This window comes from Harpegnathos saltator, unplaced genomic scaffold (genome assembly GCF_003227715.2).
Source record: "Harpegnathos saltator strain DR-91 unplaced genomic scaffold, Hsal_v8.6 scaffold772, whole genome shotgun sequence".
Lineage (NCBI taxonomy): Eukaryota > Metazoa > Arthropoda > Insecta > Hymenoptera > Formicidae > Harpegnathos > Harpegnathos saltator.
Window position 1 is genome coordinate 1 of NW_020230618.1, and position 125,161 is coordinate 125,161.

At 38.3% G+C, this 125,161-nt stretch overlaps 11 protein-coding genes, 3 long non-coding RNA genes and 1 pseudogene across 35 annotated transcripts; 8 read left to right on the forward strand and 7 right to left on the reverse strand.

The window, feature by feature from the left end:
- Positions 1 to 5,870: 5,870 nt before the first annotated feature.
- On the forward strand, positions 5,871 to 11,458 carry Bsg25D (blastoderm-specific gene 25D). Of its 2 annotated transcripts, XM_019841934.2 has the most exons (6): positions 5,871 to 6,073; positions 6,137 to 6,314; positions 6,548 to 9,071; positions 9,389 to 10,079; positions 10,246 to 10,346; positions 10,430 to 11,458. In XM_019841934.2, the coding sequence occupies exons 3-6, from the start codon at positions 6,603 to 6,605 to the stop codon at positions 10,565 to 10,567; spliced, it is 3,399 nt and encodes a 1,132-aa protein (XP_019697493.1). In that variant the 5' UTR covers positions 5,871 to 6,073; positions 6,137 to 6,314; positions 6,548 to 6,602; the 3' UTR covers positions 10,568 to 11,458. The 2 variants fall into 2 exon arrangements, with proteins under 2 accessions (XP_019697493.1, XP_025162025.1); XM_025306240.1 differs by lacking the exons at positions 5,871 to 6,073; positions 6,137 to 6,314 and having other exon boundaries at positions 6,603 to 9,071; positions 10,430 to 10,587; positions 10,669 to 11,458.
- Positions 11,459 to 13,575: 2,117 nt separating this feature from the next.
- Positions 13,576 to 24,436, forward strand: ca (RCC1 and BTB domain containing protein claret). 2 transcript variants are annotated; one of them, XM_011142980.3, is made up of 20 exons: positions 13,576 to 14,126; positions 14,240 to 14,654; positions 14,812 to 15,266; positions 15,406 to 15,587; positions 15,706 to 16,106; positions 16,191 to 16,368; positions 16,477 to 16,688; positions 16,850 to 17,031; positions 17,146 to 17,273; positions 17,441 to 17,575; positions 17,844 to 17,984; positions 18,162 to 18,288; positions 18,366 to 18,928; positions 19,101 to 19,478; positions 19,680 to 20,073; positions 20,170 to 20,504; positions 20,695 to 21,587; positions 22,084 to 22,220; positions 22,293 to 22,471; positions 22,804 to 24,436. In XM_011142980.3, the coding sequence occupies exons 2-20, from the start codon at positions 14,260 to 14,262 to the stop codon at positions 23,065 to 23,067; spliced, it is 5,679 nt and encodes a 1,892-aa protein (XP_011141282.1). In that variant the 5' UTR covers positions 13,576 to 14,126; positions 14,240 to 14,259; the 3' UTR covers positions 23,068 to 24,436. The 2 variants fall into 2 exon arrangements, with proteins under 2 accessions (XP_011141282.1, XP_019697485.1); XM_019841926.2 differs by having other exon boundaries at positions 13,576 to 13,999; positions 22,804 to 23,067.
- A 619-nt stretch (positions 24,437 to 25,055) lies between these two features.
- Bruce (BIR repeat containing ubiquitin-conjugating enzyme) lies at positions 25,056 to 53,225 on the reverse strand. 10 transcript variants are annotated; one of them, XM_019841915.2, is made up of 52 exons: positions 52,950 to 53,224; positions 51,588 to 51,907; positions 50,897 to 51,141; positions 50,378 to 50,717; positions 48,748 to 50,272; positions 48,446 to 48,617; positions 48,018 to 48,236; positions 47,490 to 47,913; positions 47,242 to 47,392; positions 46,815 to 46,965; positions 46,511 to 46,735; positions 46,169 to 46,423; positions 45,642 to 45,933; positions 45,267 to 45,413; positions 44,526 to 44,831; positions 42,862 to 43,158; positions 42,498 to 42,712; positions 42,212 to 42,368; positions 41,918 to 42,109; positions 41,278 to 41,492; positions 40,847 to 41,100; positions 40,576 to 40,757; positions 40,227 to 40,423; positions 39,984 to 40,122; positions 39,290 to 39,449; positions 38,824 to 39,199; positions 38,568 to 38,694; positions 38,238 to 38,408; positions 37,857 to 38,017; positions 37,530 to 37,752; positions 36,989 to 37,289; positions 36,572 to 36,756; positions 36,389 to 36,436; positions 36,075 to 36,276; positions 35,767 to 35,994; positions 34,983 to 35,531; positions 34,366 to 34,636; positions 33,826 to 34,085; positions 33,332 to 33,614; positions 32,856 to 33,241; positions 32,658 to 32,762; positions 32,223 to 32,400; positions 31,725 to 31,870; positions 31,298 to 31,540; positions 30,872 to 31,096; positions 30,354 to 30,584; positions 28,720 to 30,090; positions 28,290 to 28,510; positions 27,518 to 27,757; positions 26,981 to 27,169; positions 26,538 to 26,672; positions 25,056 to 26,448 (listed from the first exon to the last, which is right to left on the reverse strand). In XM_019841915.2, exons 1-52 carry the CDS (start codon positions 53,125 to 53,127, stop codon positions 26,044 to 26,046), a joined length of 14,418 nt encoding a protein of 4,805 aa, XP_019697474.1. In that variant the 5' UTR covers positions 53,128 to 53,224; the 3' UTR covers positions 25,056 to 26,043. The 10 variants fall into 10 exon arrangements, with proteins under 10 accessions (XP_019697474.1, XP_011141132.1, XP_011141131.1 ...); XM_011142830.3 differs by having other exon boundaries at positions 40,227 to 40,399; positions 45,252 to 45,413; XM_011142829.3 differs by having other exon boundaries at positions 38,568 to 38,691; positions 45,252 to 45,413.
- Positions 53,226 to 54,805: 1,580 nt separating this feature from the next.
- Positions 54,806 to 56,806, forward strand: LOC112590279 (putative nuclease HARBI1; annotated as a pseudogene).
- A 418-nt stretch (positions 56,807 to 57,224) lies between these two features.
- On the reverse strand, positions 57,225 to 58,358 carry LOC112590280 (uncharacterized). Its single transcript, XR_003114090.1, has 3 exons — positions 58,333 to 58,358; positions 58,128 to 58,160; positions 57,225 to 58,022 (listed from the first exon to the last, which is right to left on the reverse strand). It is a non-coding gene; the product is annotated as an uncharacterized LOC112590280 (long non-coding RNA).
- Positions 58,359 to 58,650: 292 nt separating this feature from the next.
- Positions 58,651 to 61,288, forward strand: mRpS5 (mitochondrial ribosomal protein S5). The gene is made up of 6 exons (XM_011142837.3): positions 58,651 to 59,191; positions 59,317 to 59,412; positions 59,498 to 59,845; positions 60,017 to 60,247; positions 60,340 to 60,539; positions 60,873 to 61,288. Exons 1-6 carry the CDS (start codon positions 59,119 to 59,121, stop codon positions 61,257 to 61,259), a joined length of 1,335 nt encoding a protein of 444 aa, XP_011141139.1. The 5' UTR covers positions 58,651 to 59,118; the 3' UTR covers positions 61,260 to 61,288.
- Positions 61,289 to 61,649: 361 nt separating this feature from the next.
- Positions 61,650 to 64,792, forward strand: LOC105184213 (S-adenosylmethionine mitochondrial carrier protein homolog). Its single transcript, XM_011142841.2, has 9 exons — positions 61,650 to 61,756; positions 61,835 to 62,003; positions 62,099 to 62,267; positions 62,500 to 62,656; positions 62,736 to 62,845; positions 63,105 to 63,345; positions 63,454 to 63,592; positions 63,670 to 63,799; positions 64,689 to 64,792. The coding sequence occupies exons 3-8, from the start codon at positions 62,202 to 62,204 to the stop codon at positions 63,785 to 63,787; spliced, it is 831 nt and encodes a 276-aa protein (XP_011141143.1). The 5' UTR covers positions 61,650 to 61,756; positions 61,835 to 62,003; positions 62,099 to 62,201; the 3' UTR covers positions 63,788 to 63,799; positions 64,689 to 64,792.
- On the reverse strand, positions 64,579 to 67,792 carry Hsdl2 (Hydroxysteroid dehydrogenase like 2). 2 transcript variants are annotated; one of them, XM_011142838.3, is made up of 8 exons: positions 67,520 to 67,533; positions 67,114 to 67,277; positions 66,168 to 66,381; positions 65,795 to 66,000; positions 65,463 to 65,660; positions 65,175 to 65,381; positions 64,908 to 65,036; positions 64,579 to 64,790 (listed from the first exon to the last, which is right to left on the reverse strand). In XM_011142838.3, exons 1-8 carry the CDS (start codon positions 67,531 to 67,533, stop codon positions 64,678 to 64,680), a joined length of 1,245 nt encoding a protein of 414 aa, XP_011141140.2. In that variant the 3' UTR covers positions 64,579 to 64,677. The 2 variants fall into 2 exon arrangements, with proteins under 2 accessions (XP_011141140.2, XP_025162023.1); XM_025306238.1 differs by having other exon boundaries at positions 64,678 to 64,790; positions 66,168 to 66,342; positions 67,520 to 67,792.
- LOC112590278 (uncharacterized) lies at positions 65,474 to 66,531 on the forward strand. Its single transcript, XR_003114089.1, has 2 exons — positions 65,474 to 65,650; positions 65,730 to 66,531. It is a non-coding gene; the product is annotated as an uncharacterized LOC112590278 (long non-coding RNA).
- A 1,085-nt stretch (positions 67,793 to 68,877) lies between the features above and the next one.
- Positions 68,878 to 74,400, forward strand: LOC105184214 (uncharacterized). 5 transcript variants are annotated; one of them, XM_025306234.1, is made up of 4 exons: positions 68,878 to 69,371; positions 70,004 to 70,207; positions 70,343 to 70,577; positions 73,905 to 74,203. In XM_025306234.1, exons 1-4 carry the CDS (start codon positions 69,254 to 69,256, stop codon positions 73,957 to 73,959), a joined length of 612 nt encoding a protein of 203 aa, XP_025162019.1. In that variant the 5' UTR covers positions 68,878 to 69,253; the 3' UTR covers positions 73,960 to 74,203. The 5 variants fall into 5 exon arrangements, with proteins under 5 accessions (XP_025162019.1, XP_025162018.1, XP_025162021.1 ...); XM_025306233.1 differs by lacking the exon at positions 73,905 to 74,203 and adding an exon at positions 71,798 to 71,976; XM_025306236.1 differs by lacking the exon at positions 73,905 to 74,203 and adding an exon at positions 70,808 to 70,890 and having other exon boundaries at positions 68,879 to 69,371.
- On the reverse strand, positions 74,220 to 74,641 carry LOC112590277 (uncharacterized). Its single transcript, XR_003114088.1, has 2 exons — positions 74,424 to 74,641; positions 74,220 to 74,339 (listed from the first exon to the last, which is right to left on the reverse strand). It is a non-coding gene; the product is annotated as an uncharacterized LOC112590277 (long non-coding RNA).
- A 2,497-nt stretch (positions 74,642 to 77,138) lies between these two features.
- On the reverse strand, positions 77,139 to 81,443 carry LOC105184215 (tetratricopeptide repeat protein 25). Of its 5 annotated transcripts, XM_011142849.3 has the most exons (4): positions 80,745 to 81,443; positions 80,399 to 80,652; positions 79,929 to 80,094; positions 77,139 to 77,783 (listed from the first exon to the last, which is right to left on the reverse strand). In XM_011142849.3, exons 3-4 carry the CDS (start codon positions 80,055 to 80,057, stop codon positions 77,481 to 77,483), a joined length of 432 nt encoding a protein of 143 aa, XP_011141151.1. In that variant the 5' UTR covers positions 80,058 to 80,094; positions 80,399 to 80,652; positions 80,745 to 81,443; the 3' UTR covers positions 77,139 to 77,480. The 5 variants fall into 5 exon arrangements, with proteins under 5 accessions (XP_011141151.1, XP_025162028.1, XP_025162026.1 ...); XM_025306243.1 differs by having other exon boundaries at positions 79,929 to 80,089; positions 80,399 to 81,443; XM_025306241.1 differs by having other exon boundaries at positions 80,399 to 81,443.
- Positions 78,472 to 79,920, reverse strand: LOC109503958 (hypothetical protein). Its single transcript, XM_019841914.1, has one exon. It carries the CDS (start codon positions 78,898 to 78,900, stop codon positions 78,532 to 78,534), a length of 369 nt encoding a protein of 122 aa, XP_019697473.1. The 5' UTR covers positions 78,901 to 79,920; the 3' UTR covers positions 78,472 to 78,531.
- A 76-nt stretch (positions 81,444 to 81,519) lies between the features above and the next one.
- LOC105184217 (cyclin-dependent kinases regulatory subunit) lies at positions 81,520 to 83,245 on the reverse strand. Of its 2 annotated transcripts, none has more exons than XM_025306245.1 (4): positions 83,227 to 83,245; positions 82,605 to 82,692; positions 82,003 to 82,130; positions 81,520 to 81,926 (listed from the first exon to the last, which is right to left on the reverse strand). In XM_025306245.1, the coding sequence occupies exons 2-4, from the start codon at positions 82,661 to 82,663 to the stop codon at positions 81,835 to 81,837; spliced, it is 279 nt and encodes a 92-aa protein (XP_025162030.1). In that variant the 5' UTR covers positions 82,664 to 82,692; positions 83,227 to 83,245; the 3' UTR covers positions 81,520 to 81,834. The 2 variants fall into 2 exon arrangements, with proteins under 2 accessions (XP_025162030.1, XP_025162031.1); XM_025306246.1 differs by lacking the exon at positions 83,227 to 83,245 and adding an exon at positions 83,051 to 83,133.
- Positions 83,246 to 88,746: 5,501 nt separating this feature from the next.
- Positions 88,747 to 116,960, forward strand: Rat1 (5'-3' exoribonuclease 2 Rat1). The gene is made up of 17 exons (XM_011142853.3): positions 88,747 to 88,928; positions 89,131 to 89,258; positions 89,355 to 89,466; positions 89,654 to 89,827; positions 90,382 to 90,544; positions 90,627 to 91,087; positions 91,162 to 91,368; positions 91,468 to 91,608; positions 91,877 to 92,034; positions 92,240 to 92,408; positions 92,514 to 92,603; positions 92,788 to 92,944; positions 93,543 to 93,771; positions 93,862 to 94,068; positions 94,380 to 94,462; positions 115,640 to 115,860; positions 116,077 to 116,960. The coding sequence occupies exons 1-17, from the start codon at positions 88,854 to 88,856 to the stop codon at positions 116,131 to 116,133; spliced, it is 2,832 nt and encodes a 943-aa protein (XP_011141155.1). The 5' UTR covers positions 88,747 to 88,853; the 3' UTR covers positions 116,134 to 116,960.
- Positions 116,961 to 125,161: the final 8,201 nt, after the last annotated feature.

Genomic DNA, 125,161 nt, shown 5'->3' on the forward strand with positions numbered 1-125,161 from the left:
TATAAATTATTTTAACTATCCATTGTAAATGACGTGTTTTCTTTAGCGAAAAAACCGGAAAGGAATTACCGACACACCTGGTATATAAAGAAATATTCTTTATTCTTATTTATACAATATTTATACATAATGTAGGTAAAAAAAGAATTATCTTTGATTAAAATTATGTGAACAAGAAGATCAGTGTTTGATAGTCGATAGTGGTCAATGGTATTCAAACGACAAATGGTTACACTTAGTGCTACAGTAGTATTACTCAGTAAACTTTTGCATCTGATTGGAGTATTCCTTTAGATCTATAAGTTTACGCCAATCAATGGCAAGAACTTATTGAAGGGCAAATAAACCGCTGATCTGCGATAACCTATAGTCGCCAGTTAAAGTCGACAAACAATTATCCAAGAAATAGTCTGTTAAATGTCGACTTTAAGAAACCAACTTTAAGTCGACTAAAAAAAGTCGGCTATAAGTAGACAAACAGTCATTTGTGTTGTTTGGATAACTGCCACAAGAAGTTTCCGCGCTCAGTGTTGAGTGTTCCCAGCGCTCAGAGGACGAGAACTTTGCGAACTCGTTATTCGCTATGGAGATGGTGACGGCACAACAAATTAACACTGCTCTGCTTGATCTGATGAACAATTGATTTATTGACAGTCGATCCGGGCCAACACAGTTTCGTGGCGGAACCATAGTAAACATAGTTTATGTTCCAATATTCACTGCCAGCATTGAAAATCTATAATATACGTGACACAAACTATGTATTTTCAGTACTGGCAATGATACTTAAGTGTATGTCTACAACCTTGCTTTAAGAGAATGTAAGCTCTAAGCCGTAAGTGTTAAATGACGTCATTTCCGTCTCTAAGACATTCCCGCGCAGTATTTAAGCTTTAGCCATTAGATCTAAGCGAATTGCGCAAAACTCAATTCCTACGGCTTACAGCAGAACTGGCCACAATCTGCACATTTCGGGCGAAATTCAGTAGGTGACGCCTACCGTCCCCCTCGCACGAAGACGGCGTAAAGAGATTTGCCGTTGAGATGTGATATGAGAGTGTCTTCGTCGATCGTCAATGGTTTTAGGCAAACTCGTGGAATGCGGCTGCGGACACGGCCTCAGTGGACGATACAGCCTGAAGAAATAACTATTGGAAGAAACGTGTAAAGATGTTCACCGCGAGTGAATACGCCGATATGATTATAACGTACGGTTTGGCGGGTGAGAACGCACTTGCCGCGGAACATTTATAAAAAGATTTCCCGCGCGCGACAAACCCTCTCGACACACAATTGTCTCGTGTATTGCGAGATTAAAGGCGACGGGATCGGTCCTGCGACATACACGAGAAGATGAAGGAGTGCAGAATGTAAATGCTGAAGAGCGCATTTTGCACGAATTTGAGAGAGACCCCGGCAACAGCACGCGAAAGGTAGTGACTGCATTGGATGTCTCGCGCAATTTGGTGCGGCGCACATTATGGGAGAACAATCTGCGCCCGTATCATTTCTAACGCGTGCAGCAACTTCTCCCAGCAGATGAGCAGAAGCGCGTCTTTTTCTGTGAAGGTATTGGCTTTACAAGTTATTTCTTTTGCTGCCAGTTTATTGATTTTATTAATCACCGTTGAAATGCATAGGTTTACTCATGCAGTGTCGGCGGGATATTTCATTCCCCGACCGCATCCTGTGGACAGACGAGTCGACCTTTACACCGAATGGCGTGTTTAATTCGCGGAATTTCCTATTGTGGCAGGAGAAAATCCACACGCCGTTCGAGAAGGCGCGTTCCAGTACCGCTGAAGTATTAATGTTTGGGCCGGAGTAATTGCGGACCGAGTAGTGAGTATCATTCGATTGAAGAAACTTCTTTCTCGCAATGATTTTCTAATATTTCATAATTTTCAGATCGGTCCGTACTTTTTGCCACCTCGGCTTAATGGCGAGATTTACGCCGATTTTATCAAAAATCAACTCCCAGGGCTACTCGAGGACGTCTCTCTACAGGCACGAGCGGAGTTGATCTTTCAACATGATGGAGCTCCTGCGCATTTTAGCCGGCAAGTGCGAGATATATTAGATACGCGTTTCCCGGAAAGGTGGATAGGTCGAGGTGGTCCGATCACCTGACCGCCGCGATCTCCTGACCTTAATGTGCTCGATTATTTCTTATGGGATCACGTTAAGAATTTAATCGAACAGCGGCGTGATGGTACAGAACAAGAAGTACGTGAGGCAATTGTCGCGGCCTTCAATACTATCACGCCGGAAATGACGTACCGAGCAACGCGCGATATTAAACGAAGAGCCAAATTTTGTATGCGAGAAGAAGGACAGCACTTCGAGCAGTTTTTATATTAATACATTAATGTACAGTGGATTAGGCCTCCTGGGGATACCACTATAAAAAAAACGCGCTATGCTATCTACCGCTAGGTGGTGTGAAAAGGATAGCACCGATAATCGTCTCCGCGAGGAGAACGCGTGACGAAAACGCGCATTTATAGGGTGGCCGGTTATAAGCTGCCAACCCGAAGTGTGAAGGTAAATTGGGTTAAGATAAACATAAAAGTCCCATATCGTGTTGCAAGATTCGCAATAATTATCGAGTTATTAATGACAGAAATTTGAGGAGTAGAAGCGCACCGACATAGCGGGAAGACGAGGGGAAGGACAACGCGCCGCTATTCGTTGTTTTATCTCGTCGGAATTACGTCTCGCCGCACGCCGCCCACAGTTGCTGGGCCGAGTGGGCCGCGCCGTAGCCTGAGCAGCTTCAACGTTTCTCCAATCATTTATGCCGGCGCGCTCCCACTCTTCAAGATTTCTGTCATTAATAACTCGATAATTATTGCGAATCTCGGTAAACGGTATGAGACTTTTACGTTTGTCTTAATGTAATTTACCTGTACACTTCAGATTGTAAACTTATAACCACCCACCCTGTATATATATATATGCGTATGCGCACACACACACACATATATACAGGGTGTTTGATAGCTGATCATGCAGACGAAAGTTGAAGATAGATTGGGTGTAGCCGAGAAGAAAAGTCATGTACCATAATGTCAAATTGCCAATAGTTATCGAGTTATTAATTAAAACATGTGAGCCAACGAGCGCGTAGAAAGCGGAGGGCGACCGCAGTAAGCACGTAGACATTTGATACAGGCGGAGTCAGTGAGTGACGGTAGGCAAACGCGCGCGACGAGGAGCGAGCGAGCGCGAACGACGAGGAGCGAGCGAGCGCAAGTGACAAGAGGCGAGCGAGCGCGACGAAGAGCGAGCGAGCGCGAACGACGAGGAGCGAGCGAGCTATAAGGAAAAACCTATAAAGAAAAAGCTCGCTCGCTCCTCGTCGCTCGCGATCGTCTGTTGTCGCTTACGTTGCCCCTCGTCGCGCGCGCTTGCCTACACTGCAACTCGCTGACTCCGCCTGTATCAAATGTCTACGTGCTTACTGCGGCCGCCCTCCGTTCTCTACACGCTCGTTGGCTCACATGTTTTAATTAATAACTCGATAACTATTGGCAATTTGACATTATAGTACATGACTTTTCTTCTCGGCTACATCCAATCTATCTCCAACTTTCGTCTGCATGATCAGCTATCAAACACCCTGTATACATATATATGTAATATATATATATATATAATATAATATGTATATATATATATGTATATATATATATATATATATTTATAAATCACGTAAACATATTTATTTTAAAGTGATTATTAAACGAAGCAACAATTTTAATGATAATATGTCGCAAGGGTACGTCTCAGCCGATTTCTTATACAGCGACGGGCCTGAGCGCATCACGATCGTCGCCCTAGCCACTGAGCGCGGAGCGGTGCGAGGGGGGACGGTAGGCGTCACCTACTGAATTTCGCCCGAAATATGCAGATTGTGGCCAGCTCTGGCCTAGAGCATAGAGCTTAAAGCCGACATATAGTTTTCAGTCAATCAGCGAAATGGACGTTTTTTGTCGTGTCAAAAATACACCGTCGATCGTGGATATAACCTCGCTCGCCGATATAACCTCCGATTTTGTACTCCATATATTTGTAAAAGATGCACATTCCACGAACACAATACCATTGTTAGCAGGAGAGCTTGACGTAAATCCATCTTGGTTATGTAGAAAGTAAAGAAACTGCGTGTTTACAAACGCATTATCACCAACCACCAAGTCCGAATAACCCTTCTCTCATTGGCTAATATACGTCACGTTTTACGCCTTACGTTTTATATTGTGGATTACCGTCTTTAAGGTTTATTTAACAGTTTTCAGCTTACAGCTTAAGGCTCGTCTATAATAGCTGTAAGAGTAAGGCTGTAAGGCTGTAACGTAAGCTGTCAGCGAATGAAAATATTTCATTTCGTGTCTTGCAACCTTACAGCCTTACTCTTAGAGATAAAATATTTTCTTAAGCTAAGATTCCATGCATGCGGTGAACTGCGGCAAACGGTTGCGGTGACCAATCAGGAGGGAGGCGCAAGTCCGGTTGCGGCAAGCTCCGGCATGCGTCTGTCTCCTGATTGGTCACCGCAACCGTTTGCCGCAGCTCACCGCATGCATGGAGTCTTAGCTTTAAAGCGAGGTTGTAGACATATGGCTCCTGCACACAGAACGCGGCAACGCTTGTCGCGCGGTGGAAGTTGGAGCGATCGCCAATCAATGTCCTGCTTTCCTCAAGAGCTGGAAGTTTATTACAGAATAGCGGCACGTTGATTGGCGATCGCTCCAACTTCCACCGCGCGGCAAGCGTTTCCGCGTCCTGTGTGCAGGAGCCATTAGGGAAACTTGGTAACTTTTTTCATCATTTAACTTACGATATCTCGCTAACTATTCGTCGAAAGAAAAAATAGTAATAGTTGAACTTTTTTACTTTACTTACTATCAAGAATATATTACTATAATAGTACCTTAATTTTTGTTAATTTAATATTTTTATAATTAATTTAATAATTAATTTAATAATTTTGAGATTTCCAAAAATCTATAAGTTAACAAAAATTAGGGCACTATTATAGTAATATATTCTTGATAGTAAAGTAAAAAAGTCTAAAGCCAGCGGCACACGGTGCCTGTTTTCGTGCTGGATTGCTTGCTGGATGAAAATACTGCGATCTGATTGGTACATTTCCGAAGATGGATGGAAATGCACCAATCAGAACACAGTATTTTTATCCAGCAAGCAATCCAGCACGAAAACAAGCACCATGTGCCGCTGGCTTAATACTATTTTTTCTTTCGACGAATAGTTAGCGAGATATCGTAAGTTAAATGTTGAAAAAGTTACCAAGTTTTCCTTAAGTATCTCAAAAAATATTAAACAAATAAAAAAATGTTTCAGACAAAATTTGTTAAAATTAATTGGTAGAAAAAGATGGTATAATAAAAAATTTGGATTTCTATTTAAGAAAATTGATGATCAGTGAATATCTCGAAAATGGCGCCATCTATAAGCAAAATGCTATTTGCTGTCTTATGTCTCTCTTCAAGCCAAACAACTTTTGTCTGAAACATTTTTCGATTGAACGCAGTGTTTCTGAGATATTTGAGTGAGTCCTTTAAAATGGGACATTCTGTAATGTATATTTTTTCTACGAGAAAGTGAGATAGAAAAAAATATCTGTAACGCTATTGGTTAGGTAACACGGCCGCGCATGTGCAGTCCACCCTTGGAGACGTGAAATTTGGAGTGTTGTTACTGTGGTTGCGTTCCGATATTCATTGCCAACATTGAAATTCTATAATATACGTAACACAAACTATGTATTTTCAGTACTGGCGGTGAATTTTGGAACGAGGCCCATGCATAGTGTGCTAGTGCAGCTAGTGTACTGCTGCAGTGCATTGCACGCTAATAACGGAACAACTTTTCAGTACTGCCAGTACTGGTAGTGTATATCGGAACTTACGGCTTAAATTAAGGTATAAATCGTCTTGTCCATTTAATAAGAATAAAAACTTTTTTATCTGACGATGAATTATATTATTGAAAAATAAAGATATTTAAGAAGATAATCAAGAAAGTCTTCAAAGGCAATTCAAATAAGGTATGTAAAAATAAAATATTGATTTATCTCTCTAACATTACCTAACCTTGCTTTAATTTGTAGTGACATCCTCATACTATCAAATATATAAAGCACGATACCTATGCAAATAGATTTTAGGATATAAGTTGATTCAAAATTGTCTACTGATCCATGATATTTGCCACGATGACTTTTACTTATGTCAAATACTGAAAAATTTCAAGACATGTGTGTATGTGCTATAACTTCATTGGAATTTGTAAGTAGGTTATGGTGATCTATGACAACAATGGACTGACCTTTACATTATATTATACTTTTGCATAGATTTATCACGTGCACGTATTTCGTCGATATCAACGATCATAAAGTAATTAGACTAAATCTCGACTGTTTCATATATATATATATATATATATATACACATATATTATTTATCATCCAATTCCTGTTTTACTAGTATAATATAATATGCTATTATTGGGCTTACAGGTGCATTATAAATATTATTAAGCTGAGCTTGTTATAATAATTATGAAAAGAAGGCATGGATGAACATAACAGCGATCTTTATGAACAACAGCTTTATGCTGTGTTTGAGAGTTGTTTGACAAAAGGAAAGGATGAACTTGAAGAAAATAATTTACCTTCTATATGTAGCAAATTACATCTTGATGGATTAACCGAAGAATTAAAATCATGCATTTGTAAACACGCAGATAAGCAAAGTATATCCTTTCAAGAATTTCGGGATGGTTTATTACTTCTGTTGAAAAGATTTCAAGGATTAGTTACAGATAGACAGTGTATTGTACAACCTTATTATAATTTGAATACATGTAATGTCGATATCAAAAAGAATGAGCTTTCAACACCAATTAATAACGTATCTAAAGTTCATCTTCAGGAAATAGAGGCTAGAATCACAATGGATGAGAGTAAATTGATACACTTCTGGGAGAAGATCAAAATTTACTTGAGGGATTACACAGATTCTACAGCTATGCAATTCATATTGAGTTGTGCAGGAATTCCAGAGCTTCCAAAACAAATCATAGAATTTATCTTCGAGAGACTCGACCAGAACTGTGATGGTTTGATTAGCTTTGATGAATTTATCATTATATTCCAGAAGAGAAGGAGCACAGAAGCCTTGCAGGAACATAATGAATCTCATAGTATTGTAAACTGTAATGTAAATACATTAGATTTCAGTATATATGAGCCTCATGGAACTGATTCTATACAGGCTGACAAGAGTATAGATAAAGAGGAAGTTGCTGGTATTTCTCGCGTGTCGACGATATTGCCCAATAGAGATCTCAATATCTTGGATTCCAGTCTAGTAGAAGTAACGAGTATTATATGTGACGAACTTAAAAGTTTGAATGAAACGTTAGATGACGATACCATCCAGTCTCATATCAGCTTACTACGTGAGATGCTTACGCTTTATCAGAATGAGCAACGCAATCTGAGCATCCTGATAGAAAACATGAAAGCAGAGAAGGAAAAGATGCGTATCGACATGTTAGAAGCTAATGAACGGGCGAATTTATTAGCGCAGGAGATCGATGAACATCAGGCACAATTGGAGAAGACTAAAGAAAGTCTTCAGAAACAGAGTCAACAGCGTTATGCCGAAATCACAAAAGAACTGTCAAATCAGCTAAATATTGAGCGAGAAATAGATGCTGCAGCCTTAAAATCAAAAGACGATCAACTACAATTATTGCAAAGGGAGAATCATGATATGAAAAATAAATTGATTAACACATTGCAAGACAATCAAATGCTTGAGGCAGAGAACGGGACTCTCTTAGGCCAAATTGAAAAGCTCAGGCAATCCAACAATGATTTGTTAACAAGGATGAAAATGTTAGATGCGGAGCATGATGAGATACAAAGTCTAGAAGCGAAGCAACAGGAGCAAGTGGATTTTTTTGTCAATCGCATCAAGCAGCTACAGTTGGAAGTGACCCTCTTGCGAGACCAAAACGACGAGCTCAATGCGGAACTGGAAACTTTGAAGTGTTATAGCAACGATATAAGGCAAAACGAGACACTGTCCTCTTTGGCGTATGATTTACAATTGGACGAAACTCCAGATGAAAATCGCATAACGACGTCACAATCGTTCCAAGAGGCCCGACAAATCGATGCGAAAGTTCCATTTGAGTTTAATTTTTCATCAAACGAAGGGCAGCTCGACACATCAGATTCTGGTGTCGTAAATGTTGAAAAGCTAAGAAATATGTTTGTTAAAAATCTAGAGAATGTGCTATTGACAAGTACGAAGTGCATTTCAGAAAAATGTGCATTGAGCAATAGTGTAGCGAGATTGATCAATAATCTGCAATCGAATCTTTCGCTGCATTGCTCCACGCGGGATTTTGGGAAGAGCATAGCGTCTGAGCTCGAAATGGAATGCGAGAAACGGACACACGAATCACTACGAGATTTAGTCGTTTCCAAAGCACCGAAATCGCTTCTGACGAAACGTACAATGATGTCGAACAGCGCAGAAGATCTTGACGACTTCGCCGATCAAGACGTAAAGAGTGCAACGCAAAATAAGACAACAAGTCTCAGAGATTACCCACCACGGAAAGAAGAGCACTCCGCGGAACAATGCAGAACTAATAAGGAGAAAGATAGTTCCCTGGACATCACTGAGGTTGAAAATACTTCGAAGAATATCTTGTTGAACGCAAGATTGCAAGAGCTCGAGGCGAAACATGTGACAGAGAAGAAGCAGTTGACAGAGCGCTGCTCGGAACTTGAACGCAGTCTAGATCTATTGAGAGCCGAATATGAAGAATGCGAAGATTATTGGGCCGCTAAACTTGAGGAAGAGAGACAACTCTTTGAGCAAGAGCAAAAGATCAGTGACGACAAGCTTGCTGAGCTTATTAATAAAATAGCGGAATACGAAGAATTAATTAGTCCTTTAGATAAGTCGAAAAATAACGGACGATTGTCCCCGATAGATGAAAAGTTTAATTTGGAGCAACAGGTAAGAAACAAAGAGAGAGAGAGAGAGAGAGAGAGAGAGAGAGAGAGGGAGGGAGGGAGGGAGGGAGGGAGGGAGGGAGGGAGGGAGGGAGGGAGGGAGGGAGAGAGAGAGGAGAGAGAGAGAGAGAGAGAGAGAGAGAGAGAGAGAGAGAGAGAGAGAGAGAGAGAGAGAGAGAGAGATGGAATATATTTATATCTTATATAGATATTTATAATATTTGTAAATTATAGGAAATAAGTATTTTGGATTATTTATACATTTAGCTGATATATTGTTTTATAACATATTTTTAATATAGTGTATCTGTAATGTTGCAGTATATAGATCTTGAAGAGGAATTTGAGAAATGGAAGATAAAAACTGAGAATGAAATCTCCCAGAAGAATTTGGAGATAGGGGATCTGCGTGAGAAATTAAGATTAACGGAGCAACTAGTCACAAGTGATTCGTGGGTGCAAGTACCGGATGAAATCTCTTTGCGAACATTGTCGAATCTGTCGCAATGTAAATCTTCCAGTGCGTCTAGCATCCCGTCGATGAATGAGCCAGTCGAGAATTTAGATCTACAAACATCTGATACAAACAATCAAACGTATTATAGCTCAGAACACCCATCATCTAATGATTCTAACAGGCTAATAAAACAAGATCAAATCGACGGTGTTAATTTGAACATTACGCGTGACGAATGTTCCACGAAGGAAGTGAAAACCACGCATAAGGATAAGAAAAACAAAATATATCAAAAGAGATCGCACGTTGGTACTAAGGTGAAGGAGAATGATAAGTGTGATTCAGATTTCACATGGATGCATAATGTACTGATGCAAAGTTTGAACGGAGTTAACTGCCATTGTACACAGAATAATACGCAGCCACGCATGTGTTGCATTGACCCGAGCGTTTTGCAGAATCTGAACATGAAACTTTACGCACAAGAACGTAAGAAACGACAGTTACAGCATTACTTCAAACGACAACAGCAACAAGTTGAAAAAATCTTACAGCGTAAGTCTGTTCATATATTTTAAGATGTTATTATGAAATAATTTCATAAGATATTAATCATGTACTCTAGACAAATGTTATGTTTCTTTTTATTCGTTTCGTTATGTGTCATTTTTTATTTTATTAAAAATTTCAAGGAAAGACTATTATAATTTTGCTATTACAGGTATTATGACGCAACATCAAACGGAATTATTTGAATTACAGTGCCTCCTTCGTAATACACAAGAAAGGCTCCAAGTACAAGTTCAAACGACCGTTGATCAGGTACGGTAACATGAAATACACATATACATGCGCGTATATAATAATTATATATATACTTACAGTTAATATGGTTTGTTTAACAGGCCGACAGATTAGCTAATGCTGACATATTAGTAAAGGATTTATATATAGAAAATGCATGTCTCACAGAGCACATAAAGCGTCTGCAAGAACGATGTCTCATCTTGAGCGGCCTCAGTATGGAAACTACTTCAATGTGATGTTCAAGTAACTATTACGGGTATGATAAGTTCAATTTATGCGTCATTGTGTGTATATGTACCGAGCAATTATAAATTATTTATTTTTATGCGATTATTAGCAATTATACGGATTACGTCGTGAAGCCCCGATGACTCAGGGATGCATAAGGTTGGGAAATGTATATTGTGTAGCACAAGTGCCTTTAGTTTTTAATTTAAATTTAAGACTAAAGTGAGACAAACTTCGCTTTAATCGACATCATATTACTTAGCAATGAAAATTTGATTTATAGGGGCAATTATCTTATAAATAATATATAGTAAAATATTACGTGCGTATACATGCACGCACACGTAAGTACACACACACACACACACACACACACACACACATATGTTCATTCACTCACACCACATACATTCACTCATTCACTCACTACACATACCTAAGAAAAGAATGAAGAAAAGTAATCGTAACCGGAATTGCGAGAAAGTTCTCTTTTTTACAATAATTTTTTCTTAACTGTTCAATTGTACTAAATGTATTTGCCCTGATGCAAAGCAAATATTCGGATATAGTTATCTCACCTTATGCAGAGTCATTTAGTGTGCACATGTAAAACATTATTACACGGAAAATTAGAATTTATTAGAAAAAAATTATAAAGAATCTCGCTTCCGTTGTTTCTCTATAAATAATTGATAGATGCGGGCGTGCACACAAATGCATATGCATATGCAAATACGTATGTAAAGGAGACTGAAAAATATTCCCTAGAAATAAGTAATTCTACGTTTAATGATGTAGTTACAGTCTATTGCAAGACCGAATGTAAGTCACTATAAATTAGTTTCTTAAATATTTCTAAAATAATGCAAATTAAGAAAGCTGATCCAACAGAAAGAAAAAATACATAATACATATAAAAGAATATATGTTGATAATTTTTATTAAATGGAAAAGGATACAAATATATGAAAGTCATATATCTTTTCTCTTTTTTGTAACAAAAAGTGTACATTTTTTTCAAATTTATGATAACTTTTCTTTATGTAGATCTTTTCGATTCGTTCTATAAATGTGCATATTAAATATACAAATAAATATTTTATATTTTATATTTTGTATTTCATATTTTATATTTTGGAACATATTTTCTTATATAAAATATGAAATATTAAAAGACTCATGTATGTTTCACTGAATGTAGCATTTTTTTTTACACAGAATATCGAGAAAAAATTATATAAAAGAAGCACATTAAAATATCTTTAAAAAATATCTCTATTTGCAAAAAGCAATTACAGATATAAGTCAGTGTATCCATTTCTATCATATAATTTACATTAAATCTATTTTTTTGTGTATATGTCTAATTTGTATTATTTTAAAGATATTTTTAAGGCAACATTAAATAAACTATTAAAAAATTAAAAATAAAAGATATATAAAATATATTTTAGAGACAACTAAATTATAGTGATTTATTTATATATATATATGTTTCTTATTAATTATTTAATGATAAAAGTATAAAAAAGTATAAAAAAAGGTAGCACAAGAGGTTTATCATATTTAGTAGAGTTGAAAATAATGAATTACAATTCTGATGTAATTTTTATTAATCAATCTAGTCTTCTCTCCATATTTTCATTATATATCAGTATATTTATTTCATCTAGAAAAACTTAAATCCCTTTTTAAGAAGTAATTTTATTTAAGATAAATGAAATCTAAAGTAAAATATAACGATAAATCTCTTGTAGCAACCTTTGATAGTAGCTAGATTTAATTTTTATATAGTTATATATATCAAATTTATACATATGTCTTTTTGGATTTTGTTTCCACCTTTTTAATATACTCATAAACACTCTTAATGTATATATTGAACTGTTTTGAGCTCAACCAAAATGCCCAAGATACCAAAGTTTCCAAAATAATTGCTACAATAGCGAATTTTTCATGGCATTTGATCTGCAAACATCCCGCAATAATAATTACATTTGTCTTGAATTCAAATATCATGAAGAGTTCTTGATGTGCAAAAATTTTGGATTCTCGGTATCTTCAACATCGTTCTAAATATTGACTGATTTTGAATCTTTTTAAAGTAATAGTGCTAATTGTTAATGAGTCACGAAAGGTCGAAACAAAATTTAGCAAGGAATTCTTTGGTCACCTCTATTGTATATTCCATATTTTAATAACTTTTGTTTTCAAAATGTTCTATTTTAAATATTTAAAAGGCAAACGCAAATACATACATGCGCGCGCACGCGCACACACACACACACACACACACACACACACACACACACACACACACACACACACACACACACACACACACACACACACACACACATATACACACACACATACATGTACACAATGTATTACAATGAACGTTGAGATATAAAGTTAGTAATACATATTCCTATATCAGATAATGATCGTGCTAAAATTATCATCAGTATTGTTCTTGAGCATTGTTCTTTAATATGTATATGATATTATATCGTGTTCTAGATTTAAAAAAATTTAACATTTCTTGATGTAAAGATTTCAGTACTATGCAAAGAAGCAATGGCATTAAATGTTCTTAACTTTGTTTTTAATATGGTATATATATTGTGGCTTTGAATGTGATATAATATATCACTGTATCACTTGCAATAATTCCTAAATGTACGCAACAATATTTCATTTACTACGCAGATTAAATAGTATAAAATTACATCATACATAATATGTAAAGATCACTCTCAGTACAAAAATTGCAGATTATAATTATTTCAACATATGATATATCAGATCATAGTATGTATTCAGAATTAATTAAATTGTTAAATAAAAAATAATAAATATTTTACAATAAAATATTTCGAGAAGTAGTGAACATAAAAAACATAAAAATATCTTAAAATATATTTAAAATATACTTAAGGTGTTAGTTTTAAAAGTTATCAAACGTTATTTTTATATTATTTTGTCAATTGTACCTTAGTTTTGCAATAATTAATTGGAAATAAAGAGTCTTAAAGGGAATAAATTTCAGAATAAAATGTTAAATGAACGTATGATAGAAACTTTATTTTCTGAATTATTGAGAAATTATTAAAACTCAATCACTTAAATTTGAGTAAGGAAAAATAACATATACATATATATAAGCTGCGTCCCCCTCCTTCATATTCATTGTTAGTACTGAAACTATAGAATATATGACATGAACTGTAGATTTTCAATGGTGGCAATGAATATCAGAACACAACTATAGTATTTTACTAATAGTGATTGTAACACGCATGCGCGAGTGACAGGTATGGCTGGCTCCAGACTTAAAGACATGTAAGGACAGAGTGTATCTTGAGATTTAACCTTCAAAGTCTGACGTTTAGGAAAATAACAGCAGTAGCAATATAAAAATATATGACGCATAAGACGTGAGTCGCCTATGGCTTCTTTTAACTCTTGACGTTATAAATATAAAAATAAAGATAATTAATAACGTTATTTGAATTTGGTATATTTTGCAACAAGCTCCTTGGAATACCTTTGACAGTACAAAAGGTTGTGAATATTATTATTATATACTCCATATTTAAAAATAAAATGGATTAACGATTGTCACAAAAATTATATTTTTGTGAATAATTGTTGTCAAATAATGTTTGATATTTCAGAGAACTACAGACGAGATATCATGAATTCTAATACAATGACAAGTGAAAGTTTATTTAAACTGCAATGTTTAATTAAAACTGCTGAGATACAGCATAGTGTGCAATGCAAGCTCGAGGAAAAGTTATTTTTGGCTCTAGTGACTAACAATTCTGACATTATTCTCTATTTGAAAAGAGAATCTTCTTGTCTGCCTGTGATTAAAAGGATACCTTGGTTTCAAGCACCACATAAACAAATTGCTGCTTTTTGTTTTGATCCATGTGGTGCTTGGTTATTGTGTGTGACACTAGATAGTTCATTATATATAATTCCTGCTTTAGCTCTAGTAGGAGAAAGTCAAGTTTTCAACAAAAAATGGAAGATTAACGATGTGACTTATATCCCTTTCATGACTTCTCAGCTTTCTCATTTCAGGTACTTATCTCATATGACAAAATTGAATATAATAATTATGTTGTTATATATACATATATATAACATATACATATAGCATATATATATATATATATATATATATATATATATATGCTCAAAACAAGATTTATAGCTATTTATATTTTTATATTTTCAGGCCAACCACTATTACATGGTGGAAAGATATAAAAATGTCTGTTGACATAGGTATCATAGGAACTGAATGCGGAGCAATTATACTTATAAATCTCTCCAATGGTCAACAAATGGGCATAATGCACATCAATGGAAGTATTAACAGTTTACAAATTTGCCAAAATGAAAACAATGAGGGCACATTTCTCTTGATAACTAATAAACTTCAGCAACAGTGGCGTTTACTTTTGGAGCAACACACATATAATTTTTTACATAATCTTGAAAGCAAAGAGCCTCATGATAATGTAAATTTAAATGATACTATCTATGATAATATAGAAGTTTCTGTTCCTAGTAAATCCAAATTACAAGAGCTCAAACAGCTCTCTGTTGAAAAGCTGGCGATTCTTAAGCAGAAGTTAATTGAAACTAAAAATCAAACATTGAGAGATAGTAGTAATTCTCAATCTCATGGTTAGTATAATCTAGTAATAAATATCGATTGTATGGATATATTCACTTGGTTTTCTTTAATATTCTTCTTATAGATGTTGAATACTATATTAATTAAGATTATTATTATGGTTATACTGTAATTAAATTAATATTACAGATGCTGCAAGCAATAAGGTAAATGATAGTGGAATTTCCACTAATGCGGAAACATCATCAGAATCCAAATCGGGTTTTATTGGTCCAGAGCCAATACTGAAAGATACCTTTCTCTCTTCACAATATGACAGGGAAGGTCGGCAATTGTATACATATTACCATCCTATTACCAATCATATCACAGTAAGACAAAATGTTTCATAATATAATGAATTAACATAAAAAATATAGCTTTAAGTAAGTTTTTAATATTTAATAACTTTGGCTAATTGGTGATTAATATAGCGATTATCTATTTTAGGTACATGGTTCAGATTTAGCTATGGTACCTTTATCAATACATAAAATATTTGATTCTTGTGACACTGTTTTACTAGCGCACAAATTTTTTTTTGTTACCGATATTAATCAACATATAATATACATAATATCTGATCAATTGTCTGAAACTCATATAAATGGAGATTGTGAATTTAATTTTGAGTCTGTAGTTGGAGTTTTTTCATTTAAGAGCAGTAAAGAAATAATACGTGCGGTGTATAAAGTAACAAAGTTTAATAATGTGATATCAAAAAAAGTTTTTCAAGAAATTGAGAATAAATATACGTTAGCAAAGAATGCAAAAGACTTGAAGATAGAAATACCCACTCTAGATGCTTGCATAATTGTTACAAATCGTTGTGTATACGAAGTTATTTTAAGGTCGGTATGCTAAAGTTTCCTTTTCTTTTTGAGTAAGTTACATATAATTTTAATTATTAATTCTTTTTTATATATTTACCATAGGAAGTCATTTCTATCAGTTTTCATGGAATTGGTATTGAAGAAAAATGAACTAGAGAAAGCGGGAAAATTAGCAACGATCTTTGGATTAAACGGGCAGCATTTTCTAGAGTATGCTGGTGACATATTTCTGTCAAATAAAGAATTCGCACGTGCAATAACTGCCTATAAAATTTCTAAGGTAAAAGTGTTAAATTTTGTAAGATGCATAAACTACATTCAAGGTGACTCGCCAGGGATGCTTCAATTATAACCAATACTGATCTTTTCCCCATCATTTTTATTTCAGTGTAAATTATTGAAAAGTGTATTAAAGTTTGCATCAGTTGGCCATACTTCAGAACTATTGAGTTGCCTCACACACTGTTTACTAACCCCAGCTATTATCGATATGCATATCGCCACTAGAATACATCTATCCAATTTATGTGTACTTGCTTTCATCGAGATGACATTAAGGGTTTGGTCCGAGCAATCTAAAGCAATTTACAAAGAGTTCTTGTAAGTCATGTTTCACGATGTAATCATATCATTTGAAGCATTACTTTTATATCTTCAAAATCAATAAAGATATTAGATGTATTTTATTTATCTCTATTCTAATTCTTTTATTTATCTCTTATTCTAATAATATAAAGTACCTCATTTTTATCATGTTACAGATACTTTTTATCTACAAATACATTTTACGACGAATTGTTAGCTATTAATATAGCTGGTCAAACTTATCTCTGGGAAGTGTTGCATCATTTAGCTACGCAAAGGAGTCTGTATAGTCAGATGTTGGATATTCTTATGAAGGCAGTACAAACGTTTGGCACGAACGATTTTCACCCAAAATCATGTAATGTGTATATATACATAGCCATATATACGTATGAATGCACGTTTCCCAGGCAGTTATTAGCAATCACAAGTAGTATTAACGTACAGAATCTAATATATTATTTTATTCTAGATGGTGTGCTCATATGTTTAAGTGAGTCTGGTCTAATGCAAGCGATGTTACTAAACCATGAGTTAGCTAGATCTCACATGATGTTCGTACGTAGTAATTTACGAGACTCTCAAATTTTTGTGCTTCAGGTAAGAAATCTTAGCTCTTTCGAATATTTTCAAAAGTTCTGCACTATTCTGTTAATTTATAATTTAACATTAAAATTGAATTTAATAAAAATTGAGTTTAATGATTTTGCAAACGACACACGATCAAATTTAATTAGTTTTTTGTAACAGGATGATATATTTTGCAGAGATTAGTGACATTGTACGATCCAACGAATCCAGTATTACGAACTAGATTAATGAAATGTAAAGAACGCCATAGAACGACATCTCATAGTCGACGATCTAGTCAATGTGACTCTACAGACGTTACGGATAATATTGTGAGTAGTAAGTTACCGAAGAATGCAGCGTGTCTTTGAATTCAAATTATCAAAAAGGAAACTATGAATAATTGAAGAATCATAAATTCATGTAAACTTGAATCTAAGGACAACCAATATATATTACGTGTGTGTGTGTGTGTGTGCGTGTGCGTGTGCGTGTGCGTGTGCGTGTGTGTGCGTGCGTGCGTGCGTGCGTGCGTGCGTGCGTGCGTGCGTGCGTGCGTGTGTAATTATGTTCATGTTAATATAACAAAATATTTTATAGGATCAACCAGATACGCTTATAGAGGAGATAATAGAAACATTTATATTAGTCCTATTGACACTTATTCATAAGAAACGGATATTAAATCCGAACTATAAGCCCATCTTTTTGTATGATAAACAGTTACCGGAAATAAGCCAGGTAACACTTGTTTTTTTATTTAGTATATCAGAAAAGAATTTTACTTATCTACAAATTAAATTAATTAAAATTTAAAATATGTTATTCCTCATTTCGTTGCGAAACGTATCAATGCAAAGTGAAAATATGCGATTGCAATTACCGCGAGAATTAAAATGTTCTTTTTTTCATTTCCAGGAAGAGTTACAAATGGCACCGCATGTTAATTTTAAAAAGAAAATACTAAGCACTGGATTTTCTCACGTTGCTCTCATTAGAAACGCCAATGTTTATACTTGGGGTAGTTCAGTGCAAGGTTGTTTAGGTATGTGTAATCTTTTTTGACCTTTGACTTCTCATCAAGCCGTTCTTGATCATTTAATTTGTGATAATGATCATTAGGAATTGGCTCGTGTGTATTGCGGTACGGTGCCCCCCACGCTTTGTGTTTCTTCCGGAGGATGGAAATAGAAGTCTTCAGTGTATCGTGTGGACACTGTCACACTTTGACAGTTACCAATAACGGGATCTACGTTTGGGGAGCCAGTCAATTTGGCCAATTAGGTCTCGGCAAGGTGCTGCAGTGTTCGAGTCCAGAACTAGTCACTTCATTAGCGCAAGAAATAATCGTTGACGCAGTGGCTGGGCAATACCATTCGGTAGCACTGACTGCAGACGGCAGAGTATTCACTTGGGGCTGGGGTGTTCACGGTCAATTGGGCCACGGTAACACCGACGAGAAAAGTATACCGACATTAGTCACGTCTCTGCTCGGTGTAGTGGTGTGCCACATTAGCGCCGGTTATGCACACACCTTGGCATTGTCCGTGGACGGTTTTGTATATGCTTTCGGATGTAATGTACTAGGCCAATTAGGAGTAGGTAGCAACAATAAAAGTTCGATCCCGATGAAAGTGTCGTTACCGGAAGGCATAAAACTTATAAGTACGGGATACTTTCACAATGTAAGCGAGCATAAACGACATATCTTTTCTCATTCTTACATTGAAAATTTGTTACATTGAAACTCCTTGTTACGTTACGTTGAAAAAATAACGAGACTGAGCTCTTTAAACTCCTAATATTATGAATATATAATGATAATTTCATATTCATATGTACTTTTTGCGTTTACAGCTAGTTGTCAGTAATACAAACAAATTATACACATGGGGTGCTAGCCCTCAAGCTCTTAGACTGCAAGCACAAGCACAAAAGAAGAGTCGCATACTAGAGCAACAAGATGCTAGTGAGAAAAGAAACAGAACTTCGGAAGATTTAGAAAAAATGCCGAATAGCAGCCTAAATTTAGACGAAGAAATGAAAGAGTTCTTGGAGAATAACATACAAACTAAGTCGGCACAAACAGAAACGACTTCCAACATAGAGATACAAAAGAAACTGTCCGAGAACTCAAATTTAAAGAATCTGAACACCGGTTTCATCGAAGAAGATCAAACACATTTGAAGCCATCTGTAGTGGATACAAGTTTGGTCAAAGGACAGATTACTCAGGTTTGTTAGAAAATCGATAACATTTCAGTAGAATCTATGAAAAAGTGATATATATTGAATTAAAGCCAACATATAGTGATTAAAGCCAACTTTTTCCCATCAAACCGGGAAATTCGTCATTACTTTTTTCTATTTCCTCTTGCTCTTTTATTGTCTTTGGTTTCACGTAAGGTACATAATGTGCAACTTGTTATTTCTTAGATATCAGCCGGCTGTCATCATAATGCACTGATAACAAAAGATGGTTCTTTATATACATGGGGCCGTAATTTTGATGGCCAAATAGGTAACGGTACAAGACGAGACGTGCCAATTCCGACGCCTTTGTATTATAATTCAGCCTGTATTTTTGCACAAATACCTCCTAGGCATAATGATTTTAAAAGAATGCAAAATCGACAGGACTTGGACAATAATGCTAAGTCGAACGATTCGTTGAACAACGGGAACGTATCTGAGACTAATGGAAATATCTCTAATGCGTTTAAGTCAACGAACACAGAGCACGCTGCTCCGATTAGAGAGAGAATTAATCCTATCATTAACACCGTTGTGATTGCTTGTGGATACGATTATACGGTCGCGATACAACCAGGTTACAAAGAAACAAATATCTAAATAGTTCACGACATTTAGGAATATAGTAACTATCTTCAGATTATTAACTCTCAAATATTATATGTTCCTCTAGGAGGTACGGTGCTAGCTTGGGGTAACAATAGCAGAGCGCAATTGGGTCGTATTCCTGCAAGAGATACACGCGAGACCGATGAGAAACTCGTGTTGCTGAAATCGTCAAAGCGAGTGGTGCGACTTCCTCACACGATGCATGTAGTTTTAGATGTACCTAGTCAAGTGCCCGGTATTTCGACACCAGTGATATCTTATCAAACCAACGACACGTCTTCTCTCGCCGGGTTCCTTTGTCCTTTGAGCATGATCGAGAAGACACTGGGGGAACTGACGCTTCATTACGTTCTTGAATATTTTCATGGCTTATACTGCTCTGGCAGTATTATGGAGAAGGTTCGTTAATCGCTTCGTTAATGGATTAAATTACATGTATTTTGAAAGTTCTAATTATTTTATAATTGTACACGCATTGTATTGTTTAATCGCATAATTATAGAAGCGTAGTAACACAAGAGCTTTATAAATGGGTATATAATGCTTTTATTTTAAAACAACTTCGCAAAGTTAATCTTTTCTGTTGTAGTGTATGGAGTTGGAGAATTATCAGGCTTGTTCTAAAGTAGCTGCGTTAGACGGCAATATTCTGGCTGCTTTTAATTATCAATTAAAAATGTTGCACAAATTAAGTCTTCAGTCATCTGCAAATTATTTAATGCTAGAAACGTCACACGAAACAATAGAGTTTACGGCGAAGATGACTGCGCGAAACGCGGACATATTAAAGAACTCAGAGTCATCCTGCAACATTAAGAGGAATACTGAACTGTTCAACAAACAAGCGGAGAAGAATCTCATGGAATCCTTGGAAGACAGCATGGCGAGAAGCTGGGCAAAAATTCCCACGAGTAGATCATTGAATAATCTGCAGACACTCGCTCAGGAATTATATACTTTCGACTGTCAAGGAGGTTTGGAAGAATTGTGCAGGAATCAGAAAAATGAGAATCCATCCGCGAACGTCAGTATGGATTACTCTGACGTCGAGTCTAACATGAACGAGAACGAGCAACAAGAGTGGATTGAGAACTTTATGTTCAACAAGAATGACTCATTGCCGCAACATAAGAACGTCGCGCACAGTTCCGCACAAAATCTAACCCGATCAATCTGCACAGACACAATGTCGAACGTGAAGAACAATCAAATGGATCAGCGCGATTCGTACAAAGAGAAGAATCTGCTCTCTGATAAAGCGACGTCGCGCTCACAGAGAAATTATGTTATCAACGAAACTATAAAAGCACTCAAATTCTATTTAAGCAACATCGCCAATGAAGCGAATACTTTGAAATGCGAATTATTGCAAAGCGCCATTGATTTCTGGATCGAACACGATTTACCGATACAGAGTTTGGAGAATATTTTTCTCGAATATATATATATTATTTATTACCCACTTGGATTGTTATTGTTCTGGTAAGTTGATGCCACATCATTAACATCATCGTGTACCACTCTACAATGTATATGCAATGTTTTTGATGTCTCATAATTATGCAGTGAAATATCTCTGCAATATTTTCAAGAACTTTTTATGCGTTATAATCTGGGAAAAAATAATTATATAAAATCGTACATAATTATACGCCATATGACCCATTTATATATAAATTTTGTTTCTATTTGTTTTATTTATATTGACCACATATATAATCATGTAATTATATATGTTTACATGAAAACATATATAATTACAAACATATATGTTGGAAAAAATAGTTTTATTCAATTAAATATTAATATCATAGATTATCATAAATATAAATATTTATTTCAATCGTATATGTATATTTTTTGTCTCTGTAAACGTATATAATTATATATGATTATATATAGCCACATAGGAACAAAATTCATATATAATTATTTTATCACAGGAAAAAGATGAAATAATCTATGATATATTTTTCAGTCAAAATGCAATAGGAAGATATCTGGACGCGAATAAGTACAACAACACGGAAGACAAGAGTTTCTGCGTGATCGACTTATTTTCAATCAAGTTCTGCCTTCAAGTATTGTCCTTGTTGTTACAACATATAGATCAAGGTTACTATCTTAATTCGCGAAATGACGCAAATTTATGTTCATTTGGCGTAACGAATAATTGCAATGTTTCAGACGAGATTATGCCTGAATATATCAAAATCTTTTCCTGTCTAATGGCTGATTATTGTGGCGCACCTTTGAACGGATATCCAGGTGCAAGTGGAAATAATAGCCCGGAGCAGATGATGGAGGGTATTATCAGTACCATATTTTCCGAAATGGAAGATTCCAAATTGTTTGCACATATCAAGGTAATTTATCGCTTAAGAGCTGCTTTGTGGAATATCAAGAACTTGTTTTCGATCGATTAACGTCGATCGTTTAATATATATACCAATTAGTAGTCTTTTATTAAATCTGCTTGATGAGTAGCATCAACTTAGTATCATTATTGTTTACATGCATCATAAAAATATGAAGATCATTTAATAGAAAGTTATTTATAAATAATCTACGCAGATATTACTATACACTACATATATTATAATATAATTATATTATAATATATATTTTTTATAAAAACTTAATGTAAACCAGTTTATACTGGTTGCTTCTGCTTATTATACGAAATTTACTTCATCAGGATTCCGATGCTGTACATCGTTTGCTTATGACAGAAGAAGATAGTATGGTTTTCACTTGTGGACACCATTTTCCGATGTCTGTATACGACACAGAAATTATCCCAACGATGGAGACCGAATTGCTGATGTCCCCGTCATTAGTTCTTCCGTGTACGTCGCAATATTTAGGGAACATGTTTTCTCGCTCTTCCAAGCTAGAGATTCTGTGTCCGTTGTGTATAGTCAAAGCATTAAGAGCAACGGTGGAGAAAAATTACGAATGAAAGTATCCAAGATAAATTAGTCGTATCGGAAGGAAAAGTTTTCCTTAGATAATATATATACCAAAGATGACCAATACACCTCTCAGTAGTTTCATAATTATCGATATTTATTACACGTTGACTGCCACGCAACTTTCCATTGATTATTTCAAAGCCTAACACATTCGCGTCCATTGACGTAAAAGAGATAAGCATAATAAGACATCAGCGGCTGCGAATATCAATTACAGTTTGAATAATCAAAAATACGGTAAATGTGATTTATTTAATACATAAATTTTTAATTAAATAAATCTAATTTACGGTGCATATGTCTGTTAGCTCGTTTTACTGGCTCGTTGTTGGCTATATGTTCAATTTATTGTATGCAACGACGTTATGACTGACACACGTAAATTAATGAGACGCGGCAATTTAGTGTCGGTCGTCACTAACCCCCATGACAGTCAACATGTTAACGATGTTAAAAGAATTGTATTGTAAGAATATAGAAATTATTGGACAAATATCTCATCGTGTTAGAAAGCAGTAGTTACCTTATTTAACATTGTAACACACTGTGATTGACATTGTTTCCTCGAGAATAAACTTGCCCTTAAAGAAAGTGATAAAAATAGGGATGTGATAAAAATAGAGATTCAGAGTTTGTATGATTTCATTGCGTAGAATATATTAATTAAATTAGATTGAAATTTGCGCTGGTATAGAAATGATATCTGTTTCATTTTGAGAGACGGAAGAAAGAAAAAAGAAAGAGAGAATGAGATGCAGAGAGCAGAATTAGACGAACAAATATGCGTTATTTATTACGCGTCTGGACTGATTTTTTTCTTGAAAATTTGACAACGTAATGATGAGCCATCGATGAGAAGATAAATCTATATAAACTGTATGTGGTAGAAATAAGATCGTAGATTCTACCGTTTTGCAGTACAATTTGAAACCGTAATGAATGAATAGTTTCTTTTTGGCATTTCTTTGGCATGTATAATATTTCACGTGCCTTAGTATAGCAAAAACGAATAGATCATTTTTTGAACATACATGTGAAATATAATGTATACGAATTAAATCTGTGATTCTCACAATTATATTGATTTGTTCATCTAATTCTGCTAGATTTTTCCGACAGGAAGATGCGTTCGTTCTATGCTTTTGCAAAACAATAATTCTTTGTAAATGTGATTTTTTCGAGATCTCGTATCCAACTTATTATATATTGATAGTTATTTTAGTAACCAATTAGTGGTTAATATATATATATATATCGTTACTTATTTTATATGTATATTTTATTATTCAGGAATACATTAAAATGTATACCTGTCAAGTATATCTATATACACACACACATACGCACGCACGCACACGCACATACATATATATATATATATACATACATATATGTAGATATACATATATAGATATATAGATTTATATATATATATAAATCTACAAATTTAATAAACAAAAAAATAATGGAAATTATTGACAAAGTAACACATATAGTGTAGTAATGGCAATATATGTATGAGATAGATTCTTGTTAAGAATTGTATAAATAAAAATAAAAAGTAAAAACTTGAACTTAGTACAGAACGCATCATTATGGGATGCGCCAAGAATGAAAAATCACTTTAGCTCTTTTTTCAAATATTTCTTTAATACTTTCCTTTTTTTAATATACAATTTCGAAAATTTATCGTTTTTTTCATTTATATAACAACTAAACTTATAAATCGAAATGATATTCTCAAATTGGGTTTGATAATCAACTAAAACAAGTCTGACACTAAAGATTGAAGATTATCATTAAATTACTTATCTCTATATACACACTTGCAACAAAGAATATTTGCCCACTCAAACTTTAAAATCATTACAATAAAACCCAAAACTTAAACTTGAAATCGGCGTATATTAAAACATGTTGATGCAGGAAAAATAAAATGATTTAGAAAGGAAAAAGAAGAAAAAGATAAATTATGTCTTAAGAACCATATTTCTTAGATTTTAATAATTTTTCTCATAAAGAGATCAAATCAGCGTCATATATATAACTTGGATAATTGTTTTTTGATAAAAGACGGATGGAAGGCCATTTCAAAACAATGTGACTTTATTCGTTCATATGGTCGATTCATGTGAAATTTACGTGTACTAAGTAGCTGTTACAGTTACAAAGAGTAATTCTCGTTTACGTGAGAAACGTACCACTGCTTTCAAGGACATCGTTCCTGTCTTAATCGACGTATGAAGGACACGTACTATATTTATATTTAACGTTATCTAAACGGTGTAAACTAAATTGCCTCGTTCTTTATAATGACACTTTGTCAGTTTTTAGATTCGGTCGCGTTGCGCGCAGGAATACCCGCTACTATAAACGAGGAACATGTATAATAAATATTGAATAACAGTTGGTACTTATGATAGTACAAAGTAGTAGAATGCAGCGTACACGTACTATAGCAGCGGCTATGAAAGTACCTACTATGCACGAGTTTGTCACATTCGCGCTACTTATCCTTCGAGTTTATCTATTTTGCCCCCTTCCTGTCTCTCTCTATCTTTCTCTTTATTATCGACCTTTACCACATTGTTTCTCTTTTCTTCTTCTCTCTTTCATTCTTCTATATCCTTGTCCGCCTACTCATTCTCGCATACGCACTCTCTTTCGCTCTTCCTCACAATTCTCTCGTCTAATATCTCATCATTTGCATTTTTCTGTCATCATTAATTAACCATTATCATCATCATTGTTATTACTATCATTGTCATTGTCATCATCATTATCAGTGCATCGTCGTCTACATTCGATCGAAAATCGATACTTTCTTTTATAACTTATCGACAACTCGACCGCTGGACAGGATATATATCCGTGCACCTGTTATCGGTCCATCATTTGTTTAGTGTAACACAAACAATAGACTCTCTTCAAAATGACCAACAATGTCTATTAACATCCTTTAGCTATTCACACACTTTTGAAACCATTTTCTCCATCTCGACGTCCGTGTCGATGTCGTGATGTACGTGACTATTCGCACTGCTATTGCTGATCGGTACCATAGTATTAGTGATAGGAGTAGCCACTGTAGTGGTACTACTGCTGCTGCTGCTGCTGCTGCTGCTGCTACTGCTGCTGCTGCTGCTGCTGCTGTTGCTGCTGCTGTTGCTGCTGTTGGTGGTGGTGACGGTGGAGATAGTAGCGGCGATTGCAGATCCTGCGACCGTCAACGGTGTGTTCGGTGTTGTGCTTGGGGTTCCTGATAATTCAATGGGCGAACCTGGCGACGGAAGAGGCTCAGCCAGGTCCTCTAATCCTTCCGGTGTTGGCAGTTTATTCAATTCCTCTCTCAACAGCCTATAATGTCTCTGCGAATGGAAACATAAGGTAAAGCTGTACTCAATTATAAAAAAAAAGGAAAATATAAATAATCCTCTTCTTTCAAAACAATGTTTACCCTCAGCGATAATGCATTTAGAGAAATGCTTCGGCCTGATCTACGATCCGATCCATGCATCTCCATATCTCTTATCCAGGCTTCTAATTGTGCCACAATTTCATGCCTCTTCATCCAAAAGTGAGTATGTATCACCTGTCATGAAATAGTCATGTTTTACCTATGTTCACTGATCGAAACGCGAATCTACGTGATCGACATCGCATGTACATCATGTGTTAAAACATTCCTTTTGTTCTTTAGATGATCTCTATAGATTTACTTTTACAAACACATCTCATAAAGATAAATAAAAATGAAATATTAATATAATCTTATTCTTGCGAAAATATATTAGTACATGTAACGGATAAAAAAGATTTGAGTAATTGGAATATTCTGAATTATGAGAAAGTTTCTTTTTTAATTAATGAGAATATAATTTGTATACGTCGATAACGTACCTCTTTGAAACATGGGCAAGGATTGCGTATTTGATCGAGCATCGCCCACTTAGCGGTAGCCTGACAGATATTTGCATTGTACTCTTGACTAGACTGAGCACCGCTCGATGTGCCTCGCGATCGTTCGTAGCCAGGCTCGTTGAAATAAGGTTCGGATACTAGGATTAGCGATTGTATCGATACTAAGACCTTGTTTAAACATAATTATGACATTAATCAATGCTCCGTATATCGTTAGAACTTTAGAGTACTCGATACTTATTCAGGCGGTATCGATAAGCATTTTGTTATACAATTCGGACAATTCGGAATATGGTATTAATTTTAAATATACGACCGCTTAGATGTACTAATAATCCTGTGAAACATGTTATATATTTCATTAGATTATTTACAAAGTTTAATTTGATTGTCGAGTTAAATGTGATTTTACTATATATTCATTATATACTGTATTATAAAGTAGTTGCGAATGCACGGATTTACGTAAATCGATCCGCCTGAATAAATCCTTTATATTTGTTTCGATCAGCTCACCTGAAGGAAACTACTAGTATGTGCATTCCATTTTTCCTCGGGCCGACCGTGCCATGTGTTGAGTACGCTAAGACAGACCTTTCCGTCATTGTATAAATTCGGATTAAAGCGCACGGTATGACGGCCGGTTGTTTCTAAGTTTATCAACATTGGACTATTAGGATAATCAGGAGGGAAGTACACATCAAATTCAAAACAGCCGTTTGCGTACGGCGTTTCTGCCGGCCCTGTTATGAGTACCTTCAAAAATCGTATACATTGTTATATGCGCAAACCAACGTTTGCATTGTTATATGTAACCAACATTGTTATATGTGAAACCAACGAGCCAAATTCAAATTTCAAGCACTGATGCGTATCGATGAATAACGTGTATGTTTTTTTAGATCTTTTTTTTTGGATCTTTTTCCAGATCTGAATAATATCATAACAAATATTATCACGAAATATGCAAAATATTAATCAGGTACTATTAAAGTAATACGCACCAGTGCATCCAGACGAAATCGCTATTTGATATTGACGCTATTAGTATAAGCTGCTGTAGAAATACGCGTCTGTGCTTGAGAATTAAACGGCTGTTGAGACGACATTAATCCTGCTATTCTATTCGCTTTTTACACTATGTAAAATAGTATTAATTGACGATTTAAAAAAAAAAGAAAAACTTCGGAATGACAATTCCGACGCTTCATACATCGAAAATTACAAAATCAAATGCACTCAAACAGAGCAGCAAGATTAAATTGAGTATCGTGAGAAACTGAGGTACCTTCATAACGTCCAATCTATCCGCATCGCATCTTACAAATACGCTACTACTGTAAGATAGAGGTAACGCCGTCGAGAGGGTGACAGCTTCTTGGGCTAATCTCTTCACTCGTGCCGGATGGCTCCTCTCACCAGCGGCCCTCATGTTTGATTCGAAGTGATATGAGACTGCAAATTTGTAGCCTCCGCCATCTGGATTTTCGCTGATCATTTCATAGGTGTCTGAAAAGTCAATGTATGAATAGTATCGGTTAAACATTTCGATCATAATGATTTCGCTTGTACCAAAACGGAAAGACAATCATGAATATTTTTCTCTAATGTAAACTTGTAAAAATCGAATGTTGCCATATATTTTCAAGTTAGAAAACGTTCACTTTCCAAAAAATAAAGAAAAATATAGTTTCTAGGACTCCCAGGATGTTGCTTACCGAATTGCAGATTCTTCATCACTTCTAAATAACGGTGCTCGATAGAACGCAACGGTAGTTCCGGCGCGGTCGGACTGGGGCCAGGCAAGTCCTCACCGACGCCGGACAACCTACACGTGGCATTCTGCACTATGGTCGCACTCTCCTGAATGTCAGGAATCAATGTGGCCAAACCCTCATCTTGTTCGCTATCGTCTGGATACTTAGAGACACTTTTTGACTTGTTACCCCTAGTACGGTTGATCTTGTGCACATACGTGTCCACACACACCCTCATACTAGACAGGAGAGATACCACTGATGGTTCACCGGATCGACCGCCTCGTGGCAACAACAACGGTGCCAATTGGCTGGACAATGCCATCGCCCTGAGCAGTTGCAGAACCGCTCTGTACAAAGGAATGTGTCTAGCCATATCGAGAACGGAATCGTTGCGCAGGTATGAAGATAGCGCCGGCAACAAGCAGGAACGTGCTAGTAAGTCAGGAAAACCGGCAGGCAGTTCACGTTGAGGCTGTCCGCCTCCCGAGCCGATGTAACTCGCGAGAACTTGCAGCAGCACCGTCACATGCTCATCTTCACATCGTTGTCGCAGCAGCGCCTGCTCGACGTTCCACGATTGTTGCGTAGATCCAGTACCAAAGCCGGTACCCTTTGCCCAATATAGATGAGAATTATCATCACTACGCCCTCCACCGCTCCCACCGCCGCCACCACTGCTGCTGCTGCCGCTTTGACCGGTTCTTTGCTCGACAGTCTCGTTTTGGCCCGTCTGGTGGGTAAATATCGCCAAGCAGTTCAACAACAGCAACATGGCTCCCACCTCTATAGTGGTCCTTCGTAAAAGCAACCCGTCATCGGTGGTCGGTGGCGTGGCGTCCAGCAGTTGTTTGAGAACTTGGAACGGCAAGGTCGGTAACGAAGCCGCTAAAGGTGAGGACAACACCTCGCCACCCTCGCCATCGTCGGAAACGCCAAGTGCGAGTCGTAACAGACACTGCGCTCGTTTCTTGTCTCTCAGCAACACCTCAGCATAACCCGGTAGCCGAAGGAATAAACCGAAAGCAGCGAGAGAATGCGGTGGCACATATGGCGGTGGCGTCGAAGTTTTTGGCGAGGAAGTATATGTTCTACCCTCTTCCAGAGCCTCATAGATGTCGTCGTTGGTCTCCAGCTTCACCCAGTCGGCGTCCGTCTGTTCCGGTGACGGCGATTTTTCTACGAAGGATAACGGTCTACCGGAATCAGGATATACTAGCGGCAAATGGCGCGCTAAGACTGCCAATCCGCCCCCAGCGCTGAACACACCCAGCGAGCTTTCAATGCTCCTATAGTTCAGCAGCTCGCTATCATTCTGTTTCGTTATGTCCTCTATAAAGCGAGAAATACGTTGTAAGCCATCAGCATCATCATATATCAGCATCATTGTCGTTATCATAATTTATTGATCATAATTCATGATATATTATTGTTTTGTATATGTGATATTCTTCTAAAGATTTTTTAATTAAACTTATCCGTAATCAGATAAATAAAACCGGTAGTCATAAAGAAATAAGGGTCTCTGTAGAAATTCACGTCACCCAGATATGAGTGACATAGTGGCCAACATGTTAGAACAACGAATTGTGTACCTTTGGAATCCTTATTGCGTTGACGCAAAATTAAATGCAAACATGGCTCGGACAATGACACGCCGCTGTCTTCGGCGATCGCTAATAATTGTGCGATCGTAAGCTGAAGTGGTAAAGGTGTGTTGGGCCGAGATGAGTGTATTAAATACTGCTGATTCGTTGTGTTGGCTTGGTTCGCCACTGGAGCTTGTCCATTGTTAGTTACAGGTTTATTCACAATCGGTGTTCCATCTGCAAAACAATATAAAAGCAAATAATTATAATAATTCTTCTAAAGCATATGATATATTTAGTGATTTGATATTCGAAAATAATAAAAAGTGAATAATAGCATCGATAATCTTATCACTGGATCAGTCTTGGAATTTTCCTCTACGAATCTTAAATCGTTTCCGATTTTTTCTTCCCCAAAAAATGTAAAGATAACAATGATATAAATTATTCTAAGACTCAACATTGAAAGATTTATTATTTTAATTGATTAAAGTAAGATAAAAAAGCACTGATCGCGAACATACCACAATTTAAACGCGGTTTTCGCACGATAGGACCACGAGCTTGCGATCTATTCGACGCCTCTTTAGCCCGCTTGTCTTTCGCCGTATTTCCAGCGGCCACGCTGAGCGTGTCTACCATCAACTCCATCGGAGGTTGCCAAACCGGTTCACCCACACGGTTATTTTCGCTGGAACTTGCTTCGTTACCTTTATACGTATTTGGAAGTAATAGAAGAAACCAAGTTCCTTAAAAATAAAATTCCACACGACCGCGTAAAAATATATTATACGTAAAGCTATATAACAATCTTTTTTCCAACACTGATTTCCTCATTATTTACGGATTCCTCTAACGCTACCGCTCTAAATTTTCTAACGTCAATGTCGTACTAATTATTATTTCTCTCTAATGCTAAATGTTCCACTATTAATTTTCTACAGACATACCTGATACTTTCCGTAATATATCCGCCACTGTCGCTTGAGTTGGCATGTATAACAGTTGATGATAATGTCCGAACGGATGAGCGGGGTGAGGTGACATGGACGGCATGTTGTAATTCGCCGTTCCTGCTGCAACTTTCATAGGAGCTTCCGAAGTTACGGAAACCAATACTTTCTCTCCTTCCAAGAGCAGTTGCAGAATTAATCTCCGAGTGAACCCGGAAATACCGTGAAGATATCGCACATCTAATCGTAATATAACATATTAGAGTCCAGAATAATCATACGTAAAAATTGACTTCGTTGAGAATTAATCTAGTTAATAATATGTTATTAACGAAATACAATTACAATTATAAAATATGTGTTAGAGCAAGATTCGACAATAGAATCTTGCTTATATACTTGCTTATATCCCGGACATACTTACTCGAAGTTATTCGCTGTTGAGAAATAACTTCGGTCAAAAGTTCCGCCAGCAATTTTTGGTTCGCTTGATGGCACCAGCAACATCTCGATAAGAATTTGATCATAGCGCTTTCTAGCGATGTGTACAACGCGCTCGTTTTTGAACACCTGCAATATGTTGCGAGTTTGAAGTTACCGCATAATAAAATACTCGAAATTAATTGCACTCTCAAACAGATTCTTATTAGGTTGATTCAAAAGTCTTTTCCTATAAACACCGGAGAAGCATTTATGTGAGAACACAGCAGTTTTAAACTAGAAATATGTTGCTAAACGTTGAAACGTGTATTCTATAGGAAGAAATTTTTTAATCGACTTCATTATCGCGTCTGTTGTTTTTCTTTATTGCCCACACAACACGTTATACACGTTGTTATACACGTTGCACGGTCTTTCTAATAAAGCAAAGTTTTCTAATAAAGCGGAAGTTTCTAATAAAGCATCGAAATATGAAGAATACCTCGACGCAGACGCCGATGAGTTCTCAATGGGGCGATTACTGAGAAGTGACAAAAGGGGTAACCAGAAACCACGGCCCTCTTTACCAAGCCAGTCTCGCATCCTGCCTTCCGAGCATACAAGCATTAAAAATTCAATCACCATCGCTATGCTATCCGGTCGCATCATGCATAGATCATCTGAAAAAGACAATACAGAGTAATGTATTCCTCATGCAAAAATGGAAATGCTCTCATTTGCATTAAGTGTTTGTTGAATCATTTAAAATTTATATTAAACGAAAACAAGTCAACTATCCAGCTTCACATGCCTTCCATTTTTATTTTTAATATGATTTTAAGATAGTGTGGATCATTTTCTTGTGAATATTACAAACAAGAAATATATGTATTGAAATAAACCAGTTCCAATTTGAAAATAGAATCTTCCACTTTACCGTTATTCGAGGAGCTGATACTTTCAGCTGTATTATTCTCATTGCTATCACCCGACACCATTGTAGTTCGTTGATGCTGTTTGGATTTCTCCAAGTTGCAGAAATCTAAACATTGAAGCATTATTGTCGGTAAATGTCACATAGCTGGGCCCAAATTTACGTTATTTATTTTTTCATCTAATGTGTGAAGAACTTAACCTGTAATCAATGACGTCAGCAGCGCCGGGAAACCAGAGTCGATTAATTGCTGAATACCAGGCGGAGAGCGTGCCGCCGCGGCAACAGTTAGAAGTTGTCCCTCCGTTAAACGTAACCGTTTGTATTCCAACAACACAAATCGACAATACCACTCCTCCGCGTTGATCTCGCTCTTCTTATCATCTGTCTGGCCCTCGCTTTTTTTACGATCATCGGATATTGAGGCGGAATGATCCGTCGCGAGGTTCGGAACCAAGATTCGTACTCGTTGAAGAAGCAAAGGGAACAGCGACGGTCTCACGTAGCAGAAAGCGCACAGAACAGAGTCGATCGCTTGCTTCAAGGCCGAGTTCTTACCGAGAGTCAGTGTCCATTGATACAATGAACTGCACAATGAATTTCCCATATTAATTATGTGTCACGAGTTCTTTCGAAGAATAAAAAAATTCCAGAAGCAAGTACTGAGTAATTCTTACTTAAACAAATCGTCTGTCAGCAGCACATGCAAATCGTAATTGTGGTTCTGTTGTTGATGGGTCTTCCAGATGATCGAAGACACACAATGAATATACACAGCTGACGGATTGACGGAATTGGGATTGCTGTTAGTGTGAGATATCCCATTTGCAGCCGACGTCTGCAGCCAGCTGAGAACAGCTCTCATACGAGCCTCAGTACTGGAATCTCGGATAGAACAGAGTTGCTGAAGTAATTCAACGACTAACTGTACAATGGATGTCTTTCGGGAAGTTACGGCTCCTATAAAGTATCAAGATGCATTAACTATCGTCATACTTTCATGCTTTTGAGAGAGCAAATTACTATATGTAATTCAGAGACGGCCTTATTGTTCTCGACAGATTTTAGGAGATTGGAGATTTTTTCCTCGACATTTGTCTTACAGTCCGTCGGTCAGACCATCTCTGATGTTGTTTGCGGAAAATGGACAATGTTTCCCATGAAGCGATACCTTGGAAGAAGGGAGTGGACCTGTTGTTGAGCAAGAGACCAATAAGATGGAGTCCAAGCTCACGAGAATGTAAGCCGAGTTGTAAGAGAACCCTCTCCAAGTTGGCAGTAAAGAGAGACGGTGCTGGGAGTAACAGGAGGTTGCAGCATGCCTCGACCAGGCCTTCGACCGAAGCCGCGGAATTAAGCACCTCGGCGGCTAGATTACTGTTCAATGTGCTCACCGACAAACACTGATGCAATAATCGCAACCACCCTAAGCTGCACACAAACGTTATTAGAGATAATTTCTTCGAATTCTCGTAGCCTCAATAAATCGTTCATTATTTCGAGAAAAGAAATTCCATGTATCCTACAATAATTCTAACATCAATTAAAAAATCTTTTAAAGATCTTTGTTGTAATTTAACTTCCTTATGATAAATTCCTTACGATAAAAATATGACTTGTAACGAATTAATAATAAGATGACTCGAGACAATGATGAAACCATCGCGCTTGAAATTCGATATAATGAGATAATTCGAAGTAAAAACATTACCTGGTCTTCGTCAATTGTTCCTCATCTAGCATGTCAAAGCTCGTTTTATTTTCACCGAATGCAGTAGTTCCCATCAGCTTTATTTGACTGAGACTTACATTCGTCGAATCACGCGGCTTATACAGGCGCACCAACACAGAAGTCACGACTTCCGGCTGAGATAATGTAAGACGTATATATGTTAAGCCTGCTGTAGGCATCGGTGGGCAGACAGGCATTACTGGACTGTTGTTTTCTCTTGATATTTCAAGCGCCACGGCCGAGGGACACGCTGTCGAGCACAAATACGTGAAAATGATACGTCAATGTCGTGTCGCTCGTTGTAAGATATAGGCTGTGTTCAGCATAAAAACTTGCTTAGTAAGCACTTCACAACTATTATAAAATTTTTTGCTAAATGATACCAAGTGATTCACTCACTTTTCCAACACATCCATTAAACGGTCACCGTTTTCTCCAGCATACTTTCAATAAATAGTTGGATGTTTGGTAAACGGAAAAGCATAAAATGTTAAATGTCATTCGACAAAAAATCAGTATCGCAGCGCAAAACTTATTAAACTGCCTTTTCTGTTAAACACAGCCGTTATAATATTGTTATAATATCGAGAACTTACTGGATAATGCTGAATGATGCGGCTGCAACTCCACCTGTCTGAGTAAGATAGCGCATGGCAAAGTAATCGTGAGGTCGACCCACTTCTCGTCAGGATAATAATGATAAGACCACGCAGGCGTTCTCGCGCGTTTGTGAGGTGTAGCATTTTGTATAAGGACATCCGGCGGTTGCGCGGTAGCGCAGGAAATCGTGCCAAGTGGTGCGAAATTCAATAACCCGTCGGAATTTGATTCCAACGAGCTGATTGCTTTCCTGCTGTTGCTATTACTACTGCTGCTGCTGCTACTGCTGGCTGTAATCGGCATCACGTTGGGTGCATTTGACAAATGTTCCATAACGAGGGCGATCACGCCGCCTGAGGCGGATGCACTAGCGACGCCGTTGTTGCTGGACTTCACAAGATTCTGGCAGACTACTTTTACACCGCCCATCTCTGTGAAAATGGATAACGATGATACGTTGTCCAACACTCTTAGGATGTACCAAAGAAGAGGCTCCGATAACTGCATAACACCCAATTGGCGATCCAACTCAGTTTCTCCGCATGCTGCAAGAAAGTTCTTCGAAGTGACAAAGAAATATATACATAAAATAATTACAGTTGAAAATTTAGAGTGAAATATATTCGTTTAAATCTCCATTTCTATAAATCAATTTAAAAAAATCGAATTTATGTTCCTATTACTTTATATTTTGTAATATAAATCGCTTCATTGCTGATTGTATTACTAATAACAGTTTCAATTTGGATATAATTATATTTGTAACACATGAAGTCTTACACGAAGAAAGGTAGTGGTAAAAAGGTTTGAGAACCAAAGTCGGATTGCTAGCTTTCTTTGTCAAAATTGTTAGAAGAAGGAATATTGCATCCGGTATCGAAGCTGGATCACGAAGTTCAGTAGTCGATGCAGTACTCGCACTTCCTCCCAGGAGCATAGCTAACGAGGATCCAGTAATATGACCGAGAGTGCTCAGTAAGCGCATCATAGTTGGTTCGTGCTGTAGAACTAACGAATAAAGAAACTTGATAAATCTCGCACATAATGATGATAGCAATTATCTTTGCATATATACGTTAACAATTTACCCGTATCAGCGAGGCAAGGTACACAAGATTTACTAGTTATTGGCTGTTGCAGGCGAAACGAAGTTTGTTGTTCTGCAACTTTGCTCTCGTCCGTTTGCGAAATGTTTATTTGCACTTGCTGCTCGCTTGTGCTGGTTCTGAGATCGGAGGTTGCATCCGATAGTTCCTCCTCTGCTGGTTTCTCCGAGTGATTTTCACGAGCCTACAAAATATTCATGAGGATAAATTACACAAAGATAAATAATATTGTTCAATAAACTTACACGAAAGCACAATTATACATGCCACATGTTGTAGAAAGAAAATAAACTAACGCGAGAGCATATCTGTGGTACCATGTCAAAACTATGTATCCCAGAGAACTGAAAATTTTTAGTAAGTTATCCAATAATTCGAAAAATATTACAATTTGGTAGAATATGTAGTTTTATATATAGTCACAAAAAGGAGTAGTTTTATAATTTATGTGCGTAAATAAAATGATAGAAAATACATACACCTGGTAGTGGAGTTTGTATGAACACACACACTAATTTAACGAGAGCCACAACCAGAGTATCCCATGACGCGGGGCGACCTTGTCTTGTATCGCCACCGAGTACGCAAGCGAATAGACCACCAAAGCCACCAGAACCAACGGACTGATTGGGCAAAGCAAGTGCTCCTCCACATTCTGCGCCGACTGTAATAATTTTACAGGTAAGATTTTCGCGAATCTTTAAGGTGAGATCGAACTAAATCATTAATATCAACGGCTTGTTTTAAAAAATGTATGTGTGTGTGTGTGTTATTACGAATAAACTAATTTTAATAATAAACTTTTTCTATATTCTTGATTTTTAAAATAGAAGGCGGTTTTTTACATATAAAAAAATTATATCTATCATCTAATGTCATCTATAATCTCTTTATACCTCCGGATCCTCTGACATAAGTCGAGACCAATACGCCAACGCATTCAGATATACTCATGGCGATGCTCAAATCAGCATTAACGTAATTTAGATTAACTACAGACGTTAATAGCTTGCATTGGGCATCCAAAGGTCCTCTTCTTGTTATAAGAGCCCCGCCTGGTTGCACGAGTTGATACACTACCCACAATAGCAAATCCTTCAGGGCATTACCTAAGAAACTATCCGGTGTAATCACATCGCACATTACTTCCAGTCTGAGAAGAAAATCATGTAACGCTTGACAGACTGTAGGACCAGCCTAAAACAAAAACAAATATATAGTAAAGAATAGAAAAGGTAGATATAGAAAAATTTATGGGGAGAAATGTCAATTTAATAGCATATATAAATCAAATATATAAGTTATATCAATTAGATATTATAAAATAAGTGTTTTTAAAAATTTATGATAGAAAAGAGATTTAAACATATATTAATTACATGATTGAGACATACATGATAATTATATATATTGAGAGTGATTAAATGTTACACTCACCATAATATATTGCTCATCCATAGTATTGACATTTAATCCATTGCCGGAAAGCAGACGCAGCAACATAGGGCCAGTATTACGTTCTTTAACAATGTTGCTAGCCACACAGAACCCACTAGTCGCGAAACCGTCTAAACCGTGATATCTTTGCAACGATTGATTGCAGACGATAGTTAAACATTGCAGACCAAGACACCAAGCACGTAAAGAAATTCCGGAATGCCTAAAATTCAACACAACTTATATAGTATACACATAAAATATCAGTTACAGTTAGAGTACGTTACATACCCGTCGATATAAATTTAAATTTTATATATGACTTACCAAGAGAGTGCAGATATGAGGTTACTAATCGCTGCTAAACTTAATGGAATTACAGGTATCAGAGAAGAATCAAGCTGAGAAGAGTGTGAGTGCTCGTTAGGAGCGTCCATGTTCAGTGTTAACCAAAGTTGTAAGACCAGTTCCAGGTTCGTACTATTATTCTGTTATACACAGACAGGAAAATAACGAATAAATAATTATATAAATATATGAAATATCAATCCTGCTCCTCAAAATAACATTTACTAATCAAAATCTTATTTTTAAAACATTCAGATTAGGAGGTTCATATAAGTTAAAACTTTAGAAACTTTTTTGCACCAAACCGACAGCGTTAACGTTTCGCTATTAATATTTTACTTAAAGAAAAGAATCAGTCACCTGCAAGTATAAATCCGTAAATATTTTATCAAAACATTTCGTTAGCATTGACAGACTCGAAGGAGTAGGATCAGAAGAATTCCATGTCTCCTGACCCCTATCCGCGTTCCAATCCGTGTCAGTTTTCGGCATGGACGATTGTTGACCAGAACGACTTGCTTCCGTAGGCATCTGTGATGTAAAAAAATTCACTTTTATACTGTTATGTACTTTGTTTATTCTAAAAGCATAAACTGCTCGAAATGATTACAAGATCGTCAAAAAATGAACACTCAAAATAATCTTCTAATTATTTCGACAGCACAGATAAAAAACAATATACAAACTAACGTGTATTGGCGCATTTATACTGTGAGGTAGATTGTACATGCCAACTGTGGACAGTATCCTCAGTGATATCTCTACGCCCATCTCGACTCCATATTCCAATCGCGCATCCATCGCCAACGAGATACTGCTAACAATATACATCGTTTATTACTCCTTTCAGTCAGCCGTTCATATTTGTTATAGGAAGCCAAACTTCCATAAGAGAACGATCTCATACTGAGACAAGCACCGCCCGAGAAAGATCTGAAATAAATACCCAGTAATAGCCGAAGTCAGGATCTTTGATACTGTGCTACCCTTCTTTATCATATTTTTCCCTCGTTCTAATATATCGTCCAGGAATTCTTCCAATTCACTGTCGTCAGATTCCAAAAGAGATGGCAGGAATCCATTGGATTTTGATGTGGAGGCAGCCGTTGATGTCACTACGATACTATCCTGCGCGTCTTCTTCAGCGTCTACCTCCGCGAATCCTTCATTATTACTTAACGTGGCAGCGGAAGAAGCGCTGGTACCTGCAACATTGCTTGAATCCTCTTCCGTCGTGTTATTTTCGTCCGTGCCCATTTCGAAATTCTCCTCCGTTGGACTACCTTCGTGCATGGGACATGCTCTAGGAAACAATCGTCCTCCTGTGAACAAAGTTTCATCCACGTGTTTTACATGCTGTATAGGGATAAAAAAAAGTCTTAGCTGTATGCTTTGCAAGGATACATAAATACCTTCCAGTAGATCCAGTAAAAGACACGAAACAGCATGCGACGACCACGTTGCATCGGATGTACCCGTCGCCAATCTGACTAATTTTAAGAGTTGTTCTTCGGTCATAAGCTCGCATAAGCTAATCGCAGGACGTGTTGATACCACTAGTCTAGCCACTACCTAGGTGTGACAATTTATAGATGTAATGTGTGGTACGCGTTTATAATAATTATAAAGTTATTAGCTTTTTGACTTCCGGATATTATTACTTTATCTTTCTTATATAAATTAAATATTCGATTAACGATACTAAATTTTCCTCTTCTATATCTCTCCTGTCCCCTTATAACTTTCTACTTATTTGTATTTACTGGAAGCTCCAATGTGATGTTGTTTCTTAATACAAAGAACTGAAATATTTTTTCACGAAACATGGGAAATAGATCCACAAAAATTGCAGTTTCAACCCGGAAACCAAATTTAAAATTTCTCCACACTGTGAAAGCCTCCAATATCAAGCTATTTGATAATCGTAGAAAAATTAAACTCGTTTATCAGCTATCAATAACGAAGTTAAATCGATCGAAATCATACTGATGTTAGAATATCCATGCAATCGATTCATGGAAATAACAGCGGACGTCGGATTAGAGATGAGAAACTATATTGTAAATGTAATCGATAATTCCTGTTCAAATCTTGCAGAAACCTTACCTTGCATGCCAACAAAAACATATCCACATTAGTGGAATTATGTAGAATCAATGCGACGAGACCACGTGCCACTGGTAAGACATATTGATGAGATAAATTAGTCACATATTCGACTTCCAAATCCACAACGTCTGCCTTACTGAAATTTACGTAACAAAGAATACAAATTGTTTCGTGATTATCGTATTATCGATTATAAAAGAGGTAATTAAAAAAGAAATGTTAAGGATTATTTGTACCTACCTACTGCTAGATGCAGCTGCAGCGCGTGGACTACGTGAAAGATGTTGCATCTCGTTCCTTCGGATACTGAGGATGTCCTTGTAATGCTTGGCGGAATGCTGTTTCAACGTCTTTTTGAAGTAACGTTCTTGAGATTTTATGGTTGCCTCCACTTTACTATACAACGTAGCTGCCTGAGAAGAGAGAGTGGCCCACCCCTAAATACATCGCGCGCTATTGTATTCTCTTGCATATAATACCAAAATAATTCACCATATTTGTATCTAACAGTTTCTATATGCCAATATTTAAAAATGAAAAAAAATGAAAAATGTAGTTGCAATACTGCAACGTAAACCTCAGCTAATACCTGGGGCGTCGTTTGGAAAGATTTCTTGGCTTGCTCCAATTCATGAAGCTGCTGTTTATGATGCAACAGACGCTTTTGCAGTCTTTTTCGATAGCTACGTGAGGCTGATGACCGGCTGGCATTGACATATTTCCTCTGCATAGCTGATTCTCCTTGTATGAATTCCCAACGAGACAACAAACCTTCCAAAACAAATAATAAATATGTATATTTAATATTATCAACACGACCAATAATTATTAATTGTATTGTGCATATGTATGTAATATACCTTGCTCTTTATTCTTTTCCTGATTTTCCTCCATACAGGAAAGTTGAATAGTGGTAGTGTCTAAGCATACCGACAGAAACAATAACACCCAACCTATCAGAATCACGTCCAATCGATGGGAATTGGTGGGTTGTCCGTTCATCAGAGGAGATAGCAATTTTCCCAATGTACGAACCATGGCATCGATAACTGAGGACTTGTTTGCTCCAGCCATCAACGATTTTCGCCCAAGGAATGTTAATAAAATAAACACCCTGAAAGCAAAATTCACAAGTTCCGATAAATCTATATTGGGAATGGTCTCGCGTCTAGTAATATTATATGCGGATTTCTATTATCTGCTATAAGTAAAATTTACGTTCAATAATAAAGTACTGCCAAATGATAATAATATTCTACATTATAGTGCCAAGCATAAAGAAACATCTTACCTATCCTGTGGGAAAATATGAGTAGATGACGAAGAGTAAAGATTTATCAAAGTGTTAGATAAAAAGTTGCCCCACCACGGCTGGTGACCTGCCATACCGGCTAAGAGTGCAGCAGCGTGGAGCTGCAATCGTGGTGCTGGCGTCACAACGCATATTGAATGAAAAAATTTCTCACAAATCGTCGGGGTAAACACCTCGTATAGCGACATCGGTACCTACATTAGAAATAACAAATGATAATGCTTTGAAAGAGATAAAATTATTTTAAATATTTCATTGAATATAAATATATAGCAATGCAATTTAAAACTTAAAACTCCGGTATTGTAAGATTAACGAAAACTGTTCTCCTAGTATACTACCCAGACAGCACCGGACATCCAATGGATGTACGTTTCATATCCAATGTATGTCCGTATGTCCGATTTACGTCCGTGGACATAAATTGGACGTAACAAGGATGTCCTTATTGAACATCGGACCTATAGGACGTCCGATGTACGTCCATGGGACGTCTTATGTCCGAAGTTGTGACAAATATACGTCCTATGGACGTCTTTTGTAAAAAAAAATGGACATATAACGAACGTCCAATGGACATCGGTGTGCTGTCTGAGTATATATTTGTGAATATACTTACACTAGCCACTGGGCCGATTTCATATACAGTATACAGCAGGATGTCAAGCAAAGTCTCTCCGAGAACTCGTAACTTATCACTGGGCGCATTCACGAAAGACGTAGTCGGCACGTTCCGCACACCTCTCCACGATTCGAGACGTCGCCAGACACCTCGCACAATATTTAATTGATGTTGGAACATAGTACATTCCTATGGAATGTAAATATATATCAAATAATGTGCATTGACTTTTATTCATTCGATTGAGTCCGCCAAGCCATTCAATATGTTATATTAATGCATTTGACCTACCTGATATGTTTGTAATATTTTCGGTGATGGCCGTTCGTTACTTTCATGAAATATTTTATTGCAGCAAAGGTAATGTTGCATATGCATGACATTAGGAGTTTCTGAACACAGCAATGGATCTAATAAAGCTTTTAATCTTTCATTGGCTAAACTGAATCTGAAAACAGAAACTTTTTTTTAAAAATGGGAAAATGACACACGAACATCTTATATTAATACGAAATATTATTGTATCGTGCGAGTACATAGAAGCGTTATATCGATATAAGAAATAGCAGTACAATACCTGCATTGAACGTCCTCTGCTAAAGCCGACAGTATGTTACATTGTGTATCAATAGTAGCTTGTAAAGAGGGATCGAAAATGTTGTCATCAAACGACGAAGAATCGCTCAGCTCCGAGTAATTCTCTCCAGGCAAAACCACCATGTGTCCATAAAACATCCCCAACGGTATTTTACATGTAGTTGTGGACATTCCATAGCGTCCTATTGTAGTGATCTAATAGCAATAAAAATCAAAATTTATACATTGTAAGATCAACAAACAAACGATATCATGACAATCGAAACCATTTTCAACAGTGGTAACAAAGTGTGACGACACGCTGAAAGAAATTTATTGTTTTCAGGATATTTTGTATCTTATACCTTGAGATATCTGCAAACTGGTGGCGGCTGAAGATCACAGACAATCAGAGGCTTGCTCCCTATATCGCCAGCAACAATAAGTCGTGTACCGTCTGTTTCTTCGCTCTTAGTCCATATATCTATCGAGAGCGACACTAAATCACTACACGAAGGAATCATCAGATCCGTCAACAATACAGGCGATCCGAAGTCTAGAATGACAAATCGTCGCGCTCCTGAATGCATCCTCTCCACTACCAATGCTTGCTGAGGTGGCCAACACAGCAATCTTCCCCATGGAAACGTGATGTCTTCTCGCTGTAATGTTAATAATTCATTGAATATTATCGGTGAAATAATTGATTCGAAGTTAACACTCTCCAAACACCTTTCAAAGAGAGAAACGCGAGAGAGTGAGATACTATGTTTGCTACGGATATTTTGTTTACTGCGGGGAAGACATCCGCGTTTTAAATACTGAAATATATAAAAGATGCGTTATAAAGAATATTCGTTGTCTCGCGACTTAATCTCACTGACAGACTGATGATCTGTTAAATTTGAAGTTGATCTTTCTGTAGTAAAAATGTCACTACATCAATAATCCTCGTATTATAAACGATTTTTTATCAAGAAAACTTCTCTGATAAAATTGTAATATAAGTCTTAATTACAGTGATGTATAATGTGAGAAATTAAGAAATTTTGGGACAAATGACAATCTCAATGATGATCTCAATACTTATATTAAAACTCAATCTTATACTAAGACAATCCTCAACGATACTTATACTAAGACTGATTTCAATCTGATTTATAGAATCTGTCATTGAAATTAAAGATGCAAGTAAAAATTACTATATACGCAATGTATAACATTATGACTGAATGTCGAAAAACTTGAGGCAGAATCGAATCACACAATTTTGTCATTTTCTAGATATACATATCTCTACGGACCCGTTGCTTTACATTTACAGGAAAGCACTTCGAGTCTTGAATGTTTCTCAGCATGATTTTCTCATGATATACAAATATACAATAAATAAATAAAAATAAATAAAAATAACAGAATGCACTTAAAATGAAGTAAACATACTTGATGTATACCAATAATGAGTTCGTTATAAGTTGATAATAAAAAAAATATTAAACTAGCCCTAATTTTTTGCATCAAATAATAAAGCCAGTGTACAAAAGGAGAACTGAAACTATGTTTACTACTTGCACATATAAAAATGCAAATAACTGTTTACACGGTAGTGTTAATATAAAACTAGTTTGTGGTAGCACTTGTGGTTGTAAATGAACAACAACAAAAGAAATGGGAGGACCTCCAAGAGAAACCTATGATTGTATAGAAACTGGTATTATATGCAAGGACGATATTGTAACATGAAGTACGAAATTCATCATAGGTATTGTAACTCATGCAATTTGCGCTCAACATCACTCAACTGCGTCTGACAGATGAGAAGAGAGTTCTATAACGAAAGTGTGCCTCAATTACAACCTACATATGCGTACATATGCGAGTGTATTTCAATTACAGCATATTAACAAAGCGAGAATAAACAACAAAGAGAAAAGATAGAAAGAGAGAGAAAGAAACAATTGTATTGCTGAACTCAGAAACGAAGAATAAAAGAAAGAATGGTGCGTGTCTTCGTTCTAATATAATCTACCTTTTTAGGATTGCCCTCCTCAACTTTGTTTATAGCAGTATCAATATTTTGTACTGATGATTTTTCTTTTGTTACAATGGAACTTAATATATGTGAACTAGGCATATTGTTTTGTGTGCTATGCCAAGTCTGGTTATCGCCAGACGTGTCGTTAGCTTCGTCATAGTCTGATTGTTCATCAGGTGTGAGCAATAGTTGTGAAGATGGCTTCTTTAGCGCTCTTCCTGTATACATACTAAGCAGATCGCTTAATGTAGCTGACGATTTAGCCTGAACATCTGGTCCTAGCGATCCAGCATCCAAGTTCTACAATGTGTGTACAATTAATATTTCTATCTCAATTAAGAAATTGAGTCTACTCTGGAAAAAAAAAAAAAAAAAAAAAAAAAAAACACCTATACCGTATATATGCGGACATGTCTAAGACTCAGAAAAAGAGAGAGTGATTCGTCTGCCTACTCTACGAATGCTAAGGCTTTACTTAGCACGCTATCCCGTAGACTGTAAGAATCGTATTAAAATCCGTCATACTATGGAACTAGCGCAACGTACACTTACAAATATAACGTTATGATCGTCTGGACATTATTACACGCCAATGTTCTTCAACCGTATTGTTTTGCATCGCTTTTTTTATTATCGTCATAAGACGATGCGCATTGTCGCACCAGGATCGGAATGTTCATCGCAATTCTGTACTGGATCTATAACGCGTAGAATACTCACGTAAGTATAATGTACCATTTTGACATCGGATGCACCGCCGTTGTTTGTTGTTGTATTATCATAGAGAGTAGGTCCAATGTTAATTGTACTCATACCAGGACCAATATTTTCCATCTTCGTACCGTCGGAGGCGGCATGGCAGGTAAAATGGAGGGGTTCGACCTAAATCACATTCGACGTTGGCAATGTCACAAACGGGGCAAACGAAGGAAATGCCAGTAAATATGTGGGATCTTATCCTCATCAATTCTCCTCTTAAACTTTACACCGTGATTTAAAGAAATACTTTTTTTTTAAAGAAATTCAACTTCCGTGATTCAAAATAGGAAATCGATGAGGCACCCATATTTACTCCATAATTTCTCCATTCACACGATCAAGTAATGTTACCTCAAGGAGACCTTTCATATTGTGGTTAGTGCATAATGCCTTCAATTTACTAGGTACTACAAATTCACTAGCAGGATGCGTAGGCAGTGTGAGCAGGTCTCTCAAATCGATGGAATGCGCACAATGAGCGAATTTGGGCAAATGCGCGGAACTCGACGAAGTCATAGACGGGCCTGTTTGCTCGTCCGTTACAACCGACGCGTATGTAACTGGTGTTGAACTAAACTTCGGTAGTATTGGTGGTTCTAAGTCAAACAATTCCGTCTCAAAAGGTGTGTTGTATAAACCAAATCTATAAAAGAAAAGCATTAAAATTATATAACACAAAATCACACATAGTAGCAAGAGAAGAATCCGTTAAAGAGAAGCTTAAAAAAGAACAAGATATTTATTACATTTTTTTAACATGGCTCTTCTGTTCCTATTATAATTTCACGTATTAAAGAGCCTTTGTCATTTATTTTATGAATTATATAGACATTAAAATGGGAGAGATGTGTACACACTTAAAATATATATTGCTTTACCTTGTCGCAAGCAGCAAATGGTAAGGATTTACTCTATTGGATAACTCAGTAGCTATCTGCTGTACCAAAGAGACACATTTCTGGGCGATGCTGTGATTTCTGTCCAACGGTAAAAATCTAGTTATGAGTAACTGCAACCATCTCAATGAACCAGCCCATTGCACATCCATGATTGATGGCAATAAGTTTACCAGAACGGAAAGCATAGCCTCGTCGAAGGTTTGAACTGGCGGATCGTCTATATTATAAAATCCTCTGAGAGAAATCATAGAAAAATTCGTTTTTACAAAATTCCATCAGTGTAACTACCGTAATAATTCGTATGATCCGCCATAGACTCACCCACTGCAAAGAACAATTAATTTGACGCATTTATGCGCTATACTTCTGCCAGCATGCAAGAGACACGTTCGCAATAAGCTGGACAGTCGTCCTTGCACAGAGCGTATCGTCTCCAGCTGAAGAGCTTTCATCTCAGAGCTGTTCTGTGCGCTACGTAATCTCGTTAATCTTATTGAGGCTGTCCATACCAGAATATCGAGAGCGATAGATTGTACGACAGGAGAACTGCAAATACAATTATCCGTGTATGAACTTGTTGATGTCCTGCAGATATAAATCAGCTCTTGCCACTTCCGTCACTTACTCGAGAGATCCTTGCAAGCAGGCAACGTTCAGAAGATTATCAAAGAAAGTTTTGGATTCCAACATCGCACATCTCTGTAGCCTCTCGTTTGGTATATCAGTAGGACGTACCGACCTTATCGTAATCGAAATTTCGTGAATCCAGTTACAACCTTAAATAAAAATAAGCATATGTAGTTTCCTAACATAAAAATTCAACGTATAACACATTACTGTATGTACATATAAAATATACAAAAGGAATTTTTTCTTTTTATGAATCATACCTATATATTTCATATGCTCACTGTATTTTATATATTTATACTGTATGTTTAATATATTAATTATTATAAGGAATTTTAATATATACATAATGCAATATATATGCATAAAAGTATTTACTTTCGTACATTTATTCAGACTAATAAATTTCAAATTATATTTACCAACGTAACATCCTAATTTTTTGCTATTACCACCCTCGTCGAGTCGTTCCCCAGTGCTATTGGATACAAGGGGACGTACCTCAAATATCCTTAACTTTTTGCAAGTAGGTGGTTTAGTCTCAAATAGATTCACTTTCGTTTTCGCAGATGCCTTCGAAATGAAAAAAATTAAAGTAAATTTCCTCGCTCGATATTATAACTCGAACATAAAAATATAAATCATAGCCAAATTAAAAAAAATTACTTACACTATCTTTCGTCTGATCTACTAATGCTTTAATATGAACGAGCAACGTTCGAACTTTCGAACGGAACAACTTTGGGCTTGTTAACGTCACGCATCCCGAACGACAGGACAGATCCATGCAACGATGCAAGTCGATAGGACCGCACAAGATCTCGGTGTTGTGCTGGCGCTGATATTCCTCTATGATGACTGGATTTTCGTTCCTTTGGTCGCTTCCTATATTAAAGTCTATTCTTTCGTCTACTGGAGTGGACGATGCTTTCTGGTGGCCGATTCTTTTTATATTTTGCTTCAACAGTGTTACTTGAATAGTCGGCAATTCTTGACAAAACGAATGCAAGGTAAATCGAACATCAACGTGCCCTATACTTCCAGACGCACTTCGAGGTAACGTAAGTTCAAATACATGTTCGTCCCATGTGGTCCTATTATCAGATGCAAAGAATTTTGTTATTTCATTGTATACAGAAATTGTACACCTTATGTGCAAAATATATATTCTACTCGGAAGCTGACTCGGTCGACTTACGCGTCATTTTGCAGCCGCCAAGTTCTTGTATGATGTTGATCTTCCGATTGATGAAGGTGCTGCGGATGACGTCTTTGTCTCTGGGCTTGCATCATTTCGCTCCAACACGGAGGAACTGTCGCGCTATACGCAGGCGAATGTCGATCGAATCTTGTAAGTTCATATAAGAGCCGTAAGTCCGTGTAAGAGAAATTCGTCTTGTGTGCCAATAATTGATCGCTGCAATATTTAGAATATATATACGTTAAATATATGTTAAATATACGTAAAATAAATACTTAAAAACGAATAAACGAATGCTAAGTATTACTTAAAAGTGAAATTTGCTTAAAAAAAAAATAAATAATCAAAATAATTCTCGAAACGCTCGCTTATTACTCGCTTATATTAAATTGAACGCGAAATGTTCAAAATTATTGATAATTTACTGGCAAGTCGATGTGGACGTGTTAGGAGCCGTATTTTCGTTAGGGCAACTCTCTTTGTCAGCCATGATCACATCTTCAACGTCCTCCTTCTCCTCCGTGGAGTCTTCCTCCTCTGCTGTAACGAAGAAATGCAGCGTGCCGTCGCTCGTGCATACACATAGCCTTTCCAAGCCTAAAAAAGCAACCCAATGATTTTAACACGAACTCTCCGACGTATTTCCACAAATATTTCGGATGAGGCGTCCTGCGCACAGGAGCCATCTACTCTCACATTTACTTTTCTCTGTCAAGGGGAAACTTACTGTTGCAATAAGTCGCAGAGATAAATTTCTTTCCCTCTAACCTAGCCTCGGTTACGGTTTTCAACGTGCTTAGATTTAACAATCTGACTACGCCGTCCTTACACACCAGAGCGACTTGTCCGACAACCTGTTCCTGAGCAGCCGAATTGCTAGTCGGATTAACGCTTGAAGGATTGAGAGAAGACGTCGTGGACTTTTGCTTCTCCTGCAATGGCAGAAGCTCGTGTTCAATCGGCGCCTGTTCCAGAGGAAGTTCCCGCTTCACCAACGGTTCTGACGTCACTTTCACCACCTGCCCCGAGAAGTCCAAGGCATATACGAGCAACAGAACATTCGTATTGTTCTCGTTACTGTGTGTCTCGTCATTTATCAGTTTGCCAGATTGAGTGTCGCTATGGTCCCAATACATATAACTCTTCTGTGGGAAGAAATCGCTCTCGTCGTCGATGTCCATCTGATTAGTGTTCAACGAGGAAAGCTCGGCAGAAGTGTTATCCGTTGAGGGACACATCGCGACATACAAGTGTGTTCCATCTTTAGTCGGAGATACATAAGTGATACGAAGGGAATCCGGAGCGTTTATAGCTAGAGTCTTGATAACCACCGGCTCAGCCTTAGTGATCTTCATAAGGTCTAAGCTCTTCTTATTTATCGTTGTCAAATTGGATGTTGATGCGAAGTGAGCTGAGCTGTTGATAGGGTTAAAATTGGAATCATATGGGGTCGACGTGGTCGGTGCGGTGATGCCAATGGGAGTAGAGTAAATGCCATTGGAGGACGAGGCGGTCAGATCGATGGTTGGAAAGATACCGTCGTAATGCGAGCCGACGACCATTTCTGAGTCCACATCTTCAATAACTGGCACTTCGTATAAAAATTTACCGAGAAAGAGCTCTTGATACAAGCTCTCTTGGCGACCTCCATTCGAACTAGCGCTAGTTCCCGTACCGGACAGAGTCTTCTTAGTCTTAGACTCTTTGGAGTTGTCCTCCTTAATGGGTTGTGCCGTCGCGGTTTTATGATGAAAATCGTACAATACTAAGTAATGCAATCTTGATGGTACGCATCTATCACCCGCTACCTTCATTATATCTAAAGTATCACTAGCAGCACTATTTACACTGTTCATCGCGCGAACCAGCGAAGATGAGCTCGCCAGATCGGTCGATGCGGCCCATACATTCTCTAAGGTCCTTAATTGCGAAGGATTATTAACTGTCACTGTAACTCCGCACACTAAACACGGTCGTATTTTATAGTCCGACGTCTCGACATTTATGGACGACGTTGTGGAACTAGTGGTGCTTTTCGCGTCCTCCTTCGGCGATATCGGAGGTCCTACCACCGAGAGAGCCGTAACCTGTATTTTATAAAAGGACGAAGATTTATATTCCGAGAGCGGTGCGGTGTCCGAGCTTAGATTCGTTAAATATGAAGTCGTTATATTCCTTGTAGCGCAAAACTGTATAGATTCCTTATTGTTCACCTCTTGATCCGAGAGAGATATATAAAATGATACTTCTCTCTAGCAAAAGAAAAAAGAAATTTGTGTTAAGCAAGATAGGATCTTGGAGAAGATTCTCAGTTATCGCATATTCGACATATTCTAGTAAAATTCTCAAGCGTTTACCTTCAGCTGATTTGTTATATTCCAGATATATATAAAACCGTCAGAAGAGGCTGTAGCCGCAAGGCCCGTGACATTTGTAGTACCTATGATATCCACTGTATCACCCACTTCGCGAGCGGGAGCAGTCGCTAAGGTAACAGACAGTGGAACGTTCTGTGTATATTCGCCTTTAACGAACGGACACGCAGGTGAATGCCTCTCGTGCTCCGACCACGGTTCGTCCGTAGGCTCCCAACATACAAGACAGACGTTACAAGTGAAACACATTGCTCTATCGTCACCAGTAGCATTTGGCTCATGATAGAAACCAGCCTGCGCCATTTGATCAGGTAAAGCCCATCTGGAATATATTTTATTATATTTTAATTCACTGAACTTTTGTTACCGTCATATACACGATGCTCATTGATTCTTGATTACTTAATATACTTTTTATGTAGTTTCTTAACAACAGTTACTTTCTATGTTCAATTAAATATAATTTTCAACACTTAAAATAGTATCTTACATATTACATACTTGTAATTCATGTGTGGCCATTTTGGAAAAGTATCACGACGTGCTGCTTCGCTAAACATCAGCGCTCTATCAGCGGGACCACCTTCTAACGCAAGGCCAGGCAATAGGCCATTCAGTCGTTCATTGATTGCAGAAGCAATGGGCAATGCTGGTATATGTCGATTTTGCCTTTTTAATTCCATCACTAAGCCAGAGCACACGAGCTTCAAAGACCCATGTGGCAGTTCCAAGCATATTGTATTCCACTGATAAAAATTACTATTATTATTTGTGATATTTTAATATTAAAATAGCTAATACAATATGTTTACTTCCTTTCCTCCTTTCTACAATATTAATAAGGTAATACATATGTTCATATAAAATAAATTTGTGGCTAATGTTAAATAATTAATGTGACATTTGCATAATATAATTATAGTGAGCTTAGAATTAAACATTTCCCAATAAATATATTAGTATATAAAATTTACATATGAAAGACAACTTGAATGTTTAAATATTCAATTCTTAGATGCATATGAGATAAGTTGAATAAGAAATAATTGTTTTTCTATACAACTTTTGTAACAATTGTTTGTTATAATCTAGTAAAAAGATTAGGCCTAAATTGTAGTTCATACCAAACATTGTGTAAAACAATGATAGATTTAAAATAATAAGATTAGTGTTGTGGATTATGTATACTTACTTTTTGAGCTTTAATACCTTTCTTCTGATTCGTTTGCGCTGCAACTATTTTACTTGAAAGTTCTTGCAATACCTCCAATAAATGCTCTACTCCTGGCAATTCTACACATTGAAGACATTGAAGTAGCAACGCAGCTTCCGACAGTAGCAATTCCAATTTCACAACATCTTCACTCTTAGAAACTGGAGTTTGCAAAATAGTATCTAACAAAAGGACCCCGTTGTAATCACTGCGTATACCAATCCCCCGACCATCTGTATATAGCACTTTGTCTATTCCATTGGATAGATACACTCCTTGCAGTTTCCCATTTGGTTTACCTATAACAATCACCATTACAATATGGTTATTGCTATTATATAATTTTTTGAAACTACACAATAATATAATTTACCTGAATATCCTTAATAATACTAAAAGAGACTTGCAAATATATATTTATTTATTTAATTAAAATTAAATTAGATGATTAATGTTGAAATTTTCTATACATATATAATTTTTAAAAATTTATACAGAGAGTATACACGTAAAATTTTTAACTTTGACAAACATAAACAATTCTCATATCTGGTTTTGAAAGAAAGTCCAAAAAAATATTTTTATTATTACAATTATAGGAATCAAAAAATATCATCAGTAAAAAATATTACCTTGCAAAAGATCAGTAAGAACATAAATCAATAAGAATATGAAACAAATTATTTTGATAAGAATAATAGGATTACTGCTGAAATGTTTATGTTATTAATATAATCAGTACTAGGTAACAATCTGCTGTCTTTCTTTCTTATAATTGTATTATATTATATTTTCTGCTCTATTATATAAATCCAAAACCTAAAAAAAGTTGCACAAAAGACACAATCAATGGAAACAGATATTAATGCTAAATTTAAATCAATAAAATAGATTGCAAACAATAAGCCAATGAATTTATTTCTTTGAATCAAACTTTTTGTCCTTTCTTGCAATATCTCTGCTTCCTTATTTTCTCTCTCTCTCTCTCTCTCTTTCTCTCCCTCTCTTTCTCTCCGTCTCTTTTTCTCTGGATGTATACCTCTTCCATCTTTAGTGCAAAAAGGGTAATGTAACATAGTAAGAAAGGAGCGATCTGAGAGTTTTCTAACGAATTATTTAACGTGAAGTTAATATTTTCGTGCAAGAGACAGATTGCCGCGAGATGATTTAAACGCGTCTAATGTTAAACGCCGAAACGTACGGCGACCTTGACCATGAAGCAGTATTGCATAGTATTCTGTAAACGTTGGATTCCTCACGACAGTTGGAAGAGACGCGTTATTTTCTCCCGGAGTCATCACTCGTTGACGAAAATCGATCTACAATGAGCTACATGCTCACCGGACAGAGTACTTCTTTGCAGGATTACGCCGGAATTGACATCGAATACGTATACTTGTGCGCTGCTAGTGGTGATGAGTAGAACATTTAAATTGGCGTGATAGATAATACTCTTGCACTCAGTGTCCACGTTCAAGCAACCGTCTTCCTTCAGTAACCACGGGTCATCATCAGCCATTTTGCTTATGCGAATCAGGATACCCAAAAATCTCTCTAACGCTCGAACATCACGAAAAACATGGCGCACTCGTCATCGCCATCTTTGAGTAGAACGTCAGCACATCGCTCTGAATATAGCCGACAGTCATCCTCCCACTCGAAGCCGATAACGGAGGATTCACATTGCATCCAATTTCGATAAATTCTGATATCCAATAGGAGAACTGATTTCCTAGAAATAAGAATATCGTTAGCTAGGGTTACTAGGAAGTAAATTTTTTCTATTGGATAGTCGAAACAGAACAATATGAATTTCGTATAATACTGATATACATACTGATACTCGAAACAATTTGAGAGAAATAGTTTCAAGCGGTAGCATGGAATGGACTCTACATGCTACTCGATAAATGATTTATTTTCTTTTGTAAAAACTCAGTGAACATTTTTTTCTTGCTTTTAGCAAATTTCTTTATACTGATGTAACAATTTGTGATTTGTGATATCAAATTTCATAGAAATATATTTTTACCTTACTAATTTAATTTATTGATTTAAAAATGGTGGTGTAAGGTGTAGACTTGTAACTGCACTGTATGTAGAGCCGATAATTGGCTATGAGCGTTGGAGTCATGATACTGCGCATGTGTCAATCTTCGTGAGAGAACGAGCTTGTCGAAAAGAGGAGAATTAAAAAGAGACACACTCTGTCAAGCGTCGAAAGGGTTAAGTCGAATATAGTCTTGTTGAGAAAAGCTAATAAAGCGAGTCGAATTAACGAGTCTATTGAGATCATGACTATGTATAAGTTTAACCGTGTTCGTGTTTAAATACATTTTATTGGTGAGAAGCTGAGCTATACAATACATTTCCTTTCTGGTCCTGAATTCTGTAACTCGTAATTGGAGTTAACGACACTTTCATTATCGTTGCGCAGCTTTTCTACGGTATATAAAAACTACGCAACAATAAAGCCAGCGGCACACGGTGCTTGTTTTCGTGCTGGATTGCTTGCTGGATGAAAATATTGCGTTGTGATTGGTACATTTCCGAAGATGGATGGAAATGCACCAATCAGAACGCAGTATTTTCATCCAGCAAGCAATCCAGCACGAAAAGAAGCACCGTGTGCCGCTGGCTTTACAGAATCCAGCTGCTGGGTACCTATTATGGAACTCGTCGGAATCGATTCCGATCGGAATAATTCCGTTTCCCCTAGAAAAGACAATAGAAATCTAGGAAATAACGGAATAAATTCGATCGGAATCGATTCCGACGAGTTCCATTATAGGTACCCTGCGGCGCGATTCTTTAACTCATTATTGGAGTTAACAACACTTTCGTTATCGTTGTGCAGCTTTTGTATACCGTAGAAAAGCTGCGCAACGATAACGAAACTGTCGTTAACTCCAATAACGAGTTAAAGAATTACACCACTGTACCGCGATTCTGTAAAGCCCGTATCAGACTACGGATTGGGATTGAGTATTGGATTGAAATTTAACCAATCAGGAGTAAGTTTACTATACTTGAGATTATTTTCTCTTTTTCAATTGGTCAAATTTCAATCTAATTTCAATCCCAATCCATAGTCTGATACGGGCTTAACTCGTTATTGGAGTTAACGACACTTTCGTTATCGTTGCGCAGCTTTTGTATACCGTAGAAAAGCTGCGCAACGATAACGAAAGTGTCGTTAACTCCAATAACGAGTTACAGAATCGCGGTACTGGTCTCCTTTCGTCGTACGATACGTCCTGCTACGTCTTATCTATACGAGAATCCTGATATCGATCCTTGAGCATCGAGAAACTTCTAGGCTGCGTTCTAAAACTTTACTCGTCAACTCTCTTTACGAGTCAACTCTATGGCTTCGTAGTGGTGGGAGAACAGAGTAGAAGGGAGTAACGTGGGTTAACTCGGCGTTTTTGAACGGGAAGTGTTCTCTAAATGCGGCACAGATATATATATATATTTATATTTATATACATGAATGTGAATAATACGAAGTTATTTATTCTTATTAATGAAATATTTAGAAAAATGTTATTTACATATATGGACAACAATGAGAGCGAAAGTGAAACAGAAGAAGAAATATATATGCTAACGGAAAAATTACATATAAGAAAAAAAGGAAAGAAGAATGTACGTATTGAAGGTTATGTGGAAGTCGTTGTTCCAAGATTTTCAACAGGACAATTCAAACAACATTTTCATATGACCCCAGATACTTTTCATGTATTGGAAAATATATTAAGTCTAAGACTATCTAAAATAAATATTATAGGCAGATCCTATATAAAACCAAGAGTGCAATTACTTGCAACATTATGGCTGTTGGCAACTCCTGATTCATACAGGTAAATATTTTTTATATAAAATATATCTATATAAGTTATCTATATAATTAATACATATATAGTTATTTGTTTTTTAGCATGCACATGAATAAGAATATTCATAATAAAGAACATTTATGTTGTTACAGACCTGTTGGGCTTAAATTTGATTTGGCCAAATTGTCACTGAACCATTGTATAAGACGTGTTGTTAAAGCTCTTTATGATATAGGAACCAATTTTATCAAATGGCCATCTGTGGATCACATAAATGTTATAATGGAGAAGTTTGCAAGAATAGCTGGTCTTCAAAATGTTATTGGTGTTATTGACTGTACACATATTGAAATTCCAGCACCATATGTAAATATCTACAACATTATTTTATTTTATTTCCAACTTAATATTTTTTTATTTTCATCATCAAGAAGTTGTATTAATGTTAATATTAGTTATTTATTTTATTATGAAGATAAATGCTCAATCTTATCTGACAAGAAAATGCAGAACATGCAGTTACACTTCAAGCTGTATGTGATACAGACCTACATTTCATTGATTGCTTTGCTGGATATCCTGGGTCAGTAAGTGATATTAGAATTTTCAGAAATTCTGATTTGTGGCAGGCTATTCATAGAAATCGTCGCTTATTCTTTCCAAACAAGGAATTTATTATAGGGGATAAAGCTTATCCCTTACTGAGTTGGTGCTTGATAGCTTTTAAAGATAATGGTCATTTGACACAAGTAAGTATATTTTATAATTCTAAAACCAAATATTAAATTATTCTAACTTAATTTGTTGAAACTATATTGATATGGAATTTTTTGCTCGTTCTCTCTCTCTCTCTCTCTCTCTCTCTCTCTCTCTCTCTCTCTCTCTCTCTCCCCCCCCCTCCCTCTCTCTCCCTCTCCCTTTGTGGTATGTGTATGTTTCTTATATTTTTATTTTATATATTTTTTCTTACAGATTGAAAACAATTTTAATCATATATTATGTCAAACCAGACAAACAATTGAGCGAGCATTTGCATTATTGAAAGGCCACTTTAGACGTTTCAAATATTTGCATATGGCATGCATTGATTTGATACCAGCAACTATATTAGCCGGTTGCGTCTTTCATAACATATGTTTAAACTCTGGTGAAGAAATAGAAACTTATCTGATTGAAGAAGAACAAAGAAGGGAACGTGATGCAGAGCAAGAAGAGCATCATGGATAAGTTGAAGAACAATACGACAATGACGGTGTAATAAAATGCAATAACATTGCACAAAATTTATTTAGAGAAAGAGTATAGTAACCTGTGATGTTATCAATATAATTATATTTCAATATATTTTTTTATTTTATATAAGAGAAATGAAATATTACATGCAGAAGCTATATGTACATAAATAATATAAATAAAAACTTAAATGAAATACAATCCTACAATTGTATATTATACACATAAGATGGAAAATGAGTAGAAAACTTAGCTATATTTATTCTCATCTTTATAAAATATAAATATATTTTATTTGAGATGTATTAAATGTTCAACGTTTAAAACAGTATACATCATTTATAATCTTTATTAAAAAAACGAAATCTCTACCATACTTTTATTTTAATATTTGTGTTATATAAGCTATTGGAAGCAAAAATCAATTTCCTTTCTAATTTGAGTTAATATTAAGATAGAGATACAAAACAGCTCTTTTGTATGTCAAATCAAATTAGAAAAAAAGATTGACTTATCAATTTTTCTCTCAATAATTCATATATTACATATCACTTCACTTTTATATTAGTCTTTGAAATATTTTAACAGATATATAATCTTTTACATTAACAGATACTTAACTTTTTTCTCAATACAACTGTCTTATTAATTTTCGAAAAACAACTTCGCAATATTAATTCATATAGTTAAAAACGAAAATCGAATAGCAGTCTATTACCTTTAGAACAATATTTTCAAAACAAAAAATTAAAAAGTGAAATGAACAAGGAAGTATGTTAATATTGAAATAAATAAAGAAATTATAATTTTTCCAGAAACTTGCTCATAAATTCTTTATAGGTTGCTAAAGCTTCTTTTTGTTGTTCTATGTTCTCTTTATGCCTGCGCTCTCTTGCTTCTTCATTTTTCTCTAATTTTTCTTGAAAATATTTCCATGATTGCAAATTTCCGTTTTTTTTCTTCTTTATTAATGTTGGATTATCAGAATTTATTTCCTCGTCTTCTGTTGTTGATATATCTCTTTTACAAAGATTTGACGCAACAGCTATAGGCATCACACTATGCGATCTTCCATAAATTTTGTTCATTTCGTCGTAGTACTTACATTTCTTCAACGATGCCCCAAACTGGGCATTGTGGTCCTTTGTTTTCATATAAATTTTTTTTTAATTTTTCCATTTATTTTCCACCTGTTTAGCTGTATACATATAACCTTTTCCATTTAGGAATTCAGTAATCTTCTTCCACACAATATCATTTCTCACTTTATCATTTTTGAAAAGGTTTGCGTTTTCTGTCCATAATGAAAAGAACAACATAATTGTTGAATGTTCCCATACAGCTGTAAATATGGAAAAGTGCATAAGATTAACAAAATAGTTAATATCTCAAAACTAATAAAAATAAAATATATGATATATATAAAATATTAATATATTGATCTTACCATGATCCTTGTCTTCACAAGAAAGAGAAATATCTGTAAACATATTAATATATTAACAACAAGAACGTTAATGAAAAATTTTATGATTAATATTTAGGATTAATATAAATGAATAATTACATTGTAAAAAAATATATCAAATAGTTATTGTAAAAAGTTTAATTCATTCTTTTATCTCTTAAAAAATTAATAACAAAAAATATACCTTCTTTCGTTTTCTCTTGTATATTCGTAACTTTTATATTTTCCTGTGTATCTGTAACTTTTGGAGATATATTAAAAAATTTATATATTTCTGATAATTTTGATACAGTAAAGATAGTATTATCTGTACAAGTACAAACATGCAACATATTAGGTTATGAATAAATATAATGATACAATAGGTGGACTGGTAACTAACAAATACCATTGTAAATAAGGAATGTGTGTATGTGTCCTATTGTCACTAAGAAATGTTTTATAATTATACATAATCTAACCTAATCTAACCTCAATATAAGATTAATACTTCTTACTTACCTTTCTTGTCCTATCCATTACATGTACCTATCCATTATTAACAATGAATCATTTTTCTCTACTGGTATTCCACCTTTATCAGTCATTACAATATGTATTCCTTGTATCAAATTAGTCATATTAATTTTTTTTCTGTATAATATATCCAAGAAAACTCAGAAAAAAACTCAGAAGAAAACTCAAAGAAGTCACTAAACACGAACAAACCAAATTCTAAGATCGTTACTTAATTTAAATTTGCGCGGTTCGAACTTACTCTTGTAACCCTCCTCGAAATTAGAGTTATAAGAGTTAACTCCGGGTACTTGAAATTTTTGAACGATTAGGCTCCGCCCATTTAGTAAATTACACCACATTTTGGAACGACGTTGAGTTAACTCCGCTACTCCGAGTAGAGTTTTGGAACGCACCCCTAGAAAGAGAAAACTTGACACCCCTTTCCTAAAGAAAGAGAGAGAAAGATCTTACAATGGCTTCTCGTGTTTTACGTGTTTACGGGACTATAAGAAATTCGTTGAGAAATGGACAAATTATAAACAATGGTATAGCAAGCGAAATATATTATTATTTTTATATATCTTTGTATAACTTATACGTGTATTTAATTTATATTAATTTGTCAATCTAACTTTTATACTCACTGAATAAGGTTATGAATTTGTTTTAGATATATATAATTCACTGTCTGCCAAACACTCATATCTGTTAAAAACTTACGTTCCTTTGGTACATGAAGTAAGAAATACAACATTTTTCTCAAGAAGTAAGTAAAATTATTATAGAATCATTCCTAAATAACATTATTAAAAATGATTTGTATTTTAACAATGCTTTCTTTTTTTTTACAGAGACTGCGGATCAATTGTGGAAAGGTGTTACAAGTGTCAGTAATGCAGGAAGACATAGAGGTAGAGCAAAAGGATTACCAAGAAAAAGAGATTTGAACAAGGGACAGATTATTGGTGTAGGAAAAGTTCCTATACAATTTCCTGGCCTAAATACTCCTATATTTAGAGGGAGAGAACTAGTTCAACAACAGAAATTGCCTGTGGATCCTGAAAGGGAGGAAAAGTTAGCAAAATTACGGCAAAGTCAAATTAAGCCAAAACGAATAAAACTTTCTCCATTGGAACGTGGTTGGACAAGTGTTTCAATAGGTGGCAGAAAAATTGGACCACCTGATCCTATTGGAGAAGGTGATTAATGCTAACTGTAATAATGTTTCATTGTTACTCAACTCGTAAAATTTATATATAATATATTAATTATATATATTATAAAGTTCTCTCCTTGATGTTTTAATAATAGTGACGTTATAATTATATGATATATATATATATATACATGTATATTTTTTATATATTTAGATATTTTTGACAATTTTGAGACTTGGGTCTTGGAAAGTAAAATGGTGAGTTGTATGACTAGTAATTTAGGATGCAAAAATCGGATCAGTGCATTTGTTGTGACAGGAAATAGAAATGGACTAGCTGGCTTTGCATTAGCAAAAGCATCTGTAAGTAAAGCTGCTTTAAAGACAGCTAAGAATAGAGCAGGTCAGAAGCTGATGTATATTCCTAGATATAAAGATCACACTGGTAAGAAATATATACATTTTCATTGCATAAACATTATATAATTTCTGCAGTTTTGTAAACAGTATTAAATTATATCTCTTTGTATATTGCAGTGCTACATAATTTTTACACACAGTTTGGAAGAACAAAAATATTTGTAACGAAAAAATATGAAGGATACGGGCTTATTTGTCATCGTGCAATAAAAGCATGTTGTGAGGCAATTGGCATAAAAGACCTATATGCCAAAGTGGAAGGATCTAAGAATTTGCAGCATATTATAAAGGCGTTTTTTATCGGTTTGTTGCAACAGGTATTTGTGAAATAATTTATTAATATGTTAACATATATCTCTTCTCAATTCTATACACACATGCACACACATATATATGTATATTTTTTTTATTTTATATTATCGATGTATGAGTTATAAATAATTAAAACTTTATTATTTCTTATTAGATAAAAATTTAGAAATGCAGAGAAATAAAATATATCTGTATTTCTTAGGTGATATATATATAGGCAAAATTTTACTATTAAAATATATTAATATATTATATCAAAACACTCAATATTAAAAATTAACTTCTATTTTTGCAATGTACAACGAAACAAACTTAACATTAAATAAAAATGTTTGCAGAAATCGCATCAACAAATGGCGGATGAGAAACGTTTACATTTGGTCGAGTTTAGAGCTGAAAACGGTAACTATCCTATAGTAGTTGCTTCACCATCAGTAGTAAGGAAATCAGAGGAAATACCAGTGAGCGAGATTCTTGATTTTCATCAATATATAATGGATGGTAGAGTAATATTACAAAAAAAGAAACGTGAGCCATTTTATACCAGACACAACTCTTGGATACTAAAAACGAGGAAAATGGAGCGTATAAGAAATCATGATGATACAAGCATAAAATTAAGGGCAGAATATGGAGGACTGCACAGTTTTCTAACCGAAAAGTATCCAGAGGCAAGATTACTTCCTCCTAAAAAGCGAAGCGAAGATAACGAGACAGTAGAGTAAAGAACATATAATTGTTATAATATAATGTATAAATGTTTCAAAATAAAATTTTCTTCGTTAAAATATTGAAAGATTTGATGCTGAAAAACAATTTTAAGAATTAATTACATTTTTATTATAGATTTATTGTCAGACTGTTTAGCTAAGATTCGAATTATAATACCAAGTAATGGAAAAAATTTACTAACTTTCGTAAAATTTGGTCATGATTAAACCAAACGTTTTTATAATTGCATTCGATTTTTTCAAATTTTTTCTTCTATTGGAAATGTTTCAAAATTATAGTTTTAGAACGATATCTCTATTTCGTGTATTCTCTGTGGTGAAAATTTCGAAGTGGCGCCATCTTATATAACTCGATCAGTATTATCATATGCAACTGTAAACCTTTAACACCGACGAGATACTATAAAGATTGTTGGGCTTAAGCCCGTATCAGACTACGGATTGGGATTGAGTATTGGATTGAAATTTAATCAGGAGAAATTCAATCAGGAGTAAGTTTACTATACTTGAGATTATTTTCTCTTTTTCAATTGGTCAAATTTCAATCTAATCTCAATCCCAATCCATAGTCTGATACGGGCTTTAGGAATATCGTGACTGGAAAGCTGGAATATGAAACATAGCTTGAAATAAGCAAGGATGGTAATGGGATGGTAATAGATATAGAATAATGGGAAACAAGTATCGGAAAATATCAAAAAACTATTAATATAGAAAACAGGCCGAATGTGTATGTGTGTAAGTTTCCTAGGATTGCGGGACATGAGAAAATTTAGAATAATTATTTTAAACAAAAATCACATATCAACTATCAAAACGTATCTTTATCTCAGTTTACGAATGACTTTATCTCTCACTACCGCGTTTTGGCACCACGCAATGCCAAACTGAAGGGTACGGTAAGGCGTTAATGGAAATAATTTATTCATAAACAAGATGATAAGACATGAAAAACGACCGGCAGAAACAAGCATACAGAATGTTTTTATTACTTCACTTATTGTGAGTAATATCATAAATGGTATTTTTATTAACATGTTTTTCACAAGTATCTACTTTATGATTTCGATATTTATATATGTAGTAACATGATAAATATATTATTATTATATAAATATATTATATTATATATATAATATATAAATATATAAATATATTATAATTAATATAAAATATTAAAAGTACAATAAAATTATATATTTTTCATTAATATGATTGAATAACGTTTACCTAGGCAGGAGGTGCTGCAGGAACATTTGTGGATATTGCATTATATCCATTAGATACATTAAAAACTCGATTGCAGAGTAATCAAGGATTTCTTAAAACTGGAGGATTTGCAAGTCTTTACAAAGGAATTTATCCAGTTATAATTGGCTCAGCACCGACAGGTAATAATTATAATGCCTAATATTTACTAATCTCAAGTTCCAAATTATACTATAACCTTATATAATTCATATATTTTAGCTGCATTATTTTTTTTAACATATGAAGAAATTAAAACAGTAATGCAACTTAGAATTTCTAAACAATATCATATTTTACTCCATATGGGAGCAGCAACATCAGCAGAAATGGTATTATTTTTTAATAATTATATTATTTCAATAATTATTTAAACAAATTAAAGAATAGAAATTAAAAGCACTATTTCATATAGTTTAATATGTAAAAGATCTAAAATATTATCAATTTTTTATATATTAAATATACTATAATTCATTATTTCATATATTAAATATTGTCTTAAGTATCTAATTAATTCAAAAAACAATTTTAATTCAAGAAGATTCAATCATATATTCAATCATTAACTATATTATTCTATGTACAAAGGTAGCATGTTTAATACGAGTCCCAGTAGAAGTTCTAAAACAAAGAAGACAGGCACAAATACTAGACAAAAAGTTTCTTGGTCTTAAGTTATTATATCGTGGGTACTGGAGCACAGTATTGCGAGACACACCATTTAGTGTTGTACAGTTCCCATTGTGGGAATATTTAAAAATATCTTATAGTTCTTATATTGAAAGAAAAATATATCCTGTAGAAAGTGCAGTCTGTGGCGCAATTTCAGGTTTAAAATATTTAAAAAATAATATAAATACATAATATTAAGTAAATTTTAATCTTATATAAATAAAGCAGCATTGCTTCCATTTGTATATACACTAAATAATTTTAGGAGGTATCTCTGCAACTATTACAACTCCACTAGATGTTGCAAAAACGAGGATAATGCTTGCTAGTAGAACATCACTTTCATTAGAATTATCGATATCAAATGTACTTTATGAGATATATACAGAAAATGGCTTTCGAGGGTAAATATTCCTATTTTTTTCTCCCTATAATTAAAGTTAGAAATTTTTTAATATATTTAATATTTTGGATATCACAGATTGTTTGCTGGATTTGGGCCAAGAATAATATGGATTACATTAGGAGGTTTTATATTCTTTGGAGTCTATGAGAAAACAAAAGTACTTACACAGATAATATTCCCAATGCTAAAATAAAAATTATTACAGGTATGTAGTATGCAAAAGGATGATGCAAACACTTTTCTATGCATATGTGTATATATGTGTATACACACACATGCACACACACATTATATTAAGATATTAAGATATCAGTAAAAATATAATTTATATTCTGTTTATAAAACTTGTACAGTTATTTATATTATGTACAAAAATTTTATAAGATAAAAATGTTTTCATTTGTAAAACTGAAATATAAACAATTCAGTCGAATATGCTAATACTGACAAGCATTAATTCATAATAATTCAGATTTAGTTAAATTTCTTCTAGAATCATTTTTTTGAACACTTTATTAACATGTTTGCAACTTAGAGCAACAGAGATAATTTTTTTTCTATTTACATAAACAAATCACACAAGTCTTTTTTCTACACAATTACATAGAATAATATAAGATAGTTATACAGAGTTTTCCAAATGAATTCTGGTTAAACACTTAATTCTGAATGAAATTTTTTCTATACAAATATGTTAACATAGCCATAACTTGAATTATAAATTATGAAAACCATTTTGCATTTTTACAGTTTAATTAGATAATATTTTGAAACATTTATAAAATGTATAAATCCAATTTTTGCCAAGAAAACATTGATTTAACCATTAGACAAAAAAAAAAATAATGCTGAAACATCATATACCACATGTTAACCATTAGATAAAAAAGAAAAAATAATGCTGGAACATCACGTATACACAGTTCTTTTTTTTTATAAATGACAAATATTGCATATATGTATGTGCATAAAATATAAAATATATTTATGATCACTTTGAGAAAATTGTATTTCATATGTTCTGCAATATATCAAAATTTATAATAAAATATACATAATCATTCAATAACATTTATCACATTTTTACAATTTAGATTTCAAACTGGTCATCAGTTTTTCCAGTTTCATTGCCTTCTGTAAGTTGCCGCTTACTTTCAATTTGCCTGACATGAAAGCAGCAGTAGGCTTTAGTTTACCTATTAGATAAATAAATTTATAAATATTGTGTATTTACAAAATAAAATATTTATAAAATTTACAAAATTGTGGAAATAAATTAAAAAAAACTGTTATTAAAAGAAATTTCCACTCACCTGAAAATATAGCGAAGAAATTCTGTGAATCCATTGTAAGTGTTGCATCTGCTGGCTGATTCGGTTCTCCTTTTCCAGTAGCACCTTTCCCATTTTTCAAATCAATAAAATATACACCAGCTTCCTCTCCTAAGAGAATAAATTAATATATATAATATAAAAATATATTTAAACACATATATTGAAATGGTGTCTTTTCAAATAAAAGATTAAAGACCAATCATAGTGACTAAACTTCATGTGCTTAATCATGCAAGATTAAATTACCTTTAACGTTGAATTGATATATAGCGCCAGTTTTGCTGACCAATTCACTACTTAGATTGGCGTTAATGACACTAAATATACTTTCTAGCTTTCCACTTCCACCACTGCTTGTTTTGTCAGAAATTTGACTTTTAGTGAATGGATGTCCTTGAATAATTGAAAGATTATCTTCTACGAAAAAATCTGGCATTAAACTATCCTTGTTTTCTGCAAAAAAATAATATAAAAATTAATATAAAAAAATTATCACAGTCATTTTTATTAAATCATGAAACATAGTAATACTACCTGGGTTGCAGGCATAATCTGTGAAATCTGTAATGCCCTCGCCTTTCAATATATTTTCGTCAATTAAAAATTGTCCAGTAACAGTTTTGCTATCTTTGCAGAGCAATGTGTAAACAGCATCCGCCATGATTTCAGGTTTACGACTGTAATTACTCGAATCTGGACCTGATAGCATTTCGATTGCGGCAGTATGTATAGCTACAAACAGTATCATTTCATTTAAAATACATGATGTTTTTTAAAACGATATACTTATGCACATTTCAGATTGCAAAGCAGAGCCTAGAATTTATTCTTCATCATGCCCCACAAAACGTTGAACAGCAATATACCTGTCTTTGGCCAAACGGCGTTTACTGCAATTCCATTTGGTTTTAATTCCTCAGCCATTCCAAGCACGCACATGGACATTCCGTATTTAGCTATTGTGTATGCAACATGATTTTTGAACCAAATCGGTTTCATACTCAATGGAGGACTTATATTGACTATATGCGGATTCGAACTTTTCATCAAATATGGTAAACAGACTTTTGATCTAAAACATAATTTCATTGATTCGTAATTTGTAACATAAATTTCAAGATATACCCACGATTACCTTAATAAATTTAGCTATGTAAGTCTGTCCTTACAACTACATTACTCAACATTAATTCATTAAATATCAAGAATATGGTAGCATAGCAGAAAAAAAGAACTTACACAAGGAATGTTCCTCTTGTGTTGATATTATTCATCAAATCATATCTTTTCATATCAGTTGCAAGAGTACCTGTTAGAGAAATAGCGCTCGCATTGTTTACAACAATATCTATTCCACCAAATTTATCAACTGCATTTTTTACTGCATTAACCACTTGTGCTTCATCGCGAACATCTACAACGCAAGGTAGAGCCTTACCACCAACTGCTTCAACTGAAATACATTTTCCGCACTAAATTATTAAGTTTGGAAAGTTTTAAGCTGTAAATATATGGCTGACATAGTGGAAAAGTTGAATTATTTGTAATTCAGTCTGGCACTGTATAAAATTAAATACAGCAATAAAGTCTTTGTTGAAAATAATGTGATTAAGATTTATCTGATAAAATTCAAAACATGATTATGTAATATAATATATGCTATATGCAAAGTGTAATATTCATATGTACAAGAACTTAATTTTTCATGCAGTAGACATTTTGGCTAATGTTACTATAAAGCAATAAATATATATTAGGATTACAAACAATATAACAAATAAAATTATTAGCAATGTTCTTTACTTTATCCATTTTTCAAATATATTTCTACTAGCACTACGCACCTCTATTTGTATGTCATAGCTTTTATAAAAAAAGCAATATAGAAATTAGACATCTTAAATCCAATAATATCAATGATGAATTAATGCAATCTTTGCAAAACCATACTTGTAACTTCAATTAATTTTCTATTGGTTGTACTCGCTGATATTAATGTATCTTAAATATGTCCAATAGTGTGCGTGTATGCATGTAGATAATAAGATATGTTAATATCATAGTATTGTCCATTGACATTCAGTATATTCAAATTAATATTATTCCTAGTATTTATATTCCTACAAATTTTTTTTATGGATTTATATAATAAATATAAATTTGAATTTATTTTCTAAATAATTACTTTCACTGGCTGTTGTATAAATGGTACCCGGTAATTTTGGATGCTTTTCAGCAGTTTTGGCAGCAATAACCACATTTGCACCATCTTTCGCTGCTTTTAATGCTATGCTTTTTCCAATACCTCTGGAAGCACCTGTGATAAAAATTGTGCGACCAGCCAATTTTCTACATCAAATAATAATAATTAGCATTGATATCCACTTATTACAAACTATAAAATCGATAATCAAATTGAGAAATTTAAATATGAATTGATATGAATATATTATACAAATATAAATTATACCTTGTGAACGATTGAAATAATTAAATTAATATTAAATATAATTACAAAGAGAAAAATTATAATAAAAATTTGCTGAATCATGTTCAATTATTCTCACATATTTGGTTATAAAGCTACATACCCTGTATTGATCATCTTTTATATATCTTTGAAATATATTAGCGTATTAAATGTTTTACACGTCGATCACTATCGAGTTCTTTATGTCAAAGGAATTGTAACAAACTTTCTCAAGTATATAATTTGTACATATACTAAAGAGATGTGATAAGTCTTCATGTATTAATATAGTAATGGTACTTTGAACTCAACTTCCACTTTATAGGCTCCAGTGTATCATATAGGGTGTCTCAGAACTTTGGGACACAGACTCCGTAGGGATATAGAGCTAAGTGAGAGGAACAAAAAAGTCCTGTGCCATAATGTGAAAATCGTAATAGTTTTTTAGTAATAACCGCGTAAAGTTAGGCGTTTTCCATGCCCAGCACGGCCTATAGACGCTCCGCGGCAAGCTGTGTGCGTAGGGGCTGAACGATAACGCAGCTCGCGCTGACCGTCGCGCAGCGTCAAAGCGCTAGACGCCATCGCGACAGTCAGCGCGAGACGCGTTATCGCTCAAGCCCCTACGCACACAGTTTGCCGCGGAGCGTCTATAGGCCGCGATGGGCGTGGAAAACGTCAAACTTTACGCGGTTATTACTAAAAAACTATTACGATTTTCACATTATGGTACAGGACTTTTTTGTTCTTCTCACTTAATTCTATGTCCCTACGGAGCCCGTGTCCCAAAGTTCTGAGACACCCTGTATATACTATTCAATATACAACTGTATACTTATGTTGATCATAAACTACAAAATCAATCGAACAACCTGCAGTGAGATTAAAGAGATGGGCGGATCCACTACCTAATCGGATACTGTTCACAATTATTATTATTATTTTATGCCTTTGCGAATCAAAATAAAAATCAAAAGAAATATCATAAAACTATAGCTTTATCTCTTCACTGAATCTCATAAATGCTCGTACATTAAATGCATCAAACTGAGCCACAGGGCCAAAGCACAGACTTCTGCATAACGCATAATACACAACGTATAAGAGAATCAACCAATCAGAGTTCTTCATTTCTATCCTGAGGAGGGAAATGAAGAAAACTAATTGGTTTATTCTCTTATGCGCTGTATATTATGCGTTATGCAAAAGCCTGTGCTCTTGCCCTATGGCTGTAAGGCTGTAACATAAGCTGTCAGCAAATGAAAATATTTCATTTCGTGTCTTGCAACCTTACAGCCTAAAGCCCTAAACACAATGTCAGGCAACAGGCAGTAAGAATAAAAATAGACTAATCACAATAGATTATTCTTGTAATAGTCGATTGTGATTGGTCTATTTTTATTCTTATTGCCTGTTGCCTGGCATTGTGTTTAGGGCTTTACTCTTACAGTTAATGTAGACGAGCCTTTACTGCTTACTGCCATTGTAGGCCACGCTATATGTTTTTGCGCGGCGGAACGTAACGAACGTTGGTTGTGTTTTCTCCGGCTATACCGCGATTCTGTAACTCATTATTGGAGTTAACGACACTTTCGTTATCGTTGCGCAGCGTTTGTATACCGTAGAAAAGCTGTGCAACAATAACGGAAGTGTCGTTAACTCCAATAACGAGTTACAGAATCGCAGCACTGCTGTCCTTTGTGCTTTTCTTACCTCTTGTTCGACGACCTGGCTATTCCTTTTGGAGCTTATTCTGGTTATCTGACATTCCTGGCTGTTCTGCATTGATTTTGGCTGTTTCTTTACCCGGATTTAAATATCCTTGACGTATTGCTTCATGTATGGAACAAAGTAAATGGACCCGCAGAGAATTCAACATGTTCCCTCCACGCATATGGAGGTAGAACTTTCGGGTGCATCTCTCTTAAACATCGCTCCATCCAATACGGAAGAAACCTTGCAAACTAATACAGGTAATCTTACTCATATCCTGAAAAAGAATCGACTCGCTGAATATGACTCGGATTCGGACCACTCATCCAAGCGGGCACGTATTCTTTTATCTGAGCACATCAAGCTTCTTATCAATAATAAATATTTGTCTAATTCGAATGGGCCGTTTGAGGTTCACCTTGAAAAATTGAATGATACCGAGTTTAACAAACATTATGTTAGCGAAATTAAATTCGGAAAGAAGTTAGCTCAGTCTTACCCGTCCTTATGGAAAACGGCGTATAACCTTAAAAATCTCGGTACAAAGAAATTTTCTATCTTTTTCTATGATGCTTTCTCAGTTAACAAATTTGTTGACAATTTCGTTACTTCGGCCAATTTGGTATTCAAAGAGGATACTTGGGTTGCTTATATACCAAACCATCGAGTCACTACACGTGTAATTACGCGAGATATTGATCCAGATGAATCAACCGAAGAAATTAAAAAGTATATTTCTCCCCCCCCCCCAGGATGGGAGGGAAATTGGCCTGAAATCTTAGAAGTTAAACGAATCCATAAGAGTCAATGATCCTCAGAATCCAGATTCCTATAAATTAGTACAAACAAAATATTATGCTCCTTATCTTCAAGAGCTCTTGTTCTCTAAAAGGGGCACTATACCTGGGCAAACGCATTCGTTTTGCCCCATCCTTGCAAAAAGTCATAAGATGCCTCAACTGCCAGAGATTTGGACACGTCGAGGCTCAGTGTCGCGGTGGAGACAAGGCTAGATCATGTCACAATTGTGCCTCTAATGATCATCTATCTAAGGAATGCAACTCAAATAGCATAGCATGCATCAATTGCATTAGACGTAACCTTCCTAAAACCGATCACAGGGCTAATTCTTACTACTGCTCAGTATTCATTGAAAACAAGAAAATTAAGATTATTATGTCTAAACTAGGACTAGGACCTAGAGAAGCATTTACATATTATAAATCAATAGGTATCAATCAACCTGAAAACTGGTTTTCGATCAACCCGTCTTACAATGATGATTTGCCGACTCTGTTGGACTTTGCCCCTTGGCTCAAGGACTTTGATCCCAACTTGGGCAAGGAACATAACCAATCACCTACTAAAGACATCCCGGAATCATACTCCTCAGTTATATCCAGGAAAAACACTTTAAAAAAGCAGACCTCTAACCGAAGGGCACTTACAGCACGCAGAAGAAAGAGGTCAGTGGGTTTTGACCAGGCTGACCTTGCAGTTACTCAGGATCCTCAGTCGATGGCCACGGTTGCTACCTCTTCCTCCCCTCCTCCAATTTCCACCTGTATCAATACCTACGACTCTAATGAGATCACTGACGATCCTAATATTCTCCAGCTTACTGTTAGGGAAAATTCTACAGAAAATGATGCAATCAATTCTGTAGGTCAAACTAACTCACATAATAATATTCCAGCTGACTGTAATCTCTTTATTGGATTTGGAACAAAATGAATAACTAAAAAGCAATTTTAAAAAAATAAACAATTTAAAACAATGTATACTCATTCTTTATTTTATTTTTTTTCACTGTTTTTTTTTGCATATTTTGTTGATATTCGCATTGCTGCTTTATACATATAATTATCGCTATCTGTTGTTATCTTTTTACATAAAATGTTGTTGATATGTGTACACTAAGTTTTAATAAATTGATATTTTATAGTTGTAAAAAATGTTGTTATTAAATGTGTACATTGCGACAGTAATGGCAATAAATGCTGTTCTTTTTCTAAAATTGTTTGTACCTTCTCTGCTACTTTAAGTTCACAGCAAATATCTAGGAATTTAATTTCAAGTGTAGCATTCACATGTTGTATAAAATGTAAAAATTTTACATCGTTCAGATTATTGGAACATATTGTGCATTCTATAACATTCTGATCATGACTAACAATCGTAATAATTTTGAGAGGATCTATTGTTAATTCAGTACTTGTAGTTTGAGAAATAGGTGTTTCTTCTGTTTCTTCTATATCTTGCTCGACAGCTTCTCTTTCGTGTGCTATTTCATCCAAATCCATCATATGTGATAGAGCTAAAGATGTTCCTACACTATCTTCTGCACAGTTTGCTCCAAAAGAATGCTTAGATGTTACATTGCATATTAACAAAGCTTTGAAAGCTTCTTGGTATTGCTTCGGATTTGGATTATTGTTACTGCCTCCAAAATTTCTAATTTGGCTGAAAAGTTTTCGATAACATCCTGATTAAGAAACTTCAAATTGAATGTTTCAAAATTAGCATCCTGTAATAAGCATCCTGTAATATGTTCCATATCTCTTGTACAGCTTTAATATTACGAAACCAGTTTTTCAAACATTTTGGGCTATTCTTTTTAATTATTTGACGAGTTCCTTTTTCAACATATTGCATGTTTTTTAATTTATTGCATGCTTCTTTCCAGAAAGAAATATGTCCACTGTTTGCTGTTAATATGCTGCTCAGTCCTTGTCCTTTATTCCCATTAAAGGAATCAAACAAATCATTGAAAACTGATAAGATGGTGGATGTAGTTTCAGCGGTTTCAGAGAACGTTATATTACCATGCTGTGTTTTAACAACTCCTGCAATAATAAAGATATAATGCAGTAGGTTATAGAAAGTATATAAAAATCATATGTTTATATATTACGTACAATTTCACAGATTTTAAATATAATTTTACCTTCACTAAAATTTAGGATTACGTCTATAAAGTTGGAAACAGTACAACTTAAAACTTGAGTCGCATATTTCACTCTCATTTTGGGAATCATTTTAATATAAATATGTTTATCTGTTAGTTTTGGCATTTGACGTAGTTTGAGAAAAGAAAATTTATCAATTTCGTATGCCATAATAATGTCATCCCAAGAAGCATATTTCTTTTTTTCATTAGGTTTTATATTTGTATTTGTCCATAAGTCTCTTATTAACAGATTATTTCTAATTCCCTTTATTAAGTGTACATAATCGAATACTGGGATAATTTTTTTTCCTCTTATAAAGAAGCCATCTGAAACAACATCAATATTATTATTGTTAATTGTAGAAAATTGTTTTGTTATATACGATTGTTAATAAAAATATTATTTAACAATATAGTAATTGTACCTGTGTGTATATTCGTTGTAATATAAATCTTGTTACTCTCATCTATTAGGGCATTGATTGCTGCCACGTTAGTAGCACTTTGGTCACATGCTGTGGCTACTGGTATCAAGCCGCACTTAATTATATGAAACAACCATTCCTTTATACATCGTACTAGTTGAAATGTCTTAGTACTACCTTGACAAAAACCATATCCTAAAGGCATCTTATTTCTTGTTTTTAGGCATCGTAAATAAAAAGCAATAGCATGATCTGCAATTTTTATTGTTCTCTTATGACCCCAATCTTCAAATCCGATGATCTTATCATGTGTTTTATCATATGTTAAAGCAGACTGCAGAGATATTTCGTCCCATATTAAAGCTACAAACTTATCTCTTTCATCATGTATATCTTGTGCAACTTGTTCCAGGTACTTAAGAATTAGTTTTGTACATCCAGCTTGTAAAGGGATGTAAGTTGAGAATTTAATGTAACAATTGATGGACAGAGCAAATATTTTGATAAGAAGTTATAAGCGGAACGGGACCTCTTATAAACTGAGATACAAAAAAGTTTATCTTCCACACTATATCTACGAGCCTGAAAGAAATTTGAAATTTGAATTTTTTTTATTTCATTTATTTTTTTTTATTTTATTTATTTTTTATTTGAAGTCTTATTTATAGCAAAATGTTATAAGTGTACTTAGTTATATTTATGTATGAGTATATATTTTTATAACCAAAATGTGTTCAGGTGAAAATATTAAGCAGCAAAATAAATAAATAAATAAATAATTTCTATATAAATTTAATTATATAATGAATTTTGTATATGTTTTTAACGTATATATGTAATATACATATTCTTGAGGTACATGTAAAATGTAGTCTGTCGTTAAAAAAAAAAATATATATATATATATATACACAATTGATATGTAAAATATTATATATATAAATAATTTTTATAAAGTTCATGATTTAAAATATAAGAATATTTTTTTTCTGTGACACTAAGTGCTAAGTACCTCGGGAAGTACATCATTATTTTTTAAGATCATTCGGACGAAATTATCTCGTACAGCTGTAATACTATTTCTTGGATCTGAAGTACTGGATACAATAGGTACTGTTCTTCTTTTTTCTGCTGCTTATTATTATATATTAAATATCTATTGCGACGTTTAAGTTTAATATTCATATCATAAAATCTCCTACATATGGGGCTTAAATTTTTAGATTGAGTGATTTCCTGTAGCTGAGGTCGTTTTTTTATTATATTTTGTATACTTTGTATTTGCATTTCTAATGTTTGCAGTCTGTTTCCATAATTATGAAGAACAGAAGTTATTTTATCTTGTTCAGACACTGAGCTTTCACAAGCTTTTTCATGTGTATTGCTGCAATCCATTAACTTTTCATTTTCTTCTACAGATATGTATTTATTATTTGCACATTGTGGATCTTGACTGTATTGTGCATATTCTGATATATCAATTATTGATTGCTGTTGCTGCGATATATGCATCTTGTTAGATTCCGCATCTATACTATTATGTATAAACAATATAGGAACCGCAACATTTAATAAAACACGTTTATGCAAACATGGACTATAGTCTTCTGGACGAAAATGTTTATGGCACACTTTATTTTTTTGTATCTCATTGCTTGGATAATTTTCTCTAAATCTAAATGTTTCAATTTCAAACTTTGTACCCATTTTGAGCATCTTTCAGGATCTTTGGGAAATCGATGTGAAGGCACTTCTTTCCCAGACTTGCATCCAGGAACACAACATGTCCTCCCCATATCTATGCTCAAATATCTTAGAGGGACGTTCTTTTAAAATCTATGACGCAACGTACGCTGAAAACATTTTCGATGCTACAAATAAAAAGTAACGTAACAAATACTTACGTCTAAATAACAAGCGTGTTAATATGTCTTTACCTTCACCGTATATATGGTAGTTTGGAGCGAGCGACGATGACCACACACAAAAAAATTCCTTTAATTACAAGAAGTGTTAAACAACGTTCAAATATTTATTGTAGAAATATAGTTGGCTGCGTTCAGCGAACATAAGTAACATATAGACGCACCAGTCTTATAACAGACGCCATATTGAATTTTTGGCATCGTAGTTCACATTTCCTGGGGGCTATCTTTTAGATAGCGTTAAAACACTGGTCAGAATTTTCCCATAAGAGTTTATCAAGCCTGACTCGCATTACATTTACCACATTGAATCCCTAGCTATTCTGCGTGCTGTAAATAGCCCTAGAATCTAGGGAAGGTAAGGTTGGTATCTTCTCTGACTCTTTCAGCTGCCTCAGCTCACTATACAAAAACGACATTGAAGGCAAAAGCCCCGAACTTATCTTTTGCATCAAAGCCAAAATTCAGGAAACATTCAGGAGAAACATCAACATCCAATTAATTTGGATCCCTGGACACCGGGACATTCCTGGCAATGACATGGCAGATAACTTAACAAAATTAGGAGCCCTCAGTACCGAACCTCCTTCCTTGGACTACTGTAAACCTATATCTGAAGACATTATTCACTTACACTATAATGCCTGCCTTGGATCAGCAATTATAGAACTAGAAGAATCTTTCACACACAAAGGCATCAGATATAGAAGATTCTGTGACGAAATCCTTCAAGGTCCCTGGTTTGATGATCTCAGAGGAGTAAATAGAGGTGTCATAACACTAATGGCCAGGTTAAGATCTCATCACGTTGCCACCGGTCTACACCTCATGGACAAAAACATCATCGATGATGCTATATGCGAATGTGGTTGGTCCAATAGGGACCTGGAGCACATCTTATTCAGATGTCCTACCTTCGCTAAAGAATCGGATTCTTTGTTGCTCCGACTGTTCTACACGGATGGAGCTTCTGCTACGGGGAATCTTTATGCTGCAGCTTTTAACAACCGCAACATTAACGTATTCAAAGAAATAGCCAACTTCCTTAAATCCACTAACCAATCCATTTAACTCTCCTTCCCCTAAACGCAGCTGGAGAATGGCGTATGGGTACACCCTTCTACCTAAAGCCATATACCGAACTGAACTGAACTGAACCACGCTATATAGTTCATGCATTTCTAGAATTTCAATACTAATAGTGAATATCGGAACATATCCCTTATATTACAAGCGTATGTAAATTCATTAAGTCGAAAATAAACATATTTAGCTAAAGAATATGCAAGAAGATTATTAAGGTAAGTTGAGAGCCATTTTTATCAAGTTTCAGTTAACTATTTTAATAGTCTTGCTGATTCTGATTGAAATCGTTATAAGAAAAAATAAAATAATAAAGAAACCGCTATGAGAAGGAATAGAAAATAAAGAACAAAACGGCAACTTCAATTAGAATTCTGTAAGGTTGCTAAAACGGTTAGTTAACTGCAGCTTGATAAAAGTGGCCCTGATTAATTGGTTAGGAGTATACGCATCGCCGCACTAACATCTATAAAAATCTCTTGCAAAAAGATTATAATCGCGCAAAATGCATCTCGCAAAGTGGTATGTTCTATATTATATTTGGATTTGCTAAAATTTATCTTCAGATACTATAAGAGCTTTTCATTGGCTACGTAGCATCTTAAGATGAACTCGGACAATATTTCTTCTCTCAATACAAGATCGGGAAATGAATATCTAGAGTCCATTCTACATTAGTCACAAGTCGCAAGGTCGCAAGCAAATTGACCAATCACAGTTGATTATTTTTCGATTCCAAGAAGAACAATCAACCACGATTGGACAATTTGCATATATGGTGCGCACGCAACATCGTACTTCGAGAAGTCGCGATATATTGCGATTATACACTGCGATAGTCCCAATTCTGGGATTATTTCAAAGCGACACACGTGAGTTCAAAAAGCAAGGACATTCGTGACAGCGAGGTATTGTTAAATGTTCGTCGAACATTTTGCAAGAATGTTCAATGAAGATATGCGCGTTCGTCGTACAGCAGTAGCAGCAGCTCTCGCTCGCATTTTGAAAATTACACCGTTGCAGATCACAAATGGCGATGCGATGGTTCGGATCCAGAACACTGCTTCATATTTCCAATGTATTTTGGCTTATCATGGATAAGCCTCACGTTATTAAGAATGTCGAGAATAAGGCCTGATCTACAATAGGTGTTGTAAGCTGTAAGCCGTAAGAACTGACCAATTATAGCTGATTATTTTTGTAATAATCGACTGTGATTCGCCAATTCTTACGGCTTACAACTTACGACACGTATTGTAGATCAGGCCTAAGTTTCACGCGTTCGTTCGTTGATAACGTATCGTTAAACAACAATCGTTAAAAGCAATTACGCGGAACGGTGCGTTGATAAGTTAGATTTCGTGTGTTCGTATTTTACATCGTTTCGGAATTCAAATCGCAACGCTTTGCGCTTTCGACCAACCATAAAAATCTCATATGCAAAATATTATCGGGAAATTACCATATGTTTCGTGCATTTGTCGCGACGAAATATCATGAGGTAGCTAATAACGGACAACAGTATCTTGCCAAAAGTTTTGGAGACCATCGAGGATGCCGGATGGAATATCGTGTTATCATCATATTATGACGATAGGAGTCAAATTCTGTGTTCCTGCCGCGTTGAAGAAAGAGAACAGTAAATATTGTTAGAGTAGAAGACTGTATTTATTTAAAATACTCTGTAATAACATTTTGCCTGTGTAGTAGATCAAGTATTATATTGTTGCTATATCAAGCATAAAAATATCATATATCTAGTAAAAACCGTTAACAACGTTAACTTTACATAGACTGACACAAATAGATTTATTTATAATATACAAGATTGGCGATAAACCGTTGTTCTAATCGTAACACAATAGGACTTCAATGTGATATATATCTCTTCTAAATCTTTCCTAAAAACCTGACTCTGCTTCTTTTTCAGTTCCTCTTTCCGCTTCAAAGTAGTAACCTCAGTACTCTTCAATCGCAGCACGTCGGTTAATCTTTCCGTAATACATTCTGTATCGCGTCTTTCGCTTTTTGAACGCCGAGACGGAATTGGCCAAATTCCGGACGGATTTTCATCCCACGATAATAAAACACCAAACTCATCTCGAAATCGCCCAGATGATAAAGCGCCTCCGCTTTGCAGTATACCGCTTTGGCGTTGCTGGAATCCTTAGGATTTAATCGTAACGCCGCTTCGGCATCGTCCAGCGCTTTCTGCGGCTCACCCAACAAAAGGTGACACTTGCTCCGTGCTATCAATGCATTCTTGTCGTTCGGGTTCAAATCCAGTGCCTGTCAAATAAATCCTTACGTCATTATATAACGCAGTGATTTGCCAGATTGTCTTTGATAAAATTGCCAAGAAACTGGGAACAAAAGGATAATTATTCTACTCATTGCAAGTATACATAGATGCGAGGCAAAGTAAATTGGGGCAAATGCTTCGTATAAATTCTTATGGACTCCAAACAAACGCGATGTTACATTTACATAGAAATGAAACGTCGATAGAAGACATTTTAATAATTTATTCTGAGAATCTCTTTCTTTCTTTCTAAATTTTCGACTAAAAATTTCTTGCATATTTCATGTTTGTTGCTGTTTCATTTCTATCTAACTGTAATATTGCATATTTATTAAAAGTTTGTGAAAATCCCGGGGATTCGATTTCTTTTCACTTTCATTGAATACACGTGTGTCGGTTTCGAATATGTTTCTATACGTGTATGCACGTTTGTCCTTCTCTCTGAATGATGTCTAAAAAAATTATCAGGGCTCTTTCGTGCGACAAAGCAAGCGCGTGAACCTTGTTTATGCAATTAACGGCGACGTTAACATCGCCAAAGCGCATTTCGCGCAAGCCAAGCGTCAGCAGCGCGCCGGGCTCGGTCTCCTCCGGGAGTTGTAGATTTCTGCTGCGGTCTTGGCGTTGTTTCATCTTCAGGGATTGCTTTATGTCCGTGGAGCCCATGTTTACGGCAGCGGCGCGATCCTTGTCGGTGTATACTTCCTCTTGCCGGTGACAGTCATCTTGTTGGCGTCATTTTCTCCGGGTCTTTTGAATCCTCATCTCTGACTCCATGGTGGCGACGTCGAGTCTCTTCTTTTCCTTTTTGTCGTTGTTCTTTTTCTTCTTACCGTGCGCATTGTGAGCATTACTTTTACGAGTGTTATCGTCACCACTATCACTCAGCGTCGCGTATTTACTTAGGTGTGTGTCCTTGTTCGGCTCCTCGAACTCCTCCTGATCCTTCTTCGAGTCAGAGCCGGTCTCTGTGCGTATTCGCACGTAACTCTGCAGCAGATCGTGGTGATGTAGCGTGGGATTCAGGATGTCCATAACGTGGTACTCGATCGCGGCGCTTGTACACGCTTCATCTTTGGCGGTCGCCTGCGGTGTCTCGTTCATTCTCAGCCGTCAACTTTATCAATGTTACATTCGACTGAATTCGAGTGCTTTACGTTTACGATAGATAAAACTTTACCGATTTACTTGGTAAATGACCCTTCTCCTCATTACCTCTTTGTGCGTTACCACTTTCCGCAAAATTTGTAAGAAAGGAGGAATTTTTACGGTAGAAGAATTCCGAGCGATAGGTATTTCGTTCTACGTGCTAAGATACGTGTGGTTGTCAACACCTAGGTGGCTTGTTTCCTTAGAAACGGGTAACAACAGCCAAATTCTCAGCACAGGACAAGTACAGTAAATATCTGCTCCCGAAATATCAAGTATGCATGCATAATCGAATAGTATATTACATCTTAATTTCGATCCTTCCGGAATAGGCGATCCCAACAATTTTTGCACCATGAGGCACGTAGCATCTTGAATCTGAGATGTGATAATGATTCAGGTGTTGTATAATTTAGAAGGATTCCGATGAGATACCTTTATGTTCATCGAGGAAATTTGAATCGGAAAGCCCGCCTCGAAAGAGTCGAAGCATACAATTCGTAAACATTTTTATGCGATCATCAGTTATTCGATAAAATAATTGAGGTAATAAAGTTTTATATTCTCTATGTTCGTCATCAAATCAAATTGTTCCTTTTCAAAGATCTTTCATGAGTTTGTTAACGTTCCTTCTTGTATTTTATGTGCGTGTGCATCCCTCCTACAGCCTTCATTTGTTTTATTACAAGTGCGATATGAACGTCTGAGAAACGTTCTTTAACAATGTTCTAAGTTGTCGCATTGTCCGAATATCACGCATGCATTTAATTAAATCTTATTTACGTAGCAACTTCCCAGAGAGAAATGGGAAATCGAATAGACGTCGATTCGACGTCTTTTAGACGTCATCGACGGCTAATCGATGTCGATTCGATGTCTATTCGACTCTTATTTCTTCTTGGGTTGTGTTCTTTTTGATAACATTAAGAAACAATCGCGAATATTTCGCTACTGTTGCAGAAATGTATCATGACGAAACTTACTTGATTGTAGAGTGATATGGCCTTGTTATAATTTCCATTCTTCATATGAACAGTCGCTTCGTTCACCAGCAGCGCGTTTCGTACAAGAATGGAAGATCGCCTTATTCGTTGCGCTGATTTTCCTTTCATGATATACCATATCGTTCCGATATTTATGATATCTGTTCTAATGTTAAAATATAGAAACGACTTTGTATTAGTGGAAGAAATATTTCTGCACTCCATCTCTGCGAAATAGTTTTTCATATGAAAGTGCGGATAATAAGTATCAGCGTGTAAATTCATACAGAAAATGTTACTTGCTACACGAAAATTAAGACGAAGATATTAATTTTGTGACCAAGTAAACTTAACAATTTTAAATTCATGTCGACGTACTTAGGAGGAATCGGGAACTCAGTTCACTGCAAAATCGATCTATTCCGTTTAAATTTCACATTTTCTCGAGAAAGCACAAAATGCGTACTTACAATCATGTATCGTCGCTTGTAACTGTGAATCAGATGCGATCGATTTGAATAGCGATAATTATTCGTGTTTCTTCGTTTGGTCAAGAGCTCAGGGAGATGGCTGGAGATCGCGAATGAACGTACTGATGAGCCGCTACGTTGCGACAAAATGCACAACGGTCGGTCGTTTCAATCGCGTCGCAAGCTGCTGACTCTTAAATTCTTAACTTACGACCAGAACTTTTATATCCATATTTTTCATCCTGTCTCCCTACCTACGGCATTAAAAAGTAATCAATAGGGAAGCGACAGAATAGAAGAGGGTATAAGCAGGATGACTACACGACAATTCTTATCGTTCGCCTACCTGCTACACTGCACTTTCGCTAACGATCGCTAACGGAGAAACTATTAAATGACCCGTATGCTTTCGTGAACGTTTCCTATCAATTCATTGCCGTCGTCCTTGCTCGATTATTTGTGTTGTTTGGCGGAGATGCATGCGACCTTTATATCGATCAATTTTCAATATTATTTCCTCGAGATTATTATTAGTTTTTTGAAGGTGAAAGAGGACGATTCGTTTTCCCGTATATGATTATTATCCCGTATATCATTATCACTGTAGCGACATTTTTTCATTATACAATCAAGTGTCTTGAAGCGAAACGAAATAAACAAAAACAAAGCTCGTTTTTAAGTATTAACACTTAATCATTAAACGTTTCGCACGTAAAACTATTAATTACCACGAAGAATTTTGACTAAAGTTTTGTCAAGGTTTGCGGAGAAACTTGCGTCGAGCAAATCGCAATATAATCCGCGCATTGAGAGAAACCAGCCAGAACTGAAAACAGGAAATAATATGCGAGCCACAGATAATTATTAGAACTACAAACACGGAACATTCCGTGACCCACGGATAATGTGCCAAATCGATGATGTCGCGTTTCAATCGTATTATTTGTCCTCGACAAGACTTCTTTGAGACCTATATTGATTCCTTGTTTTAATGAGATACACCGATGCACGTCTACAGTCTCTAAAAGCAGGCATATAGCTCGAACCTTTTTAAAATATTTTTAGTGAACTTAGCTGTTTAAGTAATTTCTATTCCATAAAAAAAACAATTATAAAAAGTAATATTGCTGTCCTTGAATTATTTTAATAGTTGTAACAATTAATGATAGATACACAGATATAATATTGCCATATATTATATCAAAGTATTTTTTCTTTCGTCATCTGAAGATACTTATAACGTCGAGCATATTGTTTGTATCCTTTTTCTCTTATATGTTAATTTTAAAATATTTGTACATTATACTTCATATATAAATATAAATTATGTAGACAAAAATGAAAAATGATATCCATGCTTATAACTAGCTCTTGCCTATCTAACATTATTTACACTAATTTGTAATCTTACGTGTAATCATTACTTTTAATTATATTTAACAACAAGTATTAATTTCTTCTGTCTGTAGAATACACCTAGGTGCCTCCAGATCAGTCCTCGGTCTACGGAATAATAGAACATGTGGCTCTAAAAAGAAAAGGATTAAATTTGTACTTATGTAATATTATTCTTGTGATAGTTATATTTATCAATGTATATATACCTGGTCCATGCATCATATAATGGACCCATCCGGGACTCTGTTGAACTCCTAAATTTCTCCACTCAGTTTCTGTCATGAGATGAGTCTTTGGGACATGCCTGGCTATATCTTGTGGTAATATCACATGCCTATATATATATATATATATATATTAAATCAAATTGTATGTGTATATATATATATACACACACACACATACAATTTGATTTAATTTAATATACTTGACATAGTTTAATATATTTTATATTAGTTTTATATTACAATAGTTTCATTTTTAAGAATTAATTTACATTTAAGAATTAATTTACATTTAAGAATTAATTTACATTTTCTTTATTACAGTACTTTAAATTTGGAGTTAAGATCATTTCTTCAAATATTACTTCTATATATCTAAAAAAAGAAAAATTTAGCTCTAACTGTTATATATGCTATTTATTTTTAAAAGTCCTATTGCTAACTCTTTAAATACTAAACATAATTTCCACAATGAACTTCTACAATTTGTAAAAAAATATCTATATATACATGACAAATTGCTATATATATATATATATAAGAAATTAATTAAAATTAAAAAAAAATATATAATTAAACTATACCTGTATTCATATTTATCATCATTATATTTTTCAGAATATTGAATCTGATCCACTGGCATTTTGTTTTAGAGTAAGAAAAAAAACAAAACTGAAAAACAAAAAAATTGATTCACATAAGAAAAATAAATAATACCATTTATGTTAAAACCAATTACAAAGAAAAATTTAATAATTAAAACACATTAATTAACATGTTAAACAAAAAAATAATGCAAAGATATAAATATAATTTATTTGTATATTATATAGAAACAAAGTATATATTACATTAGATGTAGTTACCAATGTAATAAATTTAATATCTATTTTATATACATACATATATACACACACACACATACATACACATATATACACATATATGATTAGAGTAATATATAAGTATGTATATAAATATAATTAGGAAAATTTTATCTATTATTATTGATTTTAATGATAAGACTAACCTAAAAAGTAACTTTTCTTATACCAATGGTTGATTAATTTTTATAACTGCTTTCTGTACACCAGTTACTTAACGTAATTACAAAGTAATTTGTAAACCAATTAATTAGCAAAAAAATTACAATTAAAATCCAACACAAAAAAGATTTATACGTTATGAATTAGAAAGCGAGTTTACCTGTTGAGTAACGAACTATTGTACGTTACATACAATCACATGTCAAACGTAATATGAAACTAAAGCCAGAGGCACACGGTACTTGTTTTTATGCTGGATTGCTTGCTGCATGAAAATACTGCGCTCTGATTGGTGCATTTCCATTCATCTTCGGAAATGTACCAATCAGAACGCAGTATTTTCATCCAGGAAGCAATCCAGCACGAAAACAAGCACCGTATGCTGGCTTTAAATTCTGATGTTTCTGTTAAGCCAGCGGCACATGGTACTCGTTTTCGTGCTGGATTGCTTGCTGTATGAAAATACTGCGTTCTGATTGGTGCATTTCAGAAGATGGATGGAAATGCACCAATCAGGACGCAGTATTTTCATTCAGCAAGCAATCCAGCATAAAAACAAGCACCGTGTGCCGCTGGCTTTACAACCAGAGAGAAACCTGAGAGCGGCCAACACATCTTCTGCGACACCGACTTTCCGCACTGGGAAAGGACGCCATCTACATCCATTTTGAGAGGGGAATTACGATAGTACATCTTTCCGAGACTTTCAGGTCTCGGTGGTAAAATCTGCATGTGGTGGAAGTCCGTGCTACATCCATTTTCAAGCGGTTTATGTCCGTGCTACAACCATAATAGCGTGCTTGACAAGCACGGTCTCGCATATTGTTACGCGTTTATAACATAAATTAACATGTTAACATGTGCAACAAAAAGAAGAATTGACATTGTGTATGATTAATTTCATGAAGATCATACGAAATATCCGGTAATTAGCTGCCAACCCGAAGTGTGAAGGTAGATTGGGTTAAGACAAATATAAAAGTCCGATATCATCTTGCGAGATTCGCAATAATTATCGAGTTATTAATGACAGAAATTTGAGGAGTAAAAGCGCGCCGACATAGATGATTCGAAAAGCGTTGCAGCTGCTCGGGGCAGCGATCATGAATCTTTTCCCTAGCGTGATAAAAAGTGAAAGACTTCTGTGAATCAGTGAAAAATGAAAAATTTTATATGAATTTGTGAAAATCGAAACATTTCACACGACAATTGAGTCGTTCAACATGGCAGTTGCGCGTTCTGGATAATTCAATGAATACCAAAGAAATCAAAATGATCAAAATAATAACGTCCATGTAGTACGAAGGATATTACATGACACGCAAAATCCGTTAGATATAATATCCAAAGTAAATGTTTCAAAATATGTATGTACAGGTAATATAAACCTTATGCACCAACGAGATATACTACAAAGACTGATGGCCTTACGGGATTTAGCGTACCAAAGAAATTTCCCTGATGAGGCACCCGGGTGAAAGAAACCGTCTCGCATTTAGCGCAGTAAAATTTAATGGGTACTAATATTTTTCAATCCTTTTCTTCGAATCAAAAACATTCAGAATTCAGACATATTCAAAATGTCAATACTTTTTAATACGTTTCAATTCGACATTTTATACAGGGAAGCAGGACGAAGGGAATGAGATACAACGGGCAGGCAACGATACATCATGCGTCTTCAGATGTGTCAAATCGTTTATTATACAGGAGACTTTGATACGGCAACATTCGAATATTTAATCGTCCTATGGACCACATATATAATAAAAAAAAAATTAACGCGGATAAATGAACGACTCGTATCAATTTTTCCTTTCCATATAGAGCAATGAAAGAGTAAATCAGTATCGAAAATCGAATAATGATTAATATCATAAATCAGTGTCAGAAAATTGTCCAATGACAATTTGTTCTCATTTTTCAGGTAGTTACCGCTATAATTTACACAACAAATTAACTCGGTTAAACGGACGATTCGTACCAATTTTTCTTCTCTTATAAAGAAATGAGAGAATAAATCATGACCAAAAATCGAAGGACGATCAATACCTAATTTATTTATCAAATTAACGCGGATTAATGGACGATTCGTATGAATTTTCTTTCCTTACAGAGAAATGAAAGAGTAAATCAGTAGCGAAAATCGAATATCGATCAATACCGTAAATCAGAGTCAGAAAATTGTCCAAGTACAATGACAATTTGTTCTCATTTCTCACGTATTTATCCCTCTAATTTACTCAACAAATTAACTCGAATAAACGAATGATTCGTATCAATTTTTCTTGTCTTATAAAGAAATGAGAGAATAAATCAGTACCGAAATCGAAGACCGATCAATATCTAACTTATTCATCAAATTAACTCGGATAAACGAACGATCCGTATAAATTTTTCTCTTCTTATGGAAAAATGAAAGAGTAAATCAGTACCGAAAATCGAATATCGATCAATACCGTAAATCAGAGTCAGAAAATTGTCCACGTGCAATTACAATTTGTTCTTATTCTTTAGGTACTTGGCCCTCTAATTTACTCAACAAATTAACTTGAATAAACGAATGACTCGTATCAATTTTTCTTCTCTTATAAAGAAATGAAAGAATAAATCAGTACCGAAAATTGAAGACCGTGCAATATTTAATTTTTTCATTAAATTAACGCGGATAAATGAACAATTCGTCTGAATTTTTTCTTTTCTTATAGAAAAATGAAAGGAGAAATCAGTACCGAAAATCGAATACTTATCAATACCATAAATCAGTGTCAGAAGATTGTCCAAGTGCAATGACAATTCGTTCTCATTTATCAGGTACTTACTCCTCTAATTTATTCAACAGATTAACTCGGATATATAAACGAACGATTCGTATTAATTTTTTCTCCTGTTATAGAGAAATCAGAAAGTAAATCAGTACCGGAAATCGAATATCGATTAATATCGTAAATCAAAATTTATATTGCTGGTTAATTCCATCGTCGCAAAAGATTTGACGTTTTCTCTATCCTAGTCCTAACTTATAGAAAATTTGGTACTCATCTCTATTTGACAAAAGTACGTCGGACTTTCTGTACTAATATAAAAAATTTTTTTTTCCTTCTTATTTTTTCTGCGTCTAATATTTTAATACCGAATCTGTCGAAATGAGCCGGTCTACAGAAATCCTGGCAAGACGTTTCTCTCTCTTTCTCGCACTCCTCTCTCTTCGTCTCTGAATCGCCGCTAACGATCGAAAACCGTAAGCGGAAAGTAACGAAAATTTATTCATCCAACTAAAACGTTCTCCGTGTTATTTTTTAAGCGTTGGATAAATACCGATCCGGCGTTTTGTCAAATATCTAACAAAAGTATCTCCGTTTTTTCTTGCCGACATTCAAATCGATGGTTTTCTACAAGTTAAGATTTGATAAAAAAAAGTCTTTCCCGAGTCGAAATATTAATTCTACATTGATCCTGCAAATTGCATCTAATTTGAAAAATCAATGCAGAATATCTAGATGCGCAATAGTGAACAAGCTTTTTCCTACCTGAACGTTACATCTGGCTACTCTCGCAGTCTCCCATGATGAGTCTTCAACAGCGACGTATTCCGCAGTTATTTAATACTCTATCTCGATAATGTATATGTACTTAATCCCTATATTCTTAATTTAAATGAGCAATTTTTGTTGATGTTGATTATATATTCGCTTAACAGCGCAAGAAAGAGAACAAAGATAAAAACATAAATAGAATTGCCTTTGTTAGAACTGCGCGTGAGATAAATATATAAGGATTAAATAATTATATAAGAATTAGAAGAAATGGGAGATGAAAAACACTTTTTATTCTCATCATTTTTAAAGTTCTTTTTTCCTTTCTTCTTCTCTTTTTTTTTTCTTTTTTCTAATGAGAAGGGAACAGAAAGCTACTACGTCCTCGTCGTTGTTCCTGGGTAACGTTAAAAGTAGTTTCTCGGAAAAATTCAACGCTATCTATCACGAATGAAAAAAATTGTTTCCATAAAAACTTCACGTAAAATCTAATTCTGCAATGAAAAATGTGGGTTCTCATTTGAGATTTGAACGTTACCACTCTATCCCGAGGGGATGGGGGGGAATAACTGTTATTATGTTTTTTAAAAATATTTTTAAAAATATTGAACAAGTATTTTTTTATTTTTCAATCCAATGATCATTTCTGGAGAATTGCAGAAAATCAAATTTTTTGCGGTTACAGCGCCATCTATCACGAATAAAAAAAAAAGTTTCGGACGAAACTTACGTATTTTGTGGCGTAGAATCCGAATCTGCAATAAAAAAATGGGGGTTCCCATTTAAGATTTCAAAGATGTCCCCCACCCCCACCCCCCGGGAGTGGGGTGGGAGGTCAAGTTTGATATCATTGGATGTCCCCCTTCGAAACGAACAAATTTCATTACCCACTTTTTTTGATCCAACATGTAGTTTTCCAGATATTACAATTTGTCAGGTTAAATGGGACACCCTGTATAACTCCGAAGCTGGAAAAAGGTCGTCGAAAGATCGTCGTGCGAATGGAAGCAAGAAAAGATATCTTTGTCGTTCTCTATCGAACCTTATCTTGAGTGCATTGAGCGATGTAGTTGTACTATTTGTTATTTCAATATATCTTTATTATATAGTAGCGCATGCGTTTTTATGAATTTCCTCAATACTGGCCCACCTAAACCGTTGAAACGAGTTATAATAAAAATCTTACACATTTCAGCGCGCGCTCATTCGTTAGATTTCTGTAATTAATAACTCGATAATTATTGCGAATCTTGCAAAATAATATGGGACTTTTATGTTTGTTTTAAACCAATCTACCTTCCCAGTTCGGCTTAGCAGCTTATTACCGGACAGTTATATATTTAATTTAAACATAATATTATATTAATATATTAAAATATTTTATGGGTAGTGCGTATTTTTTCATAAAATTTTTTATAACTATGTAATACTAGTGTATGCATATGTTTGTTGTAATAAATATAATGTTGTAATAAATATAATGTTATTTAATATTATAATCATTATTAGTATCGATGTTTAATTTGAATTTATTGTATTAATGTATTCGAAGATTTAACTTTCTAAGTCCGTGAGATGACTATAGTCATCGCTACATATACTTCTCAGAAAGCCGTGCAATGCTTTAAAGCATCGCGAAGTTATTTGCGAAGATTTTCATTAAGCAATATATATTTTTCTTTATCTTTTTATTTCAGTATTTAAGTTTTTATGTATAATTTTGTTTTATATAAAGAATATGCTCGACTTGCTGGGAATTAGAGTTAAGGAAAAATTCGTCCGCAAAGGGTTAATATTTAATACGTACTTTTATTTTTCCTGCTCCTCCTCCCTCTCCCCTTCTATTTAGACCTTCGGGCATAGTCTGGCATAGAGATGGTAACTGTGATTGCAGCACGGACATAAACCGCCTGAAAATGGATGTAGCACGGACTTCTACCACATGCAGATTTTACCACCGAGACCTAAAAGTGGATGTAGCATCGTAATTCCTCTCTCAAATGGATGCAGATGGCGTCCTTTCCCAGTGCGGAAAGTCGGTGTTGCAGAAAATGCCGTGTTGGCCGCTTTGGTTGGAATTGTTGGAAGATTCTCTAAAATATGTTGGCGACTCTGACTCTAGACAATCTATATTTGTCCATTTTTGCTATGCGTTAATGGTGGTGTGTATTATTATTATATTTATATGATAGCGTGGTGAAACAGTAAAAAATTTTTGTAACACTTTCGTTAAATTAAATTTAACGACGAGATGGGTGTACCAGCATTTTTTCGATGGTTAAGTCGAAAATATCCCTCTGTAATTGTCGAATGCATCGAGCAGAAGGTATATTAGGTTAATTTTTATAAATTTCTTTTATATCAATATACATCGAATTATACCACATGTTTCTTAGATTTTTTAAACTTGATCTTTCCAAAGTGAAAAATAATATACTATATATTTACGTATTATGATTCTTTTTATTATGTGTAAATATATAAACTTGGCAAGAAATCCATGTGATCAGCATTTTGATACTTTGTAGCCAGTAAATGCAGATGGAGTATGTATTCCTGTAAATTCTGCAGATCCAAACCCAAATGGAGTAGAATTTGACAATCTTTATCTTGATATGAATGGTATAATACATCCTTGTACACATCCAGAAGATAAGTAAGTATGAAGCTTTATGAAGGATGATTTACAAGATATTTATCATCTTTTAATGCAATACTATAAAGATCTATTATTATTGCCTTTTTCATATAGGCCAGCACCTAAAGATGAAGATGAAATGATGGAAGCTATTTTTGAATGTATTGACCGATTATTTCGTATTGTTAGACCAAGGAAATTGCTTTATATGGCAATTGATGGAGTTGTAAGTATTATTACATAATACTATTATCATATAATATAATAAGTGTTTATATTTCAGAAAAATTAGATAAAACATTTAACTACGATATATAATTTAATTAATACATAAATAATACATAAATAATTAAATAATAAATTTAATTAACTACGATATATAATTTACATATATATAATTTTTTATTATACAGGCACCCAGAGCTAAAATGAATCAACAAAGATCCCGACGATTTCGAGCATCAAAAGAAACAACAGAAAAAATTGACGAAATACAAAGAATACGTACTGAATTGTCACTCAAAGGTGCATCTTTACCTCCTGAAAAACCAAAGGAAGCACATTTCGACAGCAATTGTATCACACCGGTATGTAATAACAATAAACTATAGTCAAACATGTTTAACACATCACTCAATAAGTTCGTAGGATGACATATAAATGGCGTTACTATTGACAAAACCTAACCGCTGTAACTTGTGAACTAAACGTCCGATTGTCATGAAATTTTGACACGTATCATTTGAAGGTTAGTACTTCCTAAAAATCATATGGATATGTCAATAGTAGCGCCATTTATATGTCATCCTACGAACTTATTGAGTGATGTGTTATATATATAAATATTTAATTATAACAATTTATTTAAGTTAATTGAAGTTGCATACTTTTTTTTTCTTTTTGTAACGGGGGAATCCTCATGGATACTCCCACCCCTTGGGGGAGTGAAGATTATGTCAGACTCTTACCGACTAAAACCCCACCAGGGTGTCTACCAGCTGGGCCAGAGTGGGGGAGCTGAGGGAACTACGTCGGTATTCCCTCCCCAGCACCCCCTCCCGGCCCTGGGGCTCGGTTATTGAGCCCCTCGCGCATAAAATTGCATACTATTTATACAAACATTAAAAATTTCATGTTTCAGGGCACGCCATTTATGTCAAGATTATCAGCATGCTTGCATTACTATATTCATGAACGTTTGAACAATGACCCAGGTTGGAGGAATATTAAAATAATATTAAGTGACGCCAATGTACCTGGTGAAGGAGAACATAAAATAATGGATTTTATACGACGGCAAAGATGTACGTTTTTATGCTTATACAATACTGTTTTGAATATGACCATAGTGATATATTATAAATATATCTTGCTTATTTTTTATAGCGCAACCTGATCATGACCCTAATACACAACATGTTCTATGTGGAGCGGATGCAGATTTAATTATGTTGGGTCTCGCAACTCACGAACCTAACTTTACCATTATTCGTGAAGAATTCAAACCAAATAAACCAAAACCGTGCGATATATGTGGCCAACTGGGGCATGAAATGAGAGATTGTACTGGTGCGGAACCGAATCAGAAAGAAGAGGAAAATGCATACGGATCCGAGTGTCAGTTTATATTCGTCCGTTTAAATGTTCTCCGAGAGTATTTAGAAAGAGAGTTGTCTATGCCGAATCTACCGTTCAAATATGATTTTGAACGAGCTGTCGATGACTGGGTGTTTATGTGTTTCTTCGTAGGAAATGATTTTCTACCTCATCTTCCTTCTTTAGAAATCAGAGAAGGTGCAATCGACAGGCTCGTTACTTTGTATAAGAAAGCAGTGTATAAGACTGGAGTGCGTATTTTCTAGACAAAATCACATAGCATAACAAGATAGCAAAATATAATTATTTTGAATTATTTTTACAGGGCTTTTTGACAGACAGTGGAGATGTTAATTTAGATCGTGTACAATTGATAATGTCAGATCTTGGTGATGTTGAAGATGAGATTTTTAAGAAAAGACAAGAAAATGAACTGGCTTTCAAGCAACGTGAGAAAGATAAAAAAAGGAGACATGAAATTATCAGTAATTTTAAGCCAAAATGGATTCCTGCGGGACAATTTGCACCTACTGTAAGATTTTCTAAATGCTTTTACATCGTTGTTGCATTATATATTGACTTTAGTTTGAATGATCATGTAATGCATATTAATTATTATCAATTCTTGCAGGCCCTTGGGCAAGCAGTGAAACCTATAGAAAATGCACGTTATGAAGCTTATCAAATGCGTGTACAAGGTAGAAATTATAACACGAATGTTGCGGAGAATAAGAATGCTAATCATGCTTTAGAAAGCATGTTACGGCCTGAGGTATTATAACTTTAACTTTTTCGTATATGATATTATTATACGGATTTTCTCTTTTATTTATATTCTATAAAAATAAATGTTAATTAAACGGTTCAATATATATAGTCACAAACGATTTTTATCATACATATAATAACTAACTTTTTGCAATATAATACATATAATTTTTGAAATATTTTAAATAATGACAATCACACTATTGATCTACTATATACTTAAAATAACATTTAAAATTTAAACTAACGTTTTTACATAACACGTTATACAGAACACTAGTAACAAAGGACAGAAACGTAAAATTGAGAGTGTTGATCCTGAGTCAGATGATGAACAGGCGCACGACGAAGTGCGTCTTTGGGAGGATGGTTTTAAAGATCGATATTATGAATCAAAATTTGGCGTATCTCCTGATAATCTTGCATTTAGGTAATAACAATTTAATTATTTAATTATTTTAATAATATTCACAGATCTTATTAGTTTCCTACTTATTCATATTCTTACGAATATGATAATTTTATAGCATTGCAATGAAAATGATAAAACAAATTTTTTTTTAAAGATAAATTAACATTTATATGTATGTGTGTATATATATATAAATATCTATTGTACTCGTTTGCTTATGCAGAAATAACGTTGCTTTACAATACGTGCAAGGATTGTGCTGGGTCTTGCGATATTATTATCAAGGCTGTGCTTCGTGGAGATGGTATTTTCCATACCATTATGCACCATTCGCAAGTGATTTTATTAATATTGGCGGTCTTTCTACAGAATTTGAAAAAGGAACTATACCGGTAAGTGTAAAAAATCTTATAAAGATTATTAAATAAATCTACTGACTTGTAATTATAGTTCTACATAGATATACACTCATACCATGATCTAATATTATTTTGCAGTTTCGTCCGTTAGAACAATTAATGGCCGTTTTTCCTGCAGCTAGTAGCAAACATGTGCCTGTACCATGGGCAAAGTTAATGAGTGATCCGGTATGTATATATTTATAATATGGGCTAAAAATTTTAAATATTAAAAAATTATATTAAAATAATAAATTAAAAAAAAAAGCTTGTACCTTTATCCTTTAATTTTAGTACTTGTATAGATAAGACCATTAGAAGTTTCTCCGTTTCAATGTCATTTTATCAATTTTTTTTTTTTTTTTTTTTTCAGAGATCTTCAATTATTGACTTTTACCCAGAAGATTTTAAGATCGATTTGAATGGAAAGAAATTTGCTTGGCAAGGCGTAGCTTTGCTCCCTTTTGTCGATGAGCAAAGGTTATTCAAGGCTCTGGCGTCATATTATGACAGTCTAACAGAAGCAGAAAGTAAGTGATACAAGCATTTTTTTATATTGATGTATCATGTCGCGTAACTATAAAATTTTCTTTCAGCCACAGATCTTTTAAAAAAGTTAGAGTGAGCTCTTTTTAGCCGGAAATTGGCCGAAAAAAGTTTCACATGGGAACTATTAAAAGCATTGTAGCTCTTCTGGGAATACAGTATTATTAAAATCAATTCTTTCGGTAATATACTAGAATGAAAGAAGATATTACGTCGTTGTTTGTGCTATGAACACTGCTCAGGACACATATATGTTTATAAGACACGTATATATTTATAAGAAAAAAAAAGAAAACTTGAGCATAACGTTTATAGTTCAACGACTTGCGGATAATATTGTAAATTAGAATTCAGTCATTATGTCATGTACTTTAACAGTATATAAAACATTCGAAACTTTATCATTGAGATATTCGAGCGAATACAAAGAGACAAAGAAAATCAAACGAACCATCTAGATATTGGTTTCCATCTAACAGTAGAATCTGTGGCGAAAGAAAAATGACGCTAATGGTTTTCGAATATTGTACGTATGCTGAATTAACGTGAATATTTATATTAATGACGCATTTTCGTTTTCAGAGAAGAGAAATGTTCGCGGCGATGACAGGCTATATGTTGGAATGGGAAATACCGGTTATAATTATATAAAAAAAACATATATAGATCGTGTTGAATTTGATAAGGAACTTGATATAAGAATAGACGGTATGCGAGGTACCATATTCTTGTCAGAAGATTGTGTGAGTGAAGGAGGCACGTTACCCTCGCCTGTCAGGGGTTTACCAGTCAGAAACAATAAAGTATATTGGTAAATATTTGTTCTTTTGCTAGACTTGTATATACATACACAAAAGGATATAAAACTAATATTGCGTAACATTTCTCCCTCGATTTATAGCGTGAAATTCAAGGATCCACAATATAGTAGTAGCCATATTTTTCCTGCTTGCAAGCTGAAAGGAGCTAAAGAACCGTCACGTGTTCTTAAACCACAAGATTTTGATGCTATGAATCGTGACACTAGGAACCAGTGGAAGCCACAAATTGGTTTCACTCGAACTACGCAGTCTGCTTCATTAGGACAGGCAGGACACAGAATGCTCGAGTACGTACCATCATTCGTCACTGCAGCCAGCTATATAGCAATTGTTTTTTTTTTTTCTTTAATATTTTGATAGGAGCACAAAATATAAAATCTTTAACTTATAAAAAATAATTTAGCAAAAGTAAACGAAGACCTGCAGTTATTAAATTAATAATGTGTTATACTAAAATAATGAAAATATTTATAAGAATTAAAGAAAAACGAAGCATTCTTTGAAGCATTATCTTCAAATGAAATATATCGCTATTGTGTTGAAACAAACGGTTACGAACAAGACAGAGCATTTGATTAGACAATCTTTCTGCTTGCAGACGATATACGAACCACAATCGATCGGCGCCATTTGTGAACATTCCACCACCAATCAATTTATATCAGCCGCAGTTTCATCATGGTAAGTCATTCTATGTTTACATGTTATATATTTACATGCACGCAACTCTCATTAAGAATCAACGTCATGTCCAACATTCCGGATTATGAAATACGAGGATTACTGAATAAACGAAAATATGAGTGTTCTTAACTGTTTCTCTAGTACAAGGTCCTCCATTATCCAAATTGATAGGGAGACATGAATGTCCAGATACACAAGATTAAAACGCTCATTTTTCTAATATAGAACTTTATTTTAAGAAGGACGATCTAAATCAAACGTTGACAATTTATTTACAAGTATACACATCTTGCATCTGATCAGTCACGCAGATTTGTTTCGCTTTAGAAGAAGAATTTAGAATTATTTTTATTCTAAATCTGAAAATATTTGCTGCAATACTGGTCAAATTGTGGAGAATCGTCGCCTATTATGTAGAAATTTATCATTCCTACGACGACCGATACGTTATTTTGTTTGATGAATTTTGTGATTCGGTGATGTGAGATCAGGACTGATGTATCGATCAATGACAGGGTCGTTGAGACTTTCGTCGGCGCATAGGTGGTGCTCGGAACGTGTTTACGCTGAAGGAACAGGGCGCGAGGGTGGAAGGGATTGAATTGGAGGGTCGGAGAGGGCTCGCGCGCAGCGACCCTAACGGAATAGCGTTTCGCAATCAGTCAGTCAGTCAGTCAGTCAATTGTTTTCTAACTGAGACCGGTTCCTCTCCTACTTGGTTCATCTCCCCTTGCAATCATCCCTCCCACTACCCTTGTCGTTCCAACAATACCGAGACTAGAAGAGTCGGATTAAGCCTCACCTCCAGTTATGGTGTTGAGCGAATTCGGGTACTCGTTTTTCTTTTGGTCGTTTACACGCATTGAAAGGACACATACGTCCTCCCCTATGACGTCATGCACGGTCAACGGCCTTTACGGCCAGGCTGCCAAATGGTAGAAAGCGAAAAAAGAAGCAAATTTTTGGAGGATACGTCGAGTATCAGTCATGTCTCTTCGTTTTCTTTCCCCGGTTCTCGCATGGAAGCGCAAAGGTAGCGCGACTCGCGTCATGTCCCGTACTTCGTGTTACGGAAGTGAGTCCGTGGGTTGGTGGACACGAGCGGTGGTGAATCGACTTGTCGCGGGGGCGATGCTGACGCGGGGAAGGTTCGTCGAGAGCACGAGCCGGCGGCGGCGGCGGCGGCGGCAGCGGCGGCGGTGGTAGGAGATAGGAGGGAGAAGGGAGCAAGGGAGGAAGAGGAAGGACCACGAAGCCGAGGGGGCTCTCGTTCGGGATTAGCTCCGGGGGTAGTTTGTCACGTAGAGCGTGACTCCGGCCGTTTTGTTGTTTGGCACGTCGAGGCAGCGGCGGACGGTTCCCCGGTTTCGCCCAATTATAAAACAAACGCGGCGCACTCCGTAATTATCCAATTAGCAGACGCACGGCCTACCACCCCGCGCGGTCTCTCTCGTACGTCACGTTTCTCTCGCCCCCTCTCGCCAGCCTCGACTCCTCATCCATCTCTTTCCGCACTCCTGCCTCCTCGTCGCATGCGTTTGCTCGCGGCACAAAAGCGAACACGACGATCACTTTGTACCGACGACTTTGTCGTTCGTCGTGACTCCATTGTCGTCGCGATTCACCCAGCCGCTTCTTTGCACACGCCTTGTTGAACGAGCGTATGAGCGCGGAGGATCCGGTGATCTTCGCGCCGCGCGATGTAGAATGCCGCTGCATCTCTTGATCGATACGAGAACAAATCGGGCTCGCACGTCACTTCAGAACAGGCGGAGTCGAATGTGCGCGAAGAGATATTTAATAGACTTGCTTTCTGACTATTTGAAGAGTTGACATTTATTGGCGAACAGTCTTTCTCTATTCTTTTCATAGATCGTTCGCATTCAACGCTGAGTGCCTCGACTGAGGGATTTTTTCAATTGAGCTTTTTGCAGTTGAGCCTTTTCCGATTCACTTTCGAAATAACGAAGTTTATTATTTATTCCTCGTCCGGTATGGACGACTGGCTTCGTATGACTCCATGTGACTCGATCTTTTTCTTGCAATTGTTTGCTCTTCTCTTGTGTAATAATTATTTTATTATTGTTATTTAAAGTTCTCATCATTAAATTATATATATATATGTGTATATACATATATATATGCACGCACAATGGACTCATTATACGTGTTATATTTTATTCCTATGTTTCATTGTTATACTCGACCCCAGTGGTCGGTCGCGCGCCTTTATGCGCGGGCATAAAAACAAAACGTTATATGGAGTACGACGGAGTCTCGTGTGTGATTGATTTACCGAGGGGAGTAAACGCCACGCACAGACAAAAGCGAACCCTCGTCGTGAGAGCAAGTGTCGAGGATACGAAATGATCTTTCTGTGAAGAACGCGAAAAGCTCGTGCTCGCTGCCGACGGACGTTCTCGTCGCGCGGCTCTTGCATTTTATTTATTAGCTTGAGAAGATCCCGCGAAATCGACAGTATTTGGTCTCAATCACACGACCTGAGTCGTTCATCCGAACTGTAAGATCCCATCTGGCTTGGATGATCATATGCAATTATAATCCATCTTGTTTCGCACACACGATGTGAGATGTCGCATCATACGCAATATTACACGACATCGCATATTACGTACAACCTTACAATGCAATTAATTATGCATTATGCGTAAATTAACGAGACGCGTCGGCGTGATAATGCTGGCCGACGGTGACTGACACGCCGGCATTCAACGTGTCAAAGGTCCATCCGACGAGAGATAAGAATTATTCCCTCTCGCTCGTAGATAGGTTCCTTATGCCGGCAGCGCTACAGGTGTAAGCGTGCTCACATTTTGCATTATTAACCCGGTATGCGCAACCGACGCGATGCTGCACGAGGCAGCAAGGCGTGGCGGGGTGAGGCAAGGTGAAGTGAGGTGAGGCGAGACGAGGGGAAGCGAGGTGAGGGCGAGCGCGAGTAAACAAGTAAACGGTATTTCCGCCGGGAGGGATGAAGCTCGACCGAGAGGGAGGAGGTTACACTTTGTTCGTTCGTCCATCTCCGCGTCCAGATGACAGGTGCAGGGACCCCTCGTTAGACAAATTAAGCAACCTTTCTGGCCTCGGTGCTGTCGGTGGTATATCTTCGTCTACTTTCATCTCTGTCCACCCTCTCTCTCTCTCTCTCTCTCTCTCTCTCTCTCTCTCTCTCTCTCTCTCTCTCTCTCTCTCTCTCTCTCTCTCTCTCTCTCTCTCTCTCTCTCTCTCTCTCTCTCTCTCTCTCTCTCTCTCTCTCTCTCTCTCTCTATCTCTCTCTCTCTCTCTCTCTCTCTCTTCCCCTCTATCTCTCTCTCTTCCCCTCTATCTCTCCACACGCGCGCACACGCGTTCGTGTTCGTCCGGGACAGGTTTCGAGTGGACTGCAAACACTCGTATAGCAGCAGCAGCAGCAGCAGCAGCGGCGGCGGCGGCGGCGGCGGCGGCGGCGGCGGCGGCGGCGGCAGCAGCGGCAACGGCAGCAACAGCAGCAGAGGCAACAGAAGCTCGAATCGCATAGAACTATGCACAAGATAGATGAACTTTTACAATCTGCCCTTATCGTGGAGAGAATGCCGACGATACGGTGGTTTAAAATTGTCTTCTCAAAATTATCTCTCGTCCCTTCCGACACATATATGTCGCAGTCATATTTTCTTCTTCTTTTTATTACGTAAAAATCGTCCTTGCGAGAGACTTGTCGCTGCCATCAGTAATATGTTTCGCAGCTAACAGCCGTGTTCCACAAGGGCATGAAGAAAGAGTACGAGAGAGGGGGGGGAGGAAGAGAGAGAGAGAGAGAGAGAGAGAGAGAGAGAGAGAGAGAGAGAGAGAGAGAGAGAGAGAGAGAGCGCAAAGGAGGAATAAATTACGACGAAGCGAGCTATTCGATGTAAACTTACCGGAAAACGGATATATGTATAAACACAGCGAGCATGAAGAACCCGCAGTGAAGAACTCGTAAAAATAAAACGCAGAGCGAAAGGAGATAGGAAGAAGAAAGGTGCGCGCGTCTCTTCTCTCTTCTCTCTCTCCTCTCTCCTCTCCTCTCTTTCCGCCTTTGCCGTTTCTTCTCTCGACCATTCATTCACCGCGGCCTATTCACGGTACGTTTATCTACCTGCCCATCATGGGATCCCCATTAAAGACGGGTTCCATTCACCTACGCGCGCAATGACGAACTTATCCCTCGGATCTTGGCAGGCAGTCAATGTCTACGGTTCCCTTTTGATCCTCGCTTCGAGACGGCGATGAGAGGAACATTTGATAATTCTTGACGCCGCGACAGACAGAAATTGAATCGCTATTGACTCGGTTTTTCGGGGTGGAGTTACGTTTTACCGGAGTAATATCGGACGCGCCCCGAGAGTAACTAATGACGTAATGCACGCGCGAGTTAACGCGCGGATGAAACCTGGCCGACGTTGAACAGGATTCGTGTCATTTCCATCGTTATTAACGTCAGCTCGCTTCGACTGAGCCTTCGCTGAGTATCTTTCCACGAGCTTTGCTGCGAAAACGCGAACACACACGTGCTGAAAAAGTGAAAATCGGGCAAAGAGAATCCAGCCTCGGGCTTGCGCAAATTTTTCTGCACAAATTGCGGTCGAAACAAATTGACTAAAAATCATACTACGTGCGTGAAACGTGCAAGCAGTAAGCAGATTGATCGCAGATCGACCGCAGTCGGTTATTTTTGGCTCGTGAAAAGGATCATAATAGCGGATAATCAGCCTAAGTCCGGCGAAGTGAAGCGGCTCGTCGCGCTCACCGTAATAAGGTGTGTCTCGAAAATCGCAGATTATATGTATCGCGATACAGCGATGCGGCGACCGAGCGGGCCGTGAATTAGCCAATAGACGATAATATCAGTGGCGCTTGCTTCCCGAAGGAACGAGAGGGACACGGGGGCTCGTAAGGCTTGTTTTCCGTGGTATATGGGGATGACGGGCGTCACCGACAGCGCCGCGGCTAATTTCCTCGGCATTGAGCCGCATTGTGCTCTAAATCGACCTTCCCACCTTCGGGAACCCACCCACCGAAACCGCAACGGGAACGCGAACCCTCCGTGCATTCGTCGAAGCCCATTGAGAGCAGAGCGGGGTCAGCTATTTTGTCGACGCGTGCGATAGCTGTATCTAAATGACTTTAATGGAAGCCAACTCGCGAATGTTTTTCCTTTTTTTTTTTTCCGCGTTGCCACACACGTATTGTTTAGTCTCACTCGGGGAAAAGTACATAGATGTGTACGCATAAAAAGGTGCGATTAGGAAAAAATATGTCGACGTCGCTGGCGAGGAATATTCGACAACGTGGAAACGTCTGGAGACGTCAATATTGAAAATCCGCGTTTACGTCAGCTCATGCAATTTTCTGCTCAGGGAAATTTCTTTTCTTTCTTTTCAATATCCTCTTATCTATTGCGTCGTTGGTAACGCACATCCTTCCGACACACGCCGACGAGAAATCGCTATGCGGGTTGAGGACACGCGGAGAACGAAGGGTGAGAGTGAGCGAGCGACTGAGCCTCGAGAGGGATCCGCCCTCTCGTGAAGACTCCACCCGGTAGACAGTCTCACTAATTACGCCGCGCCTCATTAGGGTGGAAGCACCGCTGTCACTTAAGGACACGTACGACTACTTGTGCTTCGGCTTCGTCAAAGATGACATTTTTTTGCTTAAGAGCGCGAGCACCACGATGAGGGGGAAAAGAGGTACTGATATTCGTAATACTGTGCCCCGAAATGGACGAAGAAATCTCACTCGTGTGCCACACAAAGTCAAGTAAAAATTCTTTGTCTCAAGAGCGGCAACTCCGAAGGCTGAAGTTACGCATTTAAGAGAAAATCAGTCAGTTCGTCGAAATAAAATTTCTTACATTAGATTGGATTAGGAACGCGCGCTAAATCGTGTCTCCTAAATTTTTAATATTAATTTTTAAGTAATTTTTGTATCGTCGCCCTTTGCTCAGCAATTTTTCTCACAAGTAATCGATACGGTTAACATCTAAATTTGTGAGCATTCTGATTGTATTATACATTCACCGCTGCGCGTTGATATCCTGCGACGTCCGGCTGTCCAGATTTAGGTCCTCAGCAGTCTCTGTAGTGTCCACGTCGATCGTACTTCATTCTTTATCATTCACTTCACTATATACTGCACTCGCGACCGCGATAATATTTTGTGACGTTTAACGATTGAACGAAAAGCATGGGATAAATTATTATATAACACTTAGATAATGTGTCTGTGAATCTGCGGTCACGAATCGAGGACTACAGCACTTCCGGCAAAGTCCGGCACTTCTCAAAGAAGAAAAAAAATATCCCGCGAACGTTTATATCTTCTTAAAAAAGCGAAATTCGCGATCTCCGGCAGATCTGAAACAAAAAACAAATTTTCGGATTAGTCATCGATAAACGTCAACGTATCAAGCTTAAGTTATCGGCAAATGAAAGCGAGACATTTTATCTCAATTTGAATCATTATCAATTGTGTTAGATTTTATTTGTTACTTAGAACACTCATTCCCTTTCCTTTTCTCTCTCTCTCTCTCTCTCTCTCTCTCTCTCTCTCTCTCTCTCTCATTCTTTCCTCGTCTAACACAGTTTATTTCACGCCTGATGTACGTAGTTTTGAGACGTAACTCGTTGGAGTAGTTTTACTTAAGTGTGACACTCGAATCGAGCGGACCACTTCGATCGATGTTAAGCGGGGTTGCTTTGATTATCAATTCCTCGCTTGACCGAGCGTCACGTCCGATAGAAAGGACCTTCTCTCTCTCCCTGACACGTCCAATTCTCCATGAGCATCAAATTCTATTAGAGCCCCGATGTCGGTACGCGATTTCGATTTGTGTGTGTGCCGCAAAGGGTCCGTGCAATTTCTAGTGGCTAATCGAAAACCAAAATCCTCCCCCGTGGCTTTGAGCGGAAGAACAAGGACACGTCCGGACATTTGTTAAGACAAATCATCGCGAAAAATCCGGGAATTGCCAGAGCTGTTCAGCTTTTCGAAAAAATCTGCATTCGAGAGTGTTCGATCAATTAATCCGATTAATCTCGATCGAGTCGCGGAGTATCAATGTGCGCGCACGTACATCTCTCAAACTGTGAGCCAACGTTATACGTGGACGCTCATATAAAGAAAAAACCGAAATTCGGAATCAGAAATTTAACGTTCGCTACGCATTCAGAATTAAAAGGGCCTTAGGGATCCGTCAGTCTCCCGCGCGACCGACCTGTCATGTCGCTGCAACACGGTGCTCCTCGTCAGGTTGACTTCCGGTTTCGCTTACGCGTCGGATCTTCGGCGGTGCCGCCGTCGTCTCGAATTACGATCCTCACGACCTGATGCGAAACGAGTGGCTCCTGCAATCGACCGATCGACCGACTGTTTACGGGAGCCCGGCCGAACTCATAACGTGTCGTAAATTCAAGGATGGAGGGGGGGGGAGAGGGGAGGAGGGCCCCGGCGAGATTCGCGCGGCGCGTTTCGTTGAGCGGACTTGCGTGAATGAAGCTCCTCCTCGCGCTTCTCGGTGTGTAGTAACGCATAAAGGTAAATGGTCCGTATATCCGAGAGAGCGAGTGCATGAAAGGACGGTCCTGCATCGCTCGGCACCGTAGCGCGGTGTACACCTGTTCTGCGCCCTCTACTTTTTCCTTCCCTTTTATTCTCTCGCGGCCCTCTCCTTGCTTCTCCCTCGTGATCTCCGGGGACCGTCAGACGGAAAGGACGACAAACGCCTCGCGGCACGGGAGCTCGCCGGAATGTCGCGACAACAGGCCGTGTTTAATTTAACGTTCGTTAGCGTAGACTTTGCCAAAGCACCGATCACGTGCGTCTGCGTTTCGGAAGTCGGAACATTCCGATGGCTCGCCATGATTCGATTCTCCTCTGACGTCGCTTCAGATTAGCGAGCAACCTTGGAACTCGACACGAAGATCTCGCGTGTAAGAAAAATTCGTCAGGGTCCCGCGTCAGGGAGTTCCTTCTGCCTCGGCACCACCCTGTTTTTTTCATTCTCCTTTGGCCCCGTACTCTTTCCTTTTTCGCTTTCATTCCAATTAACCTTGAAGGCACGGGGGGAAGCTGCTAGGAGCGGCTCGCCGCAGGATGCGAGGGAGAATCTCTGTATAAAGGGGGCAGTCGAATGAGATTAATTCAAAAATGTCGACGAGCTCTCGCGTCCCTCGGTATACGCGCATTCGTTTCCACGATAAAAACTCTACACGGTGTAGCCAAACGAGAAGAGATCCTAGCTTGGGATATTCAATGGGAGGAACTCCGTTTATATGCGAGAAAAAGATCCCATAAGCGAAAATATGTATTCCAAAATAATTTTTTTAAATATTAATTTTTATCTCTAATTCGGGCGTGTGCGCGTCATATGTATACGTTATCATTAACCTCAGTGTTATTAATATATAGATTGTTATCGATGACATTTCGCGTTTTTAGTGAATAGTGAGTAGTGGTACGTCGACTTCCGTTGCAGGTTCCTCAAATGAATAAATATCCACTATCTTCGTTAGAATTTATTCATAACCGGTATTCGAACCGGTATTTTATTCAACGGCATCGTTTTTAGTTGTTTCTTCCCCAGTACCGTACATACGTCCGCCATTGATAAAGCGTTAATTTTCTTTTTTCCTGAAAATCGAGGCTATTCCCGTTCGCTTCCTGGTCGCGGTTTTTCCTCTCGCCGCTGAACGCCCGACGCGGCGCGAGCGTGGCGCTTTTTTCTTCTTCGATTCGGCGCAATTTTCTCGCGCTCGGTTGCCTCGAGCACCCGCTTCGTGATTCGGACGCGTCCGTAATATCGGAAAAACCGCAGTAGTGCTCGAAATCCGACGTTAGTATCCTCGTGGAAAGTAAAGAAAAGGTGAGTCGATCCCCGGAGGGTGCGGTTTTCCACCTCATTTCCGCGCGAAGTGAGGGAACAACGATTGCGGATAAGAATACGGAGGCCTCTTTCCTTTTTCTCTCCTCTCCTCTCTCCGCCACTCCCTTCCCGCCCCTTCACCCCGCCCTCCCAACTTCACCACTCTCTCAACTCCTCTATTGTGCCTTCCCATAGTGAACGGTGAAGATCATCCGGAGAATCGGATTTTTGTGTAAGCTCCGTCGCCACCGTGGTAGGCGTAATTTTTTCCCGCCGCGCGATATCGATTTTCTGTTTCTAACAGGTTTCCTCGATCGCTTCGAGATCTACTCGTACGCGATGGAGATCTGCAGAATGCGTAGACGGTCGAAGATTGATATCGACGGTATTGTTCACCCGCTCGAGATTGTCGACGAATGCTACTCCTGAAGAACCTGAAGATCTTCTGCGTCATCGGAAGCGCAAAGTGCCAAAGGCACATACTTAAAAGCCGGTGGTGTCCGTGACACGTTTGGAATCTCGCGGAATCGTATCGAGTTTCGTTCTTTCGTTAAGTCCATAGCTAAAGTGGGGAGATCTCTTTAGCCGGATCTGCCGCACTTCCGACGATCTCGCTTTGGTCGGCTACGACTTGTTGACCTACCGTCCCATTCCTGAAGGATCCAATTTCGTATTTTCGAGAACTCGACTAACGATCGTATGCGATCTCGGCCACGTTCCACCGACCCAAACGCGAAACCTTCGGTTGCGGATTTCCCTCTCTCCCACTTTCCTGGCATTTTTGCGGTTTGATCGGATCACGCCTCGATCTCACAATTGTACCGAGTATCGGTGAGTCGTGCAAATACATTTCGTTGTGATCCATCGAATTCTCAATGAAGAAATATTTAAAGAAAGGAACAAAATGTATTATATCGAATTTATTGATATGTCAAATTATTTTTTTATGTTTGTGCAAACGAAGTACGCATAAATTGCACATGACAAATATATATAAACGTCCGTGCGGCTGTATTATTGACGTCCGCTGCGGTAGGATTAACATCCGCGCGAGCTTCAATCACGGAAATTGTTAAAAAGCGGGAACGGGCGATTATTCGACAAAGGACTCATGAAAGAAGCGCTCGGGGCTCCTGTCGCTAGTGCCGCCTTTGGCGGGAAATCTACACGCATCTACACGTCAAAACTACTTCAGGCTTCTCGAAGAACCCTTGATTTCGCAATCCGTACGAAAGTCTCGTGGCGCATAGAGCGGAGGGGAAGAGGAAGGAAGAGAAAACCGAGACGCACGCCGAAATCCATCGGAGGAAGAGAGAAGCGACATCCCTCCTGTCGGTGTAGCGTTTGAAGGAGACGACGATTCCTTTTGCGAGAAGCAAATCCTGACGGGGGTCGCGTGGGTGGGGCATATTTACAACCTGGAAAGAGAGGCGCAGAGAAAGAGGAAGGAAGGACGGAATGGAGGAGGCCCTGGAAGGGGTACGAAAAAGAGGGCGATGGGATTGAAGCATCCTCGACAGTTCTAGGATACTCCTTGCCGGTATCCTGGGGTCCTTGCTGCACAAGGACCATTCTCTTCTTCTTCTTCCTCTTCTTCAACGCACTACTCGCTCCTGCAGGAACGTTTCGTCTTCCTCTTTCTGTCTCCCTCCTATCTTTGTCTCTCTTTCTCTTTTTTTCGCTGATTTCCTCTCTTCTCGCAATATACCGATCAGTCTCCTCTTCTCTGTTACGTCCTGTCGTGTATCATTTCTTCTTTTTTTCTCCCCCCCCCCCCCAGTGTCTTCTCTATTTCCTCCATCGGACAGTCACTTCTGCAACGCTCTTGTTCTTCCTGCGGATTCTTCAGCTTCATTTTCTCCGCATGCCTAGTTCTAGTTTACTTCTCCCCGTATCACCTAATCGCGATTCTCCAGATAGAGACGTCTCTTGTAATAGCACTTTCTCAGAGCTCAATCGAGAGATCGACCGTCGGGCTCAAATGTTTGTTTAACCTTGGAATAGGTAAGAGTATTTCTTTTTTTTTTCGAGGTTTCTTCCTAGGTATTTATTTACTCGTATAATTTTGTTATGATTCTTATATAACTTCTATAAAGTCATGTGCGTTTTTTTTTTTTTTTTACCTTTACAATTATATTTTCTCTCCGTCTCTCTCTACGGACGGTCCTCGACAATAATATAAAGAAATTGGTAACGAAGTGCCGCGTGGAACAGACTAGCGCGATGGAGAATGATCTGATCCATTACCGGGACGAACACCGCGGGCAAATATTGGGTGACTCCGCGAATGTAAAAGAAATAAAAACATGGACTCGAGCACAGTCATCCCGTGGATTTAGGAGAATGGAAAAATAAGAATAGGGGCGAGCATGGTGGGCATGTGTAGGCATGCATCCGAGATAATACGAGAGAAGCCGAGGACCCTCGCTTTGATTCCAAACTCACAGTAGTATATCCGAATGGCTCCCTATAACTCGAGTACGTGCTCCAGAGTGCATTCGGATTCCTCCGAAACCTCCCGATCGCGCTCCTTCGTTTTTGCACTCTCTAGCGCACCGGTCAATCTGCATGTGCGAGTCTTGGCTTGAATTGTCGGGCACGAAACGACGAACGTCGCGAGAATGCGCCGCATTCGAAATAATTCCCGGAAGAAGTCACAGACAAATATCCGTCGGATCTCTGGATAGGAACGAAAGAATATAAGATACGAGAGCCGTTCGTCAAGAGGCGATCGCTCAAGGTATTAGGCGTGACTCGCTATCGAGTTTAAATTATCGCGTCTAATACCGTGCGTGATCGGCTCTTCCAAGAGAAAATCGTGGAAAACACGACGCGCTGTGTGTATCTTCGTAGAAACGCGCGCGCAAAATTGACGCGAGGTAGCTGTGTACCCTCGACGAGTACCGTCTCGCGTGTTCTCCGTTCGGGCATTCGTCGTAATGAGTTTCAGTTTTTCACGAGATATCCGCTTACGGATACGTACGCGCATCGCGATTCTACCGAAGCGTCGTTACATCGAAAGCCGATGCAACGGTAGCAAGATTTCGCGAACAGCGCAATCGGCCAGGCTTGATTTAATCTGAAGGACCGGCGAGAGCGGATTCATCGCTAACTATGGGAAATATATATCTTTTTTCTCTCTTCTCTTTGTTGCTTCTTCCTCGCTTCCTTCCCTCGCACGACTCCTGAATTTTCCTGATATTCGTCGCCCGTCGTAAACAATAGGAGGGCGCAGGGTGAGGGGAGAATACTGGCTCCGGGGCAGGAACGGAAACATCGGTAGGATTTTCGAGCACAAATTGTGGCGCGGTCGTTGTGTCGTCTCGAAGCGATATCAGAACATGATAATTGTGATCATATTTATACGGTAATAATAACAATATCCCGTTTAATCGGACGAGATATTCCATGTGACATCGCGCGCGAAAATCGACAGTCGCGGTTATAATTTATGGTTAACAAGCTGACCGCCGACGGCGGGTGGCCGTCGCTATGATTTCGCCGTGTCTCATTAATTGACGCGTATAACGCGACTAATGGCACCTAACGAATTAAACATCGCAGTCGAGCGCGAGGGAGGGAGCGAGCTAAACTAAAAAAATCCCCTGACGAATATATACGTCGACAGATTTATGTTACCACAACTTCGAATTTTGATGAAGCTCCGTGAGACAATCGGAAATCACCGGCGCGGCAACGAGTTATCGCGAAGATCATTCGCGCGAGACCGAAGCCGAACGTATCATCTCTAATGGACGTCGGATTAAAGCGCTGGCAAAGGCGTCAGATAAGGCGCCATCGTTGATTGGATCACCGCGAGGAATCGATATCCCCCCTTTTTCCTCCTCCTCCCACTTCCGTTTCCCTTCCTTTCTCCTTCTCTCTTGCCGTTCCTCTCTTACTTCCGCGCGCACCCACCTACATACAGTCTACCTTCGAACACGCTCTTGCCTTCCCTCCTTCCACCCCCTGCCGCCCTTCTTCTGCCGTTCCTTCTCCTGGGTCGTGGGTGCCGCGGCTGCCTCCAATTTCTCCGTGACGGTCTCATGGAGGATTCTCGAGAGCCCTCTCATCGCCCTCCGGGTCATCCAACCGAGTTCTGTCCGGCAGTCTCCATGCCAACACCCGCTCGATAAATTTATTGGTCGCCTCTGACACGACTGCCACCGAGTTGCGTCTCTTTTGTGCTTGTCGCCGACAACGCACCCGCGATTCGCGTATTCGCGGTGTTAGACACGCGAACACGAAGACAAAAGGATAAGCAACGAAGCGTCGAGTCGCGACTCTACGCTTCGTCGTCGCGCTTTAAGATTTTTTCCCCCCCTCTCTCTCTCTCTCTCTCTCTCTCTCTCTCTCTCTCTCTCTCTCTCTCTCTCTCTCTCTCTCTCTCTCTCTCTCTCTCTCTCTCGCGAATAAAAAGCCAGAGTGATGATTCGCAAGAGTTGCACTCCGCGCTAGGATTGCTCAGATTCTCCTCTAAAGGTACCTCCCTCTCCTCCCTGCTATCGCATTTTCGTCAAGAAGAAGATGGCTCTGGATAATCAGTTGTTGAGAGATAACATGGTAAAAGCGGGACACTCCGTGTGTCGTTAGCCGTGATACTCGACGCGGAATCGGTGCTCGCTGCCGATCAAATTCGAGCGTCTCGAGTGCCGAGGAGGATCGCCGATCGCGACAACAGTGCCTCGAAATCCGGTTCCCCCTGTAAAATTGCAAATAAATTAGGAGCGGCAGGATCGCGAGAGTCAACACGTTACTCCCGTATCTCCGCCACCCACCCTTCCCACCGACACTCCCCCATGGATGTGCGCGTCTGTGTGTGCGTGTGTGCGTGTGCGTGCGTGCGTGCGTGCGTGCGTGTGTGTGTGTGTATGGGTGGGTGCGCGTTTCATCCGGCTCGCGCGAGTGCATCTGTGTTTCACGCACAGGTCCGCTGTGCGTGCACGCTTTACGTCCATCTACGCGAAAACACTGCGCAACGAATTGCAAAGCGAACTCTGATTATTCGGATAACGGTAACGGGAAGAGAGGAGAGAACGGAGCTTGCGGAAAGCATAGTCACGCATTGAAGCAGCGAACGTCGAGTAGGCCTAAGAAATCTCGAAGAGAAGAGACTGGAAACGTCGAAGACGACAGGCAGAGAAAGATAAAGGGAAAACAATAGTGAGAGAAACGTCGAGCGGAGAAAAGTAGAAAAGTAGAAAGGAATAGTAATGGAAAGCACGGGAAATGGGAGACGAGAGAAAAAGAGAGAGGGAGAGAGAGAGAGAGAGAGAGAGAGAGAGAGAGAGGGAGAGAGAGAGAGAGAGAGAGGGAGGGGGAGGGAGGAAAAGGGAAAGAGTGCATAGACGAGTTACCAACACAATCCCGGTTCGTTTATTAACGCACATCGCACAGCAGGGATTTGCTGGCACAGCATCGGCATCGGCTGTGCACGGCAAACACCCACCAGCCAGCCAGCCAGCCAGAGAGGGTCAAGTGTCCCTCGTCCTCCTCTGATCTTCCCTTTTCAGTTTCGCTCCTCCGAGCGCCCTATCCTGCCCTTCTCCTCTGCGTACCTTGCTTACCGCTCCCGAATGCTTCGCATTGCGAGGCAAAGATGAAACATTCGCGATAGAAACGTCCACATTGTTGCAGGACGCAGGAAATGGTTCTTTCTTTAGTTATTGGCAGATGAAATCGTTGGTACCTTCTTCGTTTCTTCGTTTGAAGGGTGACATTCGATTATCACAGAATATTGTATTTATCGGCGTCATTCGACAGTATGTGTTCTCTCTTGTCGATGTGGATGGATCAAATTACTCGATCAGCTCTGGGTGTACGCGATAAATAGACGTGCAATTAAAAGCATAAGTCCATTTCTTGATGGAGAAGGAGAGAGATTGAAACGATGCATCAGCGTCCTGATGCAAAGACCGTGCCGCAATTACGCGCGTTTTCGCTTTGATGGTCGCCTGCAGCAAAGCGGTCGTTATATGTAGACAGAATCGGTTGCATAGAAACGAGGGAGAAAACGAGTGGCTTTTTTGTCCGTCTCTTTCGTTCTTTCGCGCGCCGTGGGACTGGTCTGGTCATCGATATCGAAACGCAATTAGAAAGCTCTGCTGGATATGATACGAGCCGGCTGGAAATCGGAGCTTTTCCGCACTCGAGCTTGATTCCCAAAGCTCGTTGAAGCGTAGATTAAATTGTTTCGACAAACGGCTGAACATTTATAGCACCTATGGTTTTGGAATGGTTGCTGTCGGGACGTCATTCGCGGAATTAAATGTGCGCCGCGTCTATGAGAGGACATTTCAGCTAACATAGTTCCAGTGTCATCGATTGTGCTCTCGCTTTAGAAATCACACGTGACTTTTGCAACGAGAGAGAGAAAGAGAAAGAGAGAGAGAGAGAGAGAGAGAGAGAGAGAGAGAGAAGAGGAGAGACTAAAGAGAAATGTCCGTTATGTTCATGAATTTGCGCGACTTTCACAAAGCGTGATCACTCATTGTGCAAAAGTTACATTCCCTCGAACTGATCGCAGACGCGGAAAACTTGGCTGGAAAACGTGGCTTGAGAAGATGAAGGTAGGGAAGAGAAGAGATAAAGAGGAAACGAAGAAGAAACCGCGAATTGTCGGCGATAAACACTGCCTCGGCTCTCGCCTTCGTCTCTTTTACTTTGGTTTCGTTTCGTTTCGCCGACTGGCTCGTCCAGGCGCTAGGAGAGCTGCCTTCGAGGGCCTCCATTATCGCTGACTAAAAGGTGGGGACGCAAGAAGTAAGAAAGAAGAGTCTTGAGTCGCAGCCGGTTCGTTTCTTCATAGTGGCGCAAAGGTTAGCGCGAATACTCGCGTATACGAAAGGCGCAAGGCCAACGAGCGAGCAAAAGAGCGGAAAAAGAATGCGGAAGAGGAAGAAGAGTATGAGGAGGAGAAGGAGGAGGAGCAAGATGAGAAGGATGAGGAAGAAGTAGCGGAAAAAGAAGAAGAAGGAACTGAAATGCGGCGCGGTGACGGTGATGCCGGGTGGACCGACTAACATGTAAAAGATGGTTATGGGAAGGGGGAGGAAATGTGGAGGGCTGCAGTGAGGAGCGTGAAATGAGCGTGAGAAATTACTGCCTGCCTGACTAACTGGCTTCATAGAGGAAAAGCCTTTTTATATTTTATGCACGCACCGCGAGCACGCGACAGCCTCAAAGTTCCATCGATTTCAGCTTCCTCTCCTCCTCTCTTTCCCCTTTCCCCTTACTCTCTCCCTCTTCCTTTTCTTCTCCCTCTCTCCCCCTCCCCCTCTCTCTCACACACATTCTCTCTACCTCTCCCTCCCTCTCTCTCTCTCTCCTTCTCTACCTCTCCCTCCCTCCCTCTCTCTCTCTCTCTCTCTCTCTCTCTCTCTCTCTCTCCCTCTCTCCCTCCCTCTCCCTCTCCCTCTCCCCCCCCTCTCTCTCTCTCTCCTGCGGTCCCCTCCACCTTCTGCCGCCCCCCTACCAACGAGTGGTGGGCGGAACAAAGCCGCCAGAAATCGCCCGAGTGGTACTTTGACCCGGTGGCGCCATCTTGTACCGGTCGGCGGGTTTTACGGGGGTGAACGCATCGGGGTGTACGCATTGTTCTCGCAGCCAGGTAGTTTACGAGGGCGCGTTTTTCCCAGCGCTCCCAGCCTCCCCTGCGCCTCTCCGCTCTCGCTATCCTTCCTATTTCCAGAGCTTCATCTCCTCACAACCCTTTTACTTTCTTTCGACGTAACGCGCACGCTTCATCGCGCTCGATCGTCGAGCGCCGAGCAAGAAGGCCCGAAATCGGCGGCGGGATAATTAGCGCGTTCGCGTATCTTGAGTGCTCGCGGGCGTTGCGCGATAACAGCGAGGTAGAACGCTATTGAAATTCACTGTCGGTTTTCCCGTCGTACCTTCGTCGCGCATTTTCCGCGAGCGGAAAATCTCACCGAGGGAGACGGTATTCGAAGGATTTCTTTTCTTTTTTCTCCGCGCGACAATCGGCATTCGGACTTTTGACTAATTTGCTCGCGTCGCGTGCGTATGCAGAGGATGCTGCACACGCACGCTCCTACGGCCGCGTAACTCGTCATGAAAGGAGGACAAGGCGGGGAGAAAGGGGGAAGACGCTTATTTAGCTTACCTTTTACTTACACGTGCTGTACAATGTTTACCTACACCCACCTAAGCATATAAAGACTGCGGAGGAACTGCTTGACAGGAATAACGTTTACATAAGATAAAAGGATAGCGATTTCTTAAGAAAAAAAGAGTGGGAGGAAGAGAAAAAAATGGAGGTCAAAGTTGACCACGCGAACGTGGAAAATCGATATCTCCGGGTTATATCATGGAAGAGAGATAGAGAGGGAGGGGGGTCGTTTTTTTATTTCAAATATCGTCACCCACTCGACCGTATAGTCGAATTATTTCTTTGCCCCCTTTTTTTTTTGTTAGTGACGTTTCGGGAAACGAAGCAACCAATCCAACTTGACTAGCTCAACAAAACAAAAAAAAATAAAAAATCTGAAGCATTCTCTGGATGGACGATAGTTGAGCCATTTTACATTAGCGTGCTGATTGCTACGTCAATTTCCATTCGTTATTTTCATGCTCAATTAAAGTCTGAATCACCTAGAATACGGTAAATAAATTGAGATGCGCAACATTACAGAGCCGTCGATGGCCTCCCCGTAGTAGTCAACGTGTTAATTTATCCGGACACGATAAATTCGCGCAAATAACAACGATGGCGGATTGCATCGAAACACGCGATCGATGAGCACGTGCGAAAGTGCGTGTAAAGAGAGGAACCGTCGTTCAAAGTGGCGAGAGATAAGGGACACGTCGCGACTGGCCCCGTCATTTATAAGCTCGATAAGGACGATAGGTGCGCAGAGAGAGGAGGGGAGACTGGGTGCTACATCTTCGGATACGGTGCGGGCGGCGCGGATCGAACGCGCGGACGGGAAATTTCAGTTTGAAACAGGAACGGGAGAAGCCGACCCACATCGAGGTTTCGAGTGTTTGTACTGCTGACGCGGCAATCCAATCCAATCCAATACCCATGGCGAGTGGAGGTGCCTCTACGTAGCGTACGCGCGCGTGTGCACACATACCGCACACACACACACGAGTGGGAATCGCTCTCCTCGTCCTTCTTTCAGCGACCCTGCCCGCTTTTCTGTCCGCTTTCCGATACAATTTCGCTTCTCGCTCGTATTGCCGGAAGTTCCATCTCGTAATCGGACGCGCGCTCCTTTTTCACGATCGCTAATTATTCGCCCGCCACTCGGACTGTACGCGCGCATGCATGTACCGATGATTTCTTTCGGAAGCGCCCGTCGACGTAAGACTTCGTGCTCTCGGCGCTTCGACCCTCGCATCGTGACACTCAACGGCGCGCGCGGCGGGTTCTGTATTCACCTGCATTTCTCTCGAAACTCGATCCTGGACAATACGGGGAGAATCTCGAGACGTATATACGGGAACAACGAGATGCTAATTTCGCTACGAATTACACGGAGATCAAAGTTTGGTATTTGTGACTATAATCGCCTAGTGAAATAATCATAGCCAGGAAAGCCATTTACATACATATTAACAAGAAACATCCGCGAAGTGTGTGCGTGTGTGTGTGTGTGTGTGTCTCCGATTTCGACGAAACTTGGTATATTTGTAGAGTAGTCAAAGATAAAAGACCCATATTTTTTTATCGGCATAAATTGTACGGCAAAAAACCGTATATTTTTTATTTAAAAAGTTCTTTCCTATCTGCAATAATTATCAAGATAGGATAAAGAGGAGATGAAACTTTGAGAGGAATTTCATCCCTTAAACCTGAGCCATTGTCGATAAAAAAAAAGTGTGAGTCTCTTATTTTTGATTACTCTACAAATATACCAAGTTTCGTCAAAATCGGAGACACCATTTCGCGGATGTTCCTTGTAAAGGTTATTGTTAATGGTGCGATGTTAATGACAATAAAATTGTGACATGTACAATATACGTGTGAAATTATCGTCAGCAACTCCGTGTAGTAGCACTTTCTGCAGAAATAATTTTCCCATTTATGTATAATTGCTTCATTGTACAATTAGAGTCAAAAATTGTGAAACACTTTTTATTGATAAGTTCTAATGTGTACAAGAGGCAAGCACCGCGCGTGCGCGCGCGCTAGCGCGGCGCGTTATTATCATAAACGCAACAATAACGAGGGATGATCCGACGTGTAAACTGTTAAACCCTCTTTCTTTTCCTCTATCCGAGGGTGAGGTGAGGATTACCATGGGGGTTGGACAACGCGGGCCGCCGCCTGGAGTCTACAGGGGATGTTATTGTTGCCGCGAAAGAATTCCGGGGGAGGAAAGACTCCGGGGTTTAGGCAGAAGGGAAAGGGGATACGCATAGACACGATGGGAGTCTATAACTGGTATCCGGACGTGCGCGCGCGCGCACCATCAACCCTTCGACCCTCGATGATATCGACGTAGTGTTTGCCGCCTCCCATTACGAGCTCGATTGAACCAAACTATACGATTATCGTGCGTCAGTGATAGCCTTTGTACGTACGGCCGGCGAATCCCGAAGGGTTAAGGAGTTACGCCACTTTGCGAATTGCGGCCGGCGTCGTCATCGTCGTTGTCCTCGTCACCGTCACATACTGAACACGTAAAGAAACCCTCGATTCTCTTCAGCTCTCTTTTGCCGCTCTTCACGGCCAACGATTGTTAATTTGCTGCCGTCGAATCATCTCGTAATCAGCGTATCTTTCGCACATTTGAATTTCCGTTTTTCGTCCATTTCATGTCCTTCCGACCTCCGCGCATTGCAGGGAATGATAAAAAGAGTACTGATCGATTTAAAAATCATCATCGCGACTGGCATAAGCACGTGTATATTCGCGCACCTTCACCCCGCAAAGATCTCGGCGGAGCGGTGATCGACAACTGAAACATGCGCGATAACATCGAGTATCGTCAGGCCCGGGCCGCGATGTTGTCCCGTGATAGTTTATGCGAATTCGCTCGACGAGATAGACGAGTGTACGCGCCCCCTCCCCCTCCCCCCCCACGTGCGCAATCAATTCAATTAAAATTGATTTCCACCCGCAGCGCGCGCGACACATCAAACAAACCACCGTCCCCGTGCGTTCGTCTGCGCCTTCTCTTATACCGGATTCCCCCTTGGCTCCCATAAAGCATCAACCATTTCGCAATTCGAAAGCCAGGCTATAAATATTCAAACGGGGAGTCACGAGCCGCGCGACGCGACGTGGCGGGGGTGCGCCCGCGCGCGTCCGTTTTGTCCTTTTGTCAGCGTGATCATTATATCTCGCTTCCAATTTTTTCGACGACGGCGACCAACGAGAGGAACGCGCGTAGGAGAGAGAAAGGGAGAGAATTCGACGGTTCGAGAACGCTACGTTCGCGAGCTATGGCAGGGAACGGAAGAGGGTTGTGCGCAACGTCGAGCGCAAAATAACGCGAACCGTACTCCGTCGTGCGTTTCCTCTTTCACTCGTAACGCGGGAAATTCTCACCCTTCTCTCTCCACCCCTCTGCGGTTGCACCACGCATATTCCGTTGCGCGTCGCACATTTATTTTCCCTCGAGTCTCCTCGCGGGCTGAAATTTCCAAATCAACCCGGACGAATTTTGCGTTACGCTCTTCCACGAGGTGTAGGCTCGCACCCCCGCTGACGAAGCGCGCTTTCGAAAATCCGTTATTAACGACAGGCTCAGTAGCGCTATTATGACGTTTCACGATGCAGGCAAACACGCGGCGCCTGCTTATCCCAGTGACGTTGCCAAGTCCTACGCACGCTGCATATTATTTGAGAACACGGGACACGCGCCGGCACGCTCCCATTCATCTAGGCGGCTATATTGCTCCTGTCCGTCTCCTTTTGCCCCTCCCTCGCCCCCGACCTCGCGTGTGTTAATTATCGAGAATAACTACGCATTCAACGCGACTGAACTCGTGGCGATATTTATTAAAGGGTTAAGCCAGAGTCCGAGCAGCCGATGATATATATGCTATACATGTTCTTTGTTGTGTATTCTGAGAAGCAGCGCGAACCTGAGAAACATCGTTTATACGCGACCGAACGACGATCTTCGCGGACGTTCGATCGTCGTCATTCGAGGAATAGATACTGCGTGTAAAAGACGGCGGGAGATATTATACTTTGCTCTTATCTCGTGACTTTCTAGTGACTTCTCTTGCGAGGTACGCGCGAGGTGTTCGCGTCCTATGCTTAACGCACCGCATATTTTTCTGTTTTCCAGGTTATCAGAGCGGTTACCAGTCGGGCTATAATTACGATAATAATGCCGGTTCGAGTCAAATGCGTGGACCATTCGTCGGGGCGTCCGGATTCGCCCCGAGGAATCTGCCCTACGATTATTCGCACTCCCGTAATCATTACAGTAATCATCAGCCGCAATCCGCACGGAACGCCTCGAGTTATCAGAACGCGCAGCAAAGCTACAATATTCAGCACGGAATGGTACGTAATTATATTCTAATGTTGGTAAGTAAAGACCAACAATCTAACGTCTGTTTCTCATTTGTTTTTCTCACAATAAATGAATAATGTTTGTATCGAGTTGACTTGAACTGCTCCTGTTATTATTGTTGTTTTCCATATTGGTCTCTTGGTTATTATATAAACATTTTCGTATATAAAGCGAGTTTGGTCAAGACAGTTCAATTTATGTTAAAGAATTATTCCTCTACACGAGGGACAGGCAGAGGAAACTATCGAGGAGGATGGCGATGAACATCGTGAATGTTCGATTTTGGATTGCAAACCTTGATGTGTACCTATATAGCGTAATATTAGATGCTCTCGTAATAAGTTCTGTTATTTCCTTTAAGTCTATTTTGATAGAATTTACTTTACAATTGTATTTGATTTTATATATTATCATCACTATATATCTTATTATACATTAATAACGACTTGTACGTGTGCGTCTTTACTATCCGGTGATTGATTCTTTCTCTTAGACATTTGAAGAAAATAGATAAACGTGCAAAACGAATGCAAAACACGGAATACACGGAATTAAAAAATCGAGTCTGCAATGAATCACCACGCACAATGATTACTTAATTAAAGTTTAGAGATAATGACTCGCGAAGAATTCGAGCCGACATCAGTACGAATATTGAGAAATTGCACAGTCCTCTTCTTGATCGAGATATGAGTGCGTTATAAATAACAATTGGCACAAAGCATCACAGTGAAATATCGTAGTGCAGCCAATGCAGTGGAAGTTTCTCGTAAAAGTTAACAATTATGTCGTAACTCGAATAAAAATTTGGATGATTCTACATTGATTGACCTTGTAAATTCCGTCGAACTTGATAGATCAACAGAACATCTCGAAATTTACAGTTACAGGCTATTACTCCATCTTGATGCTATATAAATGCTATATAAATTATTTACCGCCGCTTTCTCCATGCTGAGAAGGAGGATTTATACAAAAATAATTTAATATTTGGTCATCAATGTATATTTTTAATCGTTATCTTTAAGCCGAATGAGCAATATATGAATTATGTAAGTTCTTCAATTGAATATAGAATATGTGGAACACATATGTGTCAAATAATTAATATGAGCGAATAATTGGATCAGTGGGTAAATAGAATAAAATTCCTTTGTATACAATCCTGTTATTCCTTTTTATGTCATCGAGATTAGAAATTTCTTAGGACTTGGAAATTCAAAAAGGGCAAAAAAGAGCAAGGACTTATAAATGGGCGAAAGTAACAGTTGTGCCCAATAGTACTGCGTATTATTTTACTTCGACTTCAATATAGTAACAAAGCTAAATAGAAATGAAACAGACGACAGTCATAAAAGGGGCTATCTTGCGACTTAAGGAGTCTTGTTAGAATGATCTATAAATGCTAGCCTAAATTTCGATTTAGGTATTTCTACATTCTACATCCTACATTCTCGGTAAGTTCGTCAAATATTCGTTAAAACACATCCGGAAACTCCCTGTGCAATAAATAATTCGACATACCTAAAAATACACGTATCTGTTCAGTGTCCTGCGTCCTTTTAGACTTCTCGATCTAATATCCTGCTGACTCTAGCACTCGGTTGACTTTGTCTTGGCATTCCGAATATTCATCGACACTGACATTCGCGTAGATACAACTCGATCGAGGATTAGGTTGTGTTAGCGAGTATTAATTAACGCGATACCGATAAAAGCCGATAAATATTTGATTAAATATTTGACGAGTCGACGAAATATCGTAATTTCCCGACGGGAATTGTCACCAACGAAACGAAACACATATGCCGTGTTGTGGTATGTTTGTTCGCTCGGCCGTTAAACGTTCGCAATGTTTTGACGATGCTGATTGTTGTGTCTTCTTTCGGCTATGCTGAATGTCGTGCGTCGTCGGAGATCGACGGTTGGAACGCGCGTGACTTTACACTGTTTACCGATTATTCGATCTGTTCGAGCGCGTCGCATATCCTCCCATAAACGTTTGCCGCTTTATGTCTCCATCTGGAGAACGATGTGAAATACGTACGTATATATTGGCTATAATTCGGATCGGCGGATAAATTAAATAATCCATCTGTTAAAACATGGTGCGACCCCCCGCCGATATGGCCAATTATAGAACTACGATCTGTACTTTTCAGCCACACCTTCTGTACTTTCTCGGAATCTCAGTCCTTCTTCCTCTTTCTCGTCTGATTGTGAATATATATTTACTTAATTAATAAATACAGAGCAAATATCTGCTTGATCTTACGTAATATGTACCTACTTTATTTCACGCGTAGCAAATGCAACAAAGTGCAGCTAGAAAGAGCAGATCTCTAATGCAACGGCCATATTGTCATTGCGAAACGTTCGCTGGGAATTCGTCGCGCGTCCCGCGTAAAGTAGCCGGGCTCTAGGTCGGTATCGTGTTAATTAACACACATTTCTCTGTTTGAATTCTGTCTACGTGAATGTCAGTGCTGGTGTCAATGTCTGTACTTCGTAATTGTTAGTGCCACAAGGAAATATTCGAAGTGCTACGATGGAGCAGCCGGAAGCCGGAATGCTGAATTAGGAATCTAGAATGGAGAATGGAGAACGCAGAATACGGAGACACGGCCAATACATCATGTATACATCATGTATTCTCAGAAAGGTATATGAGATCATTTATTACATGGAAGGTTACTAATTTTAGTGAATATTAGATAATTCGATATTGGATAGCTCTGAAATGTCTTTCGTTACACTTCGACACGACGTAACGGTCGCAAGTAATCATTTATACAGCGTCAAGGTGGCGCTCTATACAACGTAATGTCTCGAAATCCGTTGGCTCCGAGACCTAAAGTTCGACGGAATTTGCGGGTTCGATGTAGAGTTGAAATTTCGGCACGGAAAAGCAATTTGATCGCTGAATATGTATACGTCACAGGATATTATTTTTAGTAGGTTATATCAGGAACAACACGAATGAAACTTACTCGTACATTGTAGAACGGCACTATTTTGTGTTTGTGGAAGGAAAAGAGTTCGCAAAGTAATGCATTTCATAGTTGTGAGTTTCAACCGCGAAACTAATAAAAAAGTCGAACCCAAGCGAGAGAAAACATATGTACTTTTGTCAGATATCGTGTCAGTAATATCGTGCTAATAAGCGATATTTTTCGTGAATAATATAACTTGCATTTAATTTGCAAATTTGCGGCTGGTAGGTAAGTAAGATTTTAGTCAAAATTAAGTGATTGTAAACGATGTTGTTTCCCACTCTATATTAAAGTACACAATATTTCTGTAATAAAATTCTTTGGGCATAAGAGGGGGAGAGATAATTGCTACGACCACCCAGCTCTTTCAGTCATTTCCTAAGTGGAAATTTCATTTCACGTTAACCCTATAAATTCCGTTGAACTTGAAGGACCAATATCCTTGAGGCGATAAATAATTACTGTCAAAGGTAAGGAGATAACCGAGCCGAAATTTAGATTTAGAAATTTAGAAAAATAGATTCACAAACATTGTCATCAACAAATAATCACGGTTTCATAAATTTATAATTATTCAACCAGCACCTCTATTTACTTCGTACGAATCATTTATGGTGATCAACTATAAATATCGTCCTTAGAATCTAGCGTAAATCTCGCAATTTTTAATCGCCCAAATTTAAACTTCTATTGGTACACGGAATGCAGAAGAAAAAGAGAACAAAACAAGAGGATCCTCGCGTAATATGTTTTTACAGCTCAGCACATGATCGCGCGTCGGGGAGGTTGGGCATAGAACGGGAGAGGAGGGAGGGGGGTCATCGAGCGTCATGCATAGTACGTTGGGAGCGTTTCTCTCTCCGCGTTATCGTGGCTTTCGTTATTGTCCCTTTGATGAAATAAGGCTCTATCCGCGCCGAGATCTACCCTACGCTCGTAGTTGCGGTTGCTTATCGGGTACGCGCGGCTCTCTCCTCGGTCTCTCTCGCCATTGTGCCCGGGCTCTCTCCGAAACGGTGCGGCGCACAATGCCGCCCTTACATCCTCGTCGAGTGTAAGTCGTCGCTCGCGAGCAATGGATCGCCGCGACAGTGGATTTGATTTCGAGACGAGGCGCAGAAAGAGGGGCGCGCGCGCCATAATTCGCTATTAATCGTGACATCGGGAGAAATATCGGGCGGCCATGAGAGATCTTTCAATTCGGACCGGTCCGATTTATTTCGCGTTATTGGAAAGATGAACGCGAACGCATGCACGCTTGCGGATACTCGCGACAGGATGCGTTTCTCGTTTACGTCCGTCTCGCGAATTTCGATGATGCGCGTAATAAGCGCAGTAAGTAAGCGGATGAAGGAAGACAGAGAAAAGAAAGAGAGCGAGAGAGAGAGAGAGAGAGAGAGAGAGAGAGACCCAGGAGACAGGGTGAAGGAAGGAACTTCGGGACACGTAACTGGAGGCGGTCTGTTTGGTGGTTGAATCGCGGAGTAGAAGGCAGTGAGAGCCCTTATGCGCACATGGAAAAGAAGGTCCAGGTGCGCCCTCACCTCGCACGATCGCGCACGACGGCACATTGAAGCTCTCTTCTACCTTTTGTCTCTCTCTTTCTCTCTCCTCGTCTCTCTGGTTCTCTCTCTCCCCCTCCCTCTCGCCCTCCCGCCGGCCCTCTCGGTCTCTCTCCCTCATCCTCTCTTCTTCGTTCTTCTTTTTGCCTTCCGTTTCTCCCCCGTTCCCGTCTCATTTCATACGAGCTCACGGAATGCGCGCGCGCGCGCGTGCGCTCGCGTACCTACGCTTTGCCAACTAACGTAAAAACGCGGCGCGCGTACTCGTACACGGATGCAGGCACCTAAAGCCGAAGAATAGGAACTGAAGTGCCGTTGTGCGAAATGGATGTAAATGCCAAGTAGCCAAGTGTGCGCCGCCTGGCTTTCCTCTACCTTTCCGTTTCGCATTTCCCCTTTCTCTCTCTCTCTCTTTCTCTCTCTCTCTCTCTCTCTCTCCCTCTCTCCTTCCCTCTCTCTCTCTCTCTCTCTCTCTCTCTCTCTCTCTTTCTCTTTTTCTCTGCTTCCTTGTCGGCAACGCCGCTGTCGTTTAATAAGCGGGCATCGCTCGAGAATTGCTGTCCGTTAAGACGTGCGAGACCACGCGGAAAGATCAAGCAGCTGCCGATGAATTTTTCTCAATGCCGGCATGCTCTGCCTGTCGAGGCCCGCGACAAGCGTTGCTTCCTGATGAGGTTCTCGTGAGGCGACCTGAATTCTTCTCTTCGTTGCTTTTTCTTTGAGAAATTCCTGTATATAAGGCCAGGAAAGAAAAAAATCGGGAATATAAAACGAGATGTAAATACTAAAGTAATATATCGAGATCTATTTCGCTACGCTGCCGAGAGAAAACATCGATGTTTAAATTTATGAGCTAGAGTCCTTCTGAATTCGTAAATTTCTTTTCTCATTATCCCCTCCCCACCCCCTCTCTCTCTCTCTCTCTCTCTCTCTCTCTCGAAAGAGAGAAAGAGAGATTCGTATGTAAAAGGAGAACTTGTTTCTTCCGACACTTTTTCCACGATCGCCCGTTGATTTTTTTCCTATTTCGTTGTATTGAACGATGCATATTCGGCGAAGCATAAAAATACCGTTCGCGGCAGTAAGGAAGAATTGTCGCATGGCCGACTCGATATTTGATATCACTGGCGACGTTAGCACGGTCGCCAGCATAATTCGTTGAGTAAAGCGAGCGTAGTCTCGAAGGAGGAAGCCGGTGGATGGGTGGTCGGTTTTTACGACGGGTCACGGAAAGGTGAGCGAGCCTCCCTCACCCTTCCTCCTGCTCGTTCCTCCTCCTCCTCCTCTTCCTCCTTCATGTCCTCGTCCTCCGTGAGCGCTCGACGCGCATCTCGTTACCGCGACGAGCTGGGGACGAGCTCAGACACACTACGATGACGCAGCACCGGCTCCTGGTTACCTCTGTCCATTGTTCTCCCCGCATTTCTTCTCAGCTCGTGCTCAAGTACTCGAGAGCTCGATCGCCTACCCACCCTCGAAGCCCGGATCCCTTCGCGTACTTTCGAATGTACCCTCGCGTGCGCGCGCTTTTCGTATATAAATGTCGGCTCCTATTCGCCTTCGCGCACGATTCAGCCAGTTTAGCGTAGTCATCGCCGAGTGAATTCGTCGACGATCGAGTTGAACTTGGTCTTTCGTCGCTGCTTTCTCAAACGCTCACGTCGTCACGTCTTCGTGCGACGACAATGGATATTCCAAGAGCAAAGTAAGGCGCGCGAGAGAGTTTCGATGGAATTATCGGTAATAACTTGGCACAGACCGGCGTGACGCTTAATACATGACGTTACAATATTTTAGAATTTTCTACGAGAAATTACTTCGACCCGCGTACCCGCGTGTCTCAGAAAAAGAAGCACAGGACGAGCAGGAGGCTATAAAGCGACGCGAAAGAAAGAGAGAGAGAGAGAGAGAGAGAGAGAGAGAGAGAGAGAGAGAGAGAGAGAGAGAGAGAGAGAGACAGAGAGTGAGATAACACGGTCGATCTCGGACAGCGCGGTGCTATCGTTACCTATCGTCTTCCCGCCGCAGCTTCCTATCTAAATAATCAATTCGATCAATAGGGAAGAGGGTGCGAGCCCGACGCTGACGTTGCCACCGCGACGCAGGGCGTCGACTGACTCCATCGGGGGGCGGCGACCCCCCGCGACGTTCCCGCGCGGGGCACCCGCCTGTCGATAATATCCCGCACCAGTTACAGACAGGGCCTCACCTGCAGACACTCCGGTCCGCGGTTGACCCCCCGTGCTACCGGCTCGGACCCCCCCGAACGCGCCGCGGCACGTCGACTCCTTGACTCCCGGACCGCGGACTCCGGGTCCAGTCTCGCGGAAATAACGACACTCTCTCTTTCACGGAAAACGCCTCCGAATGCCTTCGCTACTCGTCTTCATCGTAGGGTGCGCGGGCCCGGGGCGACGTCGCCCCTGGTGGGCCGTCGGGCTCTCTCCGTGTGTGGGAACCGCTCTCGCGATATTCCCCCGCGCCGTTTCGTCGAGTGGCTCTCGCCGTTTCTCCGTTGGTTGGGTCCGATTGCCGGTAGGCACGTTAGTAGATAGGTAGGTAGGTAGGTAGGTAGGTAGGTAGGTAGGTAGGTAGGTAGGTTGGTAGGTAGGTAGGTTGGTTGGTTGGCGCGCGCGGAGGTATACACGACGACGTATGCGCACCCGCTCGAGCACAGAGAGCACAGAGAGCCACGGAGAGACGAGGCGAGAGGAGAGGACGAGGACGAGGAGAAGAGAGGAGAGGAGAAAGCGCGTTGCGTTGCGAGAGCATAATTTGACAAAAGCCACGAGTGCGCAGCACGCTTCTGTGCCAGCCGCTCGATAAACAATGTGCCATCGTGTACGCGCCAACGGAGCGACGAGTACCGGCGAGCACAATGCCATCTTATGACATTTTTCGTGCCAACCGTCGTCAACGTCGCGCTTAATCGCTCGTTAGACGCGACCAGCTTTTTGTGCCCTCGCAACTGTTTTCCCGGCTGCTGCTGGCTGATGGTCTCTCTCTCTCTCTCTCTCTCTCTCTCTTCGCGCCGCGCCGCGCCTCGCCTCGCTCACAATTCCTCGACGGAGGAACCGTTCGGTCTCGCGGTTCGCACCGCGATATAACAGACGTACGTGCCTTAACGTTTACTAGATCGTTGCTGGGTCAGCTTGGACTGCCTTCGATTGAGTGTAATCACGAGTCACATAATTCGCGAGCTTTCATTGACATCGGAGCTTCCAACTGGAGTTCTCCAGTCGCTATCATCTTAATCGTACGTTCGATTCATCAGCGTTGCCAAGTCGGTCTATGCTGCTTTCGGTCAGGCTGTAATCGCGAATTGCCACCCGCGAACTTGCGTCGAAGCTTTCGACTCAGCGAGCCTTTCGCTCGCCATCGTCGCTCGCTTACTCGCGGTAATCGCGAACCTACGTCGACGTGTCTGCAATGTTCCTTCATCCGCGTAATTTCAGATCGATGCTAAACTCCCTCCTTTTGCGACGGACGCGCCGGTATAGACAATCCGCGGTATTTGTGACATTTTCCGCGACGCGGTCGCGCGAGATTCAATCCGAGCAACCACTCGTCCCGCTCGTCGCGGCCGGGGAGTCTCGGTCAGTAGGTGGAATGTTCCAACGATTTAGCCCCCTCGCCGGGACTCTCTCTCTCTCTCTCTCTCTCTCTCTCTCCCCCCCCTCTCTCTCCCTCCCTCTCTCTCTCTCCCCCTCTCTCTCCCCCCCTCTCTCTCTCTCTCCTTCTCTCTCTCTCTCTCTCTCTCTCTCTCTCTCTCTCTCTCTCTCTCTCTCTCTGTCACCCACGCCGGGCTAGCCCTTTTCTGGGGCGTAACCATGGGGGCGTGCACCGGCACCAGGGTGGAATCCACCATAGGCGGGGGCGACTTCCCACCAACGCGCGCTCCCCTTCTCGCGATCTCTCGCAGGCCGAGGTACGCGGTCGCGTATTCGATCGCGAGTATGCGAACATTAACTCTCTCTCTCCCCCGGCCACGGAAAGACGAGGCATCCCTCGGCTGTGCACCCGGGGCAGCCGATAAAGTGCGGCTAATGCCTTCGTTTTTCCTTGCGATCGCACGTCATACCACAGTTCGTCATCATCGCGGAGAAGGATGTGTGCGGCTGAGCGTTTGGCCGAGCGCGCCACTTTTTCCCGCTCGAGTCGAGTCAGCCGGTCGGTCGGTCGGCCGGTCGGTTCTCTCGTCGTGATCTTGTCGCCAAGGCGCGTCGATCATAAGCCGGAACCATCGCGTCTTGCCGCTGGTCATTTCGTCAGCGCCGGCTGACGTTCGGCTAAAGAGGAGACACGCAGGGTCTCTCCACGCGGAATTCTCCCCAATCCGGACGTTCTCCCGTATCGACGCGCGGTGCTCGAAACTTCGGTATCGAGAACGGATCTGCACGTCGGTCTCGGTCGCGGTCGTGCGGAGATTAACTGACTCGCTGACTCGTGTGCTGATGTTCGTGAGAAAAACGCGGAGCCCATTTCCTAAGGATGCCGTTGCGTCGATATGCCGCGTTCGAGTAATAATCGCTACTGCCGATCGTATCTCACGATCGAAACACGAACGTTCAAATGTCGGTGTGGTCTGGTCACACTTGTTCATATGGAACCCGCATTTTGCGCGCTTTGCAATCTGTAGCAGTGATGGGAACCACGGGAACGAGCGGGAGGAGAGCTTTCGTGGATCGGACAAATCGATAGTTACTTTTCCTCGGACGTAAAATGAAAAATTAATC

Coding starts and splice junctions, on each gene's coding strand:
- Bsg25D (XM_019841934.2), top strand. CDS start 6,603: ATGGATGAACATAACAGCGATCTTTATGAACAACAGCTTTATGCTGTG. Junction 9,072..9,388: donor AGTTTAATTTGGAGCAACAG/GTAAGAAACAAA, acceptor GTAATGTTGCAG/TATATAGATCTTGAAGAGGA. Junction 10,347..10,429: donor TTCAAACGACCGTTGATCAG/GTACGGTAACAT, acceptor TTTGTTTAACAG/GCCGACAGATTAGCTAATGC.
- ca (XM_011142980.3), top strand. CDS start 14,260: ATGAATTCTAATACAATGACAAGTGAAAGTTTATTTAAACTGCAATGT. Junction 16,107..16,190: donor GTATACGAAGTTATTTTAAG/GTCGGTATGCTA, acceptor TATTTACCATAG/GAAGTCATTTCTATCAGTTT. Junction 16,689..16,849: donor GCAATTTACAAAGAGTTCTT/GTAAGTCATGTT, acceptor ATCATGTTACAG/ATACTTTTTATCTACAAATA.
- Bruce (XM_011142828.3), bottom strand. CDS start 53,127: ATGGCTGATGATGACCCGTGGTTACTGAAGGAAGACGGTTGCTTGAAC. Junction 47,914..48,017: donor TGGCGGCTGCAAAATGACGC/GTAAGTCGACCG, acceptor ATCTGATAATAG/GACCACATGGGACGAACATG. Junction 42,110..42,211: donor AAATATTACAAACATATCAG/GTAGGTCAAATG, acceptor TACATTCCATAG/GAATGTACTATGTTCCAACA.
- mRpS5 (XM_011142837.3), top strand. CDS start 59,119: ATGGCTTCTCGTGTTTTACGTGTTTACGGGACTATAAGAAATTCGTTG. Junction 59,846..60,016: donor ACCTGATCCTATTGGAGAAG/GTGATTAATGCT, acceptor TTATATATTTAG/ATATTTTTGACAATTTTGAG. Junction 60,540..60,872: donor TTATCGGTTTGTTGCAACAG/GTATTTGTGAAA, acceptor AAATGTTTGCAG/AAATCGCATCAACAAATGGC.
- LOC105184213 (XM_011142841.2), top strand. CDS start 62,202: ATGATAAGACATGAAAAACGACCGGCAGAAACAAGCATACAGAATGTT. Junction 62,657..62,735: donor AATTGGCTCAGCACCGACAG/GTAATAATTATA, acceptor CATATATTTTAG/CTGCATTATTTTTTTTAACA. Junction 63,593..63,669: donor ACAGAAAATGGCTTTCGAGG/GTAAATATTCCT, acceptor TGGATATCACAG/ATTGTTTGCTGGATTTGGGC.
- Hsdl2 (XM_011142838.3), bottom strand. Junction 66,001..66,167: donor ACAAGAGGAACATTCCTTGT/GTAAGTTCTTTT, acceptor ATTATGTTTTAG/ATCAAAAGTCTGTTTACCAT. Junction 64,791..64,907: donor TTTCTTCGCTATATTTTCAG/GTGAGTGGAAAT, acceptor TTTATCTAATAG/GTAAACTAAAGCCTACTGCT.
- LOC105184214 (XM_025306233.1), top strand. CDS start 69,254: ATGGACCCGCAGAGAATTCAACATGTTCCCTCCACGCATATGGAGGTA. Junction 70,208..70,342: donor ATGCATCAATTGCATTAGAC/GTAACCTTCCTA, acceptor ATAAATCAATAG/GTATCAATCAACCTGAAAAC. Junction 70,578..71,797: donor ACAGCACGCAGAAGAAAGAG/GTCAGTGGGTTT, acceptor GCTTCTTTCCAG/AAAGAAATATGTCCACTGTT.
- LOC105184215 (XM_019841912.2), bottom strand. CDS start 78,462: ATGGGCTCCACGGACATAAAGCAATCCCTGAAGATGAAACAACGCCAA. Junction 77,784..78,297: donor CCGTTAATTGCATAAACAAG/GTTCACGCGCTT, acceptor TTTATTTGACAG/GCACTGGATTTGAACCCGAA.
- LOC109503958 (XM_019841914.1), bottom strand. CDS start 78,900: ATGAACGAGACACCGCAGGCGACCGCCAAAGATGAAGCGTGTACAAGC.
- LOC105184217 (XM_025306245.1), bottom strand. CDS start 82,663: ATGCCAGTGGATCAGATTCAATATTCTGAAAAATATAATGATGATAAA. Junction 82,131..82,604: donor GATGATAAATATGAATACAG/GTATAGTTTAAT, acceptor ATATATATATAG/GCATGTGATATTACCACAAG. Junction 81,927..82,002: donor TTATATGATGCATGGACCAG/GTATATATACAT, acceptor TTTTCTTTTTAG/AGCCACATGTTCTATTATTC.
- Rat1 (XM_011142853.3), top strand. CDS start 88,854: ATGGGTGTACCAGCATTTTTTCGATGGTTAAGTCGAAAATATCCCTCT. Junction 89,259..89,354: donor TGTACACATCCAGAAGATAA/GTAAGTATGAAG, acceptor TTTTTCATATAG/GCCAGCACCTAAAGATGAAG. Junction 93,772..93,861: donor AGAAACAATAAAGTATATTG/GTAAATATTTGT, acceptor CTCGATTTATAG/CGTGAAATTCAAGGATCCAC.